At 34.2% G+C, this 105,229-nt stretch overlaps 15 protein-coding genes, 1 long non-coding RNA gene and 1 pseudogene across 18 annotated transcripts; 6 read left to right on the forward strand and 11 right to left on the reverse strand.

The window, feature by feature from the left end:
* Positions 1–10,775: 10,775 nt before the first annotated feature.
* On the reverse strand, positions 10,776–19,292 carry LOC120169427 (protein FLX-like 3). Of its 3 annotated transcripts, XM_039177568.1 has the most exons (8): positions 19,184–19,292; positions 18,976–19,037; positions 17,589–18,129; positions 17,310–17,455; positions 16,941–17,017; positions 16,664–16,842; positions 13,193–13,286; positions 10,776–10,990 (listed from the first exon to the last, which is right to left on the reverse strand). In XM_039177568.1, the coding sequence occupies exons 3-6, from the start codon at positions 18,116–18,118 to the stop codon at positions 16,768–16,770; spliced, it is 828 nt and encodes a 275-aa protein (XP_039033499.1). In that variant the 5' UTR covers positions 18,119–18,129; positions 18,976–19,037; positions 19,184–19,292; the 3' UTR covers positions 10,776–10,990; positions 13,193–13,286; positions 16,664–16,767. The 3 variants fall into 3 exon arrangements, with proteins under 3 accessions (XP_039033499.1, XP_039033498.1, XP_039033500.1); XM_039177567.1 differs by lacking the exon at positions 10,776–10,990 and having other exon boundaries at positions 13,146–13,286; XM_039177569.1 differs by lacking the exons at positions 10,776–10,990; positions 19,184–19,292 and having other exon boundaries at positions 13,146–13,286; positions 18,976–19,114.
* On the reverse strand, positions 10,997–11,766 carry LOC120169428 (PRA1 family protein F3-like). The gene has a single exon (XM_039177570.1). It carries the CDS (start codon positions 11,619–11,621, stop codon positions 11,070–11,072), a length of 552 nt encoding a protein of 183 aa, XP_039033501.1. The 5' UTR covers positions 11,622–11,766; the 3' UTR covers positions 10,997–11,069.
* Positions 19,293–20,389: 1,097 nt separating the features above from the next.
* Positions 20,390–30,382, reverse strand: LOC120169494 (DEAD-box ATP-dependent RNA helicase 20-like). Its single transcript, XM_039177622.1, has 10 exons — positions 30,265–30,382; positions 29,691–29,956; positions 28,765–28,944; positions 28,510–28,671; positions 28,175–28,329; positions 27,675–27,767; positions 21,569–21,644; positions 21,244–21,480; positions 20,915–21,148; positions 20,390–20,527 (listed from the first exon to the last, which is right to left on the reverse strand). The coding sequence occupies exons 1-10, from the start codon at positions 30,318–30,320 to the stop codon at positions 20,469–20,471; spliced, it is 1,518 nt and encodes a 505-aa protein (XP_039033553.1). The 5' UTR covers positions 30,321–30,382; the 3' UTR covers positions 20,390–20,468.
* An 863-nt stretch (positions 30,383–31,245) lies between these two features.
* Positions 31,246–32,043, reverse strand: LOC120169578 (cysteine-rich repeat secretory protein 38-like). The gene has a single exon (XM_039177693.1). The coding sequence runs from the start codon at positions 31,982–31,984 to the stop codon at positions 31,250–31,252; it is 735 nt and encodes a 244-aa protein (XP_039033624.1). The 5' UTR covers positions 31,985–32,043; the 3' UTR covers positions 31,246–31,249.
* Positions 32,044–32,874: 831 nt separating this feature from the next.
* On the reverse strand, positions 32,875–36,066 carry LOC120169648 (mini-ribonuclease 3-like). The gene is made up of 7 exons (XM_039177753.1): positions 35,825–36,066; positions 35,595–35,733; positions 35,412–35,501; positions 35,265–35,317; positions 33,976–34,078; positions 33,233–33,338; positions 32,875–32,895 (listed from the first exon to the last, which is right to left on the reverse strand). The coding sequence occupies exons 2-7, from the start codon at positions 35,613–35,615 to the stop codon at positions 32,876–32,878; spliced, it is 393 nt and encodes a 130-aa protein (XP_039033684.1). The 5' UTR covers positions 35,616–35,733; positions 35,825–36,066; the 3' UTR covers position 32,875.
* A 484-nt stretch (positions 36,067–36,550) lies between these two features.
* Positions 36,551–38,335, forward strand: LOC120169887 (annotated as a pseudogene).
* Positions 38,336–41,493: 3,158 nt separating this feature from the next.
* On the forward strand, positions 41,494–45,073 carry LOC120169978. Its single transcript, XM_039178048.1, has 7 exons — positions 41,494–42,172; positions 43,614–43,666; positions 43,999–44,086; positions 44,185–44,283; positions 44,580–44,707; positions 44,795–44,883; positions 44,945–45,073. Exons 1-6 carry the CDS (start codon positions 41,786–41,788, stop codon positions 44,829–44,831), a joined length of 792 nt encoding a protein of 263 aa, XP_039033979.1. The 5' UTR covers positions 41,494–41,785; the 3' UTR covers positions 44,832–44,883; positions 44,945–45,073.
* Positions 45,074–47,625: 2,552 nt separating this feature from the next.
* On the reverse strand, positions 47,626–48,228 carry LOC120169526. Its single transcript, XR_005520665.1, has 3 exons — positions 48,120–48,228; positions 47,929–48,041; positions 47,626–47,744 (listed from the first exon to the last, which is right to left on the reverse strand). It is a non-coding gene; the product is annotated as an uncharacterized LOC120169526 (long non-coding RNA).
* Positions 48,229–48,460: 232 nt separating this feature from the next.
* Positions 48,461–49,570, reverse strand: LOC120169888 (transmembrane 9 superfamily member 6-like). Its single transcript, XM_039177960.1, has 3 exons — positions 49,457–49,570; positions 48,530–48,762; positions 48,461–48,470 (listed from the first exon to the last, which is right to left on the reverse strand). Exons 1-3 carry the CDS (start codon positions 49,556–49,558, stop codon positions 48,461–48,463), a joined length of 345 nt encoding a protein of 114 aa, XP_039033891.1. The 5' UTR covers positions 49,559–49,570.
* Positions 49,571–50,856: 1,286 nt separating this feature from the next.
* Positions 50,857–51,884, reverse strand: LOC120169889 (beta-fructofuranosidase, insoluble isoenzyme CWINV3-like). Its single transcript, XM_039177961.1, has 5 exons — positions 51,832–51,884; positions 51,617–51,737; positions 51,392–51,496; positions 51,168–51,296; positions 50,857–51,084 (listed from the first exon to the last, which is right to left on the reverse strand). Exons 1-5 carry the CDS (start codon positions 51,882–51,884, stop codon positions 50,857–50,859), a joined length of 636 nt encoding a protein of 211 aa, XP_039033892.1.
* A 191-nt stretch (positions 51,885–52,075) lies between these two features.
* Positions 52,076–56,472, forward strand: LOC120169573 (putative hydrolase C777.06c). Its single transcript, XM_039177690.1, has 12 exons — positions 52,076–52,326; positions 52,807–52,934; positions 53,056–53,168; positions 53,642–53,683; positions 54,617–54,672; positions 54,813–54,889; positions 55,088–55,207; positions 55,587–55,663; positions 55,774–55,837; positions 55,935–55,985; positions 56,068–56,116; positions 56,232–56,472. Exons 1-12 carry the CDS (start codon positions 52,158–52,160, stop codon positions 56,348–56,350), a joined length of 1,065 nt encoding a protein of 354 aa, XP_039033621.1. The 5' UTR covers positions 52,076–52,157; the 3' UTR covers positions 56,351–56,472.
* A 3,151-nt stretch (positions 56,473–59,623) lies between these two features.
* Positions 59,624–61,074, forward strand: LOC120169429 (protein indeterminate-domain 7-like). The gene is made up of 2 exons (XM_039177572.1): positions 59,624–60,315; positions 60,397–61,074. The coding sequence occupies exons 1-2, from the start codon at positions 59,789–59,791 to the stop codon at positions 61,001–61,003; spliced, it is 1,134 nt and encodes a 377-aa protein (XP_039033503.1). The 5' UTR covers positions 59,624–59,788; the 3' UTR covers positions 61,004–61,074.
* Positions 61,075–64,376: 3,302 nt separating this feature from the next.
* Positions 64,377–65,237, forward strand: LOC120169430 (LOB domain-containing protein 22-like). The gene has a single exon (XM_039177573.1). The coding sequence runs from the start codon at positions 64,588–64,590 to the stop codon at positions 65,170–65,172; it is 585 nt and encodes a 194-aa protein (XP_039033504.1). The 5' UTR covers positions 64,377–64,587; the 3' UTR covers positions 65,173–65,237.
* A 10,573-nt stretch (positions 65,238–75,810) lies between these two features.
* Positions 75,811–76,236, reverse strand: LOC120169891. Its single transcript, XM_039177963.1, has one exon. It carries the CDS (start codon positions 76,234–76,236, stop codon positions 75,811–75,813), a length of 426 nt encoding a protein of 141 aa, XP_039033894.1.
* Positions 76,237–78,777: 2,541 nt separating this feature from the next.
* Positions 78,778–80,868, reverse strand: LOC120169892 (NDR1/HIN1-like protein 6). The gene is made up of 2 exons (XM_039177964.1): positions 80,806–80,868; positions 78,778–79,574 (listed from the first exon to the last, which is right to left on the reverse strand). The coding sequence occupies exons 1-2, from the start codon at positions 80,866–80,868 to the stop codon at positions 78,780–78,782; spliced, it is 858 nt and encodes a 285-aa protein (XP_039033895.1). The 3' UTR covers positions 78,778–78,779.
* Positions 80,869–85,357: 4,489 nt separating this feature from the next.
* On the reverse strand, positions 85,358–88,991 carry LOC120169410 (protein HOTHEAD-like). Its single transcript, XM_039177546.1, has 4 exons — positions 88,704–88,991; positions 87,986–88,364; positions 85,714–86,979; positions 85,358–85,605 (listed from the first exon to the last, which is right to left on the reverse strand). Exons 1-4 carry the CDS (start codon positions 88,777–88,779, stop codon positions 85,551–85,553), a joined length of 1,776 nt encoding a protein of 591 aa, XP_039033477.1. The 5' UTR covers positions 88,780–88,991; the 3' UTR covers positions 85,358–85,550.
* Positions 88,992–96,731: 7,740 nt separating this feature from the next.
* On the forward strand, positions 96,732–101,057 carry LOC120169414 (5'-nucleotidase SurE-like). Its single transcript, XM_039177551.1, has 10 exons — positions 96,732–97,306; positions 97,665–97,759; positions 98,051–98,118; positions 98,208–98,251; positions 98,493–98,570; positions 98,666–98,819; positions 99,998–100,153; positions 100,258–100,359; positions 100,673–100,738; positions 100,823–101,057. Exons 1-10 carry the CDS (start codon positions 97,011–97,013, stop codon positions 100,919–100,921), a joined length of 1,158 nt encoding a protein of 385 aa, XP_039033482.1. The 5' UTR covers positions 96,732–97,010; the 3' UTR covers positions 100,922–101,057.
* The last annotated feature ends 4,172 nt before the right edge of the window (positions 101,058–105,229 follow it).

Consider the following 105,229-nt stretch of genomic DNA (forward strand, 5'->3'; position numbering starts at 1 on the left):
CGATGATCAGATTATAGGACACAGGAAGTCAGAATGTTGAGTTTGAATAAAAGAAATTTCGGGATATATGAGAATAGAGGTGAAATTGATAAGTTGAGTAAGTGAATTTTCAAGATAATTTCGAGTTGAAAGAATGTATGTGTTTGGTTGATTAGGGTTTGTACCCTAGATTGAACATATATTATTGACTAGCTGTCAGAGTAAAAGTGATAGAATTATAAGACTGAAGGAAAAGATAAAGTTGAGTTAATTGATTATGATGTGAATTTGAATATGGTTGTATATTCTGAGCAGATAGCTATGATGTAGAAACTGAGATAAGTATTTGCATGGAACCTTCAGGAAGAAAAATACAAGTATAAGAATGATAAAGAATGAAATTATGTATAAGAAATGGGTTATTAAAGTAATGAGGATGCAATGAAGATTGGTACATAAAGATGAGTATAAGTAATACGACAAGAGTATGTGAACATGAAAGGAAATATATGATTTATGTATAAGGAATAAGGAATAAAGAAATGAAAGGGATTGCTTTAAAGGATCATATACGATAAATATGGAAGTACCGAGGACAATTTTGATATAGAAATAAGACAAGTGTGCAAGGTGATGTGAAAATATTGTTTGACTCCTTAAAGTATATGTTTAATCACATTGAAGAAGATTTAAAGTTGTGTTTTGGTCAAATGATGACGAAATACAAGTTTGGTATGGTTATAAGGTAATTAAAGATTGATAAAGAATTTGATTGATTAAGGATTTTGAGTGATAAGAACTGATGCTATTGGTTATATGATAAGTAACATGATAAGGATGTATAAAGGAAAAAGGTAGTTGAAGAACTAAGAGAAAGAAAGATTAAGTAAAGGAAACAACATGAGAACATTAACAGACATGTTTTTATCAATGTGTGCAGTGGAAATTCGAGGACGAATTTTCTTTAAAGGAGGGGAGATTTGTAACATCCCAAATCAGGGTCAGTGACTAAATTGCAAATTTTGTAAACTAGGTGCTCGATTTCGAAATAAGTTAAAAGTTCATGGATTTAATTGAAGAAAGTTGATGTTGGATTTAATGATTAAGTTTGGAAATATTAAGGGTACTATGGTAATTTTTCAGGGAAGATTTTTATTTCCCTTTATAAAGGGTAATAAGCACGTAGGAAGAAGAGTCCAGAGCATTCTTCAGTCTTCTTCTTCCTCCTCTCAACGTGAAGCCTGGTATAAGGTAAGTGGGTCTTTAGTTGGTTAATTCTTTCGTTTTAAAGCTTGTTTTGATTCTTGGGATATTAAGAAAGATTAAGGAAAGCTTTAGGTGGCTTAAACCTCAAAGATTAACAAGTTATGAGAAATTAAGAAAAATGAGTTTTTAAGTGAATTTTTGATATGGAAGGAGATAATAGATTGTGAAGTTGAATTTGACTTGTCAAGGGTTAAATTAAGAGATATGAAGTGATAGAATGGGTTTTAGAACATGTTGGAAATTTAGTGTGATTCTTGAATGCCATGTAAATGATAGAATTTTGAGTTTAAAGAAGTGATTATGGAGTAGAAATGAGTTTAAGTATGTGTATGAAAGTTAGGAATATTAAAGGGAATGAAGTATGATGTGTTGAGCTGAAAATGAAGGATTTTCGAGCTCAAAATATGATTTCTGGGCAAGGGGAATCGGTACCCATTCAAGGGGAACCGATACCCCTTCAAACGAACAAGAATTTCCAGTATGTCATGGGGGAACCGATACCCCCATAGGGGGGAACCGATTCCCCCTAAAGGAAAATTGGGAATATGGGTTTAATAAGTTCGTTTAAGTTGCTAGTATCCAATTACAAGGTGTAGGTATCTAATGATTGTCTCGAAATGTACATTTATGTAGATTCTACGCATAAAGCAATTCCGGAACGTTTGGCAAGTAAGATCGATCAAGGGAAAGATAAGAGATTGGAATTGACTAGTGAGGCCAGGTGAGTGCATATTCAATAGTATACGATGTGCGATGGGAATAAGACTTGCGATGAGTCTATTTCCTAAAGTGTTACACATGAATTCATGATTAAAGGCATGAGTGGAATATGCATGTATGTATGTTTGATTATATGGATTGATCTGTTCTTTTATGTGTTAGATGATAAAGTATAAGTAATTACATAAGAAAGGTTATGAATTATATGAGATATAAACTATGTGATCATAGTAAAATATAATTATATTATTATATGATAAGTGAAATAAGCTGGATAATATTGATCTATAGGATGAAGTGAGAATAGTACACTAACTAGGAGATTTGAACATAAATGATAAGATGAACATATAAGATAAGCTAGATGGGAAAGATTCATATGTTTAAATAAAACTATAACACATGGGTTGTATGATAGAAATTTATGAAGCTATATGAGAAGATTATAAGAGTTATATGAAATTGAATTAAGTAAACAGATTAGATTATATATATATATAGAAATAATAGAAGTGAGATGTGTTTATAAGTCTGCCCTAGATGAATATGAATATGAATTATAAGAGTGCTATATGATTTATATTAGGATAAATCTTGAGGATATATATATATAGATAGATATGAAATGAAATGAAATGAGTTATATGAATACATAATTATGTGATGAAATGGTGGATTACCTGAACATGTGAATATATATAGGTCTAAGAGAAGGCATAAGATTAAGATATAAGCAATATGACTATAAGTATATATGTGCTCTAAGTGATATGACTTATAGGTATTTCTATTATAATGTTACATAATATGTTATGTATGTTAAATGAATTATGTGATGGTATAAGAAATGATATGAAATATATATATATGTGAAAATAAGTATATGTTATGAGATAAGACTTATGACTATAAGCTACGTAAAAGTGTTCTAGGTGTTTCGATATATTATATGAAGTATATGATCTTATGTGAACAAGATATGATAAGTATGTTTACATGAATAAAGGTGATTGGGTGAGAAATGATAGAAATTATATGAAAACATGACATATGTGACATGTGAATTATATGGAAATGATCTACGTGTAAGTGAACTACGTGACTATGTGATCATATGAAAAGAAGCTATGTGATACGTGATATGTGAAAGTGAATTACAAGTTTATGTGAATATTTGAAATGAAATAAATGATAACGCCCATGTTATGTGTCATGAGAGCTAGGGGTATAGTTGGCATGCCAAGAGTCGAGGGTCTACGCGGTTCTTTGGGACATATGTATATTCTTTGGAACATGTGTGAAGTCTTGAAAGACACATACTTGATCCCTAGTATATGTATATGATTCTTAAGGAATTCTATGTGGTCCTTATGGACATTATTATATGGCACTACGGTGCAATTCTACGCGGTTCTTTGGGACATATGTATATTCTTTGGAACATGTGTGAAGTCTTGAAAGACACATACTTGATCCCTAGTATATGTATATGATTCTTAAGGAATTCTATGTGGTCCTTATGGACATTATTATATGGCACTACGGTGCAATTCTACGCGGTTCTTTGGGACATATGTATATTCTTTGGAACATGTGTGAAGTCTTGAAAGACACATACTTGATCCCTAGTATATGTATATGATTCTTAAGGAATTCTATGTGGTCCTTATGGACATTATTATATGGCACTACGGTGCAATTCTACGCGGTTCTTTGGGACATATGTATATTCTTTGGAACATGTGTGAAGTCTTGAAAGACACATACTTGATCCCTAGTATATGTATATGATTCTTAAGGAATTCTATGTGGTCCTTATGGACATCATTATATGGCACTACGGTGCAATTCTACGTGGCACTTCGGTGCAATTATACGAGCTGTGGTGACAGCATTAGTGCACAACCTCTATAGACTCACATATCGATAGTTCTCACATATGTACATGGGCTAATCCAGAGATATGAACAAATATAAGTTAGTGGTATGATAAATGCTATAGAAATGATGAATTATGTGTATGTATGTATTTACTGCAATTAATCTGATATGATTTTATACGATATGAAAAATACATGGAATTGCTATAACATGATAGAACAGAACATGCATGTATCAATATATGTTTTAAAGTGCATTATAAGTTGTTATGCCTCACTAAGTCTTCGACTTAGCGTGTGATTGTTTCACACGTAGGTTTCGAGAAGAGTAAGGAGTGATGCGGAGCAAGACAGGTCAGTTTTCCTTACCAAAAGATCAGATCAAAATATTTGACAAAGTATGTATTTGGTTATGTATAAAGTGTTGGCATGTAATAAGTCATTAAGTACGAGCACTCTGATAAAGTCTTTATTTTGATTTAAATAAAGTTTTAAATTTCCCGGAATTTTTCTTAAGAGTCAAGGTTTGAAAAGTCAATGTGACACTTCGGATTCGTATCCGGGTCGGATACGGGTTGGGGGTGTTACAACACGCCTCGGGGGTAGATCTAGGTTCGAAACTTCGAAATCCCACCCCTTTTTAGTCATCGGTGCAACCCACGTTTTGGGTTATTCGAACCAAATCTCAAGAAAAATAACGTGCACATGCGAGAAATGAACGAACCAATGTAAAAAAAAGATGCTACCTTTTATTTCCTTTTCGAATCGTTTACAACAACTTTGCCTTTGTATTTTCCGTGTTTTCCTCTGTGTTTTGTGTGTAAATCGTGTGTTACAATGGTGAGTTACAATGGCTATTTATAGTTCTTATGGATCCTATCTTTAGGAATTTAAATCATAGTAGAACTCTATCCTATTTTTTGAATCCTAGCAAAATTCTATCCTATCTTTAGGAGTTTGAATTCTAGTATGACGAAAAGGTGTGTTGACACTCTCAAGGGCATTTTCATAATTTCTTAACCAGATAATTTCGATATTAGCTCTTAACGAAAATAATATAATTTAGAGATCCTATGATCAATTGCTTCCTCGAACATTCTTTGATCTTGAAATGATTCTTTAAAAGACTTCTAGTATCTAGCATAAACCTTCTTGGGGTTAAAGAACCGGTTATCCATAAGTTCCAAGTAAACTAACATTTCTTATGCACATAAATAGTTTTAGCAGATCAATAATTCTTTTCAGATTTATTAATCCACTTCCAGAGACAATTCTTGTATTTTCCAACATAAGGGTAATTTCGTAATTTTACCTAATCGAAATATTCTCATAATTTATCATCTAATTACCTTTAATGAGATAAATTATAATCTACAATCCATGGTTGATTCTTTTATCACTTAATTCCAGAACTTGTAATTTAATTCCAACTGTCCTCCAATTTCTTATAATAGTCATCTGAGCCATATTCAGTTATTTACTTTCTACCGTATTCGTATCTAGTGTAGATCTTCATTAATTACACATATGAGACCAAACATTTCCATTCATGCATTTACCAATACCAACATGTTCTATAAAGCATAAAGAGGTAGTAAAGTATTACCTCGATTTTCGTGCAATACTGATCGACCATAAAAATTCCATTTGAATGCCTTTGATCTTCAATTCAACTTCCAATAATTCCTCAGATACATATCAACATAAATTATATCAGAAACGGAGCTTAATTACGATAAACGGATCGAATTGGGTGATAAATCAGTGAAAGATGGCTTATCGGGTTCGAATCTGGCGAAACGGACTTCGGATTCGGATTCAGGACGTCAGAAGCATAAAATATGACTTTTCGGAAATTTGGAATTTTCGGTCAAAATCAAAGTCAACGGGTTTGACCGGTAATTTCAAGGCCTTCGGGTTCGAATTTCGAAAAACGGACAGCGGAATCGGATTTGGAACGCCGAAAAATGTTAGGATAGGTATACTCGGTCGAAGTCAAAGGTCGTTTAATGCCCGGTCAAAGTCGGTCAAAGTTTTGGTCAACAGTGGTCAACGCCGGTCAACGGTCAACGGGTCGGGTCGGGTTGTGACCGGTCAAAATAGTTCCAAACCCGGTCAAACCGGTCACTTTTTCCTTCCCCACACGCAGTGGCGGCGCGTGGGGGCGCGTGAACAGTGATAAAATCCTGGAAAAATTTCTAAAAATTATTTTGAGCAATTTCGAGATACTTACAAAGCTCGGTTTACAATTTTGAACGGCAGAGAGCTCGATTTCAACAAATCGGAAACTTTGACCGCTTCACCTCCTCACGCGCCGCCTTCAACGGAGACCAAGGATGACACCGGCGAACTCGGAACGATACAAAGAACACGATGGTGTGGGAGGTGTCGTAAACGGATGACCCGATCGTCGTGAATCGATGAAAAACCAACTAAAACCGAGTTATTACCGACGATACTTCTGACTGAAATTAACGACGAACGGAGACGATTCACGACGAAAGGTTTGAGGGGTTTTGTTCCTTGGTTGACAACGAACACGATGGTGGTTTCGGCTCGTCGATTGGAGGTCGGACGGCGAGTAGATCGGAGTTGGAAGTTGGGTTGTTGGAGAAGGGAAATCTGGAAAATATGAAACCTGCGCATGGGGAGGAGCTTATAATTCATCATATATAAGAAATGGTTAAATAATGGGTTTAGCTACTGAATTTTCTGCACTTTATAAAATGGTCTGCCAACTTTAAAACTTTACAATTTAATCCCCAATATTTCTTTCAAAATACCAATTAAATCCACCACTTTATAATTTTTTAATTTTAGCCCCTAAATTGAGATGTTACAGTAAATTTATAATAAAAAAACTATATCCAAGTAATGTTGAATAAAATTAGTAGCATATCTAAAATTAATTTTCAGGATAGACACGTGTATATTAATAACATAATTTTTTATATGTGTAGTGAATATAAATAAAATTTCAAGGCTAGCACAATCAGAAAAAAGGTAACTACTAGGAAAAAAGTTCAAGTATCTGTTTAGAATATTCTTTAGCCATCAACAATGACCACATATCATATCAATATAATCACTCAAGCTCAAAACATCTAAGAAGAATATCACTCTTTATTTTTGATAAAAGAGTATGTATTCAAGAGTGAAACATACACGACGTATTATTATTATATTCCCCGTTAAAAACTTTCTTGACCTAATCAGAAAAAAAAGTACACGTAATTATACGAGAAGGACAAAAATAATAAAATATTTTTATCCGTCGTTAAAATCATTTCTTTTAATCATCAAAGACAATCAATATGTTCATGTTAAATATTTTTATAAATATTATACTTATAAGGGATACTTTATAAATTATTGTTTAGTTCGAGTGGATAGCAAATTGGGGATTACTAATTAATTGCATTTATTGCATGCATGTTATATAGTGGTCGTTTATTCAAAATTAATTTTAGGGTATCATAAGAAGTAAGAATTATCACTAATTAAACTTTGGACCTACCCTATACCTAATGTTTTAATTATGATAGCTTTGCATGCTTTTTCCCCCTAAAAACAAATTTAAATTATATGTTTTCTAAATAATGACAAAAGTTCAATGTTTTCTTAATTTTTGTTAATTCAATTAATCGATCAATGTTAATAGGTTAGATAAATTGAACTTTTAAAAAATTTGTAGTTACAAATAAAAATATTGGATAATAAATATAATGATTTAAAATGATTCAAAAAACAAAATTTTCATTAAAAAATAACTTTCATTGTTTATCAACTATTTTAAAACAATAAAATTTGACATTAAGAAAAAAACATGTTGTTTTTTAATGAATTTTTATTGTCAATAATTAAGAAAAATTATGAATACATATATATATTATCTTATAATCACATTAGACTATTATGAAAATAAATAAAATTATTTAAAACGTATGAGAATGAAAACACTATTCAATGGTTAAGAAAAATATGTTATTTTTAAATAGTTTTAGTTTAAAAATACCAAAAGACACAAATGTCTTTATCATTGTATAATTTTATTTTATATATGAAGTTATTTGTAATTTCTTCAATTAAGTTTGCATTATTGATCTTATATATATATATAATAATAAAATGAACCGTTGTTATTAGTTAAAACAATATACGTCAGACAGAAGAAACAATCAGGTTCAATTAACCAGTCGGTTCGATTTTTTCGTCATTGATTATCCTAAAATCCGAGTTGAATAAAAGAACAAAACAAAAGGTGAATTGATTTCATGAAAATCATGTGATGCTCGACACGTTTTGATTCCAAAAATCCCCAACGTAAACCAGAAGCAAACATGGCCTAGAAGAAATATTTTCAAGTTTAACATTTTTTAATTTAAATTCTCAACTTTCAAATTGATCGTTTTAATCACTATAATTTGTTTTATTAATACTATTTTGTAACATGATATCTTTATTATTTTATTAATATATAATTAAAATAAAAAATATAAATTTGAAAATTGTTAGATTGATTAAATTATGAGTAATTTGAAAATTAAGTAATTAAATTTAAAAAATTAAACTTCAATGATCAAAATAGGAGTGAAAGGATAGCTGAGGGACGAATTATATAATTTAACCATAAAAATGTTAAGTTGTAACTAAAATGAAAAAAAAACGTCAGGCATGGTTTTGAAAAAACTGAAAATTCAGGTACTTAAACGGGATTAAACTAAAAGTTTAGATACTAAATGTGTAATTTACCCTAAAAGTAGAGCCTAAACGAGCCGAATCTGAAACCCTACCCAGAATATTATAATTCAAACCTAAAGTTAACCAGATTATTCTCATCCAACATTTCCTTGTCCTATTCTCCATAAACCCTAAACTTAACCCACAAACATGCATGCCAGATTTAACCATTTGTTCCGTTAGGGATGGCGATGAAGTGTGGTTGAGTTGAATCATCAACTCTAATTCCGTTTTATCATTCTGTCTCGATTTTTATCGTAATCATCAACATTTTTTAAAATATTTCGTAAACTTTTTTTGTCACTGTTCTTTGAAAAATATACGGGACAAGAGGATATAGATTTTCATTAATTTATTTTTTTTTATTTCTTAATTCAATGGCATGTAATTTAAAAACTTTTTAAATAATAAAACCTAATTCACATGATGCTTTTATTTATATTTGAATAATTATCCTAAAACCTAATGATAATCCTCAAATAATAACATAATACTAGTTTTAATCAATCACGAATAAGTTTTCTTTTTGATTAAGCTAAAGGTGATTATAAAATAGTATATGTTCTAAATACTCTTAGGTTGTGTTTGTTTTTACTGTGTAAGGTCTGCAAAGCTCTTATGTTTGCGCCGCGCAGACCACGCACAGACATTGGGCTTCGCAGACCGTTTGTTTTTTAGAAGACAGAAGCTCTTCTAGCGTCTGCGCGGCGCAAACGTGGCCTTATGTCTGCAGACGTCTTCTAACCTCTTCAAAGAGGTTTTATATTTAATTTAATTTTATATTATATTTGATTTTAATTTTAATTTTAATATTAATTTTTAAATAAATTAAATATTAATTTTTTAATATTATATTATAGATATTAATTTTAATATTAATTTTTTAAATAAATTAAATAATATTTTTTAAATATTATATTATAGATGTTTAATTTTATATCATATAAATTACTTTATATATTATTAAAATTTTATATTTATTTTAATTATTTTGATTTAAGTTTAAATATAATATTTTTTTTGGATTTGTTATTTTTAAATTATATTTAAACTTTTTTATAAAAAATGTAAGTATTTAAACCACATTGTTTAATAAAAAATGATTTCATTATTTGATAATTAAGATTTTAAAATATAAAAAATTATACATTATGTTTTTAAAATTTTAAAATATAATCACAATTAAATAAAAAATAATCATAAAATAATTTGATAAATTAAAAAATATTTTCTAAAAATATCATATAATTATAAAAAGAAATTATGAATATATATTTTAAAAAATTAAAAGTATTCCATAATTACATATTTAAAAAATCATATAATTTAATGATCATTTATAAATTTTATTCTATAAAACTTATAAAACTAATAATACATGTGATTATGTGAGACTTATAATAGAATTAATAATGTGGTGTTTGTTTTTCTAAAAAAATTATTATTGTAGTTGTATGAATTATTTAAATTTCAGTATTGTAAAACTAAAATTATTTAAATCTCGGTATTGCAAAACTCTTTTAAGGTTAAAAAATCAGTTTATTTTAGTAGTCTGCAGAAGTTAAAATACAAACAGTCTTCTTCTTGCAGAATGAAGACTTTTGGTCCACCTCTTCTGTTGCAGAAGCTTGCAGATGTGGTCCACAGACTACAGACCTTTTACCTCTGCAAAAACAAACACCACCTTAATCATTTGACAATGATTGCTCAATCTCCCCTACTGCAGTTGTTGATGCTCGAACCCTTAACTTCTAGAAACAACAACAACAATTCTTCTAACTACTAAGGTAAATTGATTCGTGTATGAATAAATTTTCAAATGATCATAATTGTATCATTGAATAATAATAAAATAAATTTATATTATCGATAGTTAATGATGTAATCAATTTGGATATATAACTCAAATAAAAATAATTATTATTTTTATTTAAAACACGTAAAATTTTAAGAGGTACATATCGCGCTTAAAACGCAAAAGCTTTTTTTGTTTCATACAATAAAAATGGAAGAAACGTTAAGAAACCGTATCTTTGTTTATACATTTCCATTAATTCTATTAATCACTAATTTAATTAATTGGATTTTTCATAATTAATTTGAATTTCGAGACCAAACAAATGAATAATGGCAGATTAGATTATCCCAAACATTTAATGACAAAACAGAGGTTTGGCCAATGGCTTCAAACCCCCATATGTTACATGACATGCCCCAATTACACCCTTTTCGCCAGGAATTAGTGTGAAAGACATGGGGAAGAACAATACAAATAAATCTTCAAGAACAAGAACCAAAACCACACTGTTTCAACATACAGTTTACCGCGCCAATTATCAATCAACTCTTCACTTCAGCAATGCATGTGATTTAGAGGATCAAACAACATCTTTCGGTTTTTGCACCTAACAATGTCAAGTTAAACAACATTCATAAAAATATATAACTCAATTTCAACCTCGGAAGAGAGAAATAAACCCAGAACTATGAAGAAGATGATGAAGGTCCGGAAATAAAGCCGGTAGTTTCTTCATCATACAAATCATCAATCTTTCTCAACGAAGCATGCACCAAGGCAACAACCACACTGATAAAAACCGACACCAAGATATTGCCAGTGGCATCAGTCAACAGCAAGAACACACAGGTCAACACCCCCAGCACGACGTGCAACACACTATCGCCAATAGTGCAGTTGAAAACGACCAAGGGTTTGTCCCGTAGGAAGTACAGGAACAACCAGAGGGCCATCATGGTAATGAGGATTATGAGGGAGGTGGGGTGCCATAATAGGCCGAGGAGAAGGATGATAAACACGATCATGACATAGTTCATTCGGAAGTAAGCCACATTAGTTCTAAACCTGGAAATGGCTTCAGAGACTGATCGAGGACAGTTGATGGAGTGGATGTTGAACATGAATTTCCATGGACGTCGAGCTCCGAGGCCTTCTTTGATGCAATCTTTAGCTCGAGATAGGTATTCTAGGTTTTCCAGGGGGGTTGAGGAAGTCGGGATCGTTCCATAGGTTGTCATGGCCAAAGCAAAGACTGTTTTTGGGGAAGAAAGAGAAACGAGTTCGAGAATGTTGCGAAGGGAAATCAAGAGTAAGGGAGGAACGTGATAGTTGTTAAGCAATAAAGTATTTATGAAGGGACGATGGCTTTAAATATGATATGTATTTCAGTTACAATCTTTTATTTTTTTTAAATATACAATTTTTTAGAGATGCAGTAATTTTACTCTCGATTTTTTAATACTTATTTAAATATATATTTTTATATATTTCCTAAACTTCTCAAATCATCCAAACAACATATTGAATTAAATTAATATATTAGCAAGTACAGAAACTCGAACCTACCCACATCTTCTAAGTTATGACAATAACAACCATATTAACCGAGTTAAGAAACATACTGCCATCCCTTAGAAAAGTGGGTGAAAGAATAGTTTTAAAGGAAACAAGTTATTATCCTCAAGAAACCTAAATATAAGTGTATTCTTTTCAAAAGAAAATGAGAGGATTTTTTTTTGAAAAAGGATATATATATATATACTGTTTTAGGCATAATTCCTAACATTACACGTGGATCATGATTAAATACACAATGTCATATAATAAATTTGAGTTAATGTAAATTATACACACAAACAAATAAAATTGAAGGAGAAAAGACCACACCAAGAGGTTGTAGGGACAGCAATAGTGATGGGATTAAAAACAGAGATATTGCAGATCCTAAACAAGCAATGCAAGAGGCTACAATGATATGACTTTTGTGTATGACAGTTTGTTCTTGACAACATTACTTGTATATGTTTTTCTGTTTTGTAATTTAGAGGGATGGCGTTTCATAGAATATCAAATTATTTAGGTATACTTTTTCTATCATGCATGCAAGCTAATAATGCAGGTGAACTTGACTGATTTAAAGGGGGGGGGGGGAAGGAGAACCAAGACTTCGGTTTCTAAAAATATTTTCTCATGATAGAAGCATGCCAAGTAAAATAAAATATTCTTGAAACATGTTATCATCAACGTTGTTGCACTTTCCAGAAAAATGAAAACGAAAATGACACATGTTTCTTGAAACTAAACGGACCCTAACTTTTATCAGTATGGACCCTGTTTTTATTGATTCATTATATTAGCAAGACAAAGACATTTTACGGAAATCTTAGCTCAACTGAAACAAGCTTGTACGCAAACCTAATTGGTTGATCAATGATCATACCCAGGAATTGCAATGTCAAAATCATACCATTACTAGAGATTGCAGGAGATCTGGGAATGAGAAGGTAAAACAGAGATGGTTGATATAGTGTAGCCTACGCCTAGGATTAGGAGAATAACTTACAAACTTGATTTTCACAGGCTTGGAACTTTAGCCTAGCAGACCACATGGACTTGGCTGAAAGTCGCTTCCTAGTATGTCTAAGTTTAACTTATAAACACTTGTCTTGGGGCATAGAAGAGAGTAACGGTCTAAACGACTTGCATCACCTTTAAGATTTATGCATGAGTATCAATGAATTCACATTTGGAAAGAGGGTTGTTTTTTATTATTATTTTCTTCATGTTTTAGAAGCATATGCAACTTTACCTCATTCATCATATGACATATGTCCTCAAGCTCATTTAAGATTATTACATGCTCTGTCTTCACTGTTATGGGTGATGCATACCAGGTCCCCGATCTGCAAACAATTAAAAACAAAAAATTAGTAAGAATCTCGAATAAAAAAGAAGAAAGAATCAGCTTTAGGTGAGTGGTAAACAAACAATAACTTTATTTAACCTCCAGAATGATCCAAGGAAACTACAACTATTCATTAACTGGTATAAAAGAACTTGCAAGGAAAGCAGCAGTCCACGAATAACATCTACTACTGTCTCCACTTCTACAATTATGTAAGCAATCTTATTAACATGACATTCCTAATTAAAAATTTCAGATCAGCAACAAGTTAACTCTTCAGAACTGCTAGCATCATTTTCCATATATCTTCGGTTGCATGAAGGAAAGCCTTAAGAAGCAAATGGCAACTCTCTATAACAATGTACTCCCAACAGTCCATGCTCAAGAGCACATCTTTGTAGAACAATAGATCCTATTTTTCTTCACATTGTTAGCATGATGCAGGGAAAACATCATCCCGAAAATGAGGAAACTGTTTTTGGATGAGGTTTGCATCCAGACAACTCCACCTTTAACAGACTCCATATTTAGGATAAAACAACTACTTTCTCCCATAAATACAGTGCTCTATCTATAGAAGCAGAATGATTCAGACCTTGATGTCATTAAGAATAAAGATACCACAATATTCAGTCGGAGATAAGAGCTTTTCACTTCCTCTAACAGCCTAGCATCAAAATATATCATAGACCAAAAAAATTTAGCTTTTGCGAAAAATTCATCAATCCAACAGATTTTCTCTATCTAGTTAAAGAAGCCACTCGAGTTGTTCTTAGACATCTTTGTAGATTATTGCTTGGCCAGCTTCTTTCCACCAATATAGGGAAGAAAAACACTATCCTCTGCAGTGGCACTACTCTACACAATATATAAATTCTAAATCAACTTTAATGAATATCTTATTTGTATGAAGTATGTATTTTCAAGTGAATTGTATCAATCCAGAAGTATCCAACCAAATGGTCCAAATAGAACTAACATCTTCTATCATCCTTGAGCACTTGGAATAAAATGTTTCCACTTCCAATCCAAGATCACTAGTTCCGGCACAACCAATGGAATATTTCACCACAAACTGGTACAAACAAGTGCCTGACATGATAACTCGTTAAATTTTTGTTTCAAGACCTTATCCTCATACAAAGCCTTGGAAAATGACAAATGCATATCCACTAATATAACTATAAATTGATTTACCAGAAACCTAATTAAACCAGAGCCAGGTATGAATCTAAGGAACTCAGCAAGGATACAGGTATGAAAGATCAAGACATTCTCCAGAGCAACAGCGTTAATTGATTTAACGACCTAACAGATAGGTCTATTTATATTAAGCAGGAAATGCCAGATTAAGAGAATGAAATCAAAGATAAAGTGTCAGAGAAGTTCAACTTAAAAGGAAATTGAAGATCCATGGAACACATAAAAAGGACAGAAAACTTGCCTATGTAAGTACGATCAGTAGTCAACCTCTTCCACATGGCTTCCCATCATCTTTCAGATATCTTTCCATGTCAATGAATAACGGAACTACTTGTAACTATGTAGGGGCCGGAATACGTTGACCACTGAGTAACTTTGCAGAACAAAAACAGACAGCAGAGCTGTAGACTTAGAGCAGAACAAACTGCAGATTATTCTATGTGCAGGGAAAAACTGCAGATGATTGCTATGAGATCTAATTGAAGGATGAATTGAAAACTTCATTCGATCAAGGAGCCACGAGTTTTGTCTTAAAGCGCTGTGTGTTCTTAAAGGATGTATCCGCGGAACTGGACCATTTATGCAAGCAGATTCAATAACTGACTTGATATTCCAAAACCTAAATCCTTTTTCTATGTATACAAAATATTCCATCGCATATGCCACCTGCTGAATAAGCTTAATACTAGAACTCCCTCAGTCATAGAAAATATGATCAATCCCTATTGCTAAACTTTCTTGTAATTCTGGCAAGAGTGGGAGAAAATGTTAACAACTACTCAAGATATGTACTGCTACGGCAGACACAAATGTGTACATTTGGCTCACACTTCATAATAAGAAACAGTTCTACCAACTTCTACAAACAACAGCAAAATTAATACTTTCTCCATCCAAGATAACTCAAGTCAAAATCCACTAAAAGTCAAAGTCAATTATGGTCTAGCTCTTTAGCACATTCTCAACCAACCACAGGAATAAATGGAAACAAATACTTCAGCTCCAGTTTTCCAAGTAATATATTTCCAAATGGAAAAATAACACAGGAACTCCATTACAAGAAAGATATCGACATAGGTCCTCGGTCACACACAACATACCATTTTATATTAGTGCCTACAACATTTGTACTCCAAGTTTCAAACACACCATATAGAAATGGATACCAAAGGAAGCCTACAGTAAATTTGATACAAATGATTCTCCTCTAGATCGCCAAATACAAGAAAACATGTCCTTTAATTTTGCAGCAACCATACATCATTCACCACAACAGCAGAAATCAAGAAATAAGAGCTAATAAAAGCACGGAAAAGGGAAGCTCCTGAATGCTTTAAACAATATACTTCTAGAACATCCATTCTCACTAGCCAATTGAATGCCTATATCACTTGAGAGAAGAACCCATCCTCAAATATTTCTTTTTCAGACAAAACTCCAACTTATAACACCCTGAATTACATACCAGAACTGCACAGCTTCGAAGGAATAGCATGAAGTCAAAATTTAATTCAAATCCCCATAGTACCCATAAAGTGACTGTTAGAAGCAAGTTGAATCATATCCACCGACAGACTTCTGCTTCCCGGTCAATACTTAAAATGCATATCCACGAAGTAATAACTATCAACTTTAAAGAGAAAAATGCCCCCACTAAAAACACTAGTATTCAAGTGTCGCATGAGACGAACTAGAAAATAAAATAATCTACTAAGACATGAATTTTGTGTCCAATTGGATGTTACATTATCTTTGTGCAACAAGCAAAACTTCATTGCGGTCTTCTATGATCTACTACCCAAGATGAACGGTTCCAGGAAATTTACCGAATAGATCAAAAAGGTAGCATGTATATTAACATGTAGGTTGTAACCAAAAGCTTCATCCATGGGTCATAAATTTCAAATGGACCCAAAATAACTACCTTATTTAGGGGGCAGCATTTCTACCCAAAGTAATATTAGCTATATTCAAGCTAAACGGTTAATAAAATAAAACAAACAACAATAAAAAATGGTGATGAAGGATTGACCCAATAGAAGTTCAAATTATCATATTACGATCTAATGTATATATAAAGGGTATCACTTCCTCCACCAATGAAAAGAAAGCAACACAGAATCTTATATAAGAAGCTTAAGATGACTAACTGCATATTAAGATAAAAATTACTTATGTAGCATGCACAGATATATGATGAATTCCAAGCTGGCCAATATTTTGCACTTCAAAACAGAGTAACAATTTTGCCTTTCTAGCATCGAGCAAAAACTCTCCTAGCGACGAGCATTGTGAGGCTTCTCCCAAGTCCCAGGACGACGACCATGAAAAGGACCCTTATCAGCAGCAGCCTGTAGGGAAAAAACAAGTGGTAATTGGGGAAAAAATTCCCAACGCAATAGGTTTATGGTCAAACAAATAAAACAAACAAGAACATGAGGATAAATACCAGATGAGCCCCATATCCTTCATATGAGGCAGGAAAAGTCCCCTCTGAACTGTTGAATTTCATTCCATAAGGTCCACCTTGAGCCATCAATTATCAAGACATTGAAATTAGAAGGGAGCCAAACATAATTACAATCATTCAATTGAGCATATCAAAAGAGCAAGGCAAAAACCAGGAAACATCAATGTGGGTTCAATGGAATCCAAAAAATGCACCTGACAATTTAAACTTCAGACTTTCCACAAGAAAGTCCCAAGTTCTAACCCTCATAGTTCTAAAAAGATGAAAGAATGGGAAGGGGAATCTAACCAGCCAGCAATTTTTAAAAAAAAAATCACTCTACTCCATATAATAGAAGTAAGATGGTACCAGCAGCCCAAGGTCTACCATCCACAACGGTAAGTTCTGCACGCAGCTTTTCAACTTCACGTGCCATGGAGACCATGTTCTTCTCCATTGCTTGTCTCTGGTCCATCAGCTCGATATTTGCCTTCTTTTCATAATCAATGGCATTCCTGTAAAATAAATTTCTAATTTAGCATTTAAATATATAAATGGATATATTAGCACTGCAAGTTAAATGCTCAACAGAAACATCCATTTGTTGGATTTTCTTTAAAAAGGATGAAAAAGGATGCAGGTATCTACCTCGCATGCATCAACTCCTGGTGCAGGCCATCAATTTCTGCTCTTAAAACAGATATCCGTTGATTATCAGCTTGCAGCCTGGAAATATCTTTCTTGAGAGTCTGCACTTGGCCAGCTAGTTCCTGCTTAACATTATTCAGTTTCTGAACTTCTGCACGGAGTTGCACAGCCTCCTTCTTCAATGGCTCAGTTGCATGGAGATCTGCCTCCAGCTTCAAGCATTTGTCAATAAGTCCCCTTGAGTACAGCTCTTGTTCAGCACGAATTTCACCAATGACAAGATTCAAACGATGAATTTCATCTTTCGCAGCACCAAGCTCTTGTTGTATAGCCATTCGATCTTCTACCAGCCTGCTGTTATCACTCAAAAGCCTCCGAATTTCTGCATGCTGCATTTCTAGTTCTTCCTCCAACAATGCAGGATGAGGAGGTCGTTGTGGCAGCGGTGGACCACGGCGGAAAGGTCTTTCAGGAGGAATTCCACGCCTGTCATTTAAGGCCTCTCGAGGAATGCGGTTTCTCCCAGCCATTTTTAATTATTCTGGGAAAAGGTGACACAATAAAACAATCTTTAGTAAGCTTTTATGAATATTTGGATTATTTTTAAATCAGATTTTACGAATATGGTACCGATGAAAGAAATAGTATACACAAAGAGCATTTTCACACAAAAAGAATTACTCTAAACCTTCATGAAATTTAGGTGGTCTACTTACAAGAGGAAAATGATATATTAACCACACAGCAAGTGGCAACTATACCCAAAGATGTTCTGTAATTAATGACCAGAACAAAAGGAGCTCAACTGAGTCTGGCATGCAACTATTTAAGATAATCCAAATGAATGGTATATATGATACTAAGAAGCAGAAGCACCGAAGTCCAGATTTAAATCAATGAGTGTGGATTATCAGATATTAATTCACCTTCAAATTTCCCTTAACTACATCATTTTCAAAACTCTTGGCAGAAACTTAACAGCAAAGTCACCATTCTTTATATTGGCACCCACCAATAGCAGGGAAAACAGAAATAAAGAGCACTGAGATCCGTTAGGTTGTTCTCGTCAAATACCCATCAGCAAAACACTAGAAACCACACTCCATTTAAGCCAACTTGAAACTTCTAATCATCTATCTCCGATTGCAAAATTAAGTTCTCTTTTGGCAAGTTGTTGCGGACAAAATCTATACATAAAATTACTTTTCAATACATACACGCGCGGGCACACACGAAAACACAAACATTCATATAAATTAACAAAAACAAACAAAAAGATGCAAGGAATAAGTTATAAGATCGAAACCTAATATTTCATAAAAAAAATTAGCTAAATAACTCGAATTCTCAATGTAAGACAGTGAGAAAAGGACATTTTCCCTCGTACTTGAGCAAATTGTGTGTGGGGGGGGGGGTATATCACTTCTCTTTGCTTCAGAACCGTTTTACCTGCACAAACAAACAGAGAATTAAGCAAAAGCTAACAACCCAAAAAAAAAAAAAGAAGAAGAAACTCTGTGTTGGAAACATCCAAGTCTTAGGTTTCTGTTAATGATAAAGAAAAGAACAATAATAAAAAGAAGATGAATTGAAACCTGGGAATGATTAGGTCAGTGAGAAGGAACTTGATTGAAATATTACATATCCCTTCTTTTCGGGGAAGAAAATTTTAGACGAACAAATTAGCTTACACCCTAAAATGAAACAATTGAAGGTGCAGTCGGTCAGATCATAAAATAATTAAAAGTTTAAACAAAAATAAACCGCACCATTCTTCACTATGATACCTCATTTTAATTATTAAATTATTTAAAAATAATTAAAATATTATATATTTCGAATAAAGTTTTTATAAGATCGTCAAATAAATACTAATAATATGATAGTTGTTATCTTCTTTTAACAAATATATATGTTTAACTATATTTTATAATATTTTGATGTAATAAATTAAGTTAAAATATTTTTGGATTTAAATTGAATTTGTTCAAAATTTTCAAAAATTTTCAAAAATAATTATAAGTCCATTAAACTATAATTTGAGCTCAAAACATTTTTCTGGGTAATTAGTACAAATATTGTTTTTACAGTATCAATGTTGCATAAACAATATTAATATTGTTCATGTTGTACCGATACCAAAAGTAAGAGATACAAAAATTAGCAACTTAAAATCATATAAAGACTATAGAAGGAAAGATAAAAAAATTAACCAAAACTCGAACAAGAATAGATACAAAAACTAATAACTTAAGATCATATAGAATATTTTATGACTCTTAAATTAAAAAATATTATGATCCTTTATTAATGAAAAATAACCAGAATACTTGATTATTATAGCTTCAACTCGAATTCTAGTTAAAATTGGAAATTTTCAATATTACTTACTAATTGTTTGAATAAATTATTATAATATTTGAATTATTTAATAATTTAAATTTAACTCGATCATAATCGAGCTAATTTCAATTTTTTAATTAAACCAGAATAATTTGTAAACATAATTGTTTTGTTTATATTCGAAAAAGGTTTTTTTTTCTTTCTAAAAAATCATTATTTTAATTTGAAATAACATTTTGGTGCAGCACAAATTATAATAAGTTTAAAACGCAAATCATAAAATTTTACGAAGCAATATTGGATTTGAATTAAGTAGGATATGGATATGATATTAAGTGGAAATAGAGGCAAGTCAAATGGATGGCCAGAAAATAAAGACAAAATTAATGTACAGGCTTACATCTATGCTTGTTCTTCCTGCTAGTCTTACAAGTAAATGACAGTTGAGCCCCAAAAACCAGAGGTGGAACTCAAAACAAATTAACAGAAGTATGTCTACACGATTTAGACCCCTTTATGGAGATGTCTTTTCGTTGATTAGTTACAAGGGAGTCCGCCACCATAACCCTTACCTCGGTCTCGAAAACCACCATGACCTGTTTCACCAGATGGACAAAATGAGTATGACAAACAATGTATTAAGATCTCAGAATTCTTTACAGCATGCAATGGACATTGTTATTTATGCATAGAAGTCGAAGTAACATATCAAGCAATTCGATTGCGGCTCAGTTAGCTCCGTTTGAAATCTCTTCTATAATCACCACCCATCACAGTAAAATGTATCTCAGTTAACAATTTCTTCTATTGAAGCGATGAACCAAAGAAATAATCTCATAGCGTGTGGCAATGGGCTAGTGTTTTCTGTCACACCTTACTGAATCAAGTATCTAAACGTGCAAATGCTACTGGAACCAACTAAAATTATTCAATTTCATTGAATTTGCTTGCTCCTGCATGTTCCAAAAGAAGAGTTAACTAACCTGACGGAGGAGGAAGCGCACCACGTCCCATTGCCGCCAATTCAGGACTTACCTTTTGTCCCGCTTCATTAAGTATGGCAATAAGGTCTTTTGCAAATCTGGCATTTGCAGCTGTGAAGAAAGTGTAGGCAGTTCCTTTTGCCCCTGCCCTTCCTGTTCGACCAATGCGATGGACATAATCCTCGAGAGATCCCGGGAAGTCATAATTGATTACGTATTTCACATCTTTCACATCTGCCACCAACTAAATTTGATAAATAATCCAGATGACAAGGCCAGTCGCAAGTTAGAAATGTGTGCCCCATGGTCCCATGCTATTACATACATACCTAAGCCACGAGCCGCAACATCTGTTGCGGTCATTATAGAGCTCTTGCCAGCTTTAAACTCAGAAAGAACCCAGTCCCTTTCAGCTTGACTTTTGTCTCCATGAATTGAGAGAGCAGGCCAACCATCCATGCGAAGTTGCCTGGTGATCTGGTCACAACCTTTCTTGGTATCCATGAAAATCAAAATTCTGCTTCCATCCATGATATCCTCCAGCAACTTCACTAATCTGAAATACCAACACAGATCAATAAACATCCTTAATAGTATACTCAATGGTAAAATAATTATACGCCATACAAAGTAAACTGTTCCCTACTTGTTATATTTGACTCTCCGAAACAATGACAATATGTTGGCGAATTGCATGGTTAGCTTTTAAATCTGCAGATCCAATTATCACCTGCAAAACAGGCCGATGGAACAACAATTTTTTTTTTGATAGAAGTAGGTCTGATTAAAAACCCCCTTCTAACCCTCCATGTTATATCAATAACATGAAGGATCAAGGAAGGAGGAAAAGAGTGCCTAAAAAATTTTATTCATAAGAGCAATAGTACATAGGCAGACCAGGACAGAGTCCTAAACCTACAACTGAAGAACATAAGACTTAACTCAAAACACCTTACAACACAGGAAATAACATTTCCTACAACTCAACACAACCAATTAAAGCAAAAAATCACCCTATCCCATCTTTAGCTAATTTGTAAGCTTCCCAGTTTGCCGCCCTCAAAATATGTCTAATAATAATATCCTTTCCTGCCATAAGCGAGACCATATCCTTCACCAAGGATAGAAATATAGGGGTACATAAACCCGGATTCTTGATCCACTTCAGAGCATTAATTGAGTCATATTCCATAATTTTTTTTTTGATAAGAATAGAATGCCTCTTTAAAAACCTCCCTCTTAGTAGACCCTTGCCCATAGGCAAGAACCAACTAGCTGAAAGAGGAAAAGAGTACATAATTTTATTAAATATAAAACTTTTACATAAAACTTAAGAACTCTCCAGCCAAATACTACCGACATAAAACACTCCTGACACACTATTACTCTAAAGCATACAAACCAACTAAAACCATGACTACAATCACCCAATTCCCTCTTTCGCTAACTTGTCAGCTTCACAATTACAACTCCTAGGAATCCACCTGACAATAGAATGAATTAAAGAAACAGAAGCCACAATTTCCTTAACAAAATTAGACAGAAAAACCGGGGCAGAAACTTGATTAATGATCCAATCCACTGCTGTCTTTGAGTCACATTCTATAATAAGCCTGCCCTTCAACACCCAATCTGACGAAACAAAGATGTCAATGCCTTTTTTGATAGCTTTAAGTTCTGCTAGAATAGGTATGGTAGGTCCGACACTTTCAGAGAATGAAAGAAGAGTAACCCGATTCCAATCCCTGAGAATTCCTCCTATACCAGCCATCATCCCAACACAGCAAACAGCCCCATCCACATTCATCTTAAAATAGTCAACCGGAGGAGGATTCCAGCAGTACACAATGCTGTTCAGAACCTTAGGAGCAGAAAAATTGTTAGCCAAAGAGGGATCACCAATTAGAGAGTCTACCTGAATAGAGAATAGGGGATACTTTGCTAAAAACCATTTGGCTAACCTTAAACGAACAGTGAAAAACAGTAAAATTCTGTCTAGTTTTCCTTCTTCAAAAATTAACTCATTTCTCATTTTCCAAATTGACCAAAAAACAGCCCCTGGAATAAACTTCCAAATAGCATAATTAGGCCTCAAAGCAACCTACGAACAGAGCGGACTAGGAGGGTCTTGTGGAATAGCTAACTGAATACCCCAGTACCCTAAAAGCTTAGTCCACAAATCCCAAGAAACAAAACAAGAAATAAATAAATGCTGAACTGATTCATCCCTTTGATTACAAAAAGGGCAGAGTGTGTTTTCCCCTAAATGAACCCCTCTTTTCAACAGTTCCACTCTCACTGCAACTTTTTGGTGGGATAGTTGCCAAAGGAAAGTCTCCACTCTAGGGGGAACTAAACCCTGCCAAACACACTTATTCCATTGAAAAGAATCATCAAGAGAAGAAGAAAGAACTCTCCTAGAAGCTTTAACTGAAAACAGACCCTCACCCGAACCATCCCACAACAAACAATCCTCCAAATGCTCCAAAAGATTAATGTTTTTAAGCCTATCCAGTAACTCTGCCAACTGCTCAATCTCCCAATCACAAAGACTCCTTCTCGTCTGAATATTCCATCCCCATCCATTCGAATCAAAACTACCAAAATCCACTATAGTACCCAATTTATTTGTAGAAAGAGCAAATATCCTCGGGAAAAGCAGTTTCAAAGGGAACTCCCCAATCCATAAATCGCTCCAAAAAGAAATTGATTTGCCATTACCAATTTGAAGCTTAGCATGAGATCGGAGACAACCACCAATAGCATCATCCTTAATAAAATTATTCACAATTCCCCTCCATATCCAAGAGTCTTTTGGAGAAAGGACCTTAGAAATATCCATGGAATGACAGCTCACATCGTGTTTGCTACATAAGAAATTCTTCCACAACGAATTTTTATCATTAGCAAATTTCCATACCCACTTTCCCAGCAGCGCTCGGTTTGTTAGATTCAAATCAGCAACACCCATGCCTCCTCCACTCAACGGCCTGCAAATAGTATCCCACCTCACCCAATGCATTCTCTTCTTTTCGACCCCTCCGCCCCATAAAAAATTCGACATCAAGGAATTTAACCGATGACAGACAGTAGAGGGCATCTTAAAAATGGATAGGAAAAAAAATAGGGAGAGATGATAAAACAGACTTGATTAGCATCAATCGGCCAGCCATAGATAACGAAACAGCTTTCCAACCTGCCAACTTCTTCGAAAAACTATCAATCACCGGATCCCACAACTTCTCTGAATTCTTTGACGCCCCCAACGGAAGTCCAAGATAAACCGATGGAAATGTACCTATAGAACATCCAACCTCCCTAGCCCAATCTTCAAGGATATCATTCTCCACATTAATACCAAAAAGTTTGCTCTTAGCTAAATTAATATGCAGTCCCGAAATCAAGCTGAAAATCCTCAAAACTCTACTAACATTCTTAATCTGGGTAATAGAAGTTTGGCAGAAAATAATTAAATCATCTGCAAACTGAAGATGGGACAACAAAAATGAGGAATGATTCTTGCCAAAAGAAAACCCTTGAAAGAGACCCGATTCCACTGCTTTAGACAACATCAGATGAAGAAGTTCCCCAACCACATTAAACAGCAAAGGAGAAAGGCTACACCCTTGCCTTAAACCTTTTGCAATGGGAAACTCTTCTGTAGGAGACCCGTTCACTAAAACCGATATTGAAGCAGTCGAAATACACTGGTTAATCCAAGAGCACCACCTCTCACCAAAAGCCATATCTTTCATTAACCTTAGAAGAATTTTCCATTCAACCGTATCATATGCTCTGCTGAAATCCACTTTAAAACAACCCCTTGAAGCCCTTGTTTCCTCCAAAAATCGATACCTTCATTAGCTAAACAAACACAGTCCATCAATTGCCTACCCGGAATAAAAGCAAACTGTGTAGGACTGATAATATCCTTGACACAAGATATCAGTCTCTTTGAAAGGACTTTAGAGAGAATTTTATATAGGCTTCCCACAAGACTAATAGGTCTATAGTCTTCAATACACTCCGGATTACATTTCTTAGGGATCAAGGTAATAAAGGCATGATTTACTCCATGAGACCAATCCTTCCCATAATAGAAATCTGAAAAAAAAACTCCATAATCTGCTCCTTGAGATCTTTCCAATATTTCTTGTAAAACCCCAAGGTAAAACCATCTGGACCAGGAGCTTTTGAGCTATCAGAAGACGAAATTGCATGCCACACTTCTTGCTCTGAAAATTCCTCCTCCAAAAAAGCACATTGGGTTGCTGTTAACTTCAGAAAATCAAAATTTAGGCCCTCCACCTCCAAGGCTGAAATATTCGAATAAGCAGTCTTGAAATAATTAAACACACTGCCTCTTAATTTTCTCGGATCCGAGACTAATTCCCCTTCTACTTTCAATGAATGGATAGAATTGACTCTATTCCGTTTCATAGCACTAAGGTGAAAGAACCTCGTGTTTTTGACACCTTCTTTGAGCCATCTATTTCTTGATTTTTGGCACCAAATACTCTCCTCTATCCTTAGCAACCTCCATAACTCCTTCCTGAATTCAACCACTTGACCCCCTCTCCACCGATGACAACCTGTCTCCTTGCGACTTTAAATCCATGTCAAAAATCTTCATTTCAAGAGACGAGATAGATTTTGCCAGCCCTAAATAACTACTGCCTGACCATCTTCTTATCTTCTTTTTTGCAGCTTGTAACAACCTGAAAATACCACCACTATTTACCTTCTTCTTCTCTACTGCCACAAAATCTATAACCAATTCATCAAAACCTTGATCCTCTAAAAGATAATTGAAGAACCTAAAAGGTTTAGGGCCCCAATTAAGACAGAAATCTTCCAGCAATACTGGATGATGATCTGAAATTGATTGCGGTAAAAGGCTTTGCGAAATCTGAGGAATAAACCTTTGATTAGGAACAGAACCCAACTCTTCCAGAAGACAAAGCCCCCTCTTAATCGCCAACAACTCTGCCATGATAGGAGGACCACCCCCAACTGTTTCAGAGAACCACTGCAACAACACACCACTACTATCCCGAATCAAACCACCAATACCTCCTTTATCCCAGCCCGATACCATCGCTCCATCAACATTTAACTTTAAGAACCCATCCGGTGGAGGAACCAAACAAATTGATTGAGAGCAACCCTTTCCTTATCTTCCCACCAAATCAGCAAGTTTTAAATCACCTACTAGGGAGTCTAAAGGAATAACCACATCGTTGAACCTTGCAACAAACCAGGAAGCTACTCTAAATCGAACAATGAAAAACAGTCTGACCAAATCCAGCTTTCCTTTCTGAAAGATAATCTCATTTCTACATTTCCACACTGACCACATCACTGCCCTTGAAATGAATATCCAGATCAAATATTTAGGCAGTAAATCATCCCACAAAATGAAAAAGTCAATGATATGCTTTGGAATCACCAGTGACACATTCCACATTTTCAAAAATGTTGACCACAAGCCCCAAACTACCTTACAATGCAGAAATAAATGTGAAACTGATTCCACCTCCCGATCACACAAAACACATGGATGATCAACAATCTCTACCACACCTCTCTTCACTAATTCCTCTTTAACCGACACTCTCTGATGCCCTACCCAAATATGCTTCTCCCAATTCTCATTATTCTGCTCAATACCATCTTGATCAAAGAAAATGTTGATACAAGATTTCACTGTAAAACAACCCTCTCCATTCCCTGACCAAATCCAACAATCATCTTCAGCAGGATATAGAGAGATATTATTCAACATAGAAATCAACTGAAGCCACTGTTCAATTTCCCAATCTGCCAAATTTCTTCTCATTTTGATGTCCCACACCCAACCAAAGGCATTATTCACCCTAAACTCCATTACTTTACCCGATTTATTGCTGGAAAGAACATAAAGTCTAGGGAACAGAACTTTCAAGGGAACTTCTCCCAACCATACGTCATTCCAAAACTCCACAGATTCCCCATTCCCCGTCTTCAAACGCATATTTCTTCTAAGACAATCCCCAAAACCATCATTGGTGAAGAAGTTTTTAACCACACTTTTCCAAATCCACGAGGCACGGGCTGACCACGAATTCCCCATCATAATGGAATTCGGATCCAAATTATAAACACCACACACCACTCTCTTCCACCAAGACTTCTTTTCTGATGCAAACTTCCATACCCATTTCCCTAGTAAAGCTCTGTTCAAAAGTGATCAATTTGGGATCCCTAGACCCCCCAATCTTTTTGGTTTACTAATCGACTTCCAGTTGACCCAATGGATTTTTTTCTTGTCAGTCGAACCCCCCCACAGAAATGAAGCCATGATAGAATTTAGTTTTAGTAACACAGAAGCTGGAATTCTGAAAATAGAAAGAAAATAAACAGGGAGAGAGCACAACACCGATTTTACCAACACCACCCTTCCTGCTAGCGACAAGGAATTTGTCATCCAACCACTCAACTTAGTCTAAATTTAAGTAAATAACAGAACATTAGAAAAACAAAGTCAAATTTCAAAAATCCCACTTTAGTCTAAAAATCAGATTACCACATTTGAGGAGCCAAGGATTATATTTGGGAAGACTAAAAATCTTCAAGTTGTAAAACAGTAAAAGACAGAGAGAAAACAATTGAGATAATAGGCTTGTTCTCTTGCCAAAGGTTAAAACAAAAGGCAATAGATAACATTTCCTCACAAGAGAAGCTAATTAGTACAAACTGCAAAAATTATGAAGCGTCTTACTTTGTATGGATTATAAAGAAACTGCCTTGCCAATTGTTCAACCTCCTTTGGCCATGTTGCACTCCAGTATAAAGTTTGCCGATCAGGACGGATCTGCATAATATATAAGTACCACTCAGAGAAAGAGGAGTCGGGTGAGGCTGTGAATTTGCTTATATAAAAAATAGAGGTTCTACACAATCACGTATTCTTTGCTAAATATAAAGTTGGAGAGTAACACCATTAATTTTGCCATTTTTAAATCATTTTTCTTCAGACAGTTGCACTGCATTGTACTGTAAAGTGAAACAAAGAATCTATTTTTTTCATGAACTCTGATAGCACTAGCTCAGACTTCTAAAGTCAACATTCTTATCATCCTAAAGAGTGACGTCCACCATGACACCATCTCTCTTGGAAAACTCGTCAGTATATTCCCAAATTGAGTTAAAAAATGTAAATGTCATGGGCAAAATGGAGGGGGTTGGGGCATAACAAAAGATAAAGGTAAGAACAAAGACCTGGGCAACAATTTTTTGTATCTGAGGCTCAAACCCCATATCTAACATCCGATCTGCCTCATCCAAGACTAAATAAGTAACCCTTCGCAAATTTGTGTGATGTGAGTCCAACATATCTATAAGCCTTCCTGGTGTAGCAATAACAATCTCAACACCTGATCCAACAAACAATATTAACACCTTTACTGCCAACAGGTTCAAGCAATTACAAACTAAAAGATAAGTGATTAATTAAACTAACAATAAACACATCAGTAAGTATCTTAAATTGAAAGCTGTGTATAAGAGAGTACAAATAGTTCTGGAACAATCAACCCATGCATATTACAACATACCTTTCTGGAGATCACGCACTTGAGGTCCCTTTGGAACCCCGCCATATATGCATGTATTCTTGATCCTTGATGATGCACCAAACTTAGCAGCCTCTTGTTGTATCTGAACCGCAAGTTCCCGTGTTGGGGCTAATACTAATACAATTGGACCATCTCCAGGAGCTGAAAACATATAGAAAGAGGCCAAGAGTTATTCCCTCCCAGTTACTAAAAGCAAACAGATAAAATTAAATCACAATGAGTGAAATTTTATACCTAAAATTGGTTGCGCATTTACATGAACAATTGCAGGCAATAAATAGGCAATAGTCTTCCCTGATCCAGTTTCAGCAATGCCAATGAGATTACGGCCCTTCAAAGCCATTGGCCAGCCTTGAGCTTGGATGGCTGTTGGTTCAACAAACCCTGCTTTTGTAATTTCTTGCTGTACATAGTCTGGAATAAGAAAAAGAATATCTATATATAGAATAGGAAATATCGAAAACACCTACAAACATAATAATTTCATATGCTATTGTAGAATTCTCTATAACTAAGAAATACTCAAAACATTGTAAATCTAACAACCAACCCAACCATCAAAATGATATTCTTTTCTCTGATATATGCAACAATTTTTGCACATCAGAAAAACACTCTTAGACTAATTAACAATTCATCATGTGGAAGCAGTAAAGTATCAATGATTGAACATCTAGAAGCAACAGGAGAATATCAACAAAGATATAATGAAAATGAAGGCTTAAGATAGCTCTAACTGCTAAATTTAACATGAGAATATCAGCAAATATTGTCAAAAATAAGGCTGTCTAATCCTGTCATGAGGCATGTCAATGTCTTTTCTGCGAGAAAATACATATTTGAGAATCTTCAATTAATTAAGTAATAGAGAGCTTGTCCTCTATTCATTAAGTATTTAAATGCCGAGTAAATTACAGAGAATCCAAAATGTAAAAGGGAACACAGAAAGCTAGATAAGTAAAAGGAAAAAAGGTTAAACATTAAACAGGAGTCGTTCACTATGTTCATCATTCAATGAAATTTGGCCAATGCTAAGGTTATAAGATGGCACACCTATTCTAGTTGCTAAAAATGGCATAACTTGGCCAATAAAAGAAATAGAAATGGATAATTTAAATGGCCTAAAAGCTTAACTTATAAACAGAACCAACAAAAATTACCTGGAAATCCCACATCTGCGAAACTCTTCACAGGCTTTGGAACATCACGACCTTCAACCGTAATTTCCCTCCGCTGCCTATACTCCTCCACATCCTTCTCTGACATTACTGCCACCGAAGGGGATTCAACATAAAAATTCTTTTCAAAAGGAGTCAACCCATCCAAATCAAACTTCCTAGGTGGTTCAGCGGTATCATAGTCCCTTCTGCTTGACACGGACCGCACTGAACCACCGTATGCTGAAGCCCCACCAAGCCCTGAGTCACTGCACCATCACAAATAATTTAAAAGAGAAGCTTCGAAGCAACTACAAACTTAGACAGGAGACCAGAAACTTCAAGTATTACAAACTTAGAAGATTTGCTTATGACCCAAAGTCATTGTGCTAAAAATTAATGAAATGAAGCTGTTTTTTAAATTAAATTCAATCGTTTAGAGCATTTGGTAGCTAAAACAACACAAATTTCATTAAAATATTAAACACGAACAAATTATGAATATAAGAAAATACCCAGAATGATAAACGACGTTAAACATATAAAAAGGGGTAAGCGCGAAAGTGTTAGTAGTTACCTTCGACGGTCACGGTAGGAGTTGGGATCGCCGGAGCGGCTATCATATCGACTCATTTTCTTTGCAATTGTTCATGAGATTATCAGAAGCTGTTTTTAACAAAAAGATAATAATTCGAATGTTAGCTTTGGCTTTGTTCTAATGAATGGCTTAGGGTTTTTATGCGTCAGGGTTTTATTCGATGTAATTTTGCGCTCCTTGTTTTCAGTTGGGATGAAGAAGAGAGGGAAAAAATGGACTTTCCTTCACGAGGCATGCTGTGCTTCATGCCTTGTATGCGTTAAACGACAACGCCCGGGTGATATGCTGAAATTAAAGCCCTAATCAAAGCTTCGATTATTTGCTAAATCCGAATGTCCACTCTAAATTTAAAAGTGAATTTAAAAAATATATATGTTCATTTAAAATATAGGTATGCATTTTAAATTTATAATATTCTATTTTATACATTATATATTATATTTTTATATTATAATTAATTAATTTTATACAATATAACAAGACAAAAAATACAAATATTAATTAAAAAACATAAAAATTATCATTAACAACAATGAAAAACAAAAATCATTAACACTTCCCTAATAATAGAATATAATAATACATTGACAATTAATTTTTATCATGACTCAAACATAATATTTTCATAATGATCATAAGTAGTTAGAGTACCAAGGGAGTACTCAAAGTGAATTTAGAACAAATGATTAAAAAAATACGAAAGAATTAAAATAGACAACTTAATCGACCGACTAAATATACTTGCTCAATTATAACTAAGTCAACAAAAAAAAGAATAAATAATTACCCATTCAAGTAATTATAGAACATCCATGAAGTAGAAAATTCTTTAATAAAATTGCTAAATAACATAAATCCTTTATTTTTTATATAAAAAATATTCAGCCATGACCATAACAAACAATCTGTATACGTATACACACACTTTATTTCATAAGCATAGTTTTGTTTCCCCTAGAATTGACTAGTAAGTATTAACGAAAGGGTAAATTTCATATCTAAAGTTGCAACTGCCACCAACGACCCTACCACCCTCTTTTCCATCGCAGCAACTCGGAAGCTCGCCGATTATGCCGTCGAGACACTTCTTACACTCACCGCTAGAAAGGTCCCTCGTGCACTGAGTCAACCCGTAAAGTTTCTCCGATCCGTACAGCTCCGTCTCTCCGGCGACATACATTTTGGGATTGCCATAAGCTTGATTAGCCAACTCAGTGAGCAGCCCCTTGGTCTTCTCATTGAAGGCCTGGGGTTCACTAACGTTATTCAAGTTCCACATGTAGAACCTGTTCCGGTTATCAATTTGACCTGAGAACTCGACGTCTGAATACTTGAAAAGACAGTTATCGTACCAGATGATTCCTCCTTTGTTGTAGGGACAGCGCTTTCGTATCTCGCCGCCTGCTTCGACGACGCAGGTTTTACAATCTTCGCTCGATGCATCGCCCCTGCAAAGTGCGAGGCCGTACGCTTGGTTTGGGGTTTGGCCAATGGAACCAAGGCCGAACCCCGAGGGAGGAGCTTGAATGGAGAGATAGCCAGAGAGCTTGTGTAAGTTGGATTCATAAGGATCATGGGCGGAGAAATTCCCAGTGTCTGAACAAAAATGGAACAGAGGTTCAGCTCCCAAAGCTGTTTGCAGAAGAAAAGCAAGGCTAGTTAGCAGATAAACAAAGGTGGGAATTCTTGAAAATGACATTGTGATTTGTAATATTTGAGCTTATTTGTTTGAACGTTTAAGACCATGAAAATTGGTATTTATAGGGAAAAGTTTCCAGGTACGATTGAAGAGATTTGTAGGTTTTATGTGAGAAGTTGACATTTTCAGATTTTACTGCTGTTATAAAGGTGACGAGAAATTTTCAAACGCCGGCGATAAGATAATATCATGCTGGAGGAGTAACATGCAGCTATATATGATTAATTCAGCTTGAAGAATCCATAGTTTGACCAATATATACATATATATAAGTGTATCAAGGAATTGACCAAGTATCTCCAATCTCCCATGAATGTTCCTCCGCACCACACATTTGTCAACCATATTATTTTCTCTTCTTATGCCAAATAGAATTGTTCATAAACCAGACTGATGAAACTCGAATCACTATTTATTGATTGATTAAAAAGTACTTTTATAATTAAAATGAAATAAATAAATTTTTTAAAATAATGGTTTGAATTGAATGAGTTGCTGTGAAGAAATCAACCTTAGGTATTGTCCCTGACCCAGTAGTTCAACATACATACTTATGTTGGTTAACACATTATTCGGTGAAGGATGCCTATACTCTGAACAGTCTGTGTATAAATAATTGCTCATAGTCTCTGTATAATTGTATTTATGCACTTTGCCTTTGAACTTCACAAACCGAATGTTTTGATACACACAAAAAGCAAATGGCAAGATTAAAACCTACAAAGATACTTTGTTTAAACATCTTTACAAGAAGCCTCATCTTCAATCTTCTCCAAGGAAGGGCAAGAACCCAAAGGCAATTAATGATGTGGCCACTCTCTCTCTCTCTCTCTTCATATATATATAGTTGAGCCAGGTTGTAGCAAACAAAGTGTTCGGCACCATCTTTATCTACTCCACTGGTTTTGCACCTGTTTAACATAAGAACAAGAATATTATTACTACTATCAAATTGCTGGGGCTTCTCATTCCATTTCTTTCTCTTTAAGAATAAAATGGTCACTTTGATACAAGAGGGAAGAGATCAAAAAGTAATCAGTTCACAAAATGACTACCGCTTGAACTTTCCGATAATTCTGCACCACATTTGCAAGTTTCAACATTATCTAGAGAGCAAGAACCTTTCTCCCAAAACTAAAACATTAAAAGGACGAGCGTTCGAAAATAAGGTAACATTATCTAGAGAAAAATGGATATTTGAGACATAACAAAGAGCTGTTTTCGCACTCTGGATTAACTTTAACTTACCATTCATTTCCTTCAATATCATTTCTGCAGATGCACCAGTGGAAAATCCAAGCCTTACCATGAGTTTTTCCAAACGGTTCACATTTGTAAGGTAGAGATATCCAATCTGCAAAATATAATGATTAACAACTCAAATCAAGAGAAAAGGTTCTTAAAATTTGACATATGAATTCTTTAAACATGTTAAATCCACATATTGAACGTAAACAAACTGGCCAAGTATCTAGAAGATACCATACATGTCCTTGAGTGATGCTTATACAATATGGTAAATTCTAAGATGATTTTTAGAGAATCCGACTCCAAAGGTACTAAATGAAATCTCACAAATACATTTACATTTAAGCGAAAAACTATTTCAATAAAATCATCATATAAACTAGTACTGGAATTCTGTCAAATCTCTGGATATACTGGATGAAACATGACATTAACCTGTTATACCACAGGTAGATCCCTTAACATGACCTGGATTACAGTGCAAAGTGAAAATACCAAAATATCTTTAAAATAGAAAACAGAATGGTCTCCATAATTTTTTTGCATCAACAAGTCATAAATAGAAGATTTCAGACACGATAAAATTCATGTTTACGATAAATGAAATATTTCAGACCAAGCGATAGGCTATTGGTAGCCAGAATTTTCCTCCAAAGAAGAATTCAAGAGCAGATCCCTTTGCCAATACTAAAATAACTAAATAAATTAAATACTGAAGAAACGCAATGATGTAGGGTACCGACCAGTGTTTCGAGTGAAGATGCTCTATTATAAACTGCTGCACCAGCACGCTTTTTGGTCTTTGTTTTAGCAGAATTAATATTCTTTCCCCACCGAAGGACATCCCTGCCGTCAAAACAAAAATTACCAATTATAATTTTGAAATTATATTCAAAAAAATGGTTTTGCATAATCATGTTAGAAAAGCTGTGCTGCAAACATGAGATTTTAAATCTCTAGATCTGTGCTGACATGCACAACTGTATCTTGAATCTTGATGCCTCTTCTTAACCAACATAATAACTGGTTGTTGCCCCTTTTATTACTCATTGTTTATATATATCATTGTTTTTATATATATATAGTTCTAGTCCAACTGATACAGTACATAATATGTATCATGGAATCGCTTTACTGTCTTAAATGTCAAACCTTCTTTCTAGTTACCATTTAGAAGATATAGGGTAAAAATAATCTCTTAAGTCTTAAAGGAGCACCGTATACTTTGAAGAGTTTACTCTTGAGCTTAATAGGGAAACAATCACTTGATATACGATTTAATAATCACATGCAGAAGGTTCCACCAAAATCATATTATCATCTGAAATTATCTAGAAATATTGCTTTCTTAAATGCATAATTAGTCCAGATGAGGGAGTATTGTTAGTTTGTTACTATAAAAAAGGGAATTTAATAGCATAAGAATGTTTATCATAAGCCATTCATACGAGGCATTGCAAATGTCTAACTTTCCTAGAAGACTTTCAACCAATCATTTTCTAGCCATATACTATTAGTTTTAGAAAACCCACCCTGTCTGAGGTAGATTTGGTTGCAAATTTTGTATTCATAAGAAACCACATTACTAGATGAATACAATTAGGAAATCAATCTACACCAAACACATTTGATGTCTACAGACTCTACACCAACCAATTCATCTATTCTAACTAATCGAACAACTAGAGCAGTTCTTTGTTTACAGTTGTTCCAAGTTTATAGGTTATAAAACAGCATGACGGCAACTCAAAATGTTAAAACCAGAAATTCTAAATTTTTAAATATTGTAGTGGGCATGCATAGACATAGAAACAAAGACTATGTTGCTCAGGCACTTCATTTTTCCAGAGGCGCCCATGCCTAACATCCAAAGCATATTCAAATATGGGTACGAGAGTTCCCTCCAAAGATCCTTCACATACATGGCAATTTTTAAAAAAAGTTAAAACATACCATGATACACTTACACCCAAGTCTAATTAACATATAAAAAAGATAAAAGCTTAAATATATGAAGAACATTTCCACTAACCTTTCGGTGCTTGATAAGAAACTATCATTAAGAAGGTCCAGTAGCAATGCATCCTAGAACAATCAAAGAGACTTTAGATTATGAGCATGCACAAATAACCGAAATACACCTCAAAACATATATATATTCATTAAGAAAACATCATACTTGTGCCTCGCAGCGTACAACTGATGTCACACGATCATTATATTCCTCAATACTTATCGGAGGGTACAAAAAATGTTTACGCGCATATAGCTGCAGATAACAAGAAACATTACAGATAAGACACATACAAAGATAAGGTTTATGCCAAGCAAATAACATGTTCAAAAGGCATGGTAAAAGAACCTCGTAAATGCAATCACCCATATAAGCTAACGTCGCCGCATTGAAAACCGATCGAGGCTTCTCCACTTTCGGCGGGGAGGGTAACCATCGCTCATATCCCAAATAAGTCTCATCGAATCTACCTTTACGGGCGCTAATTCTACAAATTTTAATTAAGAAAATGAGATAATCACTCAAAACACAAACATTTGGTCTACACAGTGCTAAGATATTGACGACGAATGAGTTACCTTGATGGGACGCTGCTTGAGGATATCGAAAACCGATGGGTCGGTTCGGGTCGGGAGGGTGATGGCCGGTGACGGTTTAACTTTAAGGTCGGGGATGGGTTTCAGTTTTCGCGGTGCGTTGGGGTTGTAAGAGGGCCTTTGCCGGGTGTCCCATGAAGCGAAAACCGCCACCGGCACCGCCGTAGGAGATGGTGTCCAGGTAAGAATTGCCATTCCGCACCGTAGAGGGAAGAATTTTTAGAGTGGGTTTTAGGGGAGGGTTTAAAAGGGCTTGACTTAAATAGGACGGGTACTATTATGATATACATAGAGGTAACTGATGTTTTAGTAATCTTTTATTTGCATTACTAATACTTGAAAAATTACATTTCATGTCGATACAAATTTAGTTTTGGGTAAACTACGCATTTAGTATATAAATTGTGGTTTTAGTCGGTTTTAGTATTTTAACTCTCATTTGTTTTTCAAAACTATACCTAACTTTTAGTTTTTGTTTCATTTTAGTACTCGTTGTTAAAAACATGAAGTACGAGCTAACGTGGCATTAGCTTCGACGGACAGGCGACCAATCCGAACGGCAGACCACAAGAGAATGAGAGTTGACCAACATAGTACAGTTTCAAGCCCATCGAACGGTGGACCGTGGAGAACGGAGGATGAAGAAATCGAATAGTTCATCATTGATTTAGGTAGATTGAAGCGTTTTCCGGTGAAACAGAGGTTGTAATGATGCTCAGTGAGTCAAAAATGTGTGGGCTAGAAAGTTTTGGCTTCATTGGCCAGTAAAGGTGACAACTGACGACTGTAGACGCAGCGGTAAACGAGTCCGTCTGTTAAGTTTTTAATAGCAGAATATTAAAATGAAACAAAAACTAAGCGTTTAGTTTTGAAAAAATGAAAGTTTAAGTACTAAAACTGACCAAAACTGCTAGTTTATGTACTAAATGTACAATTTACCCTTTAATTTTTTAAGTTTATGTAATTTAGGTATAAGGGTTTTTAATGAGACCCCATCTCTTATAAAAAAAAATTAAGTTCCATATGGTCAAACGAAATTATATGGTGTATAGTTCTACTTAGTTTAATGTTGTCCCCTGATATTTTCTTATATTTTTCAGGAAGTTCATATGGAAGTCTAGAATTCCCCAAACTAACTTTCAGCCAAGGTGTTAATTTGAGAGCCGGTATCAATAAAATCTCGCTTCTAAGCATTGCTGTTGGCCTCCCGGTACATTCTCACTCTCAGCTGACTGCTTAATGCCAGTGGATATTGGTTATGAGTTACTAATTTTGTGGTTTCAATGCAGAATGTTGGTCCACATTTTAAGACATGGAATGCTGGCGTTCTTGGTCCGGTTACATTGGAAGGTATAAACGAGGGAAGGAGAGACCTCTCTTGGCAGAAATGGTCTTACAAGGTCTGTTTCTTGTCATATTAGTTTTTATTCTCCGGTTATCCCGATGTGCTAATTAGTTGATTGGTTATTTATCCCCTTGCAGATTGGCCTTAAAGGAGAGGCCTTGAATCTTCATTCAGCAAGTGGTAGTTCATCCGTGGAGTGGGCTCAGAGGTCGTTTGTCACACGAAGGCAGCCACTTACGTGGTACAAAGTACGTATCTCAAAATAAGACCAAGCCGTATGTTAGTAAAAAAATGTAGAGCTTAAAATGCATCCAAATGCGTCCTTTAGTATGCTTTTGTTGACACAAATTTTGCAGACAACTTTCAATGCTCCAGCTGGAAATTCTCCGTTGGCTTTAGTTATGAGTAATATGGGCAAAGGCCAGATTTGGATGAATGGAAAGAGTGTCGGACGTCACTGGCCTGCTTATAAAGCTTCGGGAAATTGCGGTGTCTGTAATTATGCCGAAACATTTAATGAGAAGAAATGTGGAACTAATTGTGGAGAGGCCTCTCAAAGATGGTAACTAGAACAAACTAATCTGCTTTACAGTTTCTCCGACAATCAAGTAGTTCCCGATCAACTGACTTGTGGTTGCTCATTGAATATAGGTATCATGTTCCTCATTCGTGGCTCAATCCAACAGGGAATTTGTTGGTTGTTTTTGAGGAATCGGGTGGAGATCCAAACGGAATTTCTTTGGTACGCCGAGAAACTTACAGTGTCTGTGCTGATATCTACGAATGGCAACCAAAATGAATTATTTAATGCAAGCCTCTGGTAAACTCCGGAAAGTGTCTGCGGAAGCTACCGGGAAAGGAAGCTGTCACGCGCACCACTCTTATGAGGCATTCAATAGGGTATGGTACTTAAATTATTTCATATTGTTTTTTTTATAACTAATAAACCAATGACATGAACACTTTGCTTTTTGTTTCATCGCTTCATGAAAATTGGCCTGTCTTTGTGCTTTCAGCTATGTGTTGGGCAGAACTTCTGCACGGTGACCGTAGCACCCGAGATGTTCGGAGGAGACCCGTGTCCTAGTGTCATGAAGAAACCCTCTGTGGAGGTCGTTTGCAGCTAACCGAACACATCAGAAATGCACGAAATAATCAATCATCTTCTCTAACTCCACACTCGAATGTCGCAACCATTTGTTTCGGCTTTGTCCGGGTGATGTTGTACAAATGAACAACACACCCCCATGGAAAAAAGCTCATTAGATTGTGAAACGACTGCAAAATAAACTCTTTACGTATATACAGAAAATCGAAGAAGCGATGGAAGCTGCACATCGAGACGATTGTACACCGAGTCCATGTGCAAAGTGTTGGTAACAAGAAATACTCTGGTTTCTAAGTAGTAGTAAAAGTCTATTGAATTGCACGTTGTAATCTACATTTGTACTTCCTGGGAATGCAATATTTGCATTGCTTTGTTGTAAGAACAGCTTGAGAAGATGACAAATTAAAGCCGCGTTAGCAATCGTTGTCTTATGTCATTGTCTTGTCGAATAAAGGATACGAATAGGATAATATAATTAAATATAAAACTAAAATTTAATATTATAATTGATAAAAATAAAAATTCAATGGTATAAATAAATTAACCAACAAAGTTCAATATTATCTCAAATAGTTTTTCCTCGTCTTTAATCAAATGGCGACAACCTTAATTAATGCATCCAACCCACTCACATGATGTCGATGCTCAACTCGTGAAAATAAATATTTTTATGTTTGAATGAATTACGAATTTAATTTATATATTCCACTTTAATCGATATAGCCATTATTTTTCAATTTTTTTGTCTTTATCCAAATAATATAGTGACTTAGAAATTAAAATAATCTAATTAGAAAACAGAAATTAAATCTATATTTTATGCAAAGTATAAGGATTAGTAATAGAATTTAAGTTAACAGAATTGAGCTTCGTTAATGTTCTAACGGTTCATAAATTAAAAAATAAATTTGAAAAGTTTAGTGTCTTGTTGAATCTTTTTATGGTTCAATGACGGAAAGAAAATACACCCAAATTTCAGTGACTAGTGCTATAGTTTATCAGACGTTGACCACCGAATGATTTTGCCCTTCAGCAGCGGATTTAATTCCACTTGTCAATCATCCTTGCGTCGTTGTTTCGGAGAGACTATGGTTTTGGTCCTCTTCTATACTCAATTTTTTCCCATTTTGATCACTCTCTACACTCATGGGGGGAGTTTCTCCCGCACACTAACTACCCAAAATCTTCTCATTAAAAAATAGAGTAAATTAACGTACATATGAGAAACAAAGAACACATATGTCAACCCGGTGGATTAATGGACCTTCGCCTGTAAAATGTTTTATGCACGAGTGATGAATGGGTGTAAGGGATGATGAAACTCGAACAGAGTAAGTTAAATTTTAGAGATTGAGTCTTTTTTATTTAAAATTGAAGAGGTAGTCCGTGTTCTTACCGAAAAATCATCCTAATATTAAAATATTACCTATCTAACTTCGTTCACGAAAAATATTTGAACTAACACTAAAACATGAAAAACGTAAAAACCCACCTAAGGCGTATTTGGTGCACCGCGCCTTTCCCCCTCACGCACCAACGCTTCTCCTCGGGCGTGCTTTTGATTGCCACTGTGTCCCACCCACCTCTATCCCCTCCATCCTTGCCACCCATGCCTCCATTAATTGACCAAAAAATCAGATGTCTCGTTGCAGAGGAAGCACTTTCCCTCTTTTCGAGAGAATATATGTTATGTCATAGTGTCTCATTCCATCAAATATATAGCATTTATAAGAACAGTTCCCCGACTGCTGACATATAAAAATATCAGTTTACATAATTGTCTGAGAGGCTCGTTCAAAAGGAAGCACTTTCTCTTTTTTCAGAAAGTCTATGCCATATCATAGTGTCTCATCCCATAAAACATAATTGACGAAAATAATTGCATGAACTCTCAAACTCTCTTAAATGATCAAACTCTCTAACTCTGAAATTATCAAACTCTCAAACTTTCAAACTCTCAAACTCTCAAAATGACTTCTATTTCTGTTGTTATTTATTATGATAGAAGATTTCAAGAAGATGAATTCGGGGTTGTTTTCCAATTAGATCATTATATCCTCATTACCTTCAAGAGAAACATCACTATTGAAGAATTAATAACAAAAATCTCAAGGAAGGTTCGTGTTGGAAATACTAAAAGATTGTCTAAAATTCAATACATATTTTCGACTAAAATTTTTCCTTTAACATATACAACATTCGACCTCTCCACCAATGAAGTTGTTGCTATGATGGTTTATACTTCCAATCAAAATTCAGACTCTATTACAGAAATGTATGTCATATTTGTTGTCGTTCATGCAGTTCGTGGTATGTCATTATTCTCCACTACTGGTTGCCTCAACTAGTTCATCAAGTTGACTGTCAACTCAAACAATCTGTAATGATTTTATATCATTAATGGGAAATCCACTTATTGTACCATTCCATCAAGTTCAATAAGGAGACATTCATCTGCCAACTTCTTTGACGTCAATATGAATATACCTTCCAGTTCCAAGGGGAGACATTCATCTACCAGTTTCTTCGATCTTAAAAAGGGCGTGTCATCTCATAAAATTATTAATAAAATAAATTAATATTATATTTTGATTAATCTATGGTAAGTAATATATGTTCAAAGATAACTCTTAACCATTTGACATTAAATGCTCACACCCCTAACATTCTGGTGCTCGAACCCGACCTTAACGATTAACAATAATTCATTTACCATTGAATCGCTTTGATTCGTGCCTGTAAATAACAAGAGCAATTTAAAAGTTGAGTAGTTAAATTAAAAAAAATTAAACTTGAATACCAAAATAGGAGTGAAAAGATAATTGAGTTATGAATGATATAATTTACCCATAAAAATATACGATTAAATTTTAATGACGAGATACTAAAATAAAACAAATACTAAACATTATATATTGTTTTAAAAAAAATTAAAATTTAAATACTAAAATTAATAGTTTAGGTATTAAATACATATTTTATCCTTAATTTTATTATATATGCTATTTATTTTCTTATATATAAAAGATTAGCTTTTATGTATTATAGAAGTTGTCCTAGGAAAGAATATAAGCCTCTCTGTGACCAAACATCAAACAGTTTATCTCCCTTTCTCTCAATTTCTGTGTATATTTGTGTGTCGCGATAACGCGTTTCAATGGCGGCTAAACCTTCAAAGCTTCTTCTTCTTCATCCATAGTTTCCCCGTTTAACAGAAAACTATATAAAATTAACATTTCTTTCCCGTTCGTTTTTAGTTTGCTTTGCACCCATCCTTTCCCAATGTTTTTGTTCTTCTTTCTCCTCTCTTTCTTCTTTCATATTCTTATTCTTTTCTTTCCACTACAAGAAACTGCATGACCAACAACAACAACAACAAGTACAAGAAGAGGGAAACCCCCATAATGAACCTGCCCTCTTTAACGATTCAAAACCACCGACCCGCGAAAACGAATCGACCCATTTGCCCCATTCGCTTCTTCTTGAGATCATGCCTTCCGATTCTGCAAAATGGGCTGGTTTGTTTGCTGGTGAAAACCAACATCGCGGGGATGTCGGTCAATTCGGGTCGGGTCTAGATGGGGAGCGGTGTGAATCGGGTGGTGAGGATCATAAGACGAAGAAGAAAAAGAAGAAGAGAGGGAAGAAGAAGAGATTGGATTCCAAACGCGAAGAAGAAAATGGTGAAGAAAGGTGTGGCTTTTCCGAGGACGATAAGAAGAAGAGGGAAGACTCGGGTCGTGGGGGTCGGGTCAAGCCGGATCTTGTTTGCTTGTACCCGTTTACATCAACGAGTAGTGCAACGCAGAGGAAGATCAAACAACAATATGATCAGCTTGTTAAGTGTCATGAAAACAAAGGATTAACATTGGCTCAGGTTGTTTTTTTTTTTCCATTTCTCTTAAGATTTTGATTTTTTTAATCAGTTAATTTATTTAGCAAGTGATAGTAAAGCTTAATCTTTTGTAGTTTGTATTATTAATTTTAGTTTTCAAGACTCTTCTTTTGAACGTTGCTTAAATGAATGGCTTATCTTGAAACTAAAGCTTAATCTTTTGAAGACATTTTAAGTGCTTTTTTTTCCAGTTCTTTAACTTATCTTTAGGCTATCTTTGGAATAATTTGGTCAAATTTGTTCTCATTTCAAGCAATGATTTAAAGTTTAAAGTTCAAATTCCTTTCCTTTGCTTGGGAGGTACGACCATCTAATTTGGAATTGTTTATTAGTTTGTGTTATTTCTTTTCTGATAACTTTGAATGTTACGAAGGAAGAGAGGAGGAGGAAAGAGATTCTCATAACTTTTGCCTGTATCAAGTTACAAAATCGTCTGATGAAATCTGGTCAGATTTGGAAATAACTTGCAAACAAGGGTTTTATTATAACTGTTAGTTAAGCCGGTCCTCAAACCGTCTGGTTCATATTACTGCCCTCTATACCACTTGCTTAAAGTTCTCTTGGTTTAGATATGAAAATAGCTTTTGATGGAATTACAGATATTCTGAATTTGAGATGACGGTCTTAATTAAAATTGCAACTTAGAGTAACTACAGTTTTCTAGTTCCAAAAAATGAACTAGATTGCTGGTTTACTTGTTTCCCAGCGTTTGATTGCTGGAGTTACAGACATTCTGAATGTGAGATGATGGTCTCAATTAGTATGTATGTCGAGTTGTATGGAGAGTTGGAGAAGGTAGATTCTCAATTATTCCATGTACTTCAAGGTCAAGGATGAGTTAATCCCATGAGTGCACTTGAAAAGATGTGATCTCAATGAAAGTTGCTTGTACATCATGATCATACTGAAGTTTTAACATTTCTGTTGAATAATATAAATATAAAGTATGAGGATAGTTAAGTTCTCATTGGATTTATTGAGGGAAAATTTAGGATTTTGGTGAAGTTTATTGATCCGAGTCCTCACTGGTAGATCATGGACTGTAGGACTAGAGCTTTCACTTGCTTGTGCAAACCTCGTCATGGAATCATTAACAGACTCAAAATTTTATTGTCCAAATGAATATTAATTTTGTATCTTGCAAATCGGTTTGAAATGTGCAGCTGGTACATGGTGGGAATATAGAACCATTTTGTTTTTGAGTTTTTCTGGTGCACTTTTAGCTGAAAGCAAGATTCAGTTGGCCAATGTCAATAAGGAATAGTAAGGCTTACACCTGGATAAAATATAAATAACTTCCCCTACGAAATGTTCGGCTCAGTGTCTTCATTGATCTCCCCACCTTTTTTCCGGGTACCTTATTAGGGTATTACTTGTAGTTTTAGTATGCCACATCTGTAACATACTATCCTCCCTTATGCAGGTAGGTGACTTTGCCAATTGCTTGATTGAGGCTAGGAATGAGCTGCAGCAGAAGTAAGTTCATAATTATTGTTATGTTTTACAAATCCAGATGTTTGTTTTGGCTTTTCAGTTGTTTTGCTTACCTTTGTGGTTATTGTTTTTAGAAAAACATGCTGCTTGATTTTGATCTATGTAACAAGTTTGCCCGACCTTTTTCTTCCATCTAAGCCCTTAACTACTTTTCTACTGTTCGTTCTCATAATATTGAATTGCTCTCTAATTCTTTTTTCGCACCTTTAAACATAAACATTGGTTCTCATATTCTTTGCTTAAGTTTCCATCATTAATCTGTTCTTTGAATGCCGACTTTCCTATTTGATTTCCCTGCTATGATTGTACTGCAGGTCTGAGGTGATCAAACGTAAGTTTACAATAACAAGGGCTCTACTATTCAAAGCAGATCGATCATCATTTGATCGCCTAAGGCAGCAGGTGAGCAATCGTATGAGATAAATTTATGCTTCTGGTACGAAGCGGCCATTATCATTAATTTTGATCTCCGCTGATAATGGATGGATTTGCATGTTTAGATATACAAGCTGGAAATGGAGCAAAAGAGATTAGAAGAGGATGCGTTTGTCTATAACTGGCTCCAACAGCAACTTAAACTATCACCGGCCTATAAGAAGGTACAATTCAAACCTGCATTCAGATTTGTTTATTGTTAGTTTTGTTAATTCTGTTGTCGGTCTTAGTTTTTGAGGAAAGTTAGCAGAACTTAATTGCGAATAAAGCTTTTTTTCTTCGTCGCTCTTCTCTCGGCAGTTATCTCAATAACCTAGAACACGATGTTGTGTTTCATGGAAGTTGCTTCTTTGCCCTTTCTATACATGCAACTTAAAGAGCGTTTATAATGTTGTTTGCTCTCTTATTGCAATTAGAACAGACATTATTGTGGTTGTAATGAGTAATGACTGTTTCCCAGATGCTAGAAGTTTGTACTTGCATGGAGTCAAAGGGGAAGTCCCGCGAGCCGATTGAAGACACGGATTCTGAATTCACTGACATCTCTTTTGAAGAGTTATTAGCTCAAGAAAAGAAGGATTCGTTTTGGTTGGTTGCTCATCTTTTAACTCCTGGTTTCTGAATTTTGTGTACAGCACTTATGATTCACCTTTCTTCTTCGAATTTTCCGCGCAGGCAGAAAAATGGGAAATCAAGATTAAGCTCAAACTGATGACAGCATTTCTTTAGCCAACTCGACTGAGAAAATCACCCCACTTTTTGTAGTACGTATCTTTGAATTATGTTTCTTTAGTTTCTGCAGTAAAACCATTGTCATAACTTTAGGTTTTACAGGCTCTCCGTGGAAAGCTATTAAATCGTATAGAACGACGAAACTCTCTGATCGTTATACGCCGTGCTTTCAGCTGAAGTTCAGCCCTCAGCTAGCACAGCCAACTCCCATCTTTTGAGACCCAATCATTGGCGTATTCCATCACTGCAATCTTTATATATTGCATTGATGTTGTCGAGCTTTAGTTGATCTAAGGAGTTTTGGTTTGAGTAAAAAGCTAATTATATCGCTCAAAACATCTGCATCCCAGATTGAAAGCTAATGAAATAGAAGGTTGGTGTTAATGTAGATTATACAGAACTTGAAAATATTACCGCTGTTTAATATGAAGATTCGCGTTTAACAGAGTTGATAATGAATTTATGTCACTGCAGGCACAATGGCCAATGTATTTTATATCTCCATTTCATGCCATATTATGTTATTATCATATTATATAGATTTCGACGTATATGCTAATATTCATGTTGTGTTGGCCGTTATCGATTTCCAATGACGGATGCATTAAGGGACAAGGGTGGACACATGCTTACTCTGAAATTTAAATTTTCTTCGATTAGTTATTTATTTTATCGATGATATTCACCTTAGAAGTTTATTGTGTTCACCTTGAAATTTGAATTTTTTTCGATTGTGACCTATTTTATTAATGGTGTTCACCATGAAATTTTAGTTATGCCTGTCTCGTTAAAAAAATTTAGATCTTTAACATATATGTGTGCATTATCAAAAATATTTCTAAATCCCGTCACTGCTGATTTCTATTTATTATATTTCTGGAAATAAAAAAGAGTGAACCGTTTTTAACTAATGTAATTTCCATTTTTCATAATATTAAATCAATATTCATACTTGAACAGAATAATTCCGAATCTTGAAATATATGAATGTCAGATATAAATGATAAAATTGGAATTATTTAATATGAATAATAGAATGGAATTATGATTTCAGAAAGCAAGGGTAAGCTGATCTCTAATTCTTTATCGGTTTCTCCGAACACTTGCAGACAAAAGCAAAGCATTGCATTGAGATGTGAGCTTTGCATCAGATTTTACATTTCACAGAGTTTTAACAAGGGGCTGCTCGCCTTTCATTTTGTTAGCTAAGGTTAAGCCCATTATCAACTTATCTTCAACAGCCATGGCATTGTGCTCAACCTTCTGCCCTCGTATTCCCATTAACTTCAGAGCCAGACCCATTTCTTCTCTTATTTCAAAGCCTCTGCTTTCTCTTTCTTTCAAGGTTTACTCTTCTCAGGCCATTGATGCTTCACCCCAAGGTATTTCCTTAACTTGTGTTCTTGTGTTCTTGTGTGTTCTTGTATAATTTGTTTTCTTTCTTCTTTGATAGCTAGTTTTCTTTTCTTTTTCTTCGAAAATGAAAAAGTAAAATTCTTTTTGTGCATAAGTTGAATTGCCCTTCTCCATAAATGCTATAGATTTCTTATAAAGATGATTTGGAAAAACTGTCGGGTGTCTTTGCAACAAGGAAAAGTAAAAACCTTGAGGAATTATTTGGAAATTGAAATTCATGGAGATTTGTGTTGGATTCAAGCCCAAAGGGTTCTCAATTTCTCACTGAATTTATAACTTTATAAGGTACAGTTTCCAGACGTGTTATCTAACTCTTACAAGGATTACGCTTAATGTAACAGATAAATTTACAGGTCGAGTTGGGTTTCTGGGTCTGGGAATTATGGGATCACCAATGTCATAAAAGCTGGGTACGACTTGTTTTCTCTTCTTAATCAGTACTGATAGAACCATCAAACTGAAATGAAATTTGGGTCTTAAAAGATGCTGATTTCGTTCACAACAGCGGATGATGGATCCTCTTGTGATCTTGTTCTCTCTTTGCATGACATAAAGCCTTTAGCATCAATTTGAGTGGAAAAATGATTCAACTTTGTAATTTCCATTTCTTTAAGCACCAAAGATGACCCGACTCTAAAGTTGATGTGTTTCCCAGTCCACTCCTATCGCAGCTGCGGTGAAAGAACTGTACAAGGTTGCAAAATCATATGGCCTCAGTGATGACGATTTTTCGGCAGTTATTGAAGCATTGAAAGCTAAATCTCACAACGCTGCTTAACTTTATGTTTCTTTTTTCTGTCATTTATGGGGTACAAAGCTGATTAAGACGTGCTTTTTCATGTATGATGATATTTAGGTTAACCTCTTCAACCCCTATTCTATTCCGCTCCACCGATCCATGAACTCAGTTCGGATTTCCGAGATTCTTATAGATATAATTAATTTTAAAATACAAATTTTGCATTTGTTAGAATTCAACAATCAGAAACAAATCACAAAATTGATGATAGTTATTCATTGCAAAAATAGTAAATACAGGTAACAATACCTAAAATTGTACTAGGACATTTTTACACCAGATTCTCTAATAGTGTCATGAACATGCATCAATGCTAGGCCGAAGAAATAAGAAACAATTTCAGTATAATGAATTCACAAATTCCTAATTGTTTTAATGCAGAAACTAAGACCAGTGTTGGGAAAAGCAGACCGGATTGGCTGGTAACCTGTTCAACTGCAAACCAGTGGCCCATCCAGTCTGACACACACCCAAAAACTGTGGATATGATGAACGATGACAGGGAAGAAGAAAGTAAAGGCAAATACCTTGAAAGTTACATCATATGTAAACACAACGTCCTTGCCTACATCAACTTATTGTGGAACAGTACTAGCTTGAGTTTGATATTTGGTGTCCTTATTGCATGTTGCTATCTGGGGATTCTTCTCATCCCATTCTTTGTATTCATGATTAATGCTGTTAATAAAAGCCACAAAACGGACAATAATGACATAAGTATGGCAGTCATTTGATAGCCAACAGAAAATAATCATGATCCTAACTAGTTTCTTAAATTCCAAGGCGAAAGCTACAAATCAACTAATTTTGACTTTAAAAAACCTGGAAAATGAACAAAAAAGTCGAGAAAATGATATAAAACCTTTTTGGGGTAAGCTCAAACCCAACAATTCAAGTAGCATCAGTCTCAGTATCCCTGTGAAACATGACCCTGAAGCTCAAGTGGTTGTTGATAAAATACTTCTCTTCCTTGCTCTGTAAAGGAATAATAGTTACAATAAAAGTAAAGAACACATAAAACTTTGAAAACAAAACTAGGTTCCCTGAACATACCCCCGCATAATTCCCTTGGAATCCAACTTGGAAACCATGTTCATATGTTGTTGACTGACTTCCGTCTCTCCTTTGTCTAAAAACAGCGACTGGAAGATTATAAATAATCGCTTGCATCAACACAAACTTATTAGCAATCAAAGGAGAGTGGCTAGCAAACAAAACGAACAGTAAAAGCAGTAAGCATCTCCATGAAAAGAAACTAACAAGGAAACATGAATCATAGGCATCATTTTTGTTACATATTAACTCGATATTCATCATCAATTTTTTCTTTGAAATTCTTTCAGATCCAGCATCAAGTTTTTTTCGACAGATTACTTTGCAAGGTTGATCCTCCCTCATTTCAAACTAAAAAGCAAAATGCATTATAAACAAGAAAAAACGAATTACAGATATAATCTATTAACCTTTCCACTGAATACCACTTTTCACCAACAGCAAATACATAACACCACAAAAGGTAACAGATGCTCACGGTGTAGACGGAATTCTCTACGCAGTCACCACGTAGCACCTCCCCCAGATTTTCAGCATTGTTCACAATCTTGGCTGGTTTACAGTAGTCTAAGTAGTAATGGTCATATGGTACTTGTGTCTTTGTAGATGACAGTTTGTTCACCTTAACATACAGGGGATCACCCTGTTCAGAGTAGAAAAAAGGACAATTTAAGGCATAATAAAATTAACAACAACAAAGGAGACAAAACCTAACCATTATATTTACTTATATTACCCGTTACACAGAACCAAAGCAATATAATCCGATCCATGCAAAGTGAATTACATATGAATCTAAAACCAAATCACTTTTAAGTATTTGCACATAGGTGTTGATATTCACGTTACACAATCAGGAAACACAAATTAAAACATGAGTCTTGCAAGACAGCAAGATTAGCCATGCATTTTTAAGCTCAAATAACTTTCACATTGATTAAGGGGGGGGGGGGAAAGATTGATTCAATAGCTAAATATCTTGCCAAAATACATCACGCAGGCTATCAACCGGTTACATCCTTAATACTCCATAATTTCTTAATGAAAACATGATTCTCCCAGCATTGCAAGTATAAAATTCATGAAACAAACAAATGGTACTAGCATATATACAAATGTTCAATTTCACTTAATTGAATAGCTTTCTTTCAGAGCCAAAATCCAAAACTTTTAATGCAATTAGAGCGAAACGAAGGTCAAATCACATCCAAAGGAATAGAACACATTAAGATCAAACCATAAAACCTACAATCCCCATGAATAAAAAAAAACTCAAATGCAAAATCAACACAAAACACTATAAAAAACAAGCCAAGATAAACCCAGAAAGAGGGTACCCTTTGAAAATCACGAGGGGCGACACCAGGGAGATAGAAGGAATGAGCAGTTGATAACAAAAGCCATGAAGCAAACAAGGCAATCTTCCATTTCGTAGCCATTTTACCACTTTTCTTTTGCTCTTAGATTGGTTTCACTACTTCAGGAGAATTGAGAGAAGGGATTTGAAAAAAAGTTGAGATGGATGACACAAGCTTTTGAAAAATGGCGCCTCATGCAAATGCAACTACCCACATTACATCTTTTTTGCTGGTTTTTCCTAAAGAACCAATGAATTTATTACGTACAATTCATGGGCTGTTTCAAAAATGCAATTCCCCCCCCCCTCTTTTGAAGAATGAAACAAGGAAATTATCTCACCCTTGTTCCATTGGTAATATTTTTCTAAAGTTAGTGAGTTGCCTTCAAAACCCAGCAATTTGCAACGATGAAAAAAACATGCAAGTGAAGCTAACTTGGTCCACAGATTTCGATCGGCTAAGCCCAGCCATCCATTATGTCGCGCTCCTTTTAAATGGGCGAAATTGTGGTTTTGGGACCTCTACTATACTCGAAATCTTTTTTTAATCATTTTGAACAGTTTTAAATCTTTTTAATTTTAATATTTTGTTGTTTAACCCAATGATTAAATAAATATTCATTCATCAATTTTAAAAAAATGTCATCATTCATAAATAAATAGACCATAGTCTTTTAAACACATCATTATTTACGCATAGACAGTTACTTTAATAAATTTAATGGTCACATTAATATATTAAGGTTTAATACAAAAATAAGTGTTTAAATTATATTTTGAAATATGATTTGGTGCTTAAACAATTTTATGCTAAAAATAGGTGTATAATGTTTCCAACGTTATACTTTTACGTGTCTGGGCATTAACCATCGTTAAAAATTTCTATTAAGTGGCACGTGTCAAGTTTTAGTAATTTTGAGAATTTTTATTTAATATGTATATATATATTTAAAAAAACTTTTTTTCAAATCTTAAAAAACCCAAAACTTTTAAAACCCTAATTTTAATCCCTTTGCCGCAACCGATCAAACACCAAAAAATGATATAAATTAAAGATTTCATTTTAGGGTTTTGAATCCCTAAAAATCCTTTTGGTCATGGTAATTAGTGTTTGATCGGATATGACAGTCGGTTTGTCGTGGCAATCAGCCATGGCAGTCGAGCTTTATCCATGGTAGTCGTGGCAATCAACGTTCAATAATCAGAGATTCAACAAAGTAGTGTCATATAATTGAGATATCATTTTGTAACTTTTAATAGTTGGGGACTCAACAAAGCAACGTCCTACTGTCGAGAGACCACTTAGTAACATTAATAATTAGGGAACTCAATAAAATAATGCTATATGGTGTGAACCATTTATATACTTTACCCTTCTTTTTATTGCATGAATAAGTCAAGTGTCGTCCCGTGGGCCGTGATTGAATATTCAATTGATTTTCGCGGACTGATGCTCCGAGCACTCAGTCCCGCAATGTTTATGGACTGCGTTCCATAGTTGAAGACATATAGGTGGGCTCTCTCCACAATGGCCCTTGTGAGATAAACTCTAGATGTGATGCAAGCTTTGCTACCTCCATCAAAGCTCTCCATGACGGAATGATCAATCTGTTAAAACAAAAATATATGATTAAAAATGGCTGGTTCAAATTAAACTCTCCACATTTGTCTAAATCTAACGATAAACTCACCAAGGTCCTCAATGACAATTGTTGTCGTTCAATGTCCACGTCCACAAAAGCTCCGTAAGTGGTCTTGTCAACGTCTTGATCCAGGGAAGAATCGGATGGGTTGGTACACATTAAGACACATACTTGATCCTGAATTTGAAAATTCGAAAGAAGACTATCATGTTCTCTTACCAATCACTGGATGCCAAAATTAGAAGCACGAATGATCCCAGACTCCCTTGAACCAATGCACCCTTTCGACTGCATAACAACTGTGGGTTAGTCCAGCTTTGTTCTATCATCTTATCAATTTCAAGATCTTTTATCTCAAAAGAAATTTCAATGTCCGCCTGCACAAATATGAACAAAACAAGAAGAGAATATGAGACACGTGGACAGAAACCATTGTTAGGGTTTTTTCATCAGCAAGACCAAATTATTTACACTGTAACACTTCAATGACAGAAAACTTCAAAAATGAATCCTTCTTCCAGCAATTTGTTTATCAGGTTGACATGGTTTCCACGCAAATTTTGTATTTTAGCTATTGGCCAGAGTAGTTGTTTCCCTTCTACGATCAACCAAATGTTCCTTGGAATTGCATAGAGACAACAATGGGGATTTGATTAGCAGTAATTGAAACTCGGAGACTTTCAAAATAATAAAAGTGCAATAAAATACTTACCTGAACACTTGCCCATCTTCTTCTGACATCATCGGCCACACTCGAAGATTCATTTACTTAGACTGTTAAGATTTTTTTCCCATCTTGTCCGCGTTATAGAACGACTTGGAAGCATAATACTTCCTGCAATCATATCGCAATGCACACTCTTCCTCTAGGGATCCAATCATCAGTGTAAATACCTAATTTGCGACGACGCACGTGTCCAATGTGTACATACCTTTCCTAGTTATCCGAGTAGTTTATCGGAGTTAGTTTCACTTTTTCATTTCCAAAGCTTTAGCAGAAAAGAGAAAAGTAAGCCGAAAATATTAAGTAAAAAAGAAATGGTAGCTTTGTCAATGGTTCCATTTTTGGGCACAGTTCGATCCACGCCTCCTTTGACGAGTTTCGCTCCAGACAGACGCCAAATATCAATACAAAACTCTCCAATTTCATTTGCAAGGAATGGTTTCTTTCCATTCAGGAGGTTTCTTCAAGCTTGCCCTCAATCTTGTACGTACTTTTCTAACTAATCTCTAATCTTTTTTGTTATTGTGTCTGGATCCTCTTATAATTTGTTTTACGTTTCTGGGATTAGTATCCAATTAAATGCATGATTATCTTTTCTGGGTTTCAGTTATTTTCATAGAATTTTTATTGGTTTTGTTTGTAATAAGATGAGATTTGTTATTTTCTTAGGATTGATGTTATTCGTAGTGGATAAGCTATCTTGGGTTCTCTTTGAATTTAGATGCAAATTTAGGCTCTTTTGGATAATTGATCATACGTTGGCATCTCTTGAATGTGGTATTATATTGTTTAGATTGTGTGGAGTGACAATGGGGAAGCATGGTGGATCGATTACTCGACTTAATCTTTGTCAAAAGATTGGTTATTCTTGTTGATAGTGCTAATGAGGGTGTAATGATTTTATTTTGCTATTGCTTGGCACCTAAGGATTAGTTATTTGTAGTGACAGTGCCTTGAATGCAGATTTTGCTACTGGTGGTACTAGCCAAAAGTCATCTACAGAGCAATCGGAGATAATTTTTATAGGGACAGGAACTAGTGAAGGCATTCCTCGCGTTAGCTGCCTAACTGACCCTTTAAAGAAGTGCCCGGTATATTGGCCATCTGAACTGATCTCTTAATCATAATCTGCTTTCCCTTGCTTTCTTTGTATTTCCTTGAAACTTCTGCTTTGATTGTTTGAAGACGGTCAATGGTTTGTGGTTTTCACAGGTTTGCATCAAAGCAGCAGAGCCTGGTAACAAAAACCGGAGACGTAATACAGGCTTACTTGTCCGTTATTCTAAGCCTTCTGGAAGATGCAACATTCTAATAGATGCTGGCAAGTAAGTGAAGGTTACCTTAATGAAAGCAAGTGTTCCTTTAGAAGTTAGTTGTAAAAGCTATTATTGAAAATGCTATCATTTCTGGGGAATTTGTGATCTAAACAGATTCCATTTGACTCCAGATTTTGTACTTCTCTCACAATTATTTTACATGCTGGCATTTGATTGTTAATACAAAATTGTTACAGTTATCATGTAAAAGGAAATTTTCAAAAAAAGCCAATTGATTGTTTTCCTTTAGCCAAAAGAAATGGCAGTTGAAACATTAAGCATTACAGGTTAACTATGCCTAAATTGGGGTATAACCTTTTCAAAGTTTGGCGCATTTATTTTGTTTTTGCCTTAAGTAGAGAACAAAATCAATCAAAGATTCTTTCTCATTAGTGCTTACTGCCTAATGCTTAATGGCTGCTGAAATTGTTGCTAGCTTATTCAATACCTAGATAAAATTATCTGATGACTTTGTTTTGTAGGTTTTTCTACCACAGTGCTCTTCAATGGTTCCCAGAATTTGGGTTAGTTTTTAGTGTTTCTCTTTCTTAAAATTTTTAGTTAACTTAAGATATTAGATGGTCTATGATGTTCAATATATTAACACTAGAGTATGTTCATTATAGGGTGAAGTTCTAGCCTTTGTGGTGTTCTTAGATACCATTACATTTTTAGTTTTGGGAATATGACCTAATGTGTGATATCTTATTCTTTTCCTGCTCTAATGGCTGGGATATAACTTGGGAACAGACCTTGTTTCCCTAAGCCTCTTTTCCCCAACCTGATGGAGTTAATATTTGATAGTAGATTATTATGATGATCATCAATGCGCTTCTGTGGTTGCTTTCCGTGCATCTTTACAATATTAGTGCATATGACTTGATATTTTTGAAATTTTGAAAATTACCTCCCTCCCACCTTTGTAGTCTCATACACCTTATTAACTGTGCCTGTGACAGAGAACTTTTTATCCTTCCATTAGTAGCTCTCAGTAATTGCATTTTGAACTGTTGATTTGGGGGTCTGTGATATTATAATACGTCCCCTTATACAGTTGGCACCACGAACCAGCTAGTTGGATTTTTTCATGTTCCCATTATACTCTGTTCACATTTTATCCAGGAATGCAGTTAAAATTCTCGTCTTATTATTGTTGGTTTTACACATAAATGTTAATGTTTTCTCATTTCTGTCTTAACTAGCATTAAGGACTTTAAAACTAAGTTGACTGAACATATGATTTTGTGAATATTATAAGCTTTCACTCATTTCAGAGCTCATTTTAATGCCCCTTAAGTGTAACATTACTAAGAATGTTCGTTTCTGAGTTTATTATCAATTCTTCAAGGTTATTAAGCATCAAAGACCCGTGGTGGAAATGTTATTCTGATTATCTTATGGTATATATGTCGACTGTCATGTATTTTCCCTGTTGTAACTGGTTGCATTTCTGTCAGGATAAGAACAATTGATGCGGTTATAATTACTCATTCTCATGCTGATGCAATTGGAGGTCTCTGACTTGAACACTTTCTAATGTTACTCTCTAAATAGATATTCCTATAATGATTTATTTAGTTTTTGCCTTTCCCCCCTTTCCTTTTATAGAAACCCGCATTTTCCCACATAGATTTTGTCTTAATGCTTCCTCAGGTCTTGATGATCTACGTGATTGGACGAACAACGTGCAGCCAACTATCCCGATTTATGCTGCAATGCGTGATTTTGAGGTCCAGAAAATCATTTCTACCTTTCTCTGTCATATTACATATGAATATGTGATGGTCATGTAGATATATGTTTGCCTGTGTCTGGTAATAAACTATGTTATTGGAAATATCCTGCATTTTTTGAGTAAAAAGTGGAAAATTATCACTGGTTCTTTGATGCTTAGAACAATTGTATAATATCTTCCTTAACAATTTCAGGTGATGCAAAAGACTCATTATTATTTGGTGGATACAAGTGTGATTATACCGGGTGCTGCAGTCTCAAAGCTGCAATTTAATATCATACGTGAAGAACCTTTCGTCGTTCATGATTTACAGGTGATTAGACATTTACTCACTTGGTACGAATGAGAATTTCTTTGCTCAATATGCATTCCGGTAACTGGAATGAAGGTTTTAAATTAAGTTTGACTGTCGAAAAGTGAATTGGGCCTTACAGACAGATTATCTGTGTATTTGACTCTCCTTGCATCATGACGTAAAAGAAAAGGGGAAAAGGCAGTTGAACAGCTTAGTGTTAAATTGAATATATTTTTGCTGCATTCATGCATATTGTTGCTGAAACATGCTTAATAATCTATTTGATAAGAATGGATGCCTAAATGTATGAAATTAAGACACCAGCTCCCCTTCAACATTAATACATTTCAGGTCACCTCTGGTCATAACTTGTGTTCTCTGTCTAAATTTGTGATAGATTATCCCTTTACCAGTGTGGCATGGTCGTGGTTATCGCTCACTAGGTTTTCGTTTCGGTGATATTTGTTACATCAGGTAATACTTTTATGTGTTAAAAATATTAGAAGTTTTACTTTTCCTCTTTTCATTTTTTTTCTTCGTTCAGTTTTCGGCAAGTCATTATTCATCTGATAATGACATTGCAGTGATGTCAGCGATATACCCGGAGAAACTTATCCTCTTCTGGAAAACTGCGAAATCCTCATTCTGGTCATCTCTCTCTTTCTAGATATATGTGTTTGTACGATGTTGATACACAAGAATTAACATCGGGATACTTAAGCCCATACGTAAAATGTTATCTCAGGATGCTTTGAGGCCGGATCGATCTTCATCAACTCATTTTGGACTTCCAAGGGTATTTTCCTGTACATCTTCTGGGAAGAAACAACATTAAAACCCTGAAACTTACACTTAAGTTTGTTGTATGTTATATTTAGGCTTTGGAGGAAGTACAGAAGATTAAGCCGAAGATGACACTCTTTACCGGTATTTCTGTAGTTTCAGGCCTTTGTCACCGCAATTTAGTTCCATCCATGTAAATTTGTTCCATTTAGGATTAAATTCTTATAATTGCGTGCTTTGCTGTTGTGGTTTTATGAAGGCATGATGCATCTGATGGACCATGAAAAAGTGAGTGAATACCTTGACAACCTGAAGCAAACCGAGGGTCTCGATGTACAACTTAGCTACGATGGATTGCGTATACCGGTAACACTCTAGCTTTGTTATATTTTAGTTTGTGGTCGGTGAGAACTCGTTGCACCATAATCTGCAGGTGAAATATTCAATGAGCGAACATCACAAAACATTTATTCTTGGGCTGCATTATGCATATTCCCCCATATAGCTTTCTTTCTTTCTTTCTTGGTGAATCCCCAAAATCTCCATTTTTATATGCTCTTGTCTATGCACTTTGATGATCTTGATATTTGGTTTCACCATTTGTTTTTGGACAATCCTTGTCTCATAGCTCGTTAAAAATAAAATTTTGTCAACAAATTCATTGATGACCGATGCTTTTAGTAGTCTGATGTGTATCAAGTTTAATTCGAAACATAAAAGCTCAGAATACTTTTGATTTTGATATTTTCATATCTTTAGAAAAAAAATATATTTACCCATCTTTTAAAATTACTTAGCAATGATTAAATATTTTTAAAATTTTAAATTTATGAGATGTCAAAACGAATTTTGCTGCCTGTCCCTGACAGAGAAGGAAATCTGAAGACACGTACCTTGCACGGCTCTGTCAAACTCAGGTCCAATCACAATCACCCACGTTTACGAGCCTGCCAATTTACGAGCTCCTCCATTGGTCCTTTACACTGCGCTGATAATTAGATAGTAATAATAATCTCTAAAATATTTATTTTCCTCTTTCGCTGTCATTTCAACAACCACTACTTCACATAATATCTCAACACCATTAATTATCGATTTAATTTCAATGAAATTAGATAATTAATATTAGATTTAAATGGCAAAACTTCGAGATAATGTTATGAAAGAAATTAATTCACGAGTTAATGCACTCCCAAGATTAATTGCTCAAATAGGGTGAAATTCATAGTGTTGACGGTAGGTCGTCATGCATTCCGGGCGACCTACAAGGTCGCCATGCACTCCGGGCGACCTACCCTTGTTCAAACAGAGAGAATGAACGTGAGAATGAACGTGTTGCATGGCACATGCACGTCCCAACACATAGGTCGTCATGCCCTCCGGGCGACCTTGTAGGTCGCCATGCACTCCGGGCGACCTACACTCGCTCGGCTTCCCTCGGATTTCCTCGCGTAGCTCGCCCGGTTGCCCTCGCATAGCTCGTTCGGATGGCCTCGGTCGGATGGCTTCGGATGCCCAGCGTGTTGGGATGTGCATGGCACATGCAATCTCTTGTAGCTCGCCGGGAAGACATGGCGACTTAGTAGGTCGCCCGGAAGGCATGGCAACCTACTGCCAACACTGTGGATTTCATCTTATTTGAGCAATTAATCTTGGGAGTACTTTATCTCATGAATTAATTTTTTTCAAAACATTATCTCAAAAGTTTTGCCGATTTAAATTATGGATTTGAAAAAATTATTTTTATAGTGATAACTGCACTAATATTAAATTCAATTTTATTTTTTATATGCAAAATGTATTATATATATATATAATTCATTTTAGGAGTCAACTGACATCTTTTATAACTTTATCACTAGTAAGACTTGACGATGTAAAGTATCTATTTTAAAATATGAATATTTTTAAGATGTTTATTTTATGAATTGTATCTATCATATAATTTTATTTATGTTCATTTTGCATAAAAAATTCATGTTATTAATATATATATCCTAAAAGTTTTTTTAGATATATCATTATTCATCGATAAAGATGATAATAGTAATAATTTCCCACGTTCATGGTTGAATATAAGCTGTTTTTCTATAATTATCATGAATTTTAACAATTTTTTGATTCAAATTTATGAACATACATGCATTAATTATTGTGGTCTTTTGTTGAAAAAGGATTATTGTGGTTTTACAATCACACTACACACATTTTAGTTATGATCATCATGCAAGCATGTGGGAAAAGGATAAAAGGAAGTTAGGTAGGCTTAAGAATTAGATTTTAATTTGTTTCTCATATAATCTAATTAAATGAAGATTAGGCTAGAATTATTTGGATGAAACTTGTGAGATTTTTCATCCAAAATGATGAAAAGAAATTTTAAATAAAAACATTTTTTTAATTTGAAATCCCCATTATTGTAATAGGATACTTAATTGGCAACTCAACTGAAAAATGAAAAAAAATCCTTATTTTTAAATGATAATATCATCGTTTAAATTACTTAAGAAAGTTAAAGGCACTGGCAGGTTAATTGACTAATCATGATTTACCCCTTTGAGATGAACATGGAACCCATTATTGAAATAAAGGTTTCTAGTGGATTTTCACGAGAGATGAACTAAATTTATAATTTACACATTATACAATAATCAATACTAAAATTTATTTATTTTAGATTAATTTTAATCTTGCATGCCTATTAAAAATAATAAAACTAGTGTTGATCGAGGATCAACATGCACTGAAAAACTGGGTTGTGAAAAATATAAAACATCCTATAAAATTCAACACCCGTTTTCGATTTCTTTTTTATTAAATCTAATCATTTTAATAATGATAACAACTTATAACCACATAAATACTATAAAAAAATGGCAAGTATGAAATATATATACTTTACTTAGTAGAAGAAATTAATAAAGATTAGGTAAAGTACATAAATGATCCCCTAACTATAAATACTATTTTATTGATTCCCCAACTATTAAAAGTTACAAAATAGTCTATTGATTATGGGTGTTATTTCGTTGAGTCTCTAACTATTAAAAGTTACAAAATGATCACCAACTATTCATATGTTCCAAACTTGTCATTTTTTATTAAAAAATGAACAGTAGTCCGAGATGAACGTTAATCTGTTGATCGGGTCAGAATAAAATTATATTTTAATAGTGTCTAGTGGCACCACTGTTGGTTTCAACATTGGCTTGACAACTTAATATTTCAAGCATTGACACGATGACATAATGTAAACGAAGAGTCGATCTACAAAATAAAACTCAAATGGTTCAGAATCATATTTTATCATATCATAGTTCATAGGTTAACATTCAACTTAGATGACTGTCAATTCTTTAACAGATAAATATAAATTACTATTTTATAACTTTCAATAATCGAAAAATTTAATAAAATAATATTTTATAATTAAAAAATTATTTTATAATTTTTGATAATTTAAAACCCAACAAAATAACATCTTAAATGAAAGCTACAAAATTAAAGCTACGTTAATGGCAAGTAGACAATCAAAATGAATTGATTTAATAGGGGTGAGAAAAGACCAAAGGAAAAAGACAGAAATTGCAACGTCAGAGCTTAGCCATCCTCTTTTTTGTTTCTCGTCTTTCTTGCAGTCTTCATTACAAATCCATCATCTTCTCCGTCTCATCCACATCTCTCTCTCAGTTTCATGAGCTAAAAATCCTTTTTCTTTATATTTTCTTCTTAATCTGCATACACTTTGTTTAGCAGAAGATGATGATGAAATGAAAGATTACATTTTCCACTACCAACAGAAACAACAACAAGAACATGCCTAATTTGACATCAGGCGGAGCAACTGTTTCCTCAAGGAACAGTGCGGGCGGCGGTGGCACCAACCACCAACCAGCTCAATCTCCACCGGTGAAGAGAAAGAGAAACCAACCGGGAAATCCAGATCCGGATGCGGAAGTGGTGGCTTTTTCACCCAAAACACTGATGGCAACAAACAGATTCGTCTGTGATATCTGCAACAAAGGGTTCCAAAGAGACCAGAACCTCAAGCTTCACCGGAGAGGCCATAACTTGCCATGGAAGTTAAAGCAAAGAACAAATAATGAAGTGAAGAAGAAGAAGGTATATGTATGTCCGGAAACAACCTGTGCTCATCATGATCCATCGAGGGCACTCGGTGACTTGACCGGAATCAAGAAGCATTATTCGAGGAAACATGGTGAGAAGAAGTGGAAATGTGAAAAATGCTCCAAGAAGTATGCGGTTCAATCGGACTGGAAAGCTCATTCCAAGATTTGTGGCACTAGGGAATATAGATGTGACTGTGGTACAGTATTCTCAAGGTAAAAAAAACACAATCAAAATCTTCAGGTATTGATGAATTTGAGTGTTTGTGGAAATTTTATGTGCAAATTTTGTTCCAGGAGGGATAGTTTCATTACTCACAGAGACTTCTGTGATGCATTAGCAGAGGAGAATTCAAGAACAATCATGGGAACATCTAATTCACAAGAACAACAACAAAGGTTCAGTAATGTTCATCCATGTCGGGTGGCTACTCAACCAATGTCATGGACTGGTCTTTCTTCATCGTCTTCAAATATATTCCCCCCTAGTTTCGATGAAAACACTCTCCCACCAGCACCAGCAGCTTGTACTGATTTCGGTGGACTTATCCATCCATGTGAAGATGAACATGCGGCAAGCTCAGGTGCTCCTCCTCTTCATAGTCATCATCCTTCGCTTCTTCTTCAAGAAATGATGAACTCTCTATCTTCTGCTGCTACTGGATTTGACGCCACGCCCTTTGATGACATTGCATTTAGTGGGGTTTTGAATGCGAAGAACAAGAATGGTTCTGGATCTGGAAATAATCATCCCCATGAAAGTAGTGGCGGCGGTGCTCATGGTCGAGGCTTGACAAGAGATTTTCTGGGTCTTAAGGCTTTCTCCGGTGGCGATTTTCTCAACATCGCTGATGTTAGCAACTCAATCAACAGTTCCCAGTCACAAAAACCATGGCAAGTTTAGCGTAATATAATTTCAGGTAATGTATATTCTAAATAATTTTAATTATTTAATAACGAATATTCAATTACTCATACTATAATTGTTAGTGTTCGAATACGAAACTTTTAGAATAACAATCATTCCTTAAATCAGTAAGGTAATTTAGTTCATACAAAATAACCATAAGAATATCTTGAAAATTCTTCCTTAATGACATAATTTTATAACTTAAATTACTTTAAATTTAACAATTTTAGTTAGGCGTCTTCGTCATGAAATTGTTAAAGCGTCAATTCAACACAACGCATGCGATGGTACAAATATTATTTGACGTTACAATAAGATTAATTTATTCGATTAAATAAATAACGTGAATGTCATAATACATTATTTACATTGAAAATAACAGTAAATAATGTAAGCTAGGCCCGATTCTCTTATCTAACAACATTATTACTTTGATTTTGATTATTGACACTATACATATGAAAAAAAAATTATATATGTGCATTTAAATTTTATTGCAAATTTTATAAATTTGTACATGATTATTTGAGTTTTTATTATATAATTTTAATAAAATTATTAATGTTGAATTTTCAAACTTATTATTCCGAATTATTTAAATTTTGTTGATTGATGTATAAATCATGTGAATATCAATGCGTTCATACGGCCATTGTAAAAAAAATCCAGTCTTAGAAAATTTTTGATACATAGTTATTTATTTGTCTAAAATCTTGAATTATATGAGTACCAATTATATACAGAATTGAGTAAAATAAAATATTAAATGGAAATAAAACAAGTTACATATGATTGATTCCATTTTTGTACTTGCATATATGATTGTTCCAATCCTATCAAACCTTAAAAGTAACGTGGTGAGGCACAATCAATTTAACTCAATGATTAAATAAATCGTTTTTATTTATAAAGACCGCGAATTCGAACATCAGTGATTATAGTGAGAATTTGAACGTTCATTATTAAATGATTAAAATTACAATTCATACATTCAACTAATATCAGGAAAATTGTACTATTAGGGTCAAGATGGAAGGAAAGAAAAAAATTATAAAAAGAATTAGACAAACTTTATTATAAAGAAGGTGTGTGACACGTATTGAAAATACATTTATATGAATAGAGATACAAGCATGAAATATCTTCGACTTTCGTACTTAATGAATGTTGTTTTTTTAAAATGATTTTTTAACATATTTAGTTAAATAATTAAAAATATATTATTCACATAAATTTATCAAAAAAAATCGATGAAATTCCGTCAGCATTTGCTTTCACCCAGTCCGAGTCGGGTTTCTTCCATCTTTTAACAGATCGATAAGCAATTTTATTCACAATATTAGCTTCATTAGCAGCCACAATCTCATTCTTAAGTTTCATATTTAAAGAAACTAGGTCTTCACGTTCAATGTAATCAGGTTGGAGCACCATGCTGCATCGACTCTTCCAAATCTTCCGATCAATGATAGGGAATAATAAATTCCAAAACAACCTGCCCCTGTAGGATCTAAGAGTCTTAGGATCCAAGAGTCATCGAGCATATTCATAAACCAGGTCTTCACGTTATGTAACACTTTTTTTTATCTGCGTGGAAGGAAATTTGATCATCAATTTTAATGGTTACTCTATTAAGATCAAAAGAAAATGTTAAACTTTATAATAAAAATATTACGAATTTGGAAAGATAAATGAACTGAACAATCATTTTGAGAAGTGCCAGCAGCTTTTAAACTCCATTGGAGCATCACTTAGTACCAAAGACATGTAAATTACCTAGTTTTTTTTAATGAACTGAACAATGTTGTTTTGGTTTTTATAGTTTATATTGTCTGCTTATATATCATGACATGCATTTGTTTAATCTTGTTTCCGACACATTTCGGACATTGATGTTGGGATAAAACGATACTCGAACCATTCGAGAAAGCTTAACATAGATGATAGGCTCTTAACATGTGCAAATGTGTTAGCATTATAGTGTTCCTTTTTATAACTTCAAAATTTTTTGGATGTTGGATTTGTAGACTGTTGAAGGACAAAACAAAAGGCAAGAGGAAAGTGAACAATTGCTGAATCAAAGGAGGTAAGTAGTTGGTTTTTGCGTTTGTATTTTCATCTGCAATCTAAGTTTTCCAAGTGTTCATTGTGTAAAATTCGTTTTTTTCCCCCAAATTCAAGTGATTTGATTGCCAATTTTAGAAGCACTGTTGAAGATCTTGTTAAGACTGAGCCATAGTTCACAGGTAAGGAAATGGATACATAAACAATTTGCAGTTAGAAGATATTCACGATCATTCGAAAACGGTTCTACTAAGAACTGATTGTAAACAATCTTTGATCAAAAATGCAATCTGCATGAGCTATATGCATTGCTTTTGTGTTTTGTGTAAAAGAAATATGTGAAAGACTGTTTACTCTTTAATAGATTGTGTTATAGTGTTCTAGGGAGCGCATATCACGCACGGGAAGATCCGAACTATGTAAATGCTTATATTTGTGTTCCATGAACTCAACGGAAGCGAAACGAATCTTTCCGTCAAATGAGTTTTTGAGTAATGAACACGAAAACCGGACCATGGAGACAAGTACATACCTATATATTGGAGAACGATGCTGCTACAGTTGTGGCTGTTGTTACTGATGCACTTATCCTATGATAGAATTACTTCATTATGCTGTTCTTGTATGATGCTGCTTTCATACACCGGATGTGCTTTCTTCTTTGATTCTTTCGTATCGATGATTGTTCGACATTGCTGCATTCAGGTTGAGAGCTCTCTGTTCAAATCCGAAGGGTCGGACGGAATCACCTGCAGTCACGGAATCAGATCATATTCATCTCTTTGTTTCGAAATTAGAGAACTCTTAATATCATGTTCAAATGCAATCTTTTCCTTTTCCTTCTCTCTTTTTGGTACCATTGATGCTCATGTATAGCACTGAATCTCAATGCCTGGAAGTGGCAACTGGATGTTCATAAAAGTTCAAATAAGATTGATAGAACTTTGTTCATGTATTGCATTCGAGTCGAAACTTATTGAATTCGACACTTTAAAACGAGCTAATTGAATCCGAAATCCAAGTTAAATATAGTTAGAACAATGAAAATCTTTTGAAGTTAACAGAAATTTGTTGAACTGTTCACTTCTTTGACCCTTTCCCCTTCATATACCTACATGTCTTTCATTCCTTTTATTTCTCTCCATCTCTTATTTTCCATCCTTTCCTCCAGAAATAAGCATCCCATTTTAAAAAAAATTAAAAACATACAAAAAAAAGCTGCACCATCCCCGGCGGCAACGCATCCGATATCTAATCCTTTCAATCTAATCAACAACAAAAGAGAAAGATATCCCTCCACAAGAAAAACATGAGCATTTCGAGAACCGGTAGTAGCGGTACTACGCAAGCTTGCTACGCGTGTAAATACCAACGTAGGAAGTGTGCACCGGACTGCATCCTCGCCCCGTATTTCCCTCACGATCGACAACGACAGTTCCTGAACGCGCACAAGTTGTTCGGGTGAGCAACATAACCAAGATCATCAGGAACCCAACCCTCCAGAAAAGGACATCGCCATGCGCACGATCGTGGTCCAATCCGACGCGCGTGCCAACCACCCTGTCGGAGGGTGTTATAGGATCATACAAGAACTCCAACGACAAATCGAATACAGCCAGGCCGAACTTGACCTCGTTTACCATCAACTAGCCATATGTCGAGCACAGGCCGCCCAACAACAACCTCAACAACATAACGATTTAAACCTAGGGGGTGACATAATCAATCCCCAAGATCCATTGAACTCGTATAATTCGAACTATTACTACGTTCAAGAACCTGACGACGACCTATTCGCAATAAACAACGACGACGACAACAACAATAACCAACACCAACAACAACAACATGAGTTGCATGAAAACTACGATCATTCATGGGAAATACACGAATCAACGATGGCATTGTCCACGTTGAACATCAAGCAGAGTTTTATGAAACAATGTGACAACAACGAAGTAGTACATAATGATGATGATGATGATGGAGTTAAGCATGATTATAGAATACCGTGTGAAAGGCATAACGAGATGAAGTTTGAGATCGAGGACATAGTTGAAAGGAGGTTTGTGCCATCGACACAGCTGGTTATGTCATCTTAATAACCATATAACGTTTTTTTAATTATGAGAGAGTGATGAATATACGATTAATATAAGAGAGAGAAACAAATAAACGACAGTCTCATAAAAAATGGCTTTTGATATGTTATATGGGTGTCTATTTCGCTTTCTTGTCTCCATGTAGTTGATCTCTTAAAAAGATCATTTGAAATAATACTTTTTCCAGGTTTATTTGAAATAATATTCTGTTAAGTATTTTTTAGGTCCTCGAGATCAGATAAATTAAATAGTTGGTTTAAATATTTTTAAATCCTTTCCAATTTCAAAATTAGACAAATTAATCCTAAGTCTGAATACTGGAATTAGTATTAGCAGAAGAGCAATCAAGTTGTTGACGACCCCATGCATAAGCTGCGTCTTAGGACTAATCAGTCTTGGACAAAAAGGAAGAGCAATTAATTTGATCTATTTCCATATTATTTTGAGGACCCCATGCATGTACTATACCTACTTGTTAGCCACTAATTCTCCTATTAAATATTACACTTCCTTCACGTAAACAACGTATCAACATCATAAATCCCAATTATAATTTTAAATTCTTAAACATCATTAATTAATTATTGATTATATATATTTATCCATAAATCTAATCTGATTTGACCTACAAATAAAATCTTTTAGGGTAAACCACGTATCTAGCAACCCAACTATTCTTTTTATCTGTTGTGGCCACTTAACTATATTTTTTTTAAAATCATATCTAACGTTACGTTTTAGTTTCATTTTGATCACCGGTTATTAAAAAATAACGATGATATTAACGTGTTATCATAAGATAATATCAAATCATTATTGAAAAAAATAAAAAGGCTATCATATGAGTATTCCGTTTATTATTTTAATGATAGATAATCAAAATGAAATTGTAAAAATAGGTGAATGACTAAATATGTAGTTTATTCAATCGTTTAACGAGTATATTAGTAATTTTAAAATTGGGTAAACTACTTATTTAGTACTTAAACCATTAGTTTTATTTCATTTAATACTTAAAACTTTTATTTGTTTTAAAATCATACATACTATTTACTTTTTGTTTTATTTTAGTATTTGTCGTTAAAAACTTACCATACTATATTTTTGTATGAGTAAATTACATCATTCATCACTCAACTATCTTCTCACTCCTATTTTGGTCACTAAAGTTTAAAAAATTTCAATTTAATTACTCAACTTTCAAATTACTCCTATTTTAATCACACTAATTTATTTTATTAGTAATTTTTTTGTGATCTGACATTTTATTATTTTATTAATATATAATTGAAATAAAAAATTAATTTTGAAAGTTAAAGTGATTAAATTAGGAGTAATTTGAAACTTAAGTAATTAAATTAAAAAAAGTAAACTTTAATGACCAAAATATGAGTAAAAAGATAGTTGAATGAAGAATGATATAATTTACCTATGAAAAAGGTGCCACGTACAACTCACTCGTTAAAAGTTTTAACGGTCATGTACTAAAACGAAATAAAAGGTAAACGTTAGATGCGATTCTGAAACAAATGAAAGTTTATGTGTTAAAACAAAAAAATTGATAGTGTAGGTGCCAATGTGTAGTTTACCCTTTTAAAATTGATAAATAAAATAGGTTTCCATAAAATGCAAAGTAGCCTTGACTTGAGATGTAGAGTCTCCCACCCTCTAGAATGGGACCCTAATATAGGGATAGCAACGGGTCGGGTTCGGGCCGGGTATTGGTCCCCCCGTCCCCGTCCCCGTTTAAAAAACCGGTATCCGTCACCGTTTAAAAAACCGCGGGGATTTAAGCGGGGATCCCCGTCGGGTAATCGGGGAAAACCGCGGGGAAACGAGTATCCCGTTTAGCATAAACGGTTATTTAAACGGGTATTGGGTCGGGTATTGGGTCGGGTATTGGGTCGGTATTGGGCCGGGAATCGGGCCCGGTATATATATATATATATTTAAATTAAATATATATATTTTATTTAAATTAAATTTATTAATATTATATATATATATAAATAATTATTTTTAATATTTATCGGGTCGGGTATCGAGGTGGGTAATCGGGGCGGGTAATCGGGTAATCGGGGCGGGGATTACCAAACCCGTCCCCGTCCCCGTCCCCGTTTAAAATAAATAAATTTTCCCCGTCCCCGTCCCCGTCCCCGTTTATCATCCCCGAACCCGACCTGTTTAATTCGGTTTTCGATTTTTCCCGTCGGATTCGAATTTTTTTACCATCCCTACCCTAATACTTGACAATCACCCTCCACAATAATTGTCCACTCCTTTGGAATCTCCTACTGACACTAATATTCCGTAAATTATGCCCAAATATTTTTAATCATTTTCATTATTTATATCAAAAGTCTAACAAATACTTTTTTTAATCATAAGAAAGCCTAATTAACGTCTAGGCTTACAATACGATGGACTATGGCTATCTAGTCTGTATAACGCTCGGAGACAGCTCATATATGTTCAAGATTGACAGTGAGGATCGGCTAGCTTTGTTAATGAGTTTGCAGGGAAGTTTCCTTCACGGGAAATTCAGGTAAAGTCAGTCACCCATGCACGTTGACGAAGTCTGTGCATAGATCAAACCAAAGGGATCAGGCTTGTGGCTGCATTTGTGTCGTGAAGAACTTTTATTGTTTAGGCGTTATCGGATTGAACTTGGAGAATTTTCGATCCGTAACACCAAACAACTTGCAATCCTTGGTATATGGATGGCCCAAAGTTCGGCATGAAAGTTGTCCATAATACAAATGGCTTTGTTGAATACGAGAAGTCAGCGACCAGAGCTACCTCTCAGCTGACCACCCACGGAACTAAATCTCGAGCTTGGTGACACAGCTCCATCGACATTTAAACACATCCAGCCCGGCTCAGGGTGTTGCCATTGTATGAAGTCCAAGGTCCGCGAATGCACTTTTGATGAAGATGAGCAACGATGATAGTAGTTTGCCTAAACGATGGAGCGGTGGTAGACAGCTGCTGCAGAAGGTTCTCCATTGTTAAACACATGATTATTCATGTCCTTCCATAAGTGCTACAATAACGAAACAAAGATAGTGCTCCAGGGGATGCTTTTTGTGGTGACTATGCTGTGAGAGGAAAGATTCAGCTGCAGCCAATCCTGTAAAGGGTACTGGAAAAACACATCACAAGAAAAATAATTGGTTGCATTTAAAATATGTTTCCATAGAGCTTTGGTTTGAGGACAATCCCTAAGGATATGCAAAACAGTTTCGTCCGCACCATTGCAACGAGGACAGGAAGAAAGATGAGAGATTGAACGACGAGAGAGTTCCAAATTGTCCAAAATTTCTCCTTATAGACTTGCCATAAAACTGTATGATTCGTTGTGGAACCGGGGTGCTACAGATCACATTCCAAATAGAGTTCATGGGTTGCCAGTTTTGCTCAGCTAGGTGAGAACGAGCCGAATTTATATCAAACCTATGATTAGGAGACCAGCGCCAAACACAAGAGTCATTCATGTCAAGAGCATATGGAGACTGGGTACCTAAAATGTGAGGAATAGCTTCTGGGTTAAAGATGCTGCAGAGTTTTTGTAAATCTCAATCGCCATTATCAACAAACAGATCCGATGGAGTGAGAGCAGCGCTATTATCATCCGTATCCAGCATATAATTCCTCAACGTGCAAAAAGTGAGAATCCACACGTCCTCAAAGATGTTGATATGATTATCGTTACCCACCGTCTAGAGAATGCTATCAAGTAGAATCAGTCAGCTCTTAGAGATCCCCCTCCAAAGTGGCGTACATATTAGATTTGGCTTGAAATTAATTTGGTAAGTTGGAAATTTTATCTTGGTTGGTGGCCAAACTTTGAATATGGGAATTTCATATTTGGTGGCTAACTTGTACACATTGAAAAATTCTTTGGTAGGTGACCAACTTATTTTTCATGTTTGATCCCTAAAGTATTAGGTTATTTATAAGTTTAGTCCTTTAAACTCAACTATAAATAGACCTAAGTATTTCATTAGAAATCATCCCAAAATCAAGTTCTCTCTTCCTCTTGTATTCTTAATTCTCCCACTTTGGGAATTCTAAAGAATTCCATTTGTTGTAATATTGGTGATATAGTGAAGTTATCATCCGGTATGGTGCCCGAGGAGTAGACGATATTCTCGTCGAACCTCGTAACTTTAGTGTGTTCTCTCTTTTATTGTTTTTATTCGGTTTTTTCCATTGTTTCAATATTCAATAGTTTGACAGATTTATCCACTGTGCAACCTTTGGTGATTTTTATCTTGACATTTTAGGTCAATTTTGAAACTACGTTTGTGTGGGAAATAACCCGATTTACCCAACAATTGGCATCAGAGCTTCGGCTGAGGTTATCCTGGTGGTTTCGTTGCTGAAAAGATACAATTCGTGCTATTGAATATTGTTCGTTGGAATTAAAATGCCAAAATACATATCAGTTGAGACATCAAGCTCTTCATCCGGACCGGTGAGGAGGATGATGTCAAATGCAAATTTCTCGGTGGAGTTGTTCGATAGATCCAGTCATTTTGGCATGTGGCAAGGCGAGGTGTTTGACGCTTTATTCCAACAAGGTCTATACATCGCCATTGAGGAAGAAAAGCCCGAATATATGGAGGAGAAAAAATGGGGAACAATCAATCGTTTGGCGTGCAACACGATTCGATCTTGCCTTTCCAGGGAGCAGAAGTATGGCTACAAGAACGAGACTTCTGCAAGTAAGATGTGGAAAGCATTGGAGAAAAAAATCCTAAAGAAAAGCTCTCATAATCATCTCTACATGAAGAAAAGATTGTTCAGATTTGATTATCAACCATACACCAGTATGAATGAACACATCACTGCGTTCAATGAGCTAGTGGCAGACTTATTGGGCATGGATGAAACCTTCAAAGATGAAGATTTGACTTTGATGTTGTTGTCATCTCTTCCATATGAATTTGAGAACCTTGAGACAACGTTACTTCATGGTAAGGATAATGTTACCCTTAAAGATGTAACTGCTACTTTGTATAGTTATGAGCTCAGGAAGAAAACCAAGAAGGAGGGAAAGTACGAAGCAGCGAAGGCTATGATGGTAAGTGGTCGCTCAAAAAGTCAAAGTCAAAGTGGAGAGGGAGATCAAAGTCGAAGTCCAGACTAGGAAAAGATGAATGTGCCTTTTGTCATGAGAAAGGTCATTAGAAGAAAGATTGTCCAAAGTTGAAGAAGAAAGGAAAAGCTGCTCCAGATGCATGTGTTGCAGAGCATGATGCAGATGACTCTGACATATCATTGGTTGCTTCATCAACAACATTCCATTCAGATGAATGGATATTAGATTCGGGTTGCACCTATCATATGTCCCCTAATCGGGAGTGGTTGTCCAATTTAGTAGAACTAAATGCAGGAGTTGTTTATATGGGTAATGACAATGCCTGTAAAACTATTGGGATAGGTTCAATTCGATTGAAGAATCAAGATGGATCAACCAGAGTTCTGACGGATGTCCGATACGTGCCCAGTTTGAAGAAAAATCTCATCTCGCTGGGAGCCTTAGAATCCAAAGGCTCAGTAGTCACTATGAGAGATGGAGTTTTAAAAGTCACATATGGTGCACTTGTGATGATGAAGGGCATCAGAAAAATAATTTGTATTACTATCAAGGTAGTACAATTATTGGAGCAGTTGCAGCAGCTTCCGGAGGTGATGATTTGGACGCAACCCAGTTGTGGCATATGCGGTTGGGACATGCTGGAGAGAAATCCTTGCAAATTCTGGCAAAGAAAGGATTGTTGAAAGGTGCAAAGGCTTGCAATTTGAACTTTTGTGAGCATTGTGTTCTGGGAAAACAGAAGAGAGTGAAGTTTAGTACCACTATACATAATACAAAAGGTATTGTGGATTATATTCACTCAGATGTATGAGGTCCTTCAAAGACATAGTCTTTGGGAAGAAACCATTATTTTGTAACTTTTGTAGATGACTTTTTCCAGAAGTGTTTGGGTGTATCCGATGAAGTCTAAAGATAAAGTGCTTCGAATTTTCCTGAAATGGAAAAATATGATCGAGAACCAGACTGGTAGAAAGATCAAACGTCTTAGGACGAACAATGGAGGGGAATATAAAAATGACTCATTCTTTGACGTTTTCCATGAGTATGGTATTGTTCGACACTTCACTGTTAGAAATACACCACGACAGAATGGGGTGACAGAGTGTATGAATCAAACACTATTGGAGAAAGTTCGATGTATGTTGTCTAATGCTGGGTTAGGCAAGGCATTTTGGGCTGAGGCTGTGACATATGTTGGTCATCTCATCAATCGTCTTATGTCATCAGCGATAAGAGGAAAAACACCATTAGAGGTATGGTCTGGAAAACCTGCTACTTATTATGATTCCTTACATGTATTTGGATCCACTACTTATTATCATGTGAAGGAATCCAAGCTTGATCCGAGAGCAAAAAAGGCTTTCTTTATCGGAATCACCCATGGAGTGAAGGGATTTCGTCTTTGGTGTTTAGACACCAAGAAGATAATTTGTAGCATAAATGTTACCTTTGATGAATCCGCCCTAATAAAGAAGGTAACAAATGAAGCTGTCCAGACAAGTAGTACTCCATAGCAGGTGGAGCATACTCTAAAACATGTGGAGTTTCAGCAGACGATGATCCCATAAGCTGATGCAGTTGATTCTTCAACTCCAATAGAAGAATCATAAGATGAAGAGGTTTAAACCCAAGAACCATTGGAGACACCAGAACCACTTGCAGTTACAAGGACAAGAAGAGAAATTCGTAGACCTGCTCAATTTGTTGATATGGTGGCCTATGCTCTTCCAGTTGTTGATGATGATATCCCTGTTACTTACCAAGAAGCAATACAAAGCTTGGAAAGTGATAAGTGGAAAAGTGTCATGGATGAAGAAATGCAATCTCTCCAAAAGAACAACACTTGGAAACTGGCTCAATTACCGAAAGGTAAAAGAGCAATTGGATGCAAGTGGGTATTTGCAAAGAAATATAGATCTCATAGCAAGAAAGATGTTCGCCACAAGGCACAGTTGGTCGCTACAAGACACAGTTGGTAGCTAAAGGCTATGCTCAAAAGGAGGGGATCAACTACAATGAAGTATTTTCCTCTGTTGTGAAGCATTCCTCCATTAGAATATTGTTGGCCTTGGTAGCACAGTTGAATTTGGAGCTAGCTCAACTTGATGTAAAGACGACTTTCTTACACGGTGATTTAGAAGAAGAGATCTATATGACTCAGCCAGAAGGATACAAAGATGGTGGTCGTGAGAAATGAGTTTGTAAGCTGAACAAATCGCTATATGGATTGAAGCAATCTCCGAGGCAGTGGTACAAGCGATTTGATAGCTTTATGAGGAGGCAAAAGTACACTAGCAGCAAATATGATCATTGTGTGTATTTGCAAAAGCTTAAAGAATGATATTTCATTTATCTTCTCTTGTACGTCGAGGATATGTTGATTGCTTCGAAGAGTCAAAAGGAGATAGACAAATTAAAGGCTCAGTTGAATCAAGAGTTTGAGATGAAAGATCTAGGTGAGACCAAGAAGATTCTTGGTATGGAGATAAGCAGAGATAGACAGAGAGAGAAGCTTTGTTTAACATAGAAGCAATATCTGAGAAAGGTATTATAATGTTTTGGCATGAATGAAAATACCAAACATGTAAGTATCCCACTAGCTTCTCATTTGAAACTTAGTTCTCAATTATCTCCTAAAACTAATGAAGAACGAGAGTATATGGCAAAAGTTCCATATGTTAATGCAGTTGGGAGCTTGATGTATGCAATAGTGTGTACGCGTCCTGACATTTCACAAGCAGTTGGAGTTGTGAACAGGTACATGCATGATCTTGGAGAAGGACATTGGCAAGCTGTGAAATGGATTCCACGGTATCTCCAACAAACCGTGGATGTTGGTTTAGTTTTTGAACAGGATGAAGCATTTGGTCAGTGTGTGGTTGGATATGATGATTCCGATTATGCTGGTGATTTGGATAAGCGTCGATCAACTACTGGGTATTTGTTTACTCTTGCTAAAGCCCCAGTAAGTTGGAAGTCTACATTGTAATCTACGGTGGCCTTGTCTACTACAGAGGCAGAATACATGGCAGTTTCAAAGGCTGTAAAGGAAACAATTTGGCTTAACGGGTTAATGGAAGACTTGGGAGTTGTTCAAAGTCACATTAGTCTCTATTGTGACAGTCAGAGCGCTATTCACTTAGCGAAAAATCAAGTTTAACATTCAAGGACTAAGCATATCGACGTGAGGTATCACTTTGTACGAGAGATCTTTGAAGAAGGAAATATTCTACTTCAGAAAATTACGACATCAAAAAATCCTGCAGATATAATGACCAATGTGGTAACAGTAATCAAGTTCAATCATTGTTTGAACTTGATTAACATCCTGAAAGTATGAACACCTTCGGGTGTGTGGCGCTTGTGAGCACAATTAAAGCCACTACAAATTTGGGGAGTTAAAGAAGTTGAGTAGGCTTGGTAATTTCAAGTCAAAGTGGAGATTTGTTAGATTTGGCTTGAAATTAAGCTGGCAAGTTGGAAATTTCATCTTGGTTGGTGGCCAAACTTTGAATATGGGAATTTCATATTTGGTGGCTAACTTGTACACATTGGAAAATTCTTTGGTAGGTGGCCAACTTATTTTTCATGTTTGATCCCTAAAATATTAGGTTATTTATAAGTTTAGTCCTTAAAACTCAACTATAAATAGACCTAAGTATTTCATTAGAAATCATCCCAAAAACAAGTTCTCTCTTCCTCTTGTATTCTTCATTCTCCCACTTTGGGAATTCTAAAGAATTCCATATGTTGTAATATTGGCGATATAGTGAAGTTATCATCCGGTGTGGTGCCCGAGGAGTAGACGATATTCTCGTCGAACCTCGTAACTTTGGTGTGTTCTCTCCTTTATTGTTTTTATTCGGTTTTTTCCATTGTGTTTCAATATTCAATAGTTTGACAAGTTTATCCACTGTGCAACCTTTGGTGGTTTTAATCTTGACATTTTAGGTCAATTTTAAAACTACGTTCGTGTGGGAAATAACCCGATTTCCCCAACAATACAAATACGTTTGTGAATCATCGACGGGAAAATCGAATCAACCTTATATTTTTAGCGGAGACAGCGGACCCAAAAGTCATCGCTCTTGGTGAATATTGAGAACCTTAACTTTAGCATGAATGTCGTATTGTGGTCGTAAAAGCGCCTTAAACCAAGACCACCCCAATTGATTGGTTGACATAAAGTTTCCCAGTTGATGAAGGGATCCTTAGGGGCATTTGGACTGGATCCCCAAATGAAACGGCGTATCAAACTCTCGATGCCATTGCAAACTTTTTTCGGAAGCAAAGTAATCTGCATAAAGTAAACCAGGATTACGCTAAGGACTGATTTCACCAAGGTTACACGCCCGGCTATGGAAAGAGAACGACCCGCCCATTCACAAAGGCAAGATTTCATTTTATCTAAAATGAAATTGTAGTCGGCACAACGCGAACGACCATGAATGACTGACACTCCCAAATATTTTCCCATAGAGTCAACCATCTGAAAACCCAGGTGGCTGCTAATCATTTATTTCAAATTCATATCAGTATCAGGTGAGAAATAAATCTGAGTTTTAAGTTTACTAACACAGTGGTTAGAGCTCTCGCCAAAAGTACAAAGAATATTATTAATTGTTTCCACCTGAGACATATCAGCTTTGGCATAGAAGATGAGCTCGTTAGTAAAGAAAAAATGAGATAGAGGATACTATTCCGACTAAATTAAAAAAGAGACCAGATTAGAAATGACAATTTCTGCATCCGACTAGATCCGATCAGACCCGATTTAGTATATAATGTTTTTGGGTTCAGGTCGGAGTTGGGTTAGAGGTCAAATATATATATAATTTTTTAGGGTTTCTCTCTTTCCATTTTCCTTCTTTGCCCAAGTTTAAATTCTTCTCTCAACTTTTCTTCATTTCCTCTTAAATTTTATTTCTTCCCACTTCAATTTGAATGTTAACAAATTTTAATTTTTTTGTTTCATTATTTAGATGATCCCCTATCCTTTTTAAAGTTTTTTCTCCTTTTTTTTGTTCAAAGAAGAACTAAACTTTGAGAGCTATTTTATTTAAAGATTTTGGTTCTTTAATTTATGAGTTCTTCTCAACTTTTCTTTATTCTAGGTTTTCGATCTAAACGTGTTTGTAATATTTGTTCTTGTAAATAAAAAATAATTTTTATTATTTCTTTTTTAGTTTATGAATATATGCTATAAATCTAGATTGTTTTTTGTTTTAGTTTTTTGTTTTAAAATTCCAACTTTAAAAAATCAATATATTTTACATATTAAGAGAAAAATGGTAGCCATTAGTATTTTAGATAATGAAAAACTAAAATTTATGTTGTTTTAGGGATTTTGATGATGAAAAGTTGGTGTCACTAGGGTATTTTTTAGGATTTTTTCTGTATTTTTTTTATTTTTAATAATAAAAATTAGGTCGGTTGGTTCGGAGTCGGGTTTATGTCGTATTTTTGGAGTTGGAGTCGGGTCAAATTAAATAATATTAAAATCAGAGTCGGGTCATAGTGAGATTATGGTTTTATTATGTTGGGTCGAAGTTGGAGCAGGCAAACATCCGACCCGACTCGACCCATTGCCATCCTAACCAAAAGCCATGAGCAACAAAGTGATTAATGAGGTGGCCCAAATGTTCCATTGCAAGCACGAAGAGATAAGGGGAGAGGAGATCACCTTGTCGGATGCCCATTTCTGGAACAAATGATTGGGATAAACTTTTATTCCATTGTACTTGAAAGCTAGAAGAAGTAATAAAGTTCATGATTGTTCTTCGAATACCCGGTGGGAAGTCAGCATCCACCAAAGCGTTGGAAATGAAGTCCCAACGAATTCTATTAAAGGTTTTTTCTAAGTCCATCTTAGGCCATCTCCAGTGCATCACTGGAGTGGCGAAGATCTCCACTTTGGAAATGATCCTATACTCCAGCCCATTGTCACTTTGTAGCTGCATTGTGACTACAACTACAGTGCACGCTACAACTGGCGTTGCACTGTAATTGCGCTACATTTTTTTATGAGTTTCGACTGAAGTTTGGTGGCCATGGATTTTGACCTCTGGTTTCCATCGAGAGGAAATGGAGAGAAGTGGAGAGCTTGAGCGGCTGAGGTGTTTAGTTTTAGTAAACTAACTTAGGTTTTTTTAGTTAGGTTATATACTAATTTTTTTTTTGGGTAAATTAAGGTCTAGTCACTGTAACATTATGGGTAAATTAGCCTTAGATCCTCCTAGGTTTAGCACTTATTTATACAGTATTAATGTTTGAGATGTTAATATATTTGTATTTCAGTTTGAGATGTTCTGTTTTTATTTTTTTGTATTTCAGTCACATTTGTGTATCACATGTTAATATATATAAGGTATTAATGTGTTGGAGACGTCTAACATTTTCGCATTATTATTATGAATTGTAATTTTCTTATTTATTTTTATTTTCGCAATGTTATTTATGAATGTTTTATTTATGCTTTTTATCTTGATATTTATTATAAATGTATATATTTTATTTGCAAAATCAATATTATAATAGTTAAATATTGTGAATAAAGTAGAGTTGGTAGTAATGTAGAGATAGTGTTGAAGATAAATTATTGTTTCATCTTTAGAGTAGATATAGAGATGTTGTAGAATAGAGATGAGGGCTGGAGATGACCTTAATCGTCATCTACCCATGTTTGCTTTTAAAAAGGCACATTGAGTGAATAACTTCTTGATTAAGAATAATGTTTTCTATTATTGAACAACGGGAGATAAGGCTCGTTTAATTTGGCTCGATAAGAATCGGAAAGAGAGGTTTTAATCGGCGAACAATGGTCTTTGTAAGTAACTTTAGATAACTGTACAAAGATTGATAGGGAGGAAGTCCATGAAAGTTTCGGGAGCATCACATTTGGGAATAGGACCAAAATAATTTTGTTCAAGTCCAACTCTAGCGAGTCACCTTCATAAATATTATGAGTAAATAAAATTTGGGTAAAGTACACAACTGGTCTCCCAATTATAAGATATTATTTTATTAAGTCCTTCTATTTTTAAAAGTTACAAATGATTCTTTGACTATTGAATGTAGCTTTGTTAAGTCATTTGACTATTAAAAGTTACAAAATGGAAACCTGACTATTCATTATGTTCCAAACTAGTCATTTTTCCTTAAAAATTGACGGTATTTTGAGTTAAATGTAGTCTGTTGATTATGATATGATAAAATATAATCCTAGATTCTCAAATGACTATCATATCTCAGTCATCATATTAACGTACATATTAAACAACCGCCAAATTCTAACGTAAAATGATGAGTTTGAAACATAATGAATAGTCGGGTGACTATTTTGTAACTTTTAATAGTCAAGAGACTTAACAAAGCAACATTCTATAGTCAAAAGATCAATTTGTAACTTTTATTAGTCAAAGGACTTAATAAAGTATACCCTATAGTCTGGGAATATTTGTGTAATTTACCCATAAATTTTTAGTACTAATTTTTCATATTCGGGTAGTGACATGACAACCACTATTATAAATTTTGGGCACTCTGAACGTGGAATTTAAGCAAAGACAATAAATTATTACGTTTTCAGTCCGTAAAGGATACATTTTATTATGAAAAAATCCCCCTTTTCCCCGCTTTCGATTCGTACCTGACATTTGTCCCAAACTTTTTCATGGATGTTTAATCATTTTTTTCAGGTGAAAAATAATAATAATAGAAAAAGCGAAAGTTCATGAATAAACTTAGGAATGTTAATGAGATAAGGTGAAATGGATAATTTTTTTATTCATTGATTTGATACTGTTGTAGTAAATTTTGATTTAATATATTATTATTAAAATAAAAAAATCAAACAAAATATTAATTAATTTCATTTTAATTTAAATTGATATCATATTTAATCAAACATAAAATTATAATTATCTAAATCGAATTCTTCATAGATTTTATAAAATTAATCTTATCACGTAAGTCAAAATTCCTTGAATGGTATTGGTAAGGGAGCACATCGACGGGACAGATGAGGACATTCGTAAGTCCCTAGAAACCCATACTTTTATATATTTTTTTATTAAAAATCTGATTTTATAATCTCCTTAAAAAAATTAAATTATTATCTGTAATATAAATTTTAAGTTGATCCTTACTTAAATGCAAAAATTTATCATCTCTAAAAAAAAGTATATTATTGAAAATAGAAAAAGAATATAGATTAACCTTTAGTTTTAATTAATAATATATAGTTACAACATTATGTAAAATTCAATAAAATTACCCTCGTAATAAAATTATGTAAATTTCAATAAAAATATATAAAATGACCTCTGAACAAGGACTAAAAACAAAACAAAAAAAGCAAAGCAAAAATGTATTTAGAAGGTATATATATCCTATCATTAGGATTAATCACAAAATTTACAAAAAAAAAAACATACAATGACCCCAAAATAATGATTGACACAAAAATAAAATAAACATCAAAGCTTCTTCTTAATTCTTCGCATCAGAAAGTCCATTTCCAGATCTTAATCCTCAAATCAACCTTACATTTCGCATTAGAAGTTGAAGCAATTGTTGCAGATTTCCCCTTGGGAGCAGCAGCTTTAATACCTTCACAAACAACCCTAATCCCAACCTTTGGCGTCTTCAAAGCTCCCATCTTTGCTTTCACTTTGGTCTCCAACTTCATCTTCAATGGCAGACCCTTTTTATTCTTCAAACCAGCTTTTAACTTTCCGGCCGAACCATTATCGAGTTCTTGGCTGCTGCCGCTAGTTATGGCGGCTTTCAAATGAGTCGTGTTCTTAGTGCCATGCACGAAGGAACGGAACGAGCCGTCGCCTATTTCGATGCCGTCGTTCGTGATGAGCGATACGGTGATGGGGTCGTACGTGTAGACGAGTCTTTTGTTCGGGTTTTTGGCTACTACGTTGAGGTTGATGTTGGTGATGAGTTTTGAAGACGATGTTATGTTGAGGGTCGAGATTTTGAGGGAGGAGATTGTGAAAGTAGGGCGGTGTGGACTGTAAAAGACGTACAAGATAGCGGTGGCTATGGCGGCGAGGAGGAGAATTACGAGGATAGCTACGGTGGTCCAGAGGCAACATGAACAACAGCATGAGCGACGGATGCGCTTGGTTTGGGGGCGGTAGAGAGGGCGGGCTTCTCCGTAGCGTTGGGCTTTAGTGGGGGGAAAGGAAGGGTTTGCGGCGGGGGTGGTGGCGTTTGTGGGTTGTTTGGATGAAGGGTGTTCTGTTTTGGTGTCCAAAGAGAAAATGGTTGTCTGTCGGCACTTTCTCTATACTAAAAGATTGGATCGAGCAGAAATAAAAAGGCACATTATACCAACTAGTCACGCGTCCATTATCTCCTTTCTAATTTTGTCACTACAATGTCTTATTTAACAAAAATCGTTACTAACATTATTGTTTTTCTTCTTCTTTTATCAAGTATTCACCAATCCCTATTCATTTAGGAAATGGTTATTTAAGGATAAACTATACCCATGACTATTTAATTATGGAAAAATTTTAATTTTACAATCAACCTTTTAATTTCATCAATTGGATCATTTAATTATCTAAATGATATTAATTAAGTCATCAGTCGTTAAAATTTAATAGAGATTGATGTGGTAATTATCAAAATATGTAGAAACTAAGAATTAAAAGTATAATTATATTAATTTTATGATTATATCAATCAATCATTAAATGTTAACAACGGATGGCTAGACTGGTATCATTTAAATAATTAAATTTGACAAAATCGATAGATCAATGGTCAAATTGAAATCTCTCCATAATTAAATGTTCATGGATATAATTTATCCTTTATTTAATCATTGTCCCACACAATTTTATTACGGATCACAAGATCTTTATTTGATCTTTCCCACTTATTTATTCAACCTGTTCTCCACTTTTCCAATATTGAATTTCAGTGCGGCAGAGATAAAAACATTATCTTGGACAGATGCTTATCTGAAACTTTCAAAAGTTACATTTTCGTCCAGTAAAATATTTAACAGTGACCACATAGAGCCTATAGATTGCCACGAAGCAGGTTCGAAGTATTATGTCCCGCTTGGGGCCAAAAAAATACTTATTTCTTACAACCAAAGGTTATTACCACAATGTTTCTGCCTTTTTGCTCGGCTCATCCTCATCAATAGTTTTCTTGTTCTCATACACGATGTTGTTTTCATCGTGATTGAGCATTCTCGGTCGTCGTCGATTTCTGTTTTCTCTGATGCTGACTAGGAAAGTGACGTTGATGATCGAAATTGGAAGGTCGATTTCTGAATATTGTGTTTTTCTTGCTATGCATATGTTGTCTTGAAGTTTAATGAAGATGTTTCTCGTTCAACGACTGAAGTTGAGTATGGAAGCATGTTATTCGACAGTCCTTTTCAATCTTCATAACCATAGCTCATTTGTCAATTTATCTCATTTGTTTCTGTTACTTGGCCCCCGAGTATGCGATGACCGGTCGGTGTGGTCCTACTCTAGCTCCTTACGGGAGGAAACCTGTGGACTTATTGCAGCCACCGGGGCCAGGAAAATCTTGTCACATGGGCTAGTAACACTCATTTCTCGTATATGCTTCCGTACACGAATCATAGATGTCACATCAAATAATCAAAACATTTCTTAACCCAAAATAGGTCAAATCTAGTTTCTTTCACAAATTTCATATTTATACATTTATTATAAAATACATAATCAGAGGAATTCAAAATATAATATTTCAACTTCTAATTCAAATCTGATCTCAGGCAGTAATAAACTATTATGCTTTGTTCATATAATAAATAAAACTGTCTAATTTAAAATCTCATTTAAAATACCTTTTAAAGCATGGTTTAGTATCATAGTATATGTTTATACTAAATTATATTTAATACTAACCATACTTTTAGTTTGCAAACACTTCTTACTCGTATACATGTCAGCTAGAAAGTGTTGAAACAGAGTCAAATGTCATTACTATTACCTGTAAATATTCCTTAGTGATTGATGTCAAGCTCAGCTCCCTACTCCTTCCGCTTTAATTTACCTAAACGTGAAAATCATCACACACTAAGTATACACTTAGTGAGACAATCAATAGAAATATATTCAAGGCAATACAACACATAAATGTAAACAATAATAATATTCAATGCATTATGATCACTTTATCTTTATTTCCAATCATGCTACTACTATGAACATGATATGAATAACATATAAATTTCTTACCAATATACTTGTCATGTATTCAATAAGTTCATAAGCTTATTCACATGTTCATCATTTATTAACCAATAAACCATAGCCCAAACGTAACCCTATGAAGACCCTGGGATCTTGAGTCAAAGATGCACCGAAGTGCTTACCATATGCACTGAGTGTCTTTACACACCAAAGTGTTGCACTAAGGATCCTTACACACTACATTGTTATACTAAGTGTCCTTACACACTATAGTACCATATGCACCAAGTGTCCTTACACACCATAGTGTTGCACTGAGAGTCCTTACACAATACAATGTTGTACTAAGTGTCCTTACACACTATAGTACCATATGACCTAAGTGTCCTTACACACCATAATGCTACACTAAGTGTCCTTACACATTATAGTGTTAATCCGATTATGCAGCTGCTAGACTCTATGGCATTCCAATTACACCATGTCCTTCAATGACTTACTTGGGCATACAATCTATTTTATTTGATCCATCCATGGCAAAGTATACTATCATAATTTAACATTGGACAGTTCATACCCGAAATATCAATCATGAAAAATATCATATATGTTCATGATAAACATCATATGTAACGATCAATGATCAATGCATTTTATATTCAACCTTTGACATATTTAGAATATGTCAAATATATTATGAATGACATAAATATCATGCCAACATAAATAAGGTAGACTCATTGTAAATCCTACCTGATGATGTATAAAACATCTATGTGTAATGTTATGCATGTATTGCACTCATTTTGACATTATATGCAAGTCAAAATACAAGCCTCACTAAGCTTTAACTTGATTCTTTGCTTGTAATTTGGTTATATCCCAAAATTTATCATAATTTCATATCCTGGCAGTTTGTACTACTTTTAAAGAAATATTGTTTTGTATTAATCTACACCTTTAAAAATAATTTCATTTATACCATTGGAAACTAGACTCAAATAAAAATCTATCCATATAAGTCACTCCTTCTAGTTCAGTTTGTACAATTTATGGTGAATTTTCAAATTTGATTGATAGAATTTATTTTGAGCAGAATCTGCTGCCTCATTTTCTTACCTATCATCGGTTAAAAATTCATATTTTTTTTGTATATACCTCAAAATTAGTTTCAATTTATTCTAAACAAAATTATACTGATATACAAATCCAATTATATGAAAATTATTCTCTAATCATTTTTGTAGAATTTATGGTGATTTTCTAAACTTACTGTCCATAACTTAATTTCTAAGCAGACTTCACCGATTTGCATTTTTAGGTTGTCACTAATTCTATTAGCTCACCAAATACACATATATGAATACATCACAAATCACATAATATTTTAGGAGTCACTCCTTACCATAGTAACTCCGTCAATGGCTCATCGCAAGCCAATGTTTGTTCAATAACATAAGTACAAATTAAATTTGCACTCACCTGGTGTCTTTAGCTTGCCAACCTTCCTTAGAGATTCAATTTCATCCTTAAGCTTCTCCTTAGCTTTAATAGTGTTTAATCTTGATTTCAAGCACACAATATAAATGAGCATCATTACAAAACATATACAAATTCAAATAAGATGTTAGAATCTTATTAACATAGGAACGCATTAGAAAATAAATTCCTAAAAAATCTTCTGATGCTCATTCGATAATAATTCTATGCCAGAACATAAATGTTGATATTAACACTTCTAATTGACCATTCAAATTTCATTTTATCCAAATTTCACATAACATTTTCACTTAAGCTCTCAACTTTTTCATATTTGTGATTTGAACCTAAACTTTTACCAACTTTCCAAAATAATCCAATTTCACCTTCTAACATCAATTTCAACACTCAAGCATTAATTTCCAGCATAGTACATCAACTATTACACATTTACACATTAACCCACAACTTTTCTATAATTACCAAATATGTCCCTCAGCTTTCACAAAATTAAAAATTGACCCAAATAATTTTCTAAAGGTTTTAGAACCTTCCATATATCATTTCTAAGCCATGGGAACTTTTACAAAATTTTTCCTAATTTAAAACCCTAAGGTCGAATGCTTTGAAAATCTAAGACTAGGGTTTTCATGATTTTTATTCAATTTCAGTTCGATTCGAGCATGAATTCAACCTCGATTCAACATTTTAAAATCTCTACAATAAAACCCTAATAAAATTTCATCAAAGCACAAACTTTCATAAATTAGGGTTTAACTCGAAACATCATGGAATCATTTCTAGGAAGTTTTGATCATCCTGCAAACTTGGAAACGATTCTACGACCTCAAAACCTTAAAATTCATCATCAATTACATAAACCCTAATGTGAAAATAAACCCTAGAATTTAAAATCTTTCAACACAATCAAGATTAGCATGCAATAATGGTACCAAATGATAGCGTTTTTCGAATAGAACGATTTTCTATTTCACTTCTTAATCCAAAAATCAAAGGAAATTGCTCAAAATAAAAAAGAAAGTTTCTTTCACCTAAGGTTGGAGTCCACGGCTTTAATACCAAACCACATAACCCTTATCATCTTTCAAAAATAAAAGATGAACAAAATATTTCACCCTTTACCATTTTATTTATGCAACTTTTCAAAAATTACAATTTTGCCACTTTAATCCAACTATCCAAATTTAACATGGAAATTAATTCTCAAATCCAATGATCCATATTATTTTTCATCATTTTAAAATGTGGAAATAATATATTTAAGCTTAATTTAATAACCTTCAAATTTTCCCAAAATTTCTATTCGATTCGATTTACTGAATTTTTACCGAACTTTAACACTTTCTAGTATTTTACACCAATTCTGAATCAAGAATCTGATTTCAATAAAACCTCTTCCTCAATAGTAAATTATTCATTTATGGAATAATTTTTTTGGGAAAATTACCACTTAACTCCCTAAACTTTTCCTAATTTTTTACTTTGGCCACTAAACTTTCAAAATTTACATTTTAGTCACTAACCAAAATTTTGGGGTATTACACGTGCACTCCTTGCAGCCATGGAAGGTTAAGAATGAAGCATCTCCATGGTAGCGGCAATTGCGGCCATGTACGTGCAACCTGAAGCATCTCATCGTCCTTTTACGGGCCAAATTGTTCATGCATTAAGGCTAATATGCAATGAATTTCATGAGAATTGTGGGCATTGAAGGGAGCTTGCGCAAGCTTTAGAGTCATTTCAATAAAACTTCACCCTCAAGAGTAAATTATCCATTTATGGAATAAAAATTCTTTTTGGGAAACTTATTACTTAGTTCCCTAAACGTTTTCCAATTTTATACTTTAGCCACTAAACTTTAAAATTTACATTTTAGCCACTAACAAAATTTTGGGGTATTACACGTGCACTCCTTGCAGCCAAGGAAGGTTAAGAATGAAGCATGAAGCATCTCCAAGGTAGCGGCAATTGCGGCCATGTGCGTGCAGCCTGAAGCATCTCATCGTCCTTTTACGGGCCAAATTGTTCATGCATTAAGGCTAATATGCAATGAATTTCATGAGAATTGTGGGCATTGAAGTGAGCTTGCGCAAGCTTTAGAGTCATTTCAACCAGCACAACACTATAGATTAATAAGCGCAATATATCAATGTCTGCATCGAATTGAAGCATTGAACCGGGAGTTGAGGAGCCGGAACCCAGGCCCTTTTACAAGTCATTCCGCTGTTCATTTATATCTCAGCTTGATTGCTTAAAATTGTGAAGAAAACCAGTAAGAAACAGAGCATGGAACCTTAAATCTTTGATTATATGGTACCAAAAACATCAAAACAAGCACATAGCTAAGCCTAATACCCCAAAGTATTTCCCATTTCTTTCCTTCTTTTTCAGTTCCTCATCAATCTTGGCACCAACCACTAGCAGAGCACAGTCCACAAGAACAGTTCATCATAAATATATAAACATCACAATTCAAAAGGGCAAAGCTAAAGTTAATTCTCTACATATAAATATCACATTCATTTCCTAGTGCCTACTACGACGGCTACGAACAAACCCCGGTGCTCGGTGCTCCCTTACACATGAGCAGCCTTTCCTAGTCTTCGTCTCAAAATCTTGACTCCCATGTACCTGCAAAGATCCAAAAATCGAAAAGAAAATAAGTGTACCCTTGCCCTACCACTTTTGTACATAGTTAATGCTTTGTATTGCTAATTAAATGTGCCTTTTGATGCTTACCTTCCCATCATCAAGACAGTGCCCTGAGGGTTAGTCCCCGGGGATTCACTAAATGTGGACCCGTCGATGATTCGGAGTCTTCTGGTTTCGAGAACTCTGTGGTCATGGTTCACCACTTTTCCGACATGACACCCTCCATGGTAATGCCAAATTGTGATCACAGTGTCTTTGCAGAACTGTTCTAGGGACTTTGTGTCATTAGTATGCTTTGGGACGAGGTTAACGTTCGCCCTGACACTCATGTTAAGAAGCTTCTCCATGGTCGGTTTATCACATTTAGCAAAGTTTGTGAACCGGTCCGATTGTATAACCTTGGCAGCCATCCGGATCCCGTTTACGCATCGCTGTAGGTCACGAGGGTGGCCGAAGTAGTTGAAGGTAACAGAAGGGTTGTCGTCGACGTTGGTGTTGACCAAGTTGAGGTGGCCTGTGGAAAGGGGCATTGCAATCTTCTCTAAAATGAAACCTCCCTTAAATGCCTCATGTGGAATGTCTTTTTTTCCTTTGATGAATGCTTCAATGGCTTCTTTTGTTCTTTGCTTTGGAGGTAACGTCGAGAGCTGCCCGATTTCCGCTGACAATATACCGTGATGGCAACGAATGCTATCTTGGGACTGTCCGAATCCGCTGCTAGCTTCAATGTAAACTCCCATCTTGGTAATGCCAACAGTTTGTATAAGAGATTGTTCCACGGGACGTGTCATCGGGACGAAAACCGAGTTCATCGGGTTATCAGCCATGCCTTTGCCAACAAACTCGTTATGCAACACCATGGAAATGTTCAACCTCTCGAGTTCGGCTTTCGGTCCGACACCACTAAGCATCAGCAACTGAGGAGTCCCCATCGCACCGCACGATAAAATCACTTCGCTCCTCCGATCGTTAGTCAAAAACGCCTGATGTTGGTTCCCATTCTCATCCTTGAACTTCACTCCCATCGCCTTCGGTCTCTTCCCTGTTTTATCGAACAAGACTTTTTGGACTGTGGCATATACCAAAACAGTGAGCATTTTCGGGTTAGCAGAAGCGAGAAGCTCAGCCGCGGTATGTCGACGACCGAAGCGGTCGAAAATGGTACCCCCAACTTTAGTACCGTAGACATGATCGTAGGTGAATCCATTATAAGGGGAGATGCCAACATCTAAAAGGCCATCCTTTAAAGCATCTTGCCACCGTGCAAGTTTAGGCTGGTGTACTATTTGTCTCTCCACCCATGGATATGACTCATTCACTAACCTTGCATCCCACCCTACTCTTTTAATGAAACTGCAACATCCAACAACAAAAAAGTTCAATTCGTATATAGTTTAAGTATTTTTTTTGTAATTTTCTTTACTGATAATTTATTTTAATTTTTTAAAATTTTATAAATTTACTCATAACGTAAAATTTTATAAATTTACTCATAACGTAAAATTTTATGTACGTGTATATTCACACCTAACTTTATTGGTAAACATTTCATACAGAAAAATGAAGAAAAGAAAAAAGAGAGGTGCCCAATGAGTTGGACCAAATGTGTAGGGCAAATAATGAAGTCCTCGTTAGTGCTAGCTAAATAGTGTTTTATTAAGAAATTAGTCCCTAAACAATACCCCATTTTCAAATCACTACTTAAATTTTTTTTAGTCAAAAGTGATACTTAAAACTATCATTTCATCTTATTTTATCCCTCCAAAAGTATATTATGTGTGACATTCTTATTGACTACGATCTTTTTAATAAATTGAGATAAAATTAATAGTTTAAGTATCACTTTCTATCGAGAAAATTTCAAGTACTAATCTGAAAATTGAAATATAATTTAAGTAAAAATAATGAGAAAAGAAACTTATATATAAGGAAGAGAACTTCATTAAAAAGGAAGGCGGGTGGATCATAAATGTTTTCGTCCCTTTTACGACTCATCAGAAAACCCTAATTAATTGTTCTTAATAAACGAATTACCCCAAGGTTATACATATGGGGGACCCTGAAAACCTTAATAAATGCATATATTGATGTTAAGGTTTCACGTGACCACCATCTTTGTATATGGTAACATGTGAACTACATCTTCTGCTATATATATATTTAATATTATTGGACCGAATTCTCTTACAATTAAGACCCTTCTCTTATATTTTTTTCCTATAATTTACATAAAATTGTGGATGTTAAGTTTCGAATTTTGTATATAAAATTTTTAAAATAATATATTTTTAAAAAATATTGATGGTCCAAAGTGATTGTAATAGAGAAGAAAATAAATACATTGAGGAGAAAAACATACTCAGAATTAGCTCTGGTGTAGAAGCCAGCATTGATGCAAGTGCCACCACCCAAAACCCTAGCCCTAGCATTAATGACGCCATCGGTGGAGACGAACGGTTGGGAAGCGGAGGCCGGAGAAGTGTCGGCCAAGGCGATGTGGAAGTTTCTGAGGAAGGAGACGTTGACATTTGAGAAGGGAACTCCACCTCTCTCCAAAACCAACACGCTGAAGTTCCGAGACAATGTCGCGGCTAAGGGACACCCCGCCGTGCCACCTCCGACGATTATGTAGTCGTACGAAACTTCGTCTGTGTTTGAGGACGAGAACGAAGACGACGATGAAAACGAACTCGCCCTTTTGATGAACGGGTACCGAAATTCGGAGAAATCCCTCGCACCTGTAATAGTTTAGCAGAAAATTTTCATATAGTTATTGAGGATATTAGTGACACTATAATTTCGTCGCTATAAATGGAAACCGTCAACTTTTTCATCACTAAACCATCTTTTCGTCGAGAACACATCATGTTTTCAATGAAATTTCTTGTGACAGAACTTTTACTAATTAATTGAAAATACAGCCAAAAAAAGAATGAACAAATGAAAACAAGAAATTCCAAGATTCTTTTTCCACATATAGATTAGATTCTTGAGAGAGAAACAATACCAACATAAAGAGACCATATATATAAATATAAAGTGTTGGAAAAGAAGAAGAGATGTGAGGAGGAGAAGACCTTGAAGAGAAGAGAGAGTGTTAAGCCAAAGCAGCAGACAGATAAAGAGCTTGAGTGCCCCAACAAAAGCAGCCATGGAAAGGCAACAGCGGAAGAACAAAACTCACACAGCACACACAATATAAAATAATAATAAGCTTCCAGAGAAAACCAAGTTCCCTTGTATGTGGGCTGCACTGGTTGGCCTTGTTTTGTGTGTCTGTTATCACTCACTCACATATATATATATACACAAACATATATAGCCCTTAGCTTCAACCACGAAAAGCAGATCAATGATGCATGAATATATAAACACCAATATTCACAATAACTAAGAAAATACAGGAGAGATTATATAATATTATGGAGATAATAAAAGGATGGGGGTATGATAGCATTGTATCCAACAAGGAATGCAGCTATCCACTGTATTTAAGATCACTGAAGCATGGGGTAGCTGCTGGTGTAAGTCATTAATGGTGAAATGAATGCCACAGTTGGAGTAGGAGACCTTGTGGGTGTTTAAATTCTCATTCTAATTCATCTCTATGCCAACTCATTTTCCCTTTCTTTTTCATTTTTCTTTCTCTATTATCTTATATATATATATATATATATATATATAACATGCATTCCAAAAACCAAGAGAGACAAATCTTTTTGAATGTGAATGCATTTAAAGAATTTGTAAAATTGAGATTAATGTTTAAACCATTGACCTGAGGAGAATAATGTTGCAAAATCTTATTGTTTTTGTTGCATTCCCCTTATGATAAAAAACTAAATTAATAAATCTAAACGATGGTAAACTGAATATTATTTAACTTCTTTAAATAATTTAAGTTTGAGTAGAGGTGAACGTGAATTTATATGTTTGACTGTGAATATTGGTGAATCGATGTTCATGAATTTGATGGCCAGATTGAATGTGAGAAAGGAGTGGAAGATGATACGGTGATCACAAGTCAAATCTTTCGTGGTAGTGAGCTTACATGGATGAAGACCAAATAAAATTAAAAATTAATTAGCTTTGAAAACTAAGTGTTTCCCCATCAGCAGGTTTGTTGAATGTGATGTCCTTATTATTTTGACATGTTAGTACAACATTTATGATACAAAGGACTTTGATCAAAATCATGGATTTTAGCATAACCAATGGCATTTTCCTAATCTAGAAACTTGTATTTTTATTAAATTAGTCTTACATAAAGGGTCCCAATTATCTTTGTTTTTCGCAAAATAGCATGGCTACTTTAAATTCCTTACAATCCAGTCCTTCACTTCGATAGACTGGAAATTTAATAAGCCGAGGCCATATACTTGTTGCTTGAGAACAGTGACGCAACCGGTGATCACATTCGGCACAAGAGGTATCAGTCGTATGTGAGAGAGCTTCAACAACATTTGTCAACAGCTTATCATTAACCGCAGGCTACACAGACATGCGCACACGCTGCGGGCCCTCAACACGCCATACCAAATGTAAATAGTCGTCCGTTCGGTAGGCTGAATATTCGATCGGATCGAATTAAGTTCAAAATTTTGAATTAGTCGATTTAATCAGTCTTATTTCAGAATTTAAATTTTATTTTTTAAGAAAATCAAGTTGAATTTACGTAATTCAAGTCGAACTATCGGATTTTTGTTCAAACTTAATTGTAAATATTTATGATGTTAATATAGATTAGTCTAATTTAACGAATTTTTCTTACCATATATAAGATATAAATATATATTTATTCTTTTATTTCACACTGCAATATTATTTATTCATATTTGAGTTAATCAAATTAATTGAATTGACGACGATTCGTATTTTATTTTAAAACTTTCTAGAGTCGAATCGAAAACATAAAATTCAAATCAAATTAATTTTTTTAAAATCAAATCCAATTTTACTCGCTTATATCGTTAAAATCTCAATCAATGCACAATAGGCCGAAGATTTTTAATACTACAAACGAAATTAAAATTTTGTAATGTGTTATTAATTTATTTTTATTGTTTAAATATAAAAAAGAGAGGTAGTTGAATTTTTATGTAATCTATAATCTACACCATTAATTTCACTCGAACCAATATCTACCTACCATTGGCTTATTACATTCAACCATTTGACAGCTCACTCGTCCTCAACCTCATCCTCTTTCGGTGTCGTAAGCAATATATGCTTCAATTATATAATTCCAACTTTTTTTAATATATATAATATTGTAATTATTAAATATAATAAAACATATAACTTTTAAAATATACAAAAACAAATTAAATGCACCCGTATTAAATATAACCATATCCGACAACAGAATAACATACGGCGCATGAAAACAGCTACCCGTATCCAGCTGTAAGGGGGAAAAAAGTAGTTTATGTAATGAAAATTCAAACCACATATTACACAAACGTCAACCAACTCTTATTTTTGTTGCCTGTTTTTAGTTAAGCAACGACATGTTTCATGCTTGCATGCTGCACTCCAACGAACAACAAGCTAAAGGGTAAAGTCCAATCTCATTTTCTTCTTATCTTTCGTATTAGCTTTATAATTTTATGTCATCTTCCTTGATAAATCATCTTTAGGATTTAATCTTAAACTCTATATTAACATAATTCAAAGAAAAATGTCGAATTTCGATATCATATAATAACAATTTGACTCGAATATTATTACATCTACGATAATTACATGAATCGGTTAGATTAAACCTCGAATTTAGATGAAATGGTTTCTGTTTTTCAACTACCAAGTGGGGGGAATGGGTGGAAGGTACCATAAGCCATTAAAGATGGAGTAATTACAAGGCTACCAATTTGAATGGTTTTGGCTTAAAGAAACCTGTGAGTAATTAATATATGAGCCGATGACCGTACGCTGTGTGTTGTGTAGTAAATATTTAGCCTTACGTACGCATGTAATAATGCCGAAAATCAGTGGCATCCAGCACACCAATATTACAGCTGTGGATGAAATTTAATCGGTTAATTTGTATAGTCATTTTCAAAAAGAAATTTTTTTATTCATAAAATTAACTCTCGATCTTCTTTAAACGGCACGACAGATAGCCAAGTTCCATTATATCTATCTCTGTATATGGCATCTTCAGCATAATCTATGGCGACTTGTAGTCTTAGCTTCAACTGTACTTTCTTCTTTTATTAGAGCTGGTTTTTTGTGAATCGTGCATGTAGAAATTTCTAGTTTCCACTCAATGAAAAATAGTTTACGTATCAAATTTAAAAAAATACAATTCCTGTGTCTTATGTACCTACCAACGTTGAATCTTTACGAGTTTACTAAAAATTTTGGATCCTTCGAAGTATCTCGAAATTTTTGGAAGTACATGTCTTCCGAATAATTATAACTCTTTGACGTAATCATAAACAGATTCATATTATCTACGTAATCATAAACAAATTCATATTATCTATAAAATAGTGTTTGACACTAATATATATATTTAACCTATCAACCTACAAATAACGAACATCATAGTATTGGTACTAATGCTAAGGACCAATATATAGGTGATCCATAAATGTCAAGAATGGGATTCGAACCCATGCCTTAGACTAACTCGGCCATCTTGACTTTGTTACTAATTCTAGTTGGAGCTTTCGACGCTTACTTAGCGTGAGAATCCAAGCTTTTCATGTTCTAACTTCTGGTGCACAGAATATTAAGGAAATTTGGCTTCTGATTCGAAACAAAGGGGTGAAAGTCGCTTGGCACAAATTGATCTGGTTCCCTCTCCATATTCTTAAGTTTAGTATTATTGCATGGATGACCTTATTAGACAGACTCCCAACTAAAGACAGACTGAAACGATTTGGGTTTGATATCGAAGATAAATGTGTGCTTTGTAATGACTCGATGGAAACTAGAGATCATTTATTCATTCAATGTCCTCTGGCTATTTCTATATGGGACGCGGTTATCATTCTCAATGACATGCGAAGGAAATCACTTAGCTTGGGCTTGTGATGCTTGGAAAGGTAGATCCTTTCTCACTACCAATATGAAATTAGCTTGGACATCATTTATTTACACTGTTTGGGAGGAGAGGAACAAGAGGCTATTCCAAGGATGCTCACGAAATTTTGAAGCATTGCTCCATGCTGTAAAACACTATGTTGCTATTCAACTAAGGGGTAGAAGTATTAATAGGAATGATAGTGTTAATACTACACTTTGTAATCAATGGGGTATAGATTAGCTGATATTTTGTTCTGCTTGTAAGTAGATACTTTTTGTTTTCTTGAACAGGCTGTTTTTTGTAGCAGATTCTGCTTTGGGTAATAAAATTGAATTATCCAAAAAAAATATATATAAGTGATCATACAACTTTGAAAAAAATCAACGATCTCGACTTTTCGTCCAAACTAGAAAGGGTGAACCCCTAAAACCATCGTAATCTTATTTTTTTAACCCAACAAATTTAATTCTATTAGTTCATACAATTATCTTTAAAAAATAATCCTAAAATTTCTAGATTAAATTCGATTTGTTTCTCTTGTTAGTGAATGTTATTTGGCCCACAAAAATAAACTTCTAAATTATTTGATTAACTTATTAACGTAGCAGTTATAATTTGGTTTAATCCTACTCCAATTATGAAATGGTTGTGCTTGAAGGCTCACACATGAGCTTGTTTAGGTCTAATAGTCTAAAAGAGTTGCACTAACAATTTTCAAGGCTCCAATTTCTTCCCGTTTTGATTTGGAAGAGTCCTAGAAGGTGGACCAATTAGGTTTAGATTCAATAATAACATCTTTTAGTGATGTCTATTGATAATGTATTGATGTAGGTATTAGCATTATTGATAAATATGTGATAACAGAAACTAATAATATTATTCAATTAGACATTTCAAAGCTTTGTCATGTAGTTTCGGAGGTTTAGAATAATTTATATTAGATTTGTTAAGATTAATATGTTATCTTTTTAGTGTTTGAGAACGTTAGACGTTTATCTCTTAGGATATTTCAACAATCATTCATGAACAGTAACACTATTCCAATGAACATATCAAACTCAACATTGTCTTTCCCTATCGCGGTGACAAAAATCACATTTTTAAAAAGAAATATGTTAAAAAAAATTCAAATATTCTATATAGAAAGATAAGAGAAACAGAAAAGACGTATTAAAGTGATTAAGTGAGATTAATGGATATAAAGATGAAGTGAAAGATCACAAAAAATAAGTATGTGGACTGTGCACTAAGAGATAAAAATCAATTGGCAATGAACATTTCACGTATAAATTTATTGTGTACTTTACAGGCTCATATTGTAACTTTTATAGCCCACTTGTTTAATTTAACACCAAAATTACCTATAAATTTATTGAAATTTCCCAATTAAACCTTCACAAATAAATTCGTATTGATATTCTATATTTATCTAGAATTTGGACAATAAAACTTATTAATTGTTCAAATTCGAAACTTCTAAGAAGAACGATTCTCTTTTATTATTAAGCTCGCTTGATGGGTAGTAATCATTGATAACTCACACGTATCCTGAAAGTGAAATTGTTCAAACTTATGACCTCTAAAGAGAACGATACTTTTTTATTATTATGGTTGCTTGATGGGTAATAATCACTTACAATTCAAATATACTTTACAAATGAAATTATTTGAATTTGAGATCTAAAGAAAATAAGATCCTCTTTTATTACTAAGATTGTTTGATGGATTCGATGAGTAATAATAATTAAAGAAGAAAATGAGAAAATATTATATGATACTGGAAAATTTTCAATATGTGGTATACCTATTAATTTATTCTTCACATTTGTTAGAAAATTGGAAACAAGAAAATTCCCAAAGCATATTTAACATGGTTTGATCTTGTCTATCTCCATAGGCGAGATTAACAACAAATCGTAGAGAACACGAAGAGTACAAACACATGATTATATTATGTGTATCCCAAAACCCGGTATCGATACCAAAATTTGATATATCCCAAAACACTCCTCTAACATCCTAGAAAACTATCTCTGCAACATAAATCCCAAAAGGATTACATCTCTCCAAAATATTTCTCTCTCACGTTAACCTAAATGTTAAGACATAATCTCTATTTATATAATCGAATACTTAGTCAGCAATAATTCTTATTCTAAGAATTATTAGAGTAAGAATTATTGCTTAAATTAAATATTTATCCTATTAAATAAATTCAATTACCAATAAATCTTCAACCACTAGAATTACAATAAAATCTAACTTAATTATAATTATAATTTAGGTCAAAATATAATAAATATCATCCTTAACCTAAATTTCATCAAAAATTGGTCTTCAAGTCTTTAAGTCTTCAACAACTTCAATCTTTACGTAAGTCGCATATCTTTTGAAGCACCTCTGTTAAATCTTCAACAACTTTAATTCTTACCCAATATACATTTAAGTATCATTGAATCAATCAAGAATTACTTCCCTACAACTGAAAACTCATTGCAACAAATTTATCTTATATGTCTCCAAAACCGCTAACAAAATCCACAACAATAAATTACTTCAAATCTCCACAACTCGAACCGTAACTCATAATACAACTTGCTGGAAATTTGGGAACGAGAAAATAACCAAAGCAATATCACCATAAAATAAGACATACGCAAGATACGAGATTTAACGTGGTTCAGGCTTGCCTACCTCTACGGGCGAGATAAAAAACAATCCACTACAAACGTAGAACACAAAGAATATAAACACATGATATTACATATATCCCAAAACCTAGAACATCCCAAAATACTCTCTGTAACATAAACCTCAAAAGTTGTAGAGATCAAAAAAAAATCTCTCTCAAGTTATCCTAAAAGTTAAGACATAATAACTATGAGTATATATATTTTGTTTTAATTTTCCATTATGTTTATATCATTTGTATTTATATAATTAAAAGTATTTTGAAAAATAATTGAATTATTGTGGTTTAAATTCAAGGAGGATAAAATGGGTTTAAGATTATGAAATATTTTTTCAAATATTATCACTAAAATTGAAAATTTTCTCACAAAAGAATCATTATTTTAAAAGTTTAGAGTTTTCATTGATTTAAGAATTTTTAAAATATTTGTTTAAAAAATTTTAAACAATAATATACGTTCTTTTGAACATATCTCAAAATTAGTTTCATTGAATTACAATTAAAGTAAATTTGAACATTAGAATATTGAACTTTTAAATGATTTTTTTTTATTTTAAGTTACTTTTATGAAAATCAAAATGAAGAAAACAAAAAGAAGTAAATTACGAATATTTTAATATTGATCTTGTTATAACTAACGATCAATAAAAGAGACCAACTCTAGGATCGCAATAATTAAGAGAATCGCTGATTTTTATTAAAAAATAAAGAAAAAATAATCACGTCTCACGTAGTCACACTTTTAATATTTTATTAATTTAATATTATAAATAAAATTATAATTAAAATTTAAAAAAAATATTAATCTATTATGATTACAAGTGATAGTATTTGTTCTAAAAACTTTCAAATATTTGACAATAAACGTTTAAATACGTTACAATTGCTAATGCTCGTATCCCGAACCTATGGAAATAATAATCATCTCTTTAATTACTAAGATTACCTTGTTCGTACAAACACATTAAAATTTAATATTAAACCTATATAGAAATTAAAGGCTAAATTAGTAAAACAATATATTTTTATTCTTTTTTTATTAATAACATAAAAAAACTTTATTTCTTAAAGTAACATTCATTTCTGTCACATGAGATGAAAGTTTGTCTGTGTGACTGATCGCATAAATTATTTTTTAAAATAATGATGTCATTTTAGATTGGTCTCCTAAACAAAAATGCTTTTTTTTTAAAAAAAAAAATCTTTCAAAAGACGTTGTCACATATACTGTATCACACTAGGACACCTTATCACATATGGTAAAAATATGTCATTTTAAGAATTATTTTTTTGGATATTATTTTAGTAAAAAAATAAAATAGTGTTATTTTAATAATTTAGCCTAAATTAAAATAGAGATAATGGCGTACTTTAGAAAAAACTGCATCTTCCATCTAAGCAAAACACTGTTCATTCTTCCCCAGTTGTCACAATCCTCAATTATTATTACCAATTTTCCCTCTCTCAATCTTAAAAGCCATTTGATTTCTTCATAAAATCTCCCTTATTTCCTCTCTTTTTCCTGGTCTCTCTCTAGACCCGGTCTATCCATCCAATCTTATTTATCTACCCATATCTCATCCCTGTTTTCTGAACCAAATCTATATGTGTAATCTATTCATATTTTAGGGTTTTGATTCCTTAATTAATTCAAAAAAAATGACGACTACGAAGAAAAACATGTTACCCCCTGGTTTGGTTAACAATCTCCAGGAAGTTCTTCTTAGCAGAAAAGGAGGGAACTCCGAGAACGACAAAAAATACGAGCAACCAAAATCTGAGGCTGTTGGTGATTCTACTGAGACATCTACTTCCGCTAGTGATGAAAACGACAGCTCGAAGCCTGTCGTTTTGGTTACCAATGGGGAAGGGATTGATTCCCTTGGCCTTGTTTATCTCGTTCAGGCTTTGGTCGGTTCTGGCCTCTACAATGTCCATGTTTGCGCCCCTCAATCGTGGGTTTCATTTCGTTCCTTGAAATTTCGCTACTTTTTTTATGAGTTCTTGTTTATTTATTTATTTTGCAATTTCTCAACTGGGTCCTCTCGAATTTTTATTTTTTGCTTTATTACTGGAATAGACAACTATGCAAACTTTATTCCATTTCATACAATTCTTTTGTTTTGTATGCCGCTTAATTCAAATTGGAAATGTCGGTTGTATCGTACTTTGCTTGTTCTGCTTTTTCTTTTTTCTTTTTTTTTAATTTAGTAATTTGGATGTGTAGTCTGAATACAGTTAATTTCTGCCATTTTTTGGCTATTGAATTTTTAGTTTGCTGTGATTTATTAGTTTCTGAATGAATTGCTCTAGGGATAAATCTGTTTCGGGTCATTCGGTGACCGTCCGAGAAACAATTACTGTTACTCCATCAGAAATTGAAGGTGCCACTGCTTATGAAGTTTCAGGTGTGATTGGATTTTTTCTGTATTTATGTTAATTCAATTTCCAGCTAAATTTTAAATATCTCAGCTTTCTTTGAGTTAGGATATGAAACCATATTGTTGTAGTGATCCAAATATAGTGTCAGAACCATCATTTATATGATGAAATTTGGCTTTAAGAATGAACATTTAGGACCTTAATTTGTTACATTTTATTTTTCAAATATGTTTGCAAACTTGTGTTTCCGTGGATTTAATGTTGGTTTGAGTTAATTTTGATAATAATCGGCTTTGATGACGGTTCTCTGCTTTCAGGAACTACTGCAGATTGTGTATCCTTAGCATTGTCTGGAGCATTGTTCTCTTGGTCAAAGCCTCTGCTGGTATGGCTTTCATTTTGTTGTCAAGGAATTTAAGTGTCATTTTTGTTTTGAACATCGACTGACTACTATATTTTTCCGTAAATATCCAGGTAATTAGTGGAATTAACCAGGGATCAAGCTGTGGTCATCACATGTAAGTCTTTGAACATGCTTGCATGTTGATACTGTTTGCTTTGACTTTATCAAACTACTGCCCGCTTGATTGATTATTATAAAATGATGCATTTAAGGTTCTCGTTGAATCTTCATCTTCTAATGAGCTCTGCATGGATTAATGCATGTGTTAGTGTAGCTTTATCTTGTTATTTTACTATTAATCTTTTTTTCTTCTTGTATTTGGATGCTTAGTGTATTTGTGATGTGTGGCATACCAGGTTTTACTCTGGTGTTGCTGCTGGAGCTAGAGAAGCATTAATTTGTGGTGTACCATCTTTCTCGATATCACTGAACTGGTGAGTTGCAATCCTTGCTTAGGGGGGTTTAGTTTCTACCAGTTTTCTTCTCACTTCATAATTGAATTTTTTTCAACTGCTGGATACTATCGCAGGAAGAGGGAAGAAAGCCAAGAAAGTGATTTTAAGGATGCAGTTGCTGTTAGTTTACCTTTAGTAACTGCTGCCATCAGAGACATCGAAAATGGTGTTTTCCCCAAAAGTTGCTTTCTAAATATAGAAATTCCCACGTCTCCTTCAAAAAACAAGGTTTGCATTCCGTATTTTAGCAACATAAATAAATATGATTTTCATAACAATGATGTGATGTATATGGATGTCTATCATGTTTAAAGCAGCATAATACTGTTTTTGTTTGAGTTATGGTTATACCCTAAGTTGAATATGTGGGTATCATTGCTTTCTTGGCATGCCCTCATAAAATCTTGTTTATATTAAACTTTTTGAGGCAAATCACATTACACTGAAGATTGTAGTTGATGATAATTTTCTTAAGGTCGGTGTTGAGACAGTTCTCATTTTTAGTCTGACCTCATGCTAATATTAGGAGATGCTAAAATTTAGGACTAACGGATATTGTCTTTCCTTATTTCTTATAGGAATTAATATGTTCCATTGATTCATATCCAGTTGTTCATTATAGCATGAATTTGTGTCAGAACTACAATAGTACTACGGATACCAAACTAAAATTATTGAGGCAATTTTGGAATTGTATGTATAATATCCCATTTGGAAACTCTCTATCTCTTCCTTCAATTTCTTAGTTTTAGAGACCAGAGTAAGAGTATGGTTTACTTCCTAAATTATAATGGAATGGTGAAGTTTCATTCTGTTTAAATCATGTCAATGTGTTGGATGTTCCCAAAAGCTGAATTAATGAAGGTTGTCATGCAAGGATCATGCTTTCTTCTAATGGAATTGACATTCTTAGAAAGAACCATGGTAATATATAATTTGGTAGGAAGTTTCAGGCCATACTCTTTATTGTCCAATTAGAAGTTTCCCTTGATGCAATTTCCCTTTTAAAAGATCTGCCCAATTGACTGGTTGAAATTATTTTGGAAAATGTGAAGCTTCAAGTAGAAACATCCAACATTCCAACTTTTGATTGGAAGCTTCATTGTACTGGGAAAGCTTTAAATCACCTCAGGGACAAAGCTTCCTCGTTGTTGTATGTAATATGAGAAGTACATTTACACAATCCAAGTTCCCAACATTTTATTTTACTTAACTGTGCAGTCTTGGGTATAGGATTCAGTACGATATTTTTAAATTCGAATTATGTCCAAATAGGCATATGACCTTACACGCTATTTCCTTTGGACTTAAGCTTCATTGTACTGGGGTGACTCTTACCTGATGATTACATCTACCGACTCTTTCGTCCTTCATATATTCTTTGTGTATTCGTTCATATGTTGCAGGGTTTTAAATTGACCAAGCAAAGCATGTGGAGATCTGCACCAAATTGGCTTGCTGTTTCGGCTAATCGGCATCCTTCTTCTGCTGCTCATTTCATGTCTAATCAACAAAGTCTCGGGCTTCAACTTGCACAGCTTAGCCGAGATGCATCTGCTGCTGTAAGTTTATTTTTCCCGTTATTTAGCATCATTTCTTTATATTAATCTCTTCGTATGGTAGCTGTCACTATTCACTCACAATAATGCATGCATATTTTCTTTAGGGTGCTGCTCGCCGCATTACAACGCTGAGGCAGAATGTGGAGGTAGAGTCAGTTGGGGCTGTTAAATCTGATACTAAAGTGAAAAAGTACTTTCGGCTGGAGGTATGTAAAATTCCAACTAAGAAATCTATAGTTCTTAATTTCCATAGACCAAAATTATTGCCCTTGAAGTTGTGAACCTGAGTAGTAGAAATCCTTTATTATCTTCTTTTCTAAACATTTTATGTTTACGTATATCCGAACACGTGTAAGGGGGATATAACCTTCCAAATGTATGGAAAAACTTGCAAAAATAATTTGAACGTACATACCCATGTTAGACGCATTCTGATATTAAATACTCACACCTGAGTAAAAAGCTTTTTTTTTTGTTACAGTTAACTATGATTGATGGGAATATATATGCATTTTGCAGTTTATAAATAAAGAACAGGAAGATGCAGACGAGGATTTGGATTTCAAGGCCCTTGAAAACGGATTCGTAAGTTGAAATCGACCTAAACAAATACGAAACGATTCCTATAAGTGGTTGATTCATTTGCTCACCCAAAATATGATATTACAGGTTGCAGTAACTCCTATATCGCTCTCTCCACAAATCGAGTCAGACATTTTAACCGCCGCATCAGATTGGATCTCCGGTGCGCTTATGGCGGAGCAATAGAACCTAAATTCTTAAGAGTATGTCAAATTCGTATACAACTGCAAGAGGCATTGCAATTTAGTCATTAATTTTTTTTTTCAAGGGGTTTTGAAAGATCATAAATTTGGGTGTGTCTGTTTTTGTTGTAGCTGTTTGTTGATATAAGGAAATAGCTTGGTCTAAAATTACATGACCTAGTACTTCCCACAAACTGTTGTATTTTGTCTTCATGTAATTTCGTCTGCTTTCTTACATGGTGTTTAATTTTTCTTGTCCTAAAGCAATATTGTTGTTACTTTATACAAAATGTTGTGTCCAGTCCTTATTCGTTTTGAACTAATATCTGCATATTTAGAGATGAATATGTAGATATTAAAATATCCGTATCTGATATTCATATTGGAGTCAAATCGAGTATTTATTTGAATTTAAATAGTATTCCATTAATTGAATGAAAATTTAAATATTTTTAAAAAAAATTACTAGGGATTTGAATATTTGCATAGGGGGTCTGATTTATTTACTGCCAAGACCAAGAGGCAATAACAAAGGCTTTAAAAGGGCCCCTACTAGTACTAGATGCGTGGATACTTCCGGTTTACTGCCCCTGCCATTCATGACATCTATGGTACCAGTCCAGATTTCCTGAAATAATGTCAACCTTGTACGTAGTTTCATTTAATTATATATATATTTAGTATTAAATTTTTTGAAATCGAACCAAAAATAATATTAATTAAATTAATTTTTTGTTTTCATTACTTTTTTATATTTGACTATTTAATAAATCTAATTTTCTAAGTTAAATAATTTGAGCATAGCTTATAATGACCACATTTATGATTTTCAGAAGGAAAGAAATAAGTTGTTTAGACATTTTAAGGTGAGAAAATCCGAGAGACAATGTTGACAACTTCGTACTCTCATATTATATGAATTTCCCTGTTTAACGGAAAATATAATTTACTATTAAAAAAAATTATATCACAAATTGATTTTTGGTGCCTAAAGAATTTTTCGTTAAAAATAGGTGCCTAAAATTATAACCGTTACCATTTTAGGTGTTCATGCTATAAATGCTGTTAAATTTGGTCATCAAGTGACACGTGTCATGCATAAAATTTTCTAACATTTTTTATTTAAAAAAAATTTACTATTAAAATTAAAAAAAAAAAACCAAAATTCTCTCAAATCTTAAAAAACCAAAACTTTGAAAAAAATCTAATTTTAACCTCTATAACCACGTTGATTGTCACGCTTTGCCGTATTCGTTGCCATCGACCAGACCTAACCCAAACCAAGCCTCGCTAGCCAGCTAACAAACAACTACTGATGAACCTTAAATTGCAATTTAAACCCGACTACGGCAAGGAAAAATGCGATTTTTGTGCGATTGCACATGTCTTGATGGTGCAATCGACAATAAGGAAGGCGATCGGCAAAAAGGGAGATGTCAATGGCAACGCTAGCGTCTGTGCCAAGGGAGAAATAATGGTTAGGGTTGTGATTTGGGGATGATTTTAGGGATTTTTTTTTTGTAAATTTAGATAAATTATGGTTTTTTTATAAATATAATAAAATTTTTAAGTTTTAATTTTTTTTTGAAATTACTAGAACGTGACACGTGTTATTTAACGGAAAAATTTAACGGCACAATTTAACAGCGGTTATGGTCTGGACATCTAAAATGGTAACAGTTGTAATATTAGACACATATTTTTAACCAAAAAAAATCTTTAGATACCAAAAGTTAAGTTGAGGTATAATTTACGCACTTAAACTTGTATTAAGTCTTTTATTTAATATTTTAATAAAGTAACTTCTAATATATATTAAACGCATTTTCATAAAAATTAATATAATATACAATCTTAAGTAAACTACGAGTGAAAGAATACCTATCAATGCACGTTACCTTCTAGTCTTGAAACTCAACAGGATATAGAAAAACTCTTAAATGCTGTATACATTATACACATAATATATGGGTTAATATTTGTTCATATATTGTAACATCCCGAAATTTGGGTCAATGACTAAAATGAGAATTTGTGAAATTTGGTGATAAAAGTAGAATAGTTAAATAGTTTAATGACTTATTTGAAATATAGTTGAAGGTTGTTTGGTAATTATTGAATGAATTAAAGGGTAAAATGGTCAATTGACAAGTAAGATTTTTATTTTTCCCTTTATCAGATAAGGGAATCACGTGGAAGAGGAGAGAACTCTCCAGAGTTTTCTTTCTTCTTCTTCCTCTTCCTATATCTCCAAGCTCAAAGGTGAGTTTCTTTGTTTGTTGATTAATTGTTGATTTTAAGGTTGAGTTTTGATCATTAGATGATAATTAAGCTTAAGGAAAGCTTAATTTATCTTAAAACCATAAGATAAAGGAGTCAATAGAGATTAAAGATTAGAAGTTTTTAAAGGAAATATTGAATGAAAGTGGATAAGTTAAATTGGAAGTTAAATTTGACTTGTCAAGGGTCTAATTAAGAAGTTAGAAGCCATAGAATTGGAATTAAAACATGTTGCAAAGTTGGAATAATTCTTGAGTTACATGAGGAATAGAATTTTGAAGTTAAAGATGGTTTATAGGGAGATAAATTGGTTTAAGCATGTGTATATGAGTTAAGAACATGAAAGGGGATGAAAGATGAAGCATTTGAGTTGATTTGAGTGGATTTTTGGGCTTAAAAATGAATTATGGGTTATGTGCATCGATGCACATTCAATGTGTACCGATGCATCAAGGGTATTTCCAGAAATTGTTCTGTGTGTATCGATGCAAAGGAAGTGCATCGATGCACCCATTAAAAATGGAAACATCGAATGCAATTAGTGCATCGATGCATAAGGAGTGCATCGATACACTGTAGAATGCATCGATGCACTTCAAGGGGAAATATAAATAAACCTTTCTTTTGGTCTAAGAAATGATAGATTAGAGTATATTAATTGGATACTAATATGTATCAATGTATGATTATGTAGATATCAAACACGAACAAGTTCCGGTATGATCATCAAGTTAAGATTCGATCGAAAGAAAGGAAATCATAAAAGTGGATCGAAACTTAGTGAGGCCAAGGTGAGTGCATCTTATTTTATAGAATGATATGGAAATTGGACTTGTGATAAGTCTATTTCTGATAGTTAAAGTGCATGAAGTCTTGATTATAAGTAGGTGAATGACATGAAATATATGTATGTTTGATTATATGAGTGGATATGTTTTTGTATGTGATATGTGGCTTATGTGAACATATGGTTATGAGATAAAATAGGTAATCATAGAAGAATATGATGAAAGTGAATACATGAGAAGACATAGCCATGTGACATGTGAATATACTTGAATAATACATGTTATGTGATATGAGATTATGTGACAATAAATTATATGATGTGAATAATATAATAAGAAGATAAGTGATAAAAAACAGTGAGCTTATATGAATCTGTAATATGAATGTGATATACTTGAGGTATGAGAATAAGAGATGATAATAAGTTACATGCCATATGAACACAAGAGAAGTGTTATAAGCTAAGTGACATATGATTATGAAATCATATGAAAAGTGAAATGTATATGTGAATATGTGAAGTGATATGAATATAATGCCCATGTTATATGATACGAGAGCTATAGGTATAGTTGGCATGCCAAGAGTCAAGGGTCTACGCGGTCTTTCGGGACATACAGTGATCATTCGGGATATTTCATAGTGGTCCTTCGTGACAAAATTTCATAGCCCCTAATGGGACCCCATACGAGCTGTGGTGACAGCATAGTGCACAACCTCAATAGACTCACATATCTACAGTTCTCACATGTGTACATGGGCTAATAAGAGATAACATTAAAATATAATGTATGTGATGTATATATGTGTTTTGTGATATGAATTATATGATATGATATGTGTGTATGAATGATTATTGTATATGTTATAAGATATTGGATATGAACATAATGGATCATATAAACAAGAGAATAGAAATATGAATGGTGATAATATGATAATGATAGGAAAGAAGATAATTATATGCATGTGTGTATTTGATATATATATATGAATGGATATATTGTTTGTTTGGTAAAATGATGTGTACGTATGTGAAAGTATGCTAATAAGATGATAAAGTTATGAAGTGAGGGATGATATGTGCGCATATGGATAATTATTTTATAGATGAATATATGAAATGTGCATAGTAGGAATTAGTATATGTATATGTGGATGTGATGCTTGTATGTGATATGTTAGTAGAAATAGTTCAAGCATGATTACGAGTTAGAGTTTTATTATATGTTTTATGCCTCAC

The sequence above is a fragment of the Hibiscus syriacus genome, unplaced genomic scaffold (genome assembly GCF_006381635.1).
Source record: "Hibiscus syriacus cultivar Baekdansim isolate YM2019G1 unplaced genomic scaffold, ASM638163v2 tig00111769_pilon, whole genome shotgun sequence".
In the NCBI taxonomy this organism is placed as follows: Eukaryota; Viridiplantae; Streptophyta; class Magnoliopsida; order Malvales; family Malvaceae; genus Hibiscus; species Hibiscus syriacus.

What these genes read in the sequence shown, in the direction of transcription:
- LOC120169428 (XM_039177570.1), bottom strand. Translation starts at nt 11,621, where the DNA reads ATGACAACCTATGGAACGATCCCGACTTCCTCAACCCCCCTGGAAAAC.
- LOC120169427 (XM_039177568.1), bottom strand. Translation starts at nt 18,118, where the DNA reads ATGGCTGGGAGAAACCGCATTCCTCGAGAGGCCTTAAATGACAGGCGT. An exon ending in CAGGAGTTGATGCATGCGAG is followed by an intron (nt 17,456 to 17,588) that starts GTAGATACCTGC and finishes TTTATTTTACAG; the next exon opens with GAATGCCATTGATTATGAAA. An exon ending in TGGTAGACCTTGGGCTGCTG is followed by an intron (nt 17,018 to 17,309) that starts GTACCATCTTAC and finishes TGATGGCTCAAG; the next exon opens with GTGGACCTTATGGAATGAAA.
- LOC120169430 (XM_039177573.1), top strand. Translation starts at nt 64,588, where the DNA reads ATGCGCACGATCGTGGTCCAATCCGACGCGCGTGCCAACCACCCTGTC.
- LOC120169578 (XM_039177693.1), bottom strand. Translation starts at nt 31,984, where the DNA reads ATGTCATTTTCAAGAATTCCCACCTTTGTTTATCTGCTAACTAGCCTT.
- LOC120169892 (XM_039177964.1), bottom strand. Translation starts at nt 80,868, where the DNA reads ATGAGTGTTACTAGCCCATGTGACAAGATTTTCCTGGCCCCGGTGGCT. An exon ending in TGGCTGCAATAAGTCCACAG is followed by an intron (nt 79,575 to 80,805) that starts GTTTCCTCCCGT and finishes CTTTTAGTATAG; the next exon opens with AGAAAGTGCCGACAGACAAC.
- LOC120169410 (XM_039177546.1), bottom strand. Translation starts at nt 88,779, where the DNA reads ATGGCTGCTTTTGTTGGGGCACTCAAGCTCTTTATCTGTCTGCTGCTT. An exon ending in CACTCTCTCTTCTCTTCAAG is followed by an intron (nt 88,365 to 88,703) that starts GTCTTCTCCTCC and finishes AAACTATTACAG; the next exon opens with GTGCGAGGGATTTCTCCGAA. An exon ending in ACTGTCTTGATGATGGGAAG is followed by an intron (nt 85,606 to 85,713) that starts GTAAGCATCAAA and finishes GGATCTTTGCAG; the next exon opens with GTACATGGGAGTCAAGATTT.
- LOC120169978 (XM_039178048.1), top strand. Translation starts at nt 41,786, where the DNA reads ATGCCTTCCGATTCTGCAAAATGGGCTGGTTTGTTTGCTGGTGAAAAC. An exon ending in AAGGATTAACATTGGCTCAG is followed by an intron (nt 42,173 to 43,613) that starts GTTGTTTTTTTT and finishes TCCCTTATGCAG; the next exon opens with GTAGGTGACTTTGCCAATTG. An exon ending in AGGAATGAGCTGCAGCAGAA is followed by an intron (nt 43,667 to 43,998) that starts GTAAGTTCATAA and finishes ATTGTACTGCAG; the next exon opens with GTCTGAGGTGATCAAACGTA.
- LOC120169573 (XM_039177690.1), top strand. Translation starts at nt 52,158, where the DNA reads ATGGTAGCTTTGTCAATGGTTCCATTTTTGGGCACAGTTCGATCCACG. An exon ending in ATTCTAATAGATGCTGGCAA is followed by an intron (nt 53,169 to 53,641) that starts GTAAGTGAAGGT and finishes TTTGTTTTGTAG; the next exon opens with GTTTTTCTACCACAGTGCTC. An exon ending in CTCATTTTGGACTTCCAAGG is followed by an intron (nt 55,986 to 56,067) that starts GTATTTTCCTGT and finishes TGTTATATTTAG; the next exon opens with GCTTTGGAGGAAGTACAGAA.
- LOC120169429 (XM_039177572.1), top strand. Translation starts at nt 59,789, where the DNA reads ATGCCTAATTTGACATCAGGCGGAGCAACTGTTTCCTCAAGGAACAGT. An exon ending in TGTGGTACAGTATTCTCAAG is followed by an intron (nt 60,316 to 60,396) that starts GTAAAAAAAACA and finishes ATTTTGTTCCAG; the next exon opens with GAGGGATAGTTTCATTACTC.
- LOC120169494 (XM_039177622.1), bottom strand. Translation starts at nt 30,320, where the DNA reads ATGAGTCGATATGATAGCCGCTCCGGCGATCCCAACTCCTACCGTGAC. An exon ending in AGTGCGTGATCTCCAGAAAG is followed by an intron (nt 28,330 to 28,509) that starts GTATGTTGTAAT and finishes TTGTTGGATCAG; the next exon opens with GTGTTGAGATTGTTATTGCT. An exon ending in CATTGTTTCGGAGAGTCAAA is followed by an intron (nt 21,481 to 21,568) that starts TATAACAAGTAG and finishes TTGATCTGTGTT; the next exon opens with GGTATTTCAGATTAGTGAAG.
- LOC120169414 (XM_039177551.1), top strand. Translation starts at nt 97,011, where the DNA reads ATGACGACTACGAAGAAAAACATGTTACCCCCTGGTTTGGTTAACAAT. An exon ending in CATGTTTGCGCCCCTCAATC is followed by an intron (nt 97,307 to 97,664) that starts GTGGGTTTCATT and finishes GAATTGCTCTAG; the next exon opens with GGATAAATCTGTTTCGGGTC. An exon ending in AAAAGTACTTTCGGCTGGAG is followed by an intron (nt 100,360 to 100,672) that starts GTATGTAAAATT and finishes TGCATTTTGCAG; the next exon opens with TTTATAAATAAAGAACAGGA.
- LOC120169648 (XM_039177753.1), bottom strand. Translation starts at nt 35,615, where the DNA reads ATGGGTGATTGCATTTACGAG. An exon ending in TTGTACGCTGCGAGGCACAA is followed by an intron (nt 35,318 to 35,411) that starts GTATGATGTTTT and finishes TGATTGTTCTAG; the next exon opens with GATGCATTGCTACTGGACCT. An exon ending in TTCTTATCAAGCACCGAAAG is followed by an intron (nt 34,079 to 35,264) that starts GTTAGTGGAAAT and finishes TTTTGACGGCAG; the next exon opens with GGATGTCCTTCGGTGGGGAA.
- LOC120169889 (XM_039177961.1), bottom strand. Translation starts at nt 51,884, where the DNA reads ATGAATCTTCGAGTGTGGCCGATGATGTCAGAAGAAGATGGGCAAGTG. An exon ending in GAAGATGGGCAAGTGTTCAG is followed by an intron (nt 51,738 to 51,831) that starts GTAAGTATTTTA and finishes TGCAATTCCAAG; the next exon opens with GAACATTTGGTTGATCGTAG. An exon ending in AAGAAGGATTCATTTTTGAA is followed by an intron (nt 51,497 to 51,616) that starts GTTTTCTGTCAT and finishes ATATTTGTGCAG; the next exon opens with GCGGACATTGAAATTTCTTT.
- LOC120169888 (XM_039177960.1), bottom strand. Translation starts at nt 49,558, where the DNA reads ATGGCTACGAAATGGAAGATTGCCTTGTTTGCTTCATGGCTTTTGTTA. An exon ending in CCCCTCGTGATTTTCAAAGG is followed by an intron (nt 48,763 to 49,456) that starts GTACCCTCTTTC and finishes TACTCTGAACAG; the next exon opens with GGTGATCCCCTGTATGTTAA.
- LOC120169891 (XM_039177963.1), bottom strand. Translation starts at nt 76,236, where the DNA reads ATGCAGCTACAAAGTGACAATGGGCTGGAGTATAGGATCATTTCCAAA.